The sequence below is a fragment of the Perissodus microlepis genome, chromosome 13, assembly GCF_051167445.1.
Source record: "Perissodus microlepis isolate ML-2025 ecotype Zambia chromosome 13, ASM5116744v1, whole genome shotgun sequence".
In the NCBI taxonomy this organism is placed as follows: Eukaryota; Metazoa; Chordata; class Actinopteri; order Cichliformes; family Cichlidae; genus Perissodus; species Perissodus microlepis.
Genome location: NC_140473.1, coordinates 14,727,487 through 14,866,130, shown reverse-complemented (window position 1 = coordinate 14,866,130; position 138,644 = coordinate 14,727,487). Strand labels below are relative to the sequence as shown.

Below are 138,644 nucleotides of genomic sequence, written 5' to 3'. Positions count from 1 at the left end.
TTTTTGTTCTTTTTGTAATGTTGTTTCTGCAAGCTAACACCTTCTATTGAAGTGAAGATTTATAATGAAAAAAGCAAAAGGAGGCAAAAAAATTGAATAAATGGAATAAATACAACAATAATTTTTTAAAAAGTTTATTTAAATGTACAATTGAACTTGAATTGTATGGAGAGGGAATTGTTTTTAAAAGGGTGGAATAAGTAGAATGGCGCTCCCTAATTATTGGGAGGAGGATGTATTACATTGTAATGTATTACAGACCTCAATAAAAGAGAAAAAAAAAGAAAAATACAAACAGTTTTCTTCTCTTTTTTTTTTCTCACTGTTTTTAATTAAATTTTAATTTATAATTTGTCTGTGATGTAATTGTTAATTTCATGGAATATGTGATGGTTCAGACTTGGTGCTTTGGTTTCAGGGTCCGAGTGAATTCATCACTTCAAGTTTTGTAATTCTGAAGAAGAAAAGAGTTGAGTACAATAGCAGTGGCTCATTTCTGCTAAGCGTCCCAGTGGGCTGGTATAAATAATAATGGATTGCATTAATATAGCGCTTTTTGGGGCCCTCAAAGCGCTGTACAATTCCACTATTCATTCACTCTCACATTCACACACTGGTGGAGGCAAGCTACAGTTGTAGCCACAGCTGCCCTGGGGCAGACTGACAGAAGCGAGGCTGCCATATCGCGCCATCGGCCCCTCTGGCCATCACCAGTAGGCGGTACGTGAAGTGTCTTGCCCAACGACACAACGACCGAGACGGTTCGAGCCGGGGCTCGAACCGGCAACTTTCCGGTTACAAGACGAACTGGCAACTCTTTGAGCCACGATCTAAATGAAAGAACCCCAGAACTGTTCAGCTAAATGTGCTTATTAATGTCATTGGTTAAACTTGAGATTTAACCAGCATTTCCTGCTGTGGTAATCATTGTGTTTTCTAAAAAGGTGAAATTCTCTCCCTGTCATAGCTTTCTGCACTACTCCAATGAAAAAGAGCCATGTTTAATATTAGGTGTCACACTGCCACAAGCCTGTTGCATGGATTTTGTCATATTTTTAATGTGTGTGTTGCAAAGTTTTCCATTCAGTTACATTTTTAGGTCACTTTATACCATAAGTTAAAGATCTTACTGTATTGGGGAGAGAACCCAAACAATTTAATGAGTCTGCACTGTCACGAAGTGCTGTGACAGTGCATCACAGCAAGGGCTACAGCATACTAAGCCTACGGCACCCTAACCTGATCCAGCCCAAACTGTAAGCTTTATCAAAAACAAAGGTTTTAAGCCACATTTAAAGGGTACAGAGGGTGTCTGCCTCCTAAATCTGAACTGGGAGCTGATTCCACTGGAGAGGGGCCTGATAGCTAAATATGAAAGCTTGTTTCCACCACTGAAACAAAACATAATACTTTGAACCCCATCCATAATTCCAAATTTCAACTAACTTACTTCAAATATCAAGTTATTTTCTCAGAGAACGGAGTAAGTCGAACTATTGCGATAACCTGAAATCTTGACTACGGATGGAAATTTTTCTTCAGTGGTGGAAATGAGCTTCCATAGCTGAAAGCTGTGCCTCCTGTTCTACTTTTAGAAACTCCAGGAACCACATATAGGCCTGCAGCCTGAGAGCAAAGTGCTTTATTAGGATAATATGGCACTAAGGTCTTCAAGATATGCATTTAACTACTGCAGAGACTCCACCCATCCTACATCCACCTGTTTGACCACTGCCCTCAGGGAGATGCTACAGGTCCAGCCAAACCAGGACTAACACACTCTGGAACAGTTTTTTCCACAAGCCATCAGCTGTACTGAACACACACATCAGCACCTCTCACACATAAACACCACCACCACACAAGACAAGTGCAATACCTCAAAGCAACCTTGCACATCTGTATAAAGCTTTAATATGTGTGTAGTTGGCATTTTTAGATTTGTTTATTGTTAGCTACTCTTTATGCAATTCTTTCATTAACTTTTCCTGGCTAGCATCACTGACTGTGTAAAAAAAACATGTACAAATCTATTAGTTGACCTAATCTTTGGACTCACCCCCTGGATATTGTAAAAACTCGCAACCCTGTTTTGTAGTCATTGTAGTAAAGCACGCTGTGTACTGTGCAAAAGTATAACTGGATTATCTTGACGATTTGGAACAAAGCATGCGCATTTTGCTGACACAGATCATAAACAGATGAGCTGCACCTCCCCTCTGTTTGAAAGTGGTGTTGGAGCTTAGCTGCATTCCTAATATGGGCTGGAATTTCAAGATATTACACAGCCGGCGAGATGTTCAACGCAGTCGACCAACAGAGCGAATAATTGCCACCCTCTTGTGTATTTGATAAATACGTGCACACTTTGCATCCCCGCTCATTGATAAATGAGAGAGATTGATGATGTTGTGGGTAATCACGCATAAATCAATCTGTTATTTAGCATCATTATTACTACATATCTGACTACTATTAAGTGTATTGCGTAAAAAAACGGATGTCGTTATAATTTTGATGTACATTTTGCCCACAACTGGTTACAAAGGAGGCTAATTCTATCATGCAGTGAGCTGAGGTGTAGGCTATCTCTTTAACTGTGTAAAATCTTTGCGGTGTTTTGTCACGTACATCTAGTTGTGACTGGTTTGTACTGGTCTCGTGAGCATGCGCACTTGGTGTAAACAGGAAGAAACGACGTAAAGTAGGTTAAATCCACCCATAAAGAAGAGAAAATGCACGGACAGCCACGAGCGAGTGTTTGGTTTTTGTTTACATATTAGCCAAACTAAATGATGATTTGTATCACCTGATAGTAATTTATATCACAGCTTGTAAAACCGGTCGGGGTTTTTGTTTCGAAAAACTTGATAGATTCCTTGCGTTAGCTAACATTAGGCTCAGAGTGACGCGGTTTATTTCCACCAGGTTTGCCTGGCAGCATTCGCCTGCTGACCTACATTTGAAAATATTCCCTGGGTACTTCGCAAATTTCGTGACTTTTGTATCGAGCGAAACCTCGAAAAATGGTTCAAAAAGAAAATACGTTAGAGACTCCTCAAGTGGATGGTGAGCCGAGCCCCAGCCCAGTCTCCGGAGAGCCTTGTGCAGAGGCCCCTGGCCCGGTGGAAGAGACTGTGATCGGAGTCGAAACGACAGGCCTCAGAAAATTTATAAGCGGAGTCGTGGAAGGTAATGTTGGAGAAAGATTATGTATGTAGTTTGGTATCGTCACATATATAAATAAATGATAAATTTGTATCTTAAAATGCAAATATGCTGGTTAATAATAAAAAAAAAGACCCTTTAAAATGTCATAGGCTTACGTGTATATACAACACGATCTAGTTAATCGCATACAATCACAAGCTAGGCGTCGAAATGCTGCAGTAATTCCGCTGTCTGTCTGTACATAATGAACACAGTGCTACACTTCATGAATTTAAAAGGGACGTCTTTATTTGGGCACATTCCTGAGTAATTCAGAAGATCAGTATTAAGCACATTCAAGCACGTCTGCACCAAGGGGCAAATTGTCGAAGCGACTAAGCAGCTCGCTGTGCATGCAGGAAACGCACATCAGGACTGCAGGGTGCGTGGAAACTGAATGTCGTGTTTTCTAACGCAGGCTTTTATGGGCGGCCATGGACAATGGAACAGAGGAAAGAGCTGTTCAGGAGGTACTGTGGATCATTTAAGACTGCATGTTGACAGCATTATAGCAGGGTAACTCGGATTGTTTTAATGAGTCTGAAAAAATGATTTTCACAGGCAGCAGAAATGGGGACTGAATACATACCTTTACGCACCCAAAGATGACTGCAAACACAGAATGTTCTGGAGGGAGCTGTATTCAGTGGAGGAAGCAGGTGATTACCAAGAATGTCTTTGGGGAGAAGGGGGAATGATTGTATGATACTTTTAAAGTGAGCCAATAGCATATTAATTATAAATACACAATAATTTACACTTTTGTCTTTCTCCTGTCTCCTAGAGCAACTCATGACTTTAATCGGTGCTGCTAATGAGCATGGGATAGAGTTCATCTATGCCATTTCCCCTGGATTAGATATTACCTTCTCCAACCAAAAAGAGGTTTCTGCACTCAAGAGGAAACTTGATCAGGTATTGCAGCATTTTTATGAAGAACACATTGAAATCCTTCTTGATGGATATCTACAGCAGTTTTCTGTATTTTACTATGTCATTTCTTCCCTTTCAGGTTTCACATTTTGGCTGCAAGTCCTTTGCCTTACTTTTTGATGATATTGACCACAACATGTGCCCTGCTGATAAAGAAGTGTTCAGTTCTTTTGCACACGCTCAGGTTTCTATCACCAATGAAATCTACCAATATCTTGGCGAGCCTGAAACCTTCCTCTTCTGTCCCACAGGTAACTTGTTTTCCTTGTTTTTTGTACCTGCCTTATTTGCTCATTTTGTGTGTGTTTGCGCTACTTGCTCACTTATTTTTCTCACCGTCAAATTCAGAGTACTGTGGAACATTTTGCTACCCAAGTGTCCCTCAGTCCCCCTACCTCCACACAGTAGGAGAGAAGCTCCTGCCTGGCATTGATGTGCTATGGACAGGCAAGTCTAACAGTTGTCCTTGAAATTGCAAACCTATTCATACATGTCTATGTTGAAGACTTAAAAAGAATAATTATTTGGATATGTTGACTTTTCTGTAGGCCCCAAAGTGGTTTCCAAAGACATCACAGTGGAGTCTATTGAAGAGGTGTCAAAAATCCTGAGAAGAGCCCCAGTAATCTGGGACAATATTCATGCCAATGATTATGACCAGAAGAGACTTTTCTTGGGTCCCTACAAGGGCCGCTCCACAGAGCTCATCCCCAGACTGAAGGGAGTCCTCACCAATCCAAACTGCGAGTTTGAATCCAACTTTGTAGCAATCCACACTTTGGCCACCTGGTACAAGTCTAATATGAACGGTGTGCGCAAGGATGTGGTCATGAGTAAGCAACAGAGACTTCTTTCTTTTGTTTGTTTGTTTAGTTATTCTGCAAATTTCAAAGCATACCACAGACAGAAAAGATCCAGCTTGAAATGAGTGGGTAAAACGCCTAATAACAGATACCACAAGACTCACCCTAGATGTGCTAGAGAGAATAAAATGTACTTCATTAAGCAATAAGGAAGGAGGGGGAAAATGAAGATCAGTATCAAATAATTTTATCAAAACCCTTTATGCCTTTGAGGCAAAGGGGTAATTTAACAAAAATAAAACACACAGGGTTTTGAAAATTTGGGTGGGGGTGTACTTATAGTTAGCTGGGGAAATGTAACACCTGATGTAAGGTTTATCGAAACTAGGAAAACATTTCTGCAGTCTGGTTTTAATATACTGTACATCTATTTAAGCTAAGTAATGCTTATACAAGCGCACATGGAGTGAAAAGAATCCTGAGCATTGGATTTCTTAAACGCCTTTCATTAAGTTTAGGCCTCAGCTCCTCATATCAAAGTCTGAAGTCATGGGTTGGTACACAATCTTTAGTTACAAGGATTTTAAAGTTTCCAAAAGTGTCATTATCAGTATAATGCTTATTTTATGTTGATGCGGTATAATCTCTCAGTATGAAGTTACTGTCATCTTGCACTGAAATCCAGATTATTAATGGATGTACTTGTGTTTTTTCTCTCCCCACCTTGCCCCTTTACCAGCTGATGGTGAGGACAGCACCGTTTCTATCCAGATTAAGTTGGAGAATGAAGGCAGTGATGAAGAACTTGAGACAGACATGCTCTATAGCCCACAACTTGCTCTAAAACTGGCTCTCACAGAATGGCTTGGGGAGTTTGGTGTGCCTCACCAATACAACAGTAAGTTTAATCTCCATTTATTTTTTTTGTTAATAGAGTTTTTAGCAGCATCACCTGAAATGCCTAAAAACCATACCGTATGCACTGACACTCTGTTCTCACAGGCCGGCAGGTGCCTCAGAGTGGTGCCAAAGGCACGGGCATAGATGTGTCATCCATGACTGCTCCCTCTCTTTGCTCCTCAACAACGGTCACAACTGTGTTCCAGCAGCCCATCATGTCTCCAGCAATGCCTCCTCTGTGCCTGGATCCAATCTCACTGCCTTTGGCAAAAAGACCTCAGGAGGAAGAGGAGGTGGAGTTTGCATTATGACACAGTTGTAGCACTTGTGTGACCTTAACAAGTACTTTTAGCAATCGAGTTTTCTGTTCATGCAGCTCATCACCCAGTAAAAGAACCATTGGGTCATTGATTAAAGGGCTAATAATTAAAGTAATTGTCCTCTCTTTATAGTCTGGTACAATCCAGACAGAGGATTGTACCAGACTATCTACAGGTACTTTAACTTTTTACTGGGCATGTGCAGGTGGAGGTGGAAAAGAAGGATTCAGATGAGGAGCCCATGGAGATGGTGGTTGAGAAGCAAGATGAGGCAGAGCCAGAAGCCGAAGTTGACCCAGAAGAGAAGCATGCAGGTCCTATTTTAGCTGACAAGATGGCCGAGGACCTCAAACCTATGGATACAGACAAAGAGAGTCTGGCAGAGTCCAAATCTCCTGAGGAGTCAATTCAAGAGGACTCTGGTAGTGATATCGCCCCTATGCAGACAGATGATCAGCTCAAACAGGTGCTGCAAACATTAGTGAGTCATTTCTCCTTTATATCTGCATTTGAAGGCAAAAACCAAATTAAAATGCTTGCAAAGTCTCATTGCTGATTTGGGTCTACAGGAAGTGTTTGTACCAGGGCCCAACGAAAAGGCGCTGTTCACAGCAGAGCCTCTTACCCTGGAGGACCTGTGCTTGCTGGCAGAGCTCTTTTATCTGCCTTACGAACATGGACCCAAGGCCATGCAAATGTTAAAGGAGTTCAACTGGCTAAGAGCCAACAGCAGCGTCGTTAGTGTCAACTGCAAAAGGAGAGAATCTGAAAAGGTGGGTGATTTTACTGAAACGCGCACATGGAGTGTGTTCAGAGAAGGAGGTCCATTAGATGGCTAGTCTGTTATCAACTAACCACGCTGTTCGTGGTGCAGAAAACAAAATGGTGGCTGTGTAGTACCCATACTGCCCATTGGGTGGTGTGGTTATGACAGCAAATGATGTGCTTGCACTACAGTTTAGTGCTGTGCTTTTTGTGTAAACTATGACTTCCCTTTCTATGCAGCTTGTTTTGCTTTTAGTTACATATTCACACATCACAGTGGAAAAGTACAGTTGTAAATAATTTCAACACTCATGGCCTATTGGGACACTTGTATATGATATGATGTCATAAGTGACATGAGTGCTTTTTTTTTCTTCCTGCTACCACAACTCTGAAGTGGTTTAATGTTTGCCTTTTCCACCAGTATTTATCTTTTTCAAACATTGTGTTGAACACAGGTGACCGAATGGCAGTCACGGGCAGAAAAGTTTGAGGAGATGTGCTGCTCAGTCATCCAGATGTTCACACGGCTATCTAATACAGCTAACCGCACCATCCTGTATGACCTCTACCCTTACCTCTGGGACATCAAGAGCATCATTTCTATGGTCAAGTCTTTTGTCCAGTGGCTCGGTGTGTATAAGGGGAACCACGGGGTCCTTATTCTTAGAGAGCAGTAGTTTAGCGTAGAGTCCATTCAAGTGTTGTAATCCTTTACCATTCTCAGGAACACAGTTACATACAAATTACTAAAGCACATCATTTAAAAAAAAATAAATAAATAAATAAAAAATGAAAGAACAAACAGTGTAATGATGGATCATTTAGCTGCATGGTTTCCATTCTAGACCTGGACTATGTTATTTTAAGAATGATATGAGACAACAATCTGAATAACAGTAATATTTCTAATCTTCTGCATCAGTTAATGTAGGGTTAGTTTTTGGCAAATATCCCCAGCTGACATTGGTAGCAGGTTATTTGATTAGTTTAGAAATGGGTTAGGTCAAATGCATCACAGTTAAATGGATATAAATCTGTTAATTGCTCTTTAATTTGTTGATTTTTTTCTTCTTTTTTCTAATCTGACTGAATGCTGCTTGCACTGCTGCTGTGCTCCCTTTTTATTCCACAACAATTTGCTCCATGTTTGTCTAAACTGAGTATCTGTGGAGAAAATGTCCCAGCAGGGTTACTGCTGCTTGCTGTGTATCCAGTAACATCACTGCTGCGTTCCCACACAGACACTTGCTTCCATTTCTCCGTCTGTGGGGATGGGCACAGGGGAAATCCCAACCCCCCTCCCTTCCTCCATGCCCTAGCGCGCACGCGAGCTTGGAGAGCAAGTTGACTGACTCACTGTGGAAGGCCATTCTGGTGCATAAACAAGGATCAGAAATGTCTAAATTGTCCTTAATATGAATCGCATGCATATATTACAAGAAGGTTGTTGGATTTTTAAGCTACTGAATCATGTGCTCACTCTGTATCAGAGGAGAATGCATCACATTGTAAAAGAGGATATTCTTTCTTTCCCTCCCACTTTCATCTCTCTCTATCTTAAATTAGTCTTTCAGGTGATGTCCTGTGATACAGCATGAGTGACATGGAGTCTTCTCATGACATCTCCATCTTTTCATGGAGTGTTTGTTTGTTAGTCTGAAGCACCAGCATGGCCTGTAGGTTACTCCCTGTAACCCAGTTTCATTCACAGGTTTCTGTCCTGTCCGGCTATATGGTAAAGCTGAGGTCTCTGGCCCACAGTACACAGCAGGCAGCATACCCACACTGGCAAATCCACATTAAAAGTCCACACTGCCGGCTTGATGCTTCAGTAAATGGTCTTAAACGCTCAAGCCTCACCAAAGAAGTTAAAGCCCCATAAATATAGTTACCTGCATGAAGTTCCCAAATATTGACTTCTGCTTTTGCTATTAGTATTCATTTCATCAGTCCCCATATTTTCCCCCCTAGTGGAAGCTGTGCAGCCGGCACTTAGTCACAACCTCCCTGGTTATTGCACTGAGAACACTTACTAATAACTATGTTCTACTGTTTTCTCCCTTCACTATGTACAGATGGAAGAATCCACAGTACAAGTTTCTACTGCTATTGGATCGACAGTGGCCGATGTATGCACATGCAGGCGTTGTCTCTTTCTTATGTTCATGTATCAAATTGATATTTGTAGTTTTATTTTAAAGCTAAAAATTTAAAAGTAAAGGAATGATTTGGAGGAAAGCAAGCTGCCCTCTGGATGAAGTCACATTTTGCGCAGCGATTTTAAAGTCTGAATACTAAGTGTTAACTCCCAAATTTCTCTTTGGCAGCATCTCTCTAACTTGTTTTTTTTGTTTCTGTCAGTAGGCCTGTAGAATTGGCTCAGACCAGCCAGATGCACTCACTCAAGGGACCTTACACTTGGTTTTATTTATATTTAATATGTAATATTTCTGAGTGGACTCACCCTAAAAAAGAGGGGGGGGGCAGAAAGCCAAAAGAACAAATGTTCCATGTTATTCTGCATAAATGTCACAGTGCTGGATCGGTGCAGTTGCACTACATAATCGGCTAGTCTTTTGTGGTACCCTTTGTGGTTTTTAATCTGGATATCCAGGTTCCCAGTTCCTTCCTGTGGGTGCATCTGTATGCTGTGTTGTCAGTTCATCAAAGGAAATGTTTTAGGTATCAGGGAGAGATTCACATGTAAAGCACTGTTAGGTGTCCTGCACGCGCGCTGCATTTGTCTGGTCACATGACAGGGCTTCTTGTCAACCAGGGGTTGGTTTTTATTAGTAACTTGAATCAGAAGCTTGCTCATTTGTCTTTATATTGATTGGGCTTTAATAATAAGCTGAGAGGTCCTTTAAGTCTGGAAATGCTGATCATGCTGCCTCTCGTCTTCCTGGTTTTTAATGACTTGTGCTGCCCCGTCATGTGACAAGGCAGATAAAATGAGAATGTGACTTCACACAAGGTGCTAATATCAGTGGGGTGACGGCAGCTAAAGCTTACTTTGGTAGCCCATAGACAGATTTTATTTTTTATCTCCCCCCCCCCTCTCTCTCTCTGTATTGGTCATGAAGTCTGTCAGCTTCTCAAATGAGAATTACCCTCCTGAAACACTGAAAATGAAAGACCTGCATCAAATAACTTGCCACGTGGACACCATGTCACATGGAGCTTTTGGGTAACGTTTTGCATTTACAAAGGTGCAGAGCAGTTTTTTGTAAAAGTAATGTGCATCTTGCACAAGATTCCTTCTAGCATATATAAGCTTTAGATGCTTGAGCCCCATTTGATTGTAAAATATATTCTCTACATATAATTCCAAATTGGGTCCTTTTTTTATGTTTTAATGATTTAAAAAAAATAAAAATAAAAATTCATCAATATTTTGCTATTAGATATATATGACCCCCTTCATTCTCATCTCCCCACTCCCTTCATCTGTATCAGAGAGCCCCATCCTGTGGTAACAATGTCCGCTTGGCTCTGCTCCTAACAGGGTGTCGTAGTCAGTCCTCAGCACAGTTCCTTAGAGGAGACCAAGAGCCATGGGCCTTTAGGGGAGGTCTAGCAGGAGAGTTCCAGGTATCTAATGCACCGAATTTACAGCAATCAAATGGAAAAAAAGAGAAAAAAAAGAGTGCTGTGAGCAAAGACGACGATGGTATTATGTGCGTAGGTATGAAGGGGTTTGGTCTGTCAAAGGTGAGCTGATTGCAGTGAGTTATGCTCACGACATCCAGGCTCCATCCCCTCCACTTGATCTCCAAATATGTTTGTGCCCTGGCATTACTTTGGGATATTGGCAGTATCTGTGAGGGGAGTGGGTGACCTGAATTCCATGCTGGGAGGGGAAAAAGACAAACAAACTTAAAGCCAGTGTTTGGCGTGGCATCTTCTGATGGTGTTGCTGCTCATGATCAATTTTGGTTTCTTTCAGCAACTGCCGAAGGAGATGCTGCTTTTCCCTGGCGCATGCAGCGCAAGCGAGTATGGTTAGGTTTTATTTTCATGACATATCATTTCTTTGCAGGAAAGCACAGCGCTCAAAGCCAGCCCTTTGCGAGCGCACGCGCAAGCATCGCAGCGCCAGCGAGAACGCAAGCAGGTACGCGATGAGAGAACTCCATGATTAAACACATCAGTCCAGTCTAAAATGGTGTTTCCAGCCCAGACTCCCAATGGCAACCAAAATGCTGTTGAGTGACTCAGTTGGCAATCATTTAATTCCCCGTTTTGGGTTTTTTGTTGCTTGGAGTTCTCTCGGTCTTTCTGCGCTAGCATCATTATTTTTCTCAACAGGAGGGTCCTGCGCAGCGAAGTATTGCGATGCCTTACAAAAGGGAAAGGAGCATCTCCTTCAGCCAGTAAAACCTTAGTCAGACCAAAACGCGAGCCTTTTTTTTTCTTTTTGTTATGTTTGCAAATGTCTGTTTGTAGTTGGTGCTGTGTTTCTTTAGTGAAAATGAGAAAGATGTGAGGTTTGCTCTTGTTGTCCACTGTCAGGTCAACAAGGAACAACACTTTATATACTTAAGTTGTCTTCAGACTCCAAAGCACTTTTCTGTCTTTAGTTCCTTTTGGGTTGATAGTGGTTCAACTTGGCAAACACACAGTGAGGCAGTCAGCCAGACTAGCACGACACCTTTTCCCTGTGAAACTGACCCTCCTTATTTTGATATCCACAGCGATTGTTGCCAATAGATGGGGCAAACGATCTTTTCTACCAACCTCCACCTTCATTGCCAACCTCAAAAATCTATACCATAAGGCCGTGCTTTCCCAAAGATGAGGTGAGATACTTGTTGGTTTTGTTTTTGTTTTGTTTTTTTAGTTAAGCCAAACTCCTGTAGTCCTTTTTATAACAGTTGTCAAGCACGGCAAAATTGTCTTAGTGTTACCATAAAAAGCTGGAATGTCTTGAAGGAATTTCGTTAGCTTTGGCACGTTTACTTGTTAATTGATTAGGTTTGCTTGTTAAATGTCACAAAACAGTTTGTCACCAGACCTCAGATATTCGTATAAGTATCCTGTCGTCTTCCCCTCATTTCTCATAAGTGTGATGTGACAAAATAATGAAGTTGCAACATGTCTGTGTCTTGGACATCCAAATGTTTTGTATGAAATTGATTTCCTTCTGGAAAATCCCTTCTAACTAATATGTGACCATATTTTGTATTTCGTCACTTATTTAGTTCCTCTGAGTCTTTATTACATTATCTAGCAAAAAAACCCCACCCTATAAGCAGTTTTTGCCAGGCCTTCAGCACTTTTTCAAATTTTGATGACCATGAAGCTGCGTATGGCCGACATGCGTTGAACACATTAAAACAAATGAAACAAAAAATGAGACGGTAACATTGCATTCACAGGGGATGTTTAAATTAAAAAAATTAAATTAAAAAAAATGTGGGATTTATTATAAATATTGGATTTTTGTCTTTATATTGATTGTAGTGAAAAGCTACAAAAGTCTGGACCAATATTAATGTAAACTGCAAGCTGAGTAATTCGCAGAATCCATATAACTTATGAGTCACTTATTCAAGTAGAGTTAAAGTTGCTAAACTTGGTGTCAACGCAACTGTTTCATTAACAGCTGTTATCGGTCTCATTATGCAGACTGCAGTCTATAAAATATGTAAAGAGATGTACTGTGAAGGCACGGAGGATGTACCATTCTCTGATGACGATCCTGACCTCATAGGAGACAGGTAAGAAAAGGCACATGCATTTGTTTGCAGTCAACACATTTCCCCATTCCCCTTATTAAGGCTTTAATCTGTGTTCACAGGTTAGTAGGAGGTCTCCTGACACTAAGTTCGGACTATGGGTTTGTGTTGGAGGATGATGAAGGGATCTGTGGTTATGCTCTCGGCACCGTAGATGTTAACCCCTTTATCAAGAAATGCAAGTTGAGTTGGATTCCCTTCATGCAAGAGAAATACCACAAACCTGACTGTGATAAGGACCTCACAGAGGCTGAGGTATGCTTATAATCCATTTCTTTCTGTCATAATATTGAGCGTCATGATTGTGCGTCCTTTTATTAAGATTACTAAAGCACTCTTTCATTATTGTAGAAGATGATACTGAGTTTCCATGAAGAGGAGGAGGGTCTGCCGGACTCTTTCCTCTCCAACTTTCCCTCTCTCATCAAGGTTGACGTTCACGCCAAAGTCACTGACCCCAGTGTGGCCAAAAGCATGATGGGCTGTCTGTTATCTTCTCTTAAGGCCAACGGTAGGTAACAGCCAATCGTGTCTTTAGCCTCCTGCCTCATAACCACTCCATAGAAGTATTGATTCATTAAGTTTATTTTTCAAGTTTTAGTAAAGTGGAAAACAAAGGTTCACTTATCTACATGTAATGTGTGCATGAGGCCAAAGTCCAAAACGACCAGATTAGAAGCCTAGATGACTGTTTTTTATCATAAAGGCTTCTTTACCCCTTTTAGATTTAATGTAAATAAACCAAGGATAGTGAAGTTTGGTTCTCTTTTCTGTGTCCTTTCTCTCTCAGGATCCCACGGCGCGTTCTGTAAGGTTCGACAGACTGATAAGCGAATGTTGGACTTCTATAGTAAGCTGGGATGCTTTGAAGTGGCCAAAATGGAGGGCTTTCCTAAAGACGTCATCATTATGGGCCGTAGCCTTTGAAGAAACATCCTGCGACAATGACGGACAGAGCGAGTTGACATAGTTTAAACGTGTTTGCTACCTTCATGAGAAAACTTTCATGGTGATTTTTATACCACGTTACCAATCTGGGCTCTTTTTAGGATTTGTGTGGAAGCACAGCGGATGCCTGTGCCCCCCCCTTAGATGTTTTGGCTCTACTGGATTCAGCACGTCAAAGGCCAAGGAGTGATCTGTAATCTCTTTCACTCAGTAACACACAAGTGGAACCCCTTCTCTGATCCCACTATTCCTTCCTAGGAGGAAGGAAGGAAAGAGGAAGGAAGAGATGACTCCTTGAGACCTTCTTAACCCACCTCCTTTTTTTTTTTTTTTTTTTTTTTTTTTTTTAAATCCAGTGGCCATTACATGAATTTTACCCGCATGCCTGAAATCAGCGTCTGTATCTGAAGGTGAAGGCTGAGCTGTGAAATGAGGGTAGCCCGTATCTAGTGTCGTAACTACCGCTACATCCTGCTTTCCCAGATGTGACATGGAGAAATGGTATAGTCATTGGCTTAGGTGGAACATCTTTATGCAGGATGTGAAGTGCTGTTTGAGAGTTTGCCTTTCGTTTTCACATCATGGTATTTTCGGTCGCTCCACCACATACTTGGAGATGGATGCCTTTTAGGTAGTGTGTTTCTGACAAAATTGATCTGAAGCACTGTGTGTGTACACATGAAGGGTGAACAGTTGTAGCTTTTTAAGGTTTTGCCAAGCCCTGAATTAAATTGTTGCCACAGGCCAACAAAGCAAACGTCAAAGAGGAGGTCCTTTTGAATTTCTGTTCTAGTAGTAGACATTTGAAAAGCAATAAAAGCTTTCATGTGTTCATTAACATGTTTTTCAGCCATTGCCTTTTTGTTCCTTGCCTTATCATTTTAGCTTATAATTTCAAACACAGCTAGAGATGGCACGTTGGCCTCGTTGTTTTTCAAATTCCAGAGATGTAGCCTCACACTCACAGTAACGCGTCTTGGTTTTTGCTCTACCAGATCCATAACGCAAGCACAGAAACCCTTCAGTAAACTAAGCTGACTAAAAAGCTGATATTGTACCATTTTTAGTTAAGTTAAATTCTACATTTACCTAATATTGTTGAAATGTTTGTCTTTCTAACTTTGCGTAGTTAAAATGTCAAATTTACCGCAGTTTGTTTCGTTCCTGTTTGAAAGCACGAATGTTTAAATCAACACTTTCTGAGAGTAGTACACCACGGGACCAAAATGTGTTAGGCTTTTTGCGTTGCTTTGTTTTTTTTCTTTTGGTTGAAATGATGAAGAATCCGAAATCTTCTGTTCCTCCACTAATATGAAACTGCTCATTTCACCAGACCTGACGGGCAAATTCACTCATGTCATCCCTTAATGCATTGTTTCAGCGTTGCATACCGGTAAATGTATTTTCAGCTGCGTTTCAGCGAGGCGCTCTTGGGATCACTGAGGTTGTTGAATCCTGTCACCAAATGTGAAAATGGCAATGGTTTCAACACTGTTTAGTTTAGTTGACGTGGTTTGGAGCAGAAATTCATACCCTTCCTCCCTCACAAGCTCTTCATTGAATGTGTTTTTAAGTCAAAGCTATAATTTGCTTTTATGAATTTTTTTTTTTTTTTTTTTTTTTTTTTCTTTTAAAAAGCACTTTCACTCATAGGAGTGTTTAACCGGTTAACTGAGGATCTGTGGTTGTTACTCAGTAGCTGCCTGCCAATGTGATGTTTTGAAACTGTGCATTCATAATGTGCATGAGTTGTAATGGATTTGTTGTGGCAGATGCTAGGAAAAAAAAATAACCTCATCTTCATGCTACATAGAGGAAGAAGCATGCCACTCAGCCCTATGAGTATAATACTGTTGTTCTCAGACAGTCTGTAAACTCTGTCGATCATAAAGTGTTATTTTGTTTTCTATATTGAAACTGCTGCCAGCAAACTGACGCTGGTTTAGTTAATCCCTTGTCCTGTACAGCCGTTTTACCTGTCAGCCAGGTGTGAAACTCGCCCACGGGATCTGCTATCTGTCTGCTGAAACAGCAGTATAATTTTCACACTTGTCTTAAATGGTTCATTTTGCAGTTTGCTGATGCTTGGGCTTTCTCCTCTGCCAACTAGATTTGATTAATACTTGGCTGTGAAAGAGAAAGGGCTCCAGTGGTAGATTTTCAGTTAAGGGGTGGGGGGGATCATTAAAGTGAGTTTTCCATTGTAAAGTTTGTATGTAAAGTATATAAAATGGAAAAACTAATAAACGATAAGTGACTGTTGCTTTGTTCTGTGCGCCACTATTTATCTAGAAAAAAGAAAATTTTATATTTATATATTTATATATATGTATTTTTTTTTTAATAAATACCTGTCTGCAGTGACAGATTTCATGTAAGGTTTTTAGAAGTAAAGGGAAAGTAATATCTTTACATAAAGGAATATTGACCCGTTCAGATGGGTCAGAAGTGACCTTTGGTTTAATGTCCTTGTTAAAAGAATCTTTATTGCAAACAATTATGTAATAATCAACAGCCAGCGGTTAGGTTCACCTGTTCAACTAGTCATTAAGGCAAATATCTAATCGGCCAATCACATGGCAGCAACTCAGTGCCTTTAGGCATGTAGACATGGTCAAGATACCTGCTCAAAATCAAACCAAGCATCAGAATGGAGCTAAAAGGTGATTTATTTATTTATTTTTTTTTTTTTAAGTGACTTGAAATGTGCAATCTGTGATGCCAGACAGGCTGGACTGAGTATTCAGAAGCTGGTTATCTACTGTGATTTTTCCCAAAGTAATTTCTAGGGTTTATAGAAAGTGGTTTTAAAAATCTAAATCAGTGAGTAGCAGGGTTTTTTTTGTTTTGTTTTTTACGTAGAAATGACTTGAGGTCAGAGGAGAATAGCCAGACTGCTTTTGAGCTGATATGAAAACAACCATAACCACTGATTTACAACCAGTGTGTGCACAAGAGCATCTCTGAACACTGAAGCAGATGGCTTACAGCAGCAGAAGACCATGCTGGGGTGCCACTCATGTCAAGTAAGGACAGGAACCCAAGGCTGCAAGTTACATGGGATTGCCAGAACTGGAAAAAACGTTCTGGATTTCTGCTGCAACATTTGTAATGGTATGATCAGAATTTGGCATTAAAAAGCTGAAAGCACGAGCTCATTCCTGCCTTGTATCAAAGATTCAGGCTCCTGGTGGTAATGGTGTGACGGGTGTTTTCTCTGCACACTTTGGGCCCCTTAGTACCAACTGAGCATCATTTAAACACCAGTCTGAGTATTGTTGCTGACCATGTCCATCCTTTTATGACCACAGTATGTCCATTTTTGATGTCTGCTTCCAACAGGATAACACTCAATGTCACAAAGCTCAAATCATCTCAAACTGGTATCTTGAACATGACACTGAGTTCACTGCACTTAAATGGCCTCCACAGTCACCAGATTTCAACAACAGAGCACCTCTGGGATGTGACGGAACATGAGATTCCCATCATGGATGTGCAGCAACTGTGTGGTGCTGTCATGTCAATATGGACAAAAATCTCTGAGGAAGGTTTCCCCCTGGGTGAATCTATGTCACGAAGACAGCTCTGAAGGGACTAAGTTTAAGCAGATATTATTAGCATTAGCAGATAGTATTGTTCACCTATAATATTCTATATTTCACTGTATTTTACATTAAGTTAAATAGTTTTTAAGTTTATTAGCCACCGCTGTGAATCAGCTCAGGTAAATGAGAAGTTCATCACGTGTTTTACTCAGTCAGCGGCAGCGCCTGATTTCTGTAAAAGGAGGCACGGGCGCGCACTGATGACGTATCAGGCACGCGTGTAGGCTGCGACGTGCTTGTTATTTATCGTGGAGAGTTCATTAGACAGGAAAGCGCCAGCAGAATACTTAACTTTTACCGCTTCTGCAAAATGTCTTTCCACGACGATGAATCCTCGGACGTCGGACCGAGCGGTCAATCCAGGCTGGAGAGCTTCCTCTTCAGTAAGGGCCTGTTAAACAGTCTGTCAGAGATGTTCTGTAGGCGCACACGTGGGTTTCTGCTGTGATGTTCCTACAGAAATTTCTCCCTCCTTGTTTTACTGGGGATTTTGTTTTGGGTTGTTTTGTTTTGGGGGGGGGCGGTGTTAATAAAAACCGTTGTCATTTAATTGCCGGTCTTACTGGTATTCCAGGTTGCGAGCTGTCCTCCAAAGTACCTTTCTACACTTTCCAAGGAGATGAGGAGGAGGACCTGGAGCACTTCCTTGAACTCAGAACAGTATGTACAGTTTTGTTACCATCATTGGGATTTACCAGCGGCACGAACACACCAGTCAGTCACACTTTAGTCTGTCCGCAACAGTGATGTTCGGTGTTGTGATTGCTGCAGGTTTGCTTGGGTAACGGTGCCAAGGAGGAGAGCAATGTGGTGGAGGTGACAGCCATGAACCACCAAGGAAAGACTATCTCGGTGCCCATTGCCAACCTTCACATCAAGTGTCTCCCCATGGTGTGTAAACTGAGGCTGATGTGCCACACAGCTGAAGTTTGATCTGTCTTAACTTTGATGCTTTCTGTCGTCAGGTGAGTCTGGGAGAGTTTGAGCTGAAAGCCCCAGTCACCATCCGACTCAAGGCCGGCACAGGGCCAGTTTCTGTCAGTGGGCTACACCTTATTGGTAATACTCTACTTTCTTTGTGCTTTAACACTTTAACACTGCCAGTACTGACATTCTAAGAAGCTCACTGACAATATCTCATCTGTTTTCAGCCCCTTCATTGTATTTATATCAAAATGATAGTAATCAGTGAATAATAGGAACTGATCCAATGCAGGTACTCTGCTTTTCAAACTGAGTTGGCTGACCCAAATAAACATGCAGCAGGAATTTTGTATTTTTATTTGTAGCTGATTATAAAAAAAATTGAATTCCTCTGCTTGACATTTAAGGAAGTTAATTAGAGTAATTCTTGGCTGCAGTTGATTGGTTGACCTATTGGTCTATATTAGGGATGGGCAACAGTTTTTCGCAGTGTGACGTGGATAAAATAAAGCAACGAGCCAGACATTCAAACGTCTAAGTTCCAATATGTCGCCCCTAACCCTGAATTATTCTAAACTGCATGAATTTTGGTAGGCATAACATGTAAGAATAATGTCCTTGTTTCAAAAATCAAGAGCTTTCTTCTAGAAAGTTTGGATAAAACAATCTGCTGAAATCCTGTGTCAGCTTTTAATTTTCTATATTTTAAGTGTTTAAGTGAAGGCGTTGTAATTAATAACTGGGGGAAAATGATTTGCACACAAGTGAAAGCAGTGCCGAACAACATCTATAAATATGGATCCTCATTTTTATTTATTTTATTTATTTGCTGGGAGGCAGGGCTTGTTTAGTTTGCCTAAAACTCTTCCCCCCACGAAAATGATGTTTAACCAATTCCTCCTGTTCTACAAGCTGATTGGGAATCCCAGGTATTTAACCTCCACTGGGGTTATCACCTTGGAGGCGGTCCTGACACTTCTACGTGAACCTGAAAATCAAGCTTAGTTGCCTTCGGCTTAAGTGCTTAACACCTATGATATTTTGAAAAAGATCTTTTGTACCTCACAGCTTTTGAAAAACGACAGTCTAAAGCGGCGGCTTTGGGATCCAAACGCATTTAATTTTCAATACAGATGAATGCCATGAACGTCCTGTATAGTGAAACACCTGGAGTAACCTTGGTGCTCCCTCACCCTGCTAGACAAAAGGTTAAATATGTCTCTGGGCAATAAAACTTTGTAAAAGAAATCTGCAACTTACATCTTACAATTTTATTTCTTCTGCTGTTTCAAGTTAGTGTGTGCGTGAGGGTCAACTGTGAGGGCACATTCAGTAAAGCGACCTTTCTGGCCCTTAAAGAGTTCACCATTTTCTATGTTTTTTTTATTCTTTTGTTCTTTCAATATGAAACAAAATAACAGAACATTTAAGGGCCGAGTCTCACACACGCAGTCGAGATGGTGGTACCAGGATTCGGTGTAACACGGTGAGCTGACATTTTCTCCTGATCTTCTCAGCCACACAGGTCGAAGACTCCGATTTGTCTGAGGAAGAAGATGAGGAGGAGGAGGAAGAAGAAGAGGAAGAGCTGCCTGCTATCAAACCAGCAAAGAAGAAGCAGAAGCAATAGGTGGAGGGTTCACCGATGGATTTGTTTTGTTTTGTTTTTCTGAAATAGCTCACTCTCTGATGCATTTTAAGAAATAACACTTTTTTTGTACCAGACGGACACATTTTACAAAGTTCCCACTTCTTCCACACCAGCCGCGTGAACGCTGTGTGTGGTGGCAGCTAATGGTGCAGTCGGAGGAATCACGACTGGCTTTGATGTTCTCGCCTCTCCTCGGTTTCTCACTGCGAGCGTTGCAGCAGTGTAACTCACTTGTAGAAGAACTGTTTGTTTTTTTTTTTTGCTACCCACAGTTTTATACTGTATATAATTCAGTCACCACTGAAGGTAGTGGAAGAGGTGTCTTTTTACCACCAGCGGATCCCGGTATTGTTTAAAAAGGCCGATCTGGTAAAAAATAAATAAATAAAAACGTTGTCGTCCACTGATCAGACGGGAAAGAAAATGCGTTCCAGCTCAAACCGAGTGGTGCAGACGGATGATGATGTGCATACGTCTTGATTCGTAGGAGTGTCACCCGATTCCTGCCAGTTGTAATATCAGAATACTGTTTTTCTACGTGATGTTTCAATCCTAAATGTGAAGATTTGTACTTACAGTCAGAACAAGAAAGCAATTTTGTCCAAATAAATGAGAAATCCCAGCACAGTAAATAAAATCCACAGTTTGTCTGTTTGTGGTTTGCTTTCTGTTAGCTCGGAAACTTTGTACAATTTAGGCCAGCGCTGCTTTTTTTTGTTGTTCTCCAAAGGTTGATTCTGTTCATCTGGACGTAGCGTTTTCAGTGGGAGAAACAGAAAAGAAGCAGTCGGCTGAGACTGAAGAAGTCACTTGGATGAGTGACAAAACATTTCTCCCACTGAAAACGCTGCGTCCAGATTAACAGAATCAACTTTTGGAGCTTTACTTACCTGGATGATTGAGCATGCATCAAGATGTTTTTTTTGGGGTTTTTTTCTCAAATGTCTTTGTTAAAGCTCCTGAAACTACAGCCATCTGAAATATTCTTATTTAGCTCAGAGCTGAACCTCTGCTCAAAGTCTTGTCTAGCACATCCTAAAGATTCTCAGTGTGGTCAGCATCTGTGGTCCAGTCTGTGTCTCATGGTTACCGATCCTACTACTACTACTACTGCCCGTCACCGCTCCCAGGGTATGGGCTGCCAAAGGTAGGTCTCCAGAGATTTCTGTCCTGGGCCATTCTTTCCAGCTGTAGCCCATCTTTTTTGCCGGCCCTCGAGGCCTGGAGTTCAACACCTGTGGCGTAAAGCATACCCTACCCAGCGTCATCTTCTCTTCCTGATTTCCTTCTCTACTGAGAGTTGACAGGTTCCTTTCCATAGTTTGATGTTCCTGATTGTGTCTTGCCAGCGAACGTGGAGAAACCTGAGACAGCTGTTGAGGAATGTCTAGATTTCTCTTTTTGAGGTTTTATTTGTCTTCCAGGTTTCAGCCCCGTAGAGCAGTACTGACTTTATAGTTCGAGTTGAACAGTTGGATCTTGGTAGTCGGGGTCAGCTCTCTCCAGGGGGCTTCCACTAAGGATGATTGTGATGTAAAAGGCTGGATCAGCTTCCTGATCCAGCCTTTTACAATTTAAGCCTGATAAATCTCAACATTGTCATCTTGGAATATGCCCAATGCTGTCAGGAAAGAAAGAAAAAAGGTCAATCCCAAATATTCAGGCAGCTGAAGCTAGACCTCTAGTCTAATGGGAGGCTCTTATCTGCACTCTCCAGTAAAAAGAAACATGTTGGCATTTATTTTGCCGGACAGTGCATATTCAGTTCCAAAGTATATCTCTTTAACTGTAATAAAAGGTTTTCAAAATGATCATATCCAAAACTCAATTTGGCAGAAAGGAAGTAAAAGCAACAAACAAGCAACAGAGAAATACAAAATAGAACCACAAGCAAAAAGACGGGTCCATAAAAATTCGTCCAACTGCAGTTAACTCTAGCCTGCGCAACAGTACTCGCCAGGTTGTCCATAAACCACCAACAATAGAGAGATCGGGGTGTTTGAAGGGTGAGAATGAAAATAGCGAGGACAGTAAAAGTTTTATGAAGGCAGATACAGTCAGCTTGCATCCTGAATTAGCTTCATATTATCTGCAGGAGTACTTTTGTGTAAAGGCAAGATCTTTGCAGGGTAGCTGGAGCGAACTGTTGAACCTGCAGGTCAGAGCCACCTCACTCAACCTCACTGATGTCCATTGTGCTTAGAATGTATCTGAATATACAGCCTTTGAGAGCTTCCTCATCACACATAATGCACTTTTGAATGTGTTTCTTAAAATGCTTCACTGTATAAGAGTTTATCTGAATGATAACGGTTGTTTGCCAGTAAACCATTCAAAGTCCATTCAAAAGTTGTCAGTCAGCATGCATAAAGATAAGACAAGAGGAAAAGGACATCATTGGTGAACCCGACTCAACTGTCAGCTGGACGTGCTTTGTTCACTTTATCAAGCCGAGCAGCACCTCTGAGGATGAAATATGAGGACAATGTGAAAGTGCAAAAACCTGCAGTCCCAATTTGGCCACTTGTATGTCTGTTTTGTTTTTTTTATGTATTCAATACTCACAGACTTACTGGTTAAATATCCAAATGAAACCACTTACAGCCCAGTATTTGCCACTGGATGTTTCTTCGTTCCTATGATTTGTAATACCATGTGCCACATCATCAACACACCCATCTAGTTTTTCTAACTAGATGGGTGTGGTTCTTAAGAGCTTTAAACAGAAAAGGTACCTGGACTTAAGTATGTGAAGACGTTTCACCTCTCATAAAAGAGGCGTCTTCAGTTCTAAAAACAAAAGGTGGAGAGTCCCAGGTAGCAGGTTTACCAGAGAAGCTCATGAGAATTTTCTCCAAGAACGACCCACCAGTGCCCTTCAAATCCAGCCATATCTTTAGAAATAAACACTATATCCCGAGAAAAAAACTCCCAAATACAAACTAAATAAGACAGTGTATGCTGTGCAGTGCAGTGAGGAGTACTTGGATTGCTACACAGGAGAGACCAGACAGCCACCCCACAAACACATGGCTCATCATAGAAGCTCAGCTGTACACCTGCACTTAAAGCATAAAGGTCATCTATGTCCTCCTTTACTGTGAACGACCATCATTGAACAGAGGTGGTGTTTCAAGACACCAACTGTCAGCCGCCTACAATGCAGTCTTTGAGAACCCTTCCCACGCACTTCAAACCCGATTCAGACTTAGCCTCAGGTGACCTCAAAGGTCACATTATATAGTAGGGCAAGGTTCACAGTGGTTTCACACTTAACCCCCAGTGATGGTAATCACCAACGCCTTTTTCCACACCTTGATTCATGTGATGACACACATGATCAACAGCAGGTCAACAACCACCTCCAAAGGGGACAACCCCCACTAAGGGTTAAATACCTGAGACTCTCCACCTTTTGTTTTTAGAATTGAAGAAGCCTCTTGGATGAGAGGTGAAATGTCTTCACACACTTAAAGAAGTCCGTTTGCCTTCTTTTTTCAAGCCTTTAAGACTACCATGAACTGGAGAACCTACACAGCCATGCATACCGATTGGTTACTTGCAAAATACATAAACTGCTGTCCAAAGTTTTGCCAACTTATTTTTTTTATAGTGAGTTGGAAATTGTAAAATCCTTTTAAACACAGACATCTATACTGATCATCTCTTCACAGTGACGGGCAGCAGTCCCACAGAAGAAAAGCTGAGGGAGCGATTGCTTACAAGCAGTACTGCCAGATGTCCGAAAAAGGCTAACGCCACCACAAGCTATGCTGCCACTACGGTGACTTGAGAAATGGGCACCTGTGCAGCTCCCTTGACGACAGCTTTCTGCTACCTGCAGACCAGTAAAGCCATCTTTTTCTCTAGTCTGTGAGGGGAAAAAACAACACATGCACTAACCCCACATGACGTTACATTACCTGCTCTGGATTTTGGATGAGTGTATGTGTCACACCTTTTGGGAAGATTCACCAGATTCCACACCACTACAGTTTAAAAACCTCGGTGATGCGTCACACAGCAAATCAGCGTGTAACAGTCTTCCAACTAGTTAATGTCACCTTCACTCAGAGCAGGTGGTGCTGCTTCTTATTTTCTGACTCATAAACCACATCCAACTGGTCGGTGCTGAGTGGGAGTTTTGTGAACCTTTGCAGCACTTTTATTGCTTATCAGGGTTTTATGGTCCAGCATCTGCGTGGTGCATTAAACGCTCACTTTCAAGTAGAGGTTACAGCTGTGTCCAGAGCAGCGCTTGGGTCTGTGACAATATACTGACTAACACAGGGAGGCCAAATCTACTGCTGAAACCCTCCTTACCGTCACAGACATTTGAGGGACAGTGGAAGTATATCATCATTTTTTTTCACTGAAACACTTTCACAAGGGATCACCACACCCGTGTTGCCACACCAAGTAGCTCTGCATGTTTAGTTTGACAGATTTCTTTTTTATGCCAGATGCTCTTCCTGATGTAAATCCAGAGGAATTTCTGTCTCCTCCCAGGTAAATGTGTAAGCCACATGGTTGATTTGTGATTTTATTCATTGTTAGTCACCAGTGAGTGGAAAGTACCATGAAATACAATGGAGAAAGCATCCAGCTTGATCTTTGCCAAAGCTTAGCTCACCATAGAAATGGCTGATACTGAGTCACTAATTTCTTTCATTAGCTCATTGAAAGCTAACGAAACAGAAAGCTGCTGGTGGATGATGCTGGGTCTCACGGGTGGGGAAAAGAGGCACTGATACGTGTTGGGACTGAGCAGGTTAAATATGTAATTTGACTAAGTTTAATGAACATGATTTTTATAGGGCAAATTTAAAAAAAAAAAAAAAAAAGGACAAAAATGTTATTGTGATGACATTTACTTCGCTAAAATTTAACATGAATTATTTTGGCATTATTAGCTTTTTTTTGCATATGAAGATGGGCATGCAAAACGCATCTGAGAACCACTGGCATATGAAGAGATCACACAACATAGCATCAGTCTTCACTGCTGGAACAGGACTCTTTAAAATATGACTATATCCTGCAAACGTGCAGTTTGGATCGTAGCTCTAGACCCTGCTGAACTTGGAGGTCCTAGATAAACCATGTCTGACATGCATCGACCGGAGAGGTCAAAGTTCAGCTGTGCTGGTAATGAAGGAAGTGTCATTTGTCAGCCCACAGCTGTTCACCATTTCTCTGACCCGATCCTGCATGAACTGGATGATTATTAACCCTACGAAGGCTCATTCATCTATGATGATAACCCAGGCCTAATCTGAACCATATGCTATCAGAAAATGTTAATTATTTTTTTGGGTTGTGAATCAGGACACAAAGCAACAGGCCAAGGAGGGCTAAACAGTTTGGCTTGTTTTCCAAAACCACTGTAGTGAGAACTATGTAAACATGGCATTAATGACTAACATCTGTAGCCTATTCCTATCTAAAATATATTCTCCTGTAAAACAAACACTAATAATGAATAAATATTTAAATCAGAAACTGTATCAAGTTCCTTATATTTATGACTTTTTCTGTTTTTTTATGTATTATATATAATATATTTATCATATGTTGTGTTATATATGCATAGATCATAGATAAAACATAGCTAAAGTATATTTCGCTGTCAAATAAAAATGGATATATAGTATAGTAGTATAGTATAGATAAACTAGCCCTTTACTGTCATTGCACATAAATATCTGTTTACAAATACTGAAGATACACAACAGAAATAAAAAGGGAAGACATGATTGAAAACAAAAATGATAAGAAATATCCAATTTAATACATCGCTTACTTGAAAAATAAAACATGTGTTCTGTTCATTTAGCTAATTAATTAAAAGTGCATGGATCTTTCCTGTTCACATTTTTCTAATGACGAACACAAAACATTTTGAACGTGGTGATGAAATGGAAGGAAAAAAAACATCACATTGAGCAGAAGTAAGTTATCTATTTCCAAAGCTGAAATTAGGAATACCTGCTCACAGGTATTAACACAAATGCCTATACCTATACTCAGGCTGTTCAGAGTATTTCTGATCTGAGTATTTCTGATCTACTGGGATTTTCCCACACAACCACCTCCAGAGTTTAACGAAAATGGTCCGAAAAAGAGAAAATATCCAGTGAGCGGCAGTTCTCTGGGGGGAAATGCCTTGTTGATGTCAGAGGTCAGAGGAGAATGGCCAGACTGGTTTGAGTTGATAGGAAGGCAACTGTAACTCAAATAACCACTTGTTACAATCACGCTGTGCAGATGAACATCAGTGAACGCACAATGCCTCGAAGCAAATGGGCTACAGCAGCAGAAGACCACACTGGGTGCTTCTCCTGTTAGCCAGGAACAAGATTTAAGGTGCATCTACCCTTTTATGACCACACTGTATCGATCTTCTGATGGCTGCTTCCAGTTAGGTAATACACCATGTCACAAAGCTTAAATCATCTCAAGTGGCTTCTTGAACATGACAGTGAGTTCACTAAAATTGCCTCCACTGTAACCAGATCTCCATCCAATAAGCACCTTTCATATGTGTTGTCTATTAAAAGGGGAGCAAGACGTCACTAGCGAGGTATAGCTAACAAAGTAGTAGGTAACTGCATGTCTTCCTGAGAAACCAGCATGTACGGTAAAGTGAAACTGATGCTTGTTTGGTAAATACTTGGCTGAAACTCAAATTGAAAGTGAAATCTACAAAGCTCACATTTAATGCCGCCATTTGCAACAATGATGTTCAAGTTTGACTTTAAAAAGGTTTTCATTCAAGTAAAATTTCAGTACAGTTCTTATTTTGATCATTTCCAAACCAACCTTTAACCCCCCCCCCCCCCCCCCGGCAATGGTTCACTCCAAGAGTACAAGAGTAAAGACACTTTAATAGTTTGCACCTCTGACACTTGAGTGTGTCACTAGTGTAGCACAAAGTTCCTATGGCAACGACTGACATCACTTTGTACTGTCTCTAATTAATCCAGCTTGTCTCCGTGAAAGATCTCTGACACGTTCAAAAGCACTGATCTCACATGTCTTCATATATACACAGCCAAAAACACAAATATACACACATATATGCACATCCACTGATTCTGCTTACCTGCATTTATACATCCTCCTTTGCTTATTTTCACTGTTTCACTCTAACATGCATTGCATGAATGTTGCCTGTTTCCCTGCAGCTCAAATTTGACAGAGGGCTGGTTTATGTTAGAATGATTTCCCCGAGCAAAAATAGACCTGCAGATCAATAAACATTGGCTACAGATTTTTGTCTTTGATGTTTGTGCACTTGTGTGTGTGTGTGTGTGTATGCACTGCTATCCTGGATTAGAGTTTTGGCACAGATTTCAAAGGTCTTATCAGATGAAGGTTAGAATTCTGCTTGGTTGATGAATGGCCGCTCCGTATGCATTCAACTGGGCATGTTCATGTTCCTGTCAGTGTTAATGGAAGGACTGTTAAAGCTTTGTGTGACAAATGCATTTCTGCCATACTGTAAGTTAGTACATAATGCATCCATGTCATCCACCTCTAATATCCACCGCTGAACTGGAACAGGCAGGGCGGTTACACAAGCTGGAAGCTGTGCAAATGCATTTCTGACTATGTCAATAATACTAATCAAAGGTCTGAGTAACAGAGGAAGTCAAACCGTACCCAGCTGAAAAAATTCACTAGATCTGTTCAGCTGTTGCACACTCCATTGTGTTCACTGTGAAACACAACGTAAAATCATTTTAGAACATTTTCTCCTTTACGGACGTCATTGCACCCTTTTTGTGGGAATCCAAATTGTGGTCAGGTGCATCCTGTTTACTTTAACTGTCCTTGAGCTCTGCTGGAGTCCACCTGTGGCAAACTGGCAAACTGATTAGCCATAGTTTAGAAAGGCACACACCTGTGTATATAAAACTTCTACAATTCACACTGCACAGCAAGACAATAGCAGCCATTATGACTGGAAACTGCATTGAGGTGCTGGTTCTAAATCCATTTATAAAGGTTTGAGTGGTTATTAGGAGAAACACCCAAGTAACGGAATGACCAGGGCTTTTCTTAGAGTCAGCCAGACTAAGTAGGATGTCTGAGTAAATATTTAATTGGTCTGGTATGTGACCAAGAATTCAGCACTTATTGCAAGAAGACTTCAGATGTTTTCTGTAGAGATCGGAGAACCTGCAGGAAGTTTGACCGCCACCAGACGCGAGCAGTTCTGAGTAAAAGACACATAACAGTCTGCTTCATGTGTCTCAAATCGCATGTAAAGGATGTCTGAAAATAAAAACTCAGCAAACATGTAGAATCGTGTTTGTGGGACACAGGCACTGCTGTTGGATGGTCTTCTTTGCAGCTGGGGTCAGAAAGCCCGACAGGAAGGATGAGGAAAAGGATTCTGGCTAAATGCATGTAGGTCTTGCAAGATACCATCGCCAGAGTGCATCGGCTTTGGGAGAGTGGGAGTCGCCTTTCATGACAACAGTCACCCAGTGTTCAAAAGGTCATCCATCCCCCCATCTATTCTCTGTACTGCTCCCAATCGATGATGAGGAATAGCCCCAAACATATAATAAAATGCTGGGAATACAAGGAAGTCTTAAGCCAAGGGGAGGAAGGTCAGCCATTCTGGGGATGACTGAACTGCTGTGTTATTTCCTTTTCTCGGGACAGTTATACTGGTATTTCTGGATTACAGTGGGAGTATCTGTGAAGCTCAGCAAAGACTCTCTCTGGTCCTGGGTGGGTCAGAAACCACACACACACACACACACCCACACAAACACTAAGTTGTGTATGCACATTCATGGAAGAGTACCACCTTCTAATAAATGAATGATCAACAGATATATGTTTACTGACATGGATTTATTGTCATCACAATCCTCTTGCTCTTACCAGACAAACTGGGGAGGTTGTAGATTTCTTTGACTCGTCATCACAGAGGTCACTTCGGCATCCCTTAAGCTGACATCTGTATTACACCCAAAAGAAAAGTGGTCTCAAAACAAGTCTCAGACTGTAACTAGTGGAGCAGAATTAAACCGTTTAAAACATCTTTGGCAAGATCTGAACTTGTCAGTTTGTACACGTTTGTTATCCACTTTGACAGAGCTGTCACAGAGAATAAAATAAACTATCTTAAGCCAGGTGTGCAAAGATTGTAGCCTAGAAGCTCCAATTATTGCCAAAGGACAAGTAAAAAGTATAAAGAACTGAACACTACTTATATGAATGATTTTTAGTCAGTAATACATTCACTAACCACTCTGAAACGTGTGGTTTAGTGTGGCTTGACACAGAAAAGGGTGCCTGAATACTTTCCAAGTCACTGTCTCACTTTCAGCTCGGGCTGTGATGCAAATATTGCAGTTATTACTGGCATTAGAGGTTGCAAACATTTGTCAGAGTATCAAGATCATATCATACGTAAATAGACCCTGAGGATCAGAATTAGTAATAAATGTCGGGGGAGAAAAGGAGAGAAAGAGTTCCTACCTTGACTCCAATATCTCTAGTCACTGGCAAAAGCATACAAACAACAGCTGCACAGTTTCCTGCACACTGAGCACACGTACTGCAGGCTCATGTCCTGCTGCAGGCAGGGGCGTGTTGTTCTCATACATATACAGCCCCGACACACCTGCCACAACAGAGCACAGCTGTCAGCGCATCAGCCTTTACCCTATACGTGACCTCGCGGAGCTCTCACACAAGCCTAATTATGCACATATACGATGCAACGCACTAACCGCCTGATTGTGTGGCGACACCTGAGCACACATTCACTTATAAAACAGGATTCAACTCGCCTGCACAGAGCCCGCACACAAGGCAACGCAAACCAAGAACAAGCATACCATAGAGGCTTTTCATCCAGCCCCGTGTTTGTGCCTGTAGTTAGGACAGGGCAAGAGAGAGAGAACGATTCAACAAAATTTCCAATTCTTTTATGAGACCTAACAAAAAAAGAAAAACAGCACATGCAAACCCCGCTCTATAGAATGGATCGTTGATTTAATAGGGCTCTATAAATAAAAATGATCATATGGATAAAATGCTCCTTTGGAACATCTGCTGTATGTTTTATTAATAACACACACACAGAGCGAGAAGGGACAGTGAACAAGGGGAATGCTAATTGGCTTACACACAAACACACACATACGCACATTGTCAGATTGCCACACTGTAACTAAACCTCAGCTCCTCTCACTCCTCTCCCTAGTGCATTCGCTGCTAAAGGGAGGCCGAGTTATCATGGAAGTGAAACAGATTTCAAAGAAGACAAAAAAACAACAACTAAAAAAACTAAAAGCAGACTGGACCATATAGGAGGGAGCAAGGTTTTATAACCTATAAATAAGTGATGTGCCTTACCATTGCTACTCCCCCCTCGACCCTGACTTTGCTGCCCCCACCACCCCAAGCTCGCTCCTGCTATCTCGCTAAATGGGGGAGGGGAACAATGAAAGGAGTATGAGTGACAGATAAGTAGATCCTCATTAAAACTCTGCGCTTATATCATCCTCCGCTCTAACCCTCCTCTCCTCCTCTGCATCGAGCTCTGGAAAATGATAGAGGAAGGGAGAGAGGAGAGGGAAGGTGCTGCTCATTGGTTATTCCTGTTCTCTGACCTAACTTGACAACCAGCTCCAATAACAAGACAAAGAGGGATGACAGAGATTTTTGCCAGAGACCAGGATGCTGACAAGGAAGTGAACTGTCCTAAATTGGCAGATAATGGGCCTGCTGTGGGCCGCTCTGTAACCTCCTCCGCTGTGCTCTGCTCTGAATACAGTAGATCTCAAACATACGGCCTTTCAGTGTCTTTTTTTTCCTCTCTCTGTTTTACAAGCTTTGCTGGTCAGCAGCAGGGTCGGATGTACCACTGTAACAGCTTCTCTTTATTTTTTGTTTTCATGTGTAACTCAGTGAGTCACCCTGGAAAAGCTCTTTACCCAAACAAATCGCACAATTTGCTTCTTAGGACAAACAGACCTCAAACTATAATCAGACACGACGTTTAAAATAACCAGCGCGTCACCTGGTTTAAAGTACACACTAGCATACCCAGCGGATTACTTTTGAAAACCAGTGCTCAAAATACAATGAAAGGTCATGTAATACGCTTTTTTATTTATTCAAAAGATTTTGGTTTATTCATAATCTTCTATAAAAAAAAAAACTAATGAAAAACCTGAATCTGGAAAAAAACAAAACATTTGCAGTCCAGTGGGGGTTTTTTTGTTGTTTTTTTCTAAAGCCACATGGACTTTGGAGTGCATGGAGAGGCTCCCTGCATGCTTTCAGCTGCAAACAGGAATTAATCAAGAGTTAGGAAATTGCAAGTACAATACAAGTGTGTTAACAGTCTCTTTAGGCACTGGAGTCTCTGGAGTCCCATGCCAGGACCCCTGAAGAATATGTCATTTCTTAAGTTTGAATGGATTTAAGACTACATTATTCACATTAGCACTTCCAGTCGAACTGAAACAGACAATAAATAATGCTTTCAAATTAGATCATTAGTACTGTCACTGTGATTCGGGGAGTAAACAGAGCTACACAAGTTAACAGGGCACGTTTTCCCCAAATGGTTTCAAATAGATGTCAAGAGTGATTGTCATGAAGGTGTGTGGAGATATAATCTGGGGTCGTGTCTCTGAATCAAAATGGAAAGGAGCAAAAAAAAGCAAACATGGAGCTTCTTGATGCCAAACGTGATCTAATAAAACAGAACGGATGCTGATTCGGGTTTATTATTTGGTCCCGTAATGCTTGGTTGAAGACTGGCCGTACAGCCCATAGAATTCGGCATGTCTGGCTGTCTGCGATGTTTCCATCAGTCCCCTCATGGGAAAATGCTGCAGTGGCTGACTTGCAGGTAGAGGGGCATGTGGGGCAAACTCCTGAGAGGTCACAGAGGGGAAGGTGTCCGACGCTGGGTACGGAGGCCGGGCGCAAGCAGCAGGGGCCCTGGAGCAGCAAGTACACATCAGTACTTTCCTCCCTTCGTACACGGCTTGTTGTGAGGCACCAACACTTGAGAAGTGGGAGGATGGGAATATGGTTCCTGAGTGGTGGCTAGAGCTGGACCCTAGACCCACCATGTGATGGGCTGAAGTATCTAGGAGCCGACTATGACCAGGGCCAGTGTGAGGATTCTGTGAGAGGACTTCAGAGGCATATACAGATGATGCCCGGTGACCTTGGTTGGCCAGGAAAGGTTTTTTGCTGCTGTAAAGCAAAGGTGGAGGATTCTGGGAGTTTTCTGGGTTAGCCTCCAGGAACGCCATGCTGTATTTCCTCTTCTGTATTCCTGAACTAGTCCCTAACTGGGAGCTAGCAGAGCTGCTGTGAGACTGCACAATCTCCAGAAGAGGTGACTCATTGAACGGTTCTGAGAATGACAAGTAGAGATTGGACAGAGAGATGAGTGCTAATTCTAATGATAATATATCTCTGAAAAACTCATCTATAGTTATTTTTCTGTAATTTAATCCTACCCTCCAGCATTTTTCGCAAGTTCTTCTCTTTTGTTGACAGGTCGGACAGCAAATGATGAGAGTTGAGCTGGCCCACTCTGACTGGAGGGATAATGCTATTCAGATGTGAGTTTGACCTGTAAAAAGAAACACGACAGTAAAATCATTAGTATTGAATTGTTAGAGACACTCTGCACCTTGAGATTTAAAAAATATAAATATTCTTTTTTAAAGCTGGCTGTGATTAAATTTGGACAAGATGATAGTGCTGCGAAGTTATCAACACTACCTTAGCTAGCTTGGTTATTTCCATTGGTAGCTCACTGCATGATTAAATAGGATGCAAAGTTTGACTGTAATCATTGCACCAGTTTAATCATTATTAAAACTGATACAGCTACAAAATTGGCTAAACAGACAAACCTGTTTTTACAACAGACTGTAAAAGTTCTGGTGCCAAAGGTTGGGCATTTTAAAACCCAGTTTGAAGTGGCCATTGTAAGAACTTTTTGGAAATATCCCCTTGTTGAGTCTGAAAACCAGTGACTTTCAAGTCTAAATGCTCCATCAGTTCCCAAGAGCAAACAAGCACTGACTCACCCCTAACGATAACATGTTGAAATGCTTAAGTTAAAAATAGTCTAAATTCTTTCAACAATAAAATGACTAGTGTGACTTTTCTCCCAGTAATAAGGTCTAGCGGAGTTAGAAGCTAATCTGCCTCAACACAAGATTTGCGAATCGACGTGTTGAGCACAGACCTTAGAAAGTTCGTCAACTTCAACTGACTAACCACTGGTGATGTGAAGTCAAGATAAAACAATTTTCTACTTTGAGGGGAGGTCACTACCAATTACTGCACAGAATGGTGGTTATTGACATGTGAGAGCTCAGTAAATACATCGGCCGGTTAGCTATGCAACCGGAACCTGGCATGTCTGCTAGCAATCAACCATCAGCTTTAAGTGCTAATCACTTCCTGTGTAGATGCAGCTTTAGATGTGAACTAGCTGACACCTACAAATGAGATAACATGTTTTTACTGAAGTACGAAAAAAAAAGTACAGCCATGCTATACCTCTTGACATAATACAAACTGCAAACTTAATAACGGATGTTTGAATGTTTAGTCGTAACCACTTGTAGCAGATGGCTGCCCCTCCCTTAGCCTGGTTCTGCCTAAAGTTTCTTCCTGTTAAAAGGAAGTTTTTCCTTCTTACTGCTGCAAAGTGCTTGCTAATAGGGGGTTCCTTCATTGTTGAATACTTTCTTGAGACAACTGTTGTTGTGATTTACATAAATAAACCTATACATGAATAAACCATCAATTGACCTGCTACCTGTAGCTAGCCATGAGGTAGCTAGCTACATCGCTATGGTTAGGCTAATATTAGCATATTAGGAAGATGTAAGATGAGGTCTAAATTGTTGTGAATAAGAGTATATGCTGAAAGTCCCCGACAGCCAAAGATAAATGTCACCATATGGCAGAAAGAAGACTATTGGGAAAAACTTTGCAGCCAAGTGAACGTCTGAGATTAACCCATCCACCTCAGACTGAACATCCACACCAAAATCATGCTGTCCAGGGGACTGTAGATCCATTGGCTGTAGTGTGCAGGGTCAAAGTTTAACTTGCTAAAAACACTATGCATAGTGCTAAAAAAAAAAGTTGTTGAGGCCAGGAATGACAAATGAATATGTAAAATCACTGCAGCATGTTAGAAAACTGTGAGGCTCACCCAGTCCCACCATTAAACAAGCAAATAACATGTGGCAAGGAGACAAGCCCTCCTGCTTGTGATCAGGTTTTTGAAGTAATTCATCACAGAGTATTTTCCATTTATACATCATAGGGGAAACACATGGGTTTATCTGTTCTACTGCTGTTTTCTCTGACCTTTGCTTATATTTCGCTTGCTTGACCTCTGTTGGAGGTTTTTTTTTGCCTGCTTTTATTACCAGTACACCTGCTAAAGCTACATTTAGCTAATTCCACTGAAAACAACGCAACAGTTGAATGTTGTACAAGGACATATTTGATAGTTTGGCTGTTTTTCTCACAATGAATAAAGATGATGATCAGTGCACTAAAAAGCTTGCATGAAAACATCACTGGGTTAGTCCAAAGAAATGAATATCTTAGAATAACTTCTTACCTGTCCATGAGGAGCTGATAAGGTTTTGTATTCTGAAATGAAAAAACAAAAGTTTCACGGGTCATTTCCACACACCATCTGACTTCAAATGTCTCACTAACAGTTATTATAAGATGCATCAGTGTTTACTGTGCATGCTTTCATATCACAACATCATTTTATGTCCCTCAAAAGTATCACAGCCTGATGCAGATGCAAGAATTGTGAAAAGGGGTCATAGAGATAAAGGTTCATGTTCGATAAATAGAAAAAACAATTTGCAGATTTGTTGTACCTTCATGAAATTCAAACTGCCTGCTTTTTGGAAGAATGTTTGCACTGAGCTCAGGAGTTTTTCTGCTTCGTGGCGCCTCTCGTTGAGCTGCAGCACCTGCTGGGAGTTCTTCCTCACGTACGAGTTGTAGGTGCTCTCCAGCATCTGCATGGTTTCAGCCTGGTTTGCTTCTAGCAGCGCATGCATCCGCTGATACTGGGCTCTTGCACGCTCCTTCAGTTCAGACACTGCATCCTGTGGTCACAGGATACACAAGTATGCACGTTTACACGCAGAAAAGCATTCTTAAATGACTAAAAGTACTGATGTTAACAAACAGATACTACAATTTTTATTAACAGACACACAATTTTATGGAATTTGTGCTTTTCTTGTTCAATATAAAAGTGGGAAAGTCATTTGTTAAATCTATTTTCACTTTGCTGCACCTGCCAGTCATAGTTAAAGTTACATTTACCTTTGATTTCCCAAGAGTGAGAAACGGTAGAGTAATTTCATTACAGCAGACAAAATTATAGCACAAGCCCCCATGCTGATAACATTCACATAACATTCGGAATTGAAAATGCACCTTCATCAGTGTCTTGTCTGACTCCAGCTTGTTGAGGTGCTCATCGATGTTCTGAACACGACCTTCCAGTCTGTCTTGCTGCCTCATTAGCATGGCCTGTGGAGGAATGACAGATAGGATGGATTAGATAGGCGAACCACAACAAGATGCCCTGAAAATTAAAAACAAAGATACCCACACATTTAGAAACTCTGAAAAACTTGGGCCTCGGCTGTGACCTCAGCATACCTAGCTGCTTTTCACGAGGTATCGAGACAACTTTCTCCACAGTCAGCTTCTAGCGACATGAACATGCATTTAGGCATTCGGAGAGCAAAGGGAAACATGGCTGCACAAATCATTCTCTGACTGCTCCAAAGTTTGACGCTGACCCTGCTGTGTCAAATGAGCTCCATTGTTGGGACAAGCTTACTTCCTCTGTGGGTACACAAGAGCCAAGAGCCAGTTAAAAAAATCCACTGAACATAATCCTTCCCCATTTACTGCAGAGGCTGGGAATCAATCTGCTGTCACAGACTGACAACTAACTAGAAACCGGGGAGGGCAGGTAGACTTTTTAATGAACTGTTTCTGCATTGGAAAGGCAGCGTGCCCAAATAAGAGAAAACCTGCTGTCATGGCAACAAAGTCTTGTGTATGTAGTCATATGTGAAATCTCATGTGTATGTAGGGAGAGGGGGTGCCTCAATACCCCCCCCCCCCCCCCCCCCCGCCCCCCCTGCACTTTCTCATTTTGCCACATGCATTGCTCCCATTGTTTGCATTGGCCTGTGTGTCAGTGACAGATTGTCATGTCTGTGTGCACAGCGCCGAGGTCTCCTCCCTCCCTCCCTCCCTCCCTCCCAATGAGCATGCACCCGAGAAAGGGAACGAGGGAAAGGCGATGCTTGCACATGCCAAGAACGGATAGAAAGAGAGTGAGAAAGACATACAAAAAGAGAGCGAAACCAAAAGAAAGAGGAGAAAAAAAAGTTTCACCCAAAAGAGAGAGAGATAGGGAGAATGAGGACATTCCTGTGGTCTCGAGTGAGTGAGTCTCAGGGTAGTCACATTGTGGTATCACAGCAACAGGCCTCTTCAGCTGCTTGCAACACTCACGTTGTGCTGTCTAATGGACATCCACAGGCTGGCCACTATAGTTTACCACAGTGAACACTTTCAACAGTGTATATAGTTTCAACAAAATAACAAAGAAAGACTCTAAATGGCATAAAATAGTAGCCAAATGTACCATAATAACTCACTTGTGCTTGTTATCAGAACAGTTCTTTTGAGTGAAGAACACTACTGATTTGTCCACCTAGGAAACAGCAGGAATACGTTTATCTCCCCTAACACTCAAAGGAAGCAGAGTGGATTATATGACATGTATTTTGGGCAGCTGAGAGTAAATGCACTGACATGGGAAAGACCCAAAAGTGGTATTTCTACTGCTTCAGCATATTTTAAGGCTGGCCACAAAAACTGACAAAATTTCTATCCAGGCACTCATTTTGGGACAGCGTAGTAGTCTGGTGGTTAGCACTATTGCCTCAAACCAAGAGGGTCCTGGATTTGAACCTGGGGCAGGGCCCTTGTGTGTGGAGTTTACATGCTCTTCCTGCGCTTGTGCAGCTTTTCTCTGGGAGCTTTAGCTCTGCACCCGAAGTTAACGCCGCCTATACTGGCCCAGGACACTCTTCCAAAACATGCTAACTCTCGAGACTTCATTCTTGGTTAAATAAAGGTTTAAAAATATTACTAGCCACCAATTTTGCTCTGTTTTTAGTGTACTCCAACCCCTATTTGTCTTCTAACTGCTCGTTACTGTTAGCTAGTCTCTACATTTGTAAACTTTAATGTGACTGAGATACTCTGCTATTTGATGCTGAGCAGGCAGTGGACAGCTGGTTTCTCAAAGCTGTCTACAGCTGTCTCCTACAGCTGGAAAAGTAGTGGATGGGAGTGACCCAAATAAGTAAAACCGCATCAATTAACTGAAAGATGCTCAAAAGCTCAGCTGAACTGAGGGAACTGCCACTGACACTTGAGCTTCGGAGTCATTTCTATCTGCGACATCTCTAACATTACACAGTTTCTGATCCACAGTAGCTATAAAACTATCGATGAGGGAAGCTTTAAGTGCTGAGAAGGAAAAACACTGCATTTCGTTCGTGAATTAACTGCTGCATCACCCTGCAGTGCTGACTATGTTTTTAAAAAATTGGTCCCACAAGTGAAATCAAGAATACATCTTTATGAGTACAGCTTAATGGGCTGTTATACTGACACCTATAGAGTGTGTATGCTTGTGTATGTGGAGAAATAAAGTGAACTGTTGAAGTGAGCCCTATATCATACAGCCATGCGGGTGAATGTAATTAACAGCTGCACTTGCAGAGGTTTTCATATCATTCATGGAAAGAACAACAATAAGCTCAGCAAGGGCTGCAGCAAGCCCTGTACCACACACCTCAAAGACTATTCTTCTTAATTCTCCCAATTAAAGTTGAGGCACATTTCTATTAAGGACTTTACAGTTTAAGCATTATTAATGCCTCGTGTTGGTTCGTGTTCCAAATGACTTGTCAGAGTCGTTATCTAAAGCTTTTGGTGGTTTCACCATAACATATCAAGTTCTGCTTTGTGCACCAACAATGAGATCACATATAGAAACCACGAGCACACTGTGATGTGTTCAGTTAGTGGATTTTACATGTTCACTAATGAAATGTTGTTTTGAGAGTTTTTCTCAGATGCAGCTAGCACTGAGCGCTAACACTTCTCGTGTAATTGGCAGCGCTTTACGTTGAAAATCAGCAGCGTAGTCTTTAATCCTGTTTCGCACAGTTGTAACACATCCTACACCTGTACTCCATCTCAACACCACATCTTGCTTACACAAGAGGCAGTTTAGCTAAACACTCCTCTTCAAACAACCTGATAGTAACCGTAACAGCTGACACTACCCTGCAAACTGGTGGACTTGTGTCAGTTGGCTGCCTGTGTTTCTTCTTTCCTTCACTTTTTCATGTCCTGCCTCCTCAGTGCCTTTGAACTTAAGACGGTGCACTGGTATTATTCATCACTTTGGTAACACGGCGCACACGAGCTCAGTGTGAATGCTGCATTGACAAAACAGGAAAGAGCACTTTGTTGGGTTATTAGTATCGTAAATGGTGCGTGAGCTGCTTTATGTGAGCTGGCTTCACATTATAGCAGCAGCTTTTCTGTGTCTTGATGCTTCTGCTCAGCAACTCTGTCTTCCTCTTTTTGTCGTGTTTCCTCCAATTCCTTTTTTTTGTCTTGTGTGTTTGAAATAGCACAGAGGGGCTGGGGCAGCGTAGCAGCATGAAAGCCTACCTTTATCAAGCTTAAGCCCGCCAATGATCACTTTCCCCACTGTCCTATTTAGGCATCCAGACACCCACAGGTTGCCAGGAAGCTCATGTTTAAATGAGGAGCCTCAGGCTCAATGAACAGAGAGCCTCTTTCACAATCAACTGACAACTATTCCCTACTTCTGATGTCAGTGGCCTGCCCTCAGCATTCTGGGTATCTGACTCACTCCAGCCCAGATACACGAAGCTTCAAACAGCAGAGCTTCCATGAGCGACGGTTTCCTGCTGAGGTGCCTGAGAAAGCCAAGGTGAGGTTGTGTGGGAGGGCTCCTCCTCCGCTTGTCCCAGGGAGAACATTACTATTATATTACGCTTCTTTTCTCATCTCGAAATTACCAGCATGTCTGCAAAAGGTTAATGTAAAAGTCTCCTTTGAGAGCCAAAGATAACTAAAAGATACAAACATTGCTACGTCGGTTTTGTGTCTTTGTTTATCCCAAAAGCAACAAGAGTGTTGCCCGGGGAATTTAAGACCAAAATAGACCACAGCTCTGCGACGGAGAACGACCTCTCAGCAAATAATGACGAGAAGACACTGTGGTCTCGTATTACTTTAACAAATGACCCAGCACACAAGGAGCCCAACATTTTTTGCTATTAACACTTTTTTTTTCTCAATAAATCACTGTGTATTATATGCCTGAAGGTCCAGGGATGGACAGTGTGACTCCACAGTGCAATTTGCTCTGTGAAAATACAGTTGTGAAAGAACAGAAAGATGGCTGGGTGTGTGCATATGAGTGTGTAGAGAGAGCAGCTGTGGAAAGGGCTGAACAGACATCTTTTGTCCCAATAATAGCTCTGAACCAGGGTCAACTGATTTAGAACTTACCCTGGAAGGAAATATGTGTAACTTTCCCCAAGTGGAATAATGCCTTCACTAAATAGTATCAAAAAGACGACGAGAGGGCAAACTGTAAAACAAATCTGCTTCTCATTGCTTCCATAGATAGGGAGGAGAAGGGAAGGAATGTGTATAAGGTGTAGGTGGCTGTTTTTACACCTTGCTACTTGCGTTAGTCTTGAGAAAAGCAAAGAAACAGAAATAAAGTGAAGAAAAACACACAAGCGGTAGCAGCCATGGCATGCTGGCCCTCGTTTCTTTACGCATCCTGAGGTCAAGGCTGCCAAGACACGCTCATTATTTAATTGTTGCCAATTTGTAGCCAGATTAGGATCTATTTTGCTCTTACTCTCAACTCATTTCCACCTCTTCCTCCCTGCTAAATGTCCCTAAAATAGCATTCCAACCCTGGAACCCTGAAACTGATCAGCTAACATAAACAAACTACACGCGTTTCCGCCCCTCACCGCACATAGGTCATCGTTTCCGGTGGATGCAGATTGCATCACAGCACTTATCCGAAGGGCACAGCGCTGCTAATGGGAAGGCGTGGCGGTAAAGAGTGGGTGGTATGATCAAGGTTAAAAGCAGCGTGTGTGTGTGTGAAGTATGCCTATATATGTGTGTTTGTGTGCTATCCATGTATCCAGAGGGGTGGCTTTCACCTGTCCAGTCCTTTTACATCAGATTAAAGAGGAGGGAAAGAGAGAAGGCCTTTATAGACTAGCGAACTGAAAGAATTACCCATGGATTGTGTGCACCAAATGAAATCTTTTCATTGCCCTGTAGGAGAGTGTGTGTGTATGTGTGTGTGCGCATTTGTACCTGCATTTGTATGCGTTGCGTATCAACATCGCAGACTGTGTGTCTTTGGTTAGTGCAGTGAGAGATGCAGCAGAACGGACACAGAGCCACCTGCTCTTCCTCACAGTGGAGCAGCCTGTACTCCTCGTGACTGGGACAGGTCCAAGCGCTCAGCTCCTCAGCATCGACTAACAGGTGTCCCGGCGCCGCACACGGCTGCTGTAGGTGCGTCTGGATATGAGTTTGGCAGCAGGGCTCCTTACAACGCAGACAGACTTTCCGCACGGGCAGCGGGGGGCCTCGTCTGCAGAGGACACAGTGCAGCACAGGGGGGGCTTTCTCAGTGTTCAAAGCATTGAAGCGCTTCACTATGTTGGCGAGCTTGAAGTTCTTCTCCAGTGTGGGCTTCTGGTCGTAGTCATGGTTGCACTCTGGACAGCGGACCGCGGCGGTGTCTTTGGCCCAAGCCTCAGAGATGCAACCCTTGCAGAAGTTGTGCTTGCACGGCAGCTGGATGGGCTCGTCGAAAACATTCAGGCAAATGGGACACAGAAGTTCCTCTTCGAAGCAGTTTTTCCAGCTTGCATCCATGACCTCGGCTGAATCCAAACTGATGAAAAAAACAAAACAAAGGAAAGGCTTAAGAACTGGTTTAAATGAACCACTGCTTTTTTTTTTTTTTTTTTTAAAAATGAGCCTATTACAGTTTAATTTTTACTGCACTTATATTCAACTAAAATGGCACAGATTGGAAACAGGCCAAACCAACACACAGGGCACTGAGTTACAGGCTTATTAGGAGTGCATTACAGTAGCACAGCAATTAACAAATGAAGCTTAAAGTAAGTAGTAACAACCTGCTCTTCAGAGCAAAAGAGTGCCATTACACTGAAACCCAACACCAAATATATATAAATATATATATATGAATTACATTTCTTCATATTTCAGTGTAATGTTTGGCTTCGCTGGGGAACAGGACGACACAAGCTGTGGCGTTTTGAGAGCGAGTGGGAACTTGACACTGAACAACAAATGTGACTCTTGTCAAATAAACTGTTACACTGACATTTTATTACGCGAAGGCACTCCTCGGCTTTTCTTACAGCAACCCACAGAAACATAACAGATGTATTCTTAAAAGAAAAAGCGTAACGTTACCAACTATTTCTCTTCCATGTCGTCGGCAGACTCCGGTGCACCTATAATACCGTGGAGCTTGTCATCCAGTCCGCGGTGAGATCCTCGCTCCTCTTGCTTCAGATTACAGCCTTCTGTCGGTCGCAGCGCTCAAAGCCGGGATTTTATAAGAGTCCCCCGCTGGTTTTCTCGTCTGGTTTCGCTTTCCCGTCAACTCTTCTGAGTAATATTTTATGGTAAGTACAGGCAGGATAGTCACTCGTCGGAAGAGAGTGCAGTGCTTCCACACCGACCGACTGCCGACCTCCAATAACGTGACCCGTCACGGAGTTGATACACAGGCGGGGAGGAGCCGGTAGGAGGAAGGCGAATGAACGGCCACAGCAAACTCTACCGGACAAACTGTAAAAGACCAGGAGGCGTTTGTGTGGCTCTTCATGCTTTGAAGCAGAAGAAGAGTCCCTGGCTGGGACAAAGCAGAGCCCGACACCCCCACCCCCAGGGGCCCGTGACAGAGTTGGTGCATGTGGGGAGGAAAAGAGTGGAAAATATGGGAAGGTAATGTGGAGTAGATTTCAAATTAGTCACTCTTTTTAGGTAAAAATTAAAAAAAATAAATAAATAAATCAATTTTAGTCTTTTTTTTTTCTTACATAGTGTTGTGAAATGTACAGTGATGAGTGTTAAAACTATGCAGTGACGCAGACATCCTGTAAAAGTGTAATATGAAGTGAGCGTGGGGGCCAGAGGCAGCCCTAGGTTTACTAATAAGATTAGACTTCTTAAGATGAGTTTGCACAAATATTAACAATCTATTTAAAAATATATTTTAATAACATCAGACTGTAACGCTTATTTGGAAGTAAGAATCCCAGCCCGACTACTTGTGATATAATCAGATCAGGGCCTCATGTTGCCTAATGAGAAAAAACAAGACTTTATAAGCATTAAGATTTTAATACTTTCTATGCATTTTAATGCGGGAACTTCCAAACCAGGAATGAGATTTTAATGACGCAATGACAATGAATGAAGTGAAGATATCAGTTTCAAACCCACCTAATTGGACAGACTGGACTCTTTGGAGTTCTGATTCTGGCCCACAATCCACGTCTGACACACCTGAAGTAGACCACCAGAGCTTTTTACTCTTCTGGGAGTCTGAAAGTTTGAAAATCGAAACCTAGACATAGCCATAAATAATAAATTTTAATACATTTACTTAATACCTTTCAGAAAAAGTGTAATACTGTTGTTTTGCACGTTACAGGAAATCACAATAAAATAGAAAAAAAATAAATAAAAATTCAAAAATAATGTTCCACAGTACTTCTGAATTAGTGTTCCAGCTTTATTTGTGTAAATACATACATACATACACACTTTAATGCACTTGGGATTACAATCAGCCAGTTCAGTCAATAAGATAGTGCTTAAAAAATTCAGTACAAAAAAAATCAAAATTTTATTTGTCATTCTGAATAAAAAAGAAAAAGAAAACGGTAACATCATGTTTTATGGAGTACATTTCTGTAGGAAAATGCTGTAGAAAAAGTAGTCTTCTTTTTTTGGCATGAATATGGAGTGAAATAACAGTATCAGAAAAAGGGAGTGAATGCAGCAGACTCGATTCAAAATGATGTGTCCAAACAATCCAGGAGCTTCAGGCTGCATTGACAATCAACGGAAAATATGTTGGGATTTTTTCCCCCCTTCGGCTGGAGGGAAAGGCACTGTGGAGGTTTACTCATTTTTAAACAGGTCCAGTGATCCAAATCATATGTTACATATATGTAGGCACTGGAAACTGCACTTGAGGAGGCCATGATCACAGATTACAGTCTATTAACATCTACAACAGTGACACTACACATGGGTGTTGTGTGAGAAAACTCACTACCGGAGTTATAATCTTGGCACAGAGGAGTGATCGAGGTGGTTATACCTGCAGCATTTGCCAGGTACTTAAAAAGTGACAGTTAATAACAGGCTATGAGATAATGATTAACTGTCAGACTAGTGTTCCCGAAACATGAAACATTTGAGACAGAAATGGTTAAAACTTTGGCGTGACCACAAACATATCAGAGAAAAATGTCCAGCATTTGTAAATACTATACATATCAGCTCAGTTTAAAAACAACACTGATAAAAAATGTTTAAACTGGTTATTCTTCTTCCCTTTCGAAGGCCACTGGAATAAATAGAAGTGTTTTTGAGAACTGCTGCTCAGTTATTGCTTTAGACAGCATGTCAGGAGATCACAGGATGTATGCTCAACTACATTAATGATGTATATTTTGAACTACCTGGAGGACTGACAGCATCCAGTTTGCCCAACAGGATTGTTCTAACAGGTCAACCATCTGGACTGGCTGGTTTAATAGTCTCAAAAGCCTCATACAGATATTGTAAACAATGGTGCTAGTCTGAGAATGCGGTAACAGTCAGAAATGTTTAGTTCATCCCTCAGATTATCTTTTGGAGTGAAACAGTTGAGGCCAGCCACAGTGGGAACAACGTATCTATAAGCTCTGACAGCCTCTCGGAGTCCAGGGAGGTCTGCTGTTTCTGATGGTCCACTCTGGAAATGTTTACACGTCTTTTTCTTGGCATTTTCAAAAGAGCAAGTGTCTCTGTGTCAGTCTCACTGGAGTGGATTATCAAACACAGAGTCTGGTAGAACAGAGATTTTTAGCTTCTTTTCTGGCCAGCTGTACTCCTTTGGCAACTTTGTCTGCAGAAAGAGAAAACACATGCAAGGTATACCAGGCATGTAGTCACAGTGCCTAAAACTGAAAGTAAAAGGTAACCTGCAAGGGGTTTTTGCTTGCCTCATCACGAGTGTTGAGTTCCTGTAAATCCCCGAGCATCTGCTCCACAAACTCTTCAGTCAACAAAATCTATGAAAGGAGAACAGAATTTAGAAAATGAACTCATTAAACAGGAACGCAACAGCCAGAGGTCAGAGTTTCCGTGTGGGTACCTGAAGCCAGGGGCCATGGGCTGCATAGGGATGCTCTTCAGTAGCAAAAGCACCTTCAACTCCTGTAGACACAAAAGTGATGGCCGTGTCTCCGTTGATACTTTTATATGTGAAGTGTCTCCCGTGGAGCAACCGCCCCCTGTAAAAGATCAAACACAATCCATTATGAACTAACCACATGATTACACTCATAAGTTGTGTTTGTTTTCATTTATGTTTGCCATAAAACAAGATTTCTTATGTCATAAAGAAATTGCTAGTAAGCGTTTAAAATTTATAAGCTTTAACCTTTTATCTTCTGAACAATTTTTTTGTGATGACTGAGGAAAGGCAGTTTGCCATTTTGCATCAGAGGAAGCCTTAAAGAACTGACCTGTTGAAGATAATAAATCAAGGTCAAAATGCTTGAAATAACCACGAGAATTAAACTAAATCTGTTAGTCGATGCTGAGGAGCTGAGCGCTTTCTAATTCAGAGAAATAACCGTAAACATTTAAAGTCAGTTAATTATTTAAATGAATTTAAATTAAGAGAAACACTATGTTCTTCAGTTTTCAATGGGAGGAATAGAAAAAAGATCCAAAAGATTTGTTTCATTAATATCAGAGAGGACAGTTTGTAGGAAATATGACATAATCGCCCTTCATTGCGGTATCACATAACTGGGACATAACACTGTGTTCTCAACACATTTCTCCTCCTTTTACACAGAGCTCTCTCTGTACAGTAACTCTAAGCTTGTTCTCTCCTAAAAATGAGTTTAAAAATAAAGAAGGTTGAAACTGGTGGGAAAGAGACTTCCTATTGGATACTCCGCTCAGTTGGCATTTTGTTTGGTTACACACATTCCTATAAATGTCACCTATGCCCCCCTTCCAAAAAATAGACCATGTGACTGTCATGAACATATGGAGGTAAATTTAACATCGAATTTATATCTGCCAATCCGTATTAATGTACTATCTTTGTCCTAAATCCTCTTCCTGCTGTTTGATACACTTCTCGCTGTGTAGGCGAGCAGGAAGGAGAGCCAGACATGCTCCACATGCTGTGTTGACAGCACTGATTCAGTTGCTCTGTCAATGTACACTAATAACCTTCGTTGACTTCTCTGTTTAAGAAAAGCTAGGAAATAGATGTAAAAACACCAAAACATGTTAGACAAATCTAGAGGATCAGAGTCTACGTCCAACAGTCCACTGTTAACAAATACTAAATTCCTGAATGTCACTTCTTTGATGTTACAGGTAACATTAATATCGACTTTAAGCCGTTTCACATTCTGCTCACTTATGATAACACTAGGCCCACTAAAAAGCAGCTAACTTGTTATTTTCTTCAGACTTTGAAGTGATATCAAAGTACATGTGGGAGGAAGTTCAACTGATATTTGAGGGTGCCTTTCAGAAAACCTCCTCATTCACCCCTGAGGAACTAGTGGTCCTACATGCCATTATATTCGGCCACACCTGTTCAAAATAAATATCTGGGGTATCCTTTCGGTCTCACATACATTCAGAAAGGGTTAATTTGCCCAGCGGTTGTAGGAGAAGAAGAATGGTGCTTTACCGCAAGCAGAGAGGCAACAGTGTGCCTGACTCTTGGTTGAATTTCAAATGGACACTCTCCAACTGCCGTGTTCGGACCAACTCATGAGGAACAATAGCTGCTGAGCTCTCACTCTCCAAACTGTCCTTTCGACTCCTGATAAACACAGAAAGAAGAAGAAAATAATCTTAGTGAGGAAGTAGAAAATGGTATGTTCACTGATGAGTCTGTTAGAAAACAACTTCGAAGGAAAAGGTAGCTTTCTGGCTCACGCACACACACGCGCGCGCACACAGATTTTGCAACTCCTTTCATGAAGCAGTTACCTGATACAGCAGAAGACCCAAACTTCCACAGAAAAGCAGCAACAGAATAGCAACACAGCAACATAATATGCTGGTAGCTAAGAAAGAACGATGATGATAGTTCAGATGTCACTGGGGATTTGAGTCACAGCACAAGAGGGAGGGAGTTATCCTGGCGCAACCCTTGTGCTGAGCTGAACCCATGTTAAGATTGTGAGTGCTGGAGTGTAGGAGGAACACTCACTGCGGTCTCTCGTGGCTCTGTTTCTGGCTGTTGATAGGTGGTAGGGCTGCTTTGCTGTTAAACTCCAGTCCTTTTCTCAGAGTCTCCCTGATCTGCTCTGTGTCTGTCAGCCCACAAACAAAGACAGAAACAAGTATTATTTCATTAGGTTAGGCATTTCTGCTCAGCTTGAGTATCTATCGTATGCGCTTCTTTGGAAGCTGGCATACCTTTGTCTGAGAGCCTGCGTGGCTGTGATCCAATGCAGATTGATCGACTGTCCTCCTCATCCTCTGGCGGCCGACTCAGATCGTCCCACACACACTTGGCGCTGACCCCACTCAGGTTCGAGCCTTCTGTCTCAATACCCTGGTCCACTCTCTCCTGCTTAGATAGGCAAGAAATATACACAAATTGTCAACACAAGCTCACATAAAACACAACGTCAACTTCTTCAGAAATGAAAACGATGCATAAATATCTACAGGCAAAAAAGAGGTGATAAAACTTGTGACAGCAAAACAAACCAAAAACAATAATATTAATGAAGAAAAGGTTCCCTTTAAAGTGCTTTGTAGAAGATTTTGCTTCCAATATCAACAAATCATTGACCAGGACCAATTAGCTCTTCAAATGGTTTCTTTTCAACCACTACTACTTCTTTTGGCTGCTCCCTTTAGGGGCCGCCACAACGACCATCTACCAACATTTCACCCTATCACTAGCATCTTCCTTTGTCACACCAACCCTCTGCATGTCGTCCTTCACTACATCCATTAACCTTCTCTGTGGTCTTCCCATTTTCCTACTGCCTGCCAGCTCTATATTTAAAATCCTTTGTCCAATACATCCACTATCCCTCCTCTGCACATGTCCAAACCATCTTGTTGCCTCACTAACTTTGTCTTGAAACTGCTCTGATATGCTCATTTCTAATCCAATGCTCATAGGATATGCTCATTTCTGGTCACGCTCAAAGAAAATCTTTGCATCTTCAGGTCTCCTACCTCCAGCTCAGCCTCCTGTCTTTTTGTTAGGGCCACTACCTCTCCACCAACAGAGTGGGTCTCTTGAACCCATCTATCACTCCTACTGCACACCGCACACCTCACCCCTGTCTCATTGTCTTCATAAATGTCCTGCACTACCCTCAAATACTTCTTCTCCTCTGCTGACGACCTGACACAGTACCACAGTTTCTCTGCTGACACCCTATTGTATGCTTTCTGTAGATAAGGCATGTCAAACATAAGGCCTGGGGGGCCAGAGTCTACCCAACAGTGAGTTTGACGTCCCTGCTCCAGGGCCACAAGACAGTGCTACTTGTTCTAATCTTCTATATAGTGGCAACAGGTTTCGTTTGAGTCACACTAAGCTTAACTCTTTACAGAAGAGTTAAAAAAATATAAAACAGTAGATTTTGATCATGCTTACGTTTTGATGACAAATGTTTCCAAAAACAGAACACAAAATAAATAAATAATTAAAGACCATAAAACTGCCTCTTTATGTCATACTGTATAAAAGCAACATGGTACAGAATTGAGTAAAGCTTACTTGTAGCTGTGGATCAATTTCAAAAATGGTCTCTCCTCTCCTCATGTCAGTGATTAGCCAGGGGCCACCGGCTCTGTGCACAGGAAAAGCATCACCATTAGTTCAGGTCAGCATTAACTTCAAGTTAAACACACCAAGTTAATAAATTAACTAGTAACTATGCTCCTCACTTGCTGCTCACAATGTACTCAAACTGAACAGCACACAATCTACAACAAAGTGGCATTCACATAATGGTGTTTCTATTCAACTCAGTTCCTACAAGTTCAATGATTGACCATTTACAGGCAACTGTAAAAAAAAAAAAGGAAAGACAGAAAAACAAGAGAAAAATACTGTGACTGAGCAGGTAAATCATTTAGATTTTATCTGCCAGATATGGAGTGCACTAAAAAGGGAAAAAAAATGTGTGTAATGCTTAAGTCAAGTTATGCTTTCCACTTCAAATGATGACTTTCATGAGAGTTCTACACAAAAATGACACGCAGGTTTGACTAATCAACACCTACGTGTAAATCCAAGCTAAGCAACAGAATAAAAAGTAAAACTAGCTTTGACCAGATCACCTGCTACACAGTTCTACTCACACTCTGACTCCACGCATCAGCTCCAGGATACCCTGTCCATTCCACTGTTGGGCCGCCTGCAGCTCCTCTGTACATACTCCCACAATCTACGAGACACAAATTTTATGGTTTTTACACCAACTGTTGTAAAACACCCCATACCTATTTTATTAATATTGGGTAACATTACATAATATTGAATAAATGCCAAAATATCATCTGACAATTCAAGATGGATTTTTGATACTGCGTTCCTCTCCTCATTTGCCTGCAGTCAACTGTTGCAGCCGTTTACCGTCACAAGGGGCAGTGTCGCAAACAACAGGTCTGCAAGCTACTCTTCGTTGTTGGTCCTTCAGCCATAAAACGCAGTTATATCAGCTAAAAAAACAAAAGAATAAAAAGCAACCATTGTAGCCACCTGTCTGTGGCTTTTTTTAAAAAATCTTTGATTTCTGCGCTTCTCCTGTTCACACTGAACTCTGCTGCCACTTTTAAGCCAACAACTATGTGAGCCATGAACAGCATCATCGACATTAAGCTATGTTAAATGTAAATGGACCGGTTCTTATATAGCCCATTTCTACTCTGCCTGAGCACTCAAAGCCCTTTATACAACTTTCCTCATTCACCCATTCACACAAGCACATGGAAGTGCTTTCTAGCTAACATTCACAGACATTCATTTTCCATCTGATGCATCTGAGAGCAACTTGAGGTTAGCATCTTGCCCAAGGATATTTGGCATGCAGACTGGAACAGCCAGTCGAACCACCAACCTTCCAATTAGTAAATGACCTGCTCTACCCCCTGAGCTACAGCCACCGCTATCCTCTGCTGTTGGACTTTTGAAGGACTTCACAACACAATTTTTACATAGGTTGCATAACCCAGCATAGGCAAAAACCTACTCAAAGAGACACAAACGCAATACCGCAACTCTTACATTAATTAGCTCAACACAGAATCGTTTTGAGCCTACTGTCAAGTGGATTACACTAGTGACAAGTGACATTAAAAACTCACCTGGAGAAAACTCACTGTGCCAAATGGCGTCTGAACCGGTTGCATCTGCGGGTCTTCTGTAAGCAACATATGCTGGATACGAGATTCACTGTTGTCTAGTGGACTGTGCCACGATACATGGTCACCACTACAAAATGTGTTTTCTGCATGAGTGAAGAGAAAAAAAATACATTATTTTTTAAAATAAAAACAAATCATGGGATTATAATTTGTCTAGCAGACACCCTGTCATGGCTGCTCAAACAATCTTACTTTCCTACATTTCATCATCTGACTGTACATAAACATTGACGGAATGGTCCAGCAACATGAGAAGAGGGGAGGCTGATCAGAAAAAGAGGTAGCGTGAGTAAGAGGAAAAACAGTCAAAATGAGACCCAAATATGGAAAGAAAACCATAAAAACTACTTTTCCGTCGAAGCTAATCTGACTGTTTGCGAGGTAACACGCGCCCACGCCAGACTTGCTTCAGGAGAAACGAGAGGGGGGTAGATGGCCAGGAATCAGCATTCGTTTAGCTTAGGGGCCTAGCCCACCCACACACAAATTGACCCCAGCTGGAAAGCAGAGAAGGACTGAGTAGAGGTGAGTTTGGAGTAAAAAGTCTTCTCTTTCTGCATGCTCCCTTCTTGTCTATCGAATTACATTATTTACACAAATTTTGGATTCAAAGGAGCTTAGCAACAGTGTATACACCCATGCAGAGTACATATATTCACACTACCACAACTGTCTTGTTTGTAACTTGTGAAAACAATCCTACTAAAAACAGCAAAAGATAACAAAAGGGAAATTAGATGTCCTTTCAATACCCAGAGCTACAACACACATAAATGATGCCCAGAGCAGACTCCTCTAGTTAAGCTTGTTTACATGCATCACTGGGATTTCAAGCTACCTTTACAAAGAACACATTCTTTGGCACACCACCATGTTTTTGCTTGGCCAATAGAGAGTTGTCACATTAAAACTTTGCAGTTAAATCATTTGCTAGACCGCAAACAAACTGTGACAAATAAGTACACTGTGTTACAATTTTTTAAGTGAATGACCAAGAATTTACAGATGGCTGCAAAATGGAAAAAAACAAAACAAAAACAAAACAGCAAAGTGTCTTGGTCAGATTTTAGGCCACCATGTGCCACCGACCAGTATCAGTGCACCATTGCGTAGATTCTTCAAATCTCTGGAACACTGCTAGAGGCATGATATGCATTTCCTTTAACAAGCTATCCCCTCTTTTGGGAATAACTTTACCTTTCTGTTTCAGTGGCTGTCTTGATACTGTTTATTCAGATCAGTAATAAGAGAACCATGATATCAGCCCCACAGTGCAGTGGCAAGTGAAAGGTTGGTGTTTCAGTTCCAGCCATCTTTGCTCTTTGCAACAAAAATTTATGTTTTGATCTTTGCTGAAAGTTCTAAAAGGTATTAACTGCGGCGACATGCAGTCATAACCTTGTGCGTGTTAATGCAACTCACAATTTAGACTGTGTCATGTTTACAACACATAAACTTAAATTGATCTGCAGTAAGCCTGCAGTTTGAATCTTCATGGCGAACTGACCAGGGTGCACATTCATATATGAAGCCAACATGACGCTATCAGATTAATGGAAGGGTATGCATGTCTGAAAGAGGCAAAACACATCAGTCTAAAAATCTCCCACAGACGCTACACTGGTTTGAGATATGGTAATAGTGAAAGGAATAGTATAACAGTAACATTATTCCCATTCTCTTTGAGTGACACCTGGTGCTCTATGAATGGAGAAGACATCCCAAAAGAGAGCACCCACGTCAAGATAAAATTATGACATCACAGTACAACGATCTATTTATTTTTTAACCACTTAACCAGTCTTTTGCTGAGTATTGAGTTATTTTCCATACAATGTTTAAATCAACAAAAATAAAACAAAATTTATTTATGAAAATAAATTTCTTTTTAGTCTGAAAGGCATTCAATTTGATGAATTATCACAACTTAATACAGTTCGTTTCTGTTGTTTAAGATGGCAGCATGGTGGTGCCCTAAGCATGAATGTTAGCATGAAATGAATGGTTGTCTCTTGTATCAGCCCTGTACTACTGCACTACTACAAATATTTTTGCTGCAAATCTACCCACAATAAAGTTTTTGACCTCTTCCAATTCTTTTGTTTGATTGTCTTTTAATATGACCTTTATCCATGCAAACATTTTTATAAATGGCAAAACTGCTTTGTGCCCTTACCTGACTGGAAGACATAGCGAGCCAAACCTTGCATTAGCTCAGCTGGCCATGTTGGAGGTGCGGTCTCCCCCACCTCTCTTTTGAGTCTAAAAGTGAGTTCAAAGCCAAACCCACTTGGTCCATCTGGCCCTGTAAATCTGACAAACAAACTTTATGAGAAAATGGACTGACAAAATGTCAGCACTTATACTTTTGTGTTATTTGTATATGCATGAGGGCTGTGAAAAGCCAAATACTTATTGAGATGAACGAACTATTCAGAGTTCACAGTTGGTCAGGAGGGGACATTTAGTAAAGGGCTGATAACTAAAATATTGTATGGGTCAAAATGACTTCCCACATTCAATAAACGGTCACACAGAGGGGCGTTTAAAAACCAAGATTTGTGTTACTGACACAGTACTTACTCATGAACACGGTTATCCCCATACAGGTCACTGAGTCCAAAGCTCACATAGTGCCAATGCTCCTGGACGTCCTGAGCTGGACAGCCTACGTTTCTATACATACTGATGTAGTCTAGCGGATCTGGTCCACCGAGCCTACGCGAAGCAAAGAATGAGAACCATGTACAGTTTTGTTATTGTTCTGAGTAGACACCCCAATGTAAAGACATCTGGGTTACAATGGAAGTCATTTATACGTGTAAACGTAGTGAGAGACATTTCAAAAGCTGGATTTAAGCCAGTATGGCTTAGAAGAGACATTCTCAAACTTTCCGAATAACAGTAACTACAGTATGGCTTCTGGATGTTGGGTTAGCTACAATGTTAGCTTGGAAGCTAAGCTAGTTCTAGGCTAATATTTAGCCATTATTAGATTAAATATATTGTACAAATATAATGCCCGCACGCATGTCAGACGAGCAACAGCAACATGGGTTACTTACCAATATTTTACAATAGCTGTTACTTGAAGCGGGTTTGCCTGCTCGGGATAAAGTCGCCGACATTCCCCATAGATAGCCTGCAGCCCAGGAGGAAACAGCGGCACCAGCCCGTGGGCTTGTGCACCACTGGTAGGCCGTACCTCATCCATGCCACGACCTCGAATAAACCGGGTTACTCTATAGAAACAACGTATATACAGTTACCGTTGGCAACTATCACTTGTTCAGAATTAGGCTAAACTAAACCATAAAAGCTTCAGACAAGTACTGCTGTATAATAACAAACGATAAACTCTTTTCTGTTGCCCCACTCGGTAGTCGCCTGTTGCTCATCCTTTACAAAGAAACTACCTTACCATTGGTTGGCGAAAGGCCATTGCGTCAGTGACTGGCAGCATATTGTAGCCAATGAAAATAAAGATAACGGTTGTGTGAATTTGTGGATAAATGTAATTGGCTGAAATGATGCTTATCAAATAGTTAAGGGGACATGCACTTTCAGGGTTGGGGTATTAACGTTTTTAAGTAGGCAAATTATGGCTAGGTAGTTAAAAAGACAAAAAACAAAAAACAGCCAACAAAAAAGTAGAAACTCTTTCAAATACATTGCTGAGAAAAAAATCTTTTAACTCCCGTGTGACGTGTATGTACAGAATATAACCAGTAAAAAATCTTTCAAACAGAGTATGTACTGTCTGTTACTTGTTAAATTATTTCCTTGTAAAAAGTCTTGCTTTAAATTTTAGATTTTTTTTTCACTTGCAGTTAAATGTGTTAAATGGAAATAATTCAAACGTTTTGTTTTGTTTTTTTACTGTTTAATCTGTATGTCTTTAAAATGATAGTCTCCAAAAGTAATTAGCTTGGTGTGAACTGTAGTAAGGTAAAATATATCATATAATAGAAATACTGACATGCCTTTAAAATCAACTTACTTGTTTAAAGTACTTACTCGCTTTACTCCCATGCAATAACCATCCACCCACTGTTTAGACAAAGTATTTACTTTATCAGTTAGAGTCAGAGAGTTCAATCAAAACCAGCCTGAAACGTTATTCCTTTGAAAAGGTCAACAAGTCAAGATGTGACCATGACTGAGCAGTCACTAAGACACTACACTGTGTGTTCCATGTTTTGAATAAAAATGCAAACAGTGAATAGTAATTAAAGATTATTCAAGATTTTTCTCATTGCAGAAGCTTTCCTGGATTCTAAATGAATGATAACAAGAAGGGAGGGAAGTATTATTTGTTTTAGAAAAAAGTATGAATCCAAAGAGCTATTACATTTCTAAAGAGACCCTAAGTTTACTACACAAGCATTTCTTTCAATAGAGTGAATGCATGAATAACAAAACACAGTGTTACAGCATAGTAATGCTGTATATAAGATTCCTCATCACTAAGAGGTGGCAACCTTGTTTTGCACATATGTTCTTTGTGCCTTATTACACACTTAGTGTACACATGCAGTGGCACACTTGTAACTACTGCTATATATTATATAACAACCTAAAGAACTGTATCCTGTTATGCTGTTTATCCAAGTGAAATTTGGTTCAAATGTAGTATAGTATGTTCTCTGTGATTTCAGTCCCACTCTAACCACTGTGGCACAAGTCCCAGAAAAGAGTATAGCCTGAAGGACCCCCCCACACACACACACACCAAAATGGGAGATTTCTTAGGTGAGGTTGGAAATGATGTATTGTCCTGTCATGACGCTTCCAGACATTATCAAAAGACTTTGTGTACAGTGTATGGCTTTTTCCAGACTGACTTTCAGAGACACATCTGGGAGCTGTTTTGAGAGAACGCCTCCACTGCAAATGGCACAAATGAAAACTAAAAAGGACGGTGCATTAACAAAAGGGGGCATGGTTTATGCGGGGCGTAGATAAGAAGAGGAAAAGATAGCTAATACACTTTCATTTTGAATGTAGCTTAGATGTAATGATGTGGCAGCCCTGTGAGCATTATGATTCACTTGATATTTACTGTTTCAGTGCTGGTTACAAAGACCCACATCATAATGTCATTTAGTGATAACAGTATTATAGAAATTGCATACGTCTTTCATTCCCACCAAGTGTAACACTACACTGCTTAATTTAACTTGAGTTGCCAACGTTGATACCAGAAATGAGTTGCTTTAAACCTGTTCTGGTGTGTCATAACTACAATATATGTAGGTGAGTATTCCCGTCCTGAATGACTATACAAAAACGTGGTGTTTTGTAAGTTATACATCAGATTTTTGCACTGAAGGCAAAACTTACATTACAGATTAATTAAGTCAAAAAGAAAGCACATATTTAATGCTGACATACTTTTACCAGCTCTTGCAGCATTTTGGAATTATTAAGCTATAGCCATGTTGGAGTTAAAAATGTTAAAAAATAAAAAAAAGATTATGAGAGGCAACATACGCACACACACACACACACATATATATATATGTGTGTGTGTGGGTGTGTGTTTAACATTTTTAACTTTAGCATGGCTATAGCTTAATAATGCCGAAATGCTGCAAGAGCTGGTAAAATTATGTCAGCATTAAATACGTAGCAGAGCAGCTCTTGAACTTTCTGACGTACTTTTTACCATAATTTTTCCTTTTAAAAAATTGCTATTAATTAATAAAATCTCCACAAATATGGTTGACTTTTGATTGGGTTTATTAACAATACATAATGACACTTTATAATAATACTGAGAAACACATTAGTCATTTCAAAATGTATGCTTTATTCACAGCAATAATATGTGCAATTAAAAATTAACTCCTCATTCACAGGAATCTCCATATAAACTTAACACCAAGCATTATTTTATTGATTTCACACGGTGGTAACTTCGGCATTCTGGTGCTGCGCAGTACGGCTGACAAACTAGTACCATGCCAGAAGAACTGAGCCCATAGATGACACCTGAAGATGTCACCATCTATGGAATTCAGTTCTCATAGTAGAGCACACATTAAAATCTGTTCTTCGGGCACTTCTGGATCCTTGAATGGCTTTATTGATTTACACAGCTCATACTTCAATACTAACTCTTTTCACATCTCATTAAATCTCCCATTAAATAATGAAAAAAAAAAAAGCCAACTATAAGAATAATAAAATTAGTAAACTCTAAAAACTTCACAATAAATGTGGGCTGCAGTTAAGTGACACATGTTGAGAAGCATGTTGGGGTTAGGTTACCGATCCCAATTTCTGAAGAAAGGCTGGGTAATGATGAAATGATAACGTCAGCTGTACTTCTTCCAGAGTAAGATTGAGCAAGAGGTCATTACTGTGGCAACTGAAGGGATTAGTCACATTTAACATTTGCTTAACAAAGTGGTGTATGAAGTCGTTGAAAAAAAAAATGCTGTTAATTTGCAGTGGTTAAGAGGTGTTTTTTTATAAGTTGAAAATGAAAGTAAAGTGGGAAACAAGCTCCGAAGAACGGAAACGATTCTGTGGTTAGAGAACATATTGAGAGTTTCAGGATCATTTGAGCAATCCAACTGTTTTTTTTTTTTTTCATCTGTGTTCCTGGAAATGCTTCAAAACTACTGAAATGCAAGTCTGTCCACTGGAAGCACTGAATCAGATGGTGGTGATAGTGCTCTGGTCAAGGCATGAAATGACTCATCAGTTACAGCAGTACACTCCCAGTAAAAGCGTTTTAGGACTGTGTGATTAGTGACATACAGTTAGTCGACGTATCTTTGAACCCTGCAAAGTAAGTATGATATTAACTGACCTGCACTGTGATAGATTCGCCTCTTTTATTTAACAAGAGAAAAAGAAGGAAACCCCCCCACCACCACCCCACACCTCATTCAAGGCCTGGAGTCAATGTTGACAGTGAAGATACAGTGAAGATAATTTGTCTGTGTTATCTCAATCCAAGTTTATCCATTATGATGGTGCATTCTTTTAAGGTACAGTACAGCACGATGAACTTTCGAAGGAAGGCCACACCTGAGTATGTTCAGGAAACTCATATCTTTCCGGCAGTTGGACTGGGAAACAACCGGTTCTACGGCCTATCACTAGACAAGGCCAATCCCTTATGAGATCATTAACTGTTTCTTCAAAGTCTACATCAAAAATTTTCACAGTGTGGCAGGTTTAAAAGCCTTCATTTGCTTTTTGCTCAAAGAATGAAGAAGTTAGCATTTCTTTGACCTAATTAAAAAAATGTTCAACCCCCCCACACACCCAAAAAAACATGTCATTTTGTATAAGCTTTTTGAAAACCACACACTCGACTTGACCATACTGAGAGTTTTCTTTTAATATACTTACCTTGGTTTCATTGATTTCCTTTCCTGATCCTGGTTATGTCATAAACAAACCTCCTCATAAAGGCCTCCCAGGATTATTTCATAGTCAAGCTTTAAAAACAACACACTTTCGCAGTCCCATCTCACCAGAAAGAAAGCAGCAGGCTTCTTCAAACTCGGCAAATATACATTCCTCCTCAAATCACCTGCACATTCTGCTCGCTCCCCAATGTCCTCCAGGTCCCAGGGATGGATGCAGCACACTGTCTGACATTCACAGAAAGAAGCACTTAAATATCTTGCCACCTTTCACATCACCCATCAGCCTCCCTCCTCTCTGTTTTTCATACACTCCCTCTGTACGGTAAGCCCGACAGTCACTTCCCAGTAAGAAGGAAGCAGTGGGAGTGTAAAACACGCCCCCTCACAGTGAATCAACACATAATAGTTTCTGAGGAAAACCATCTGACTTGCCCTGCCCCCTTGTTCCCATAAAGTAAGCAGGGGAAAGGCTGTGTCTACTGGAGGGGCCAGGAATTCCCCCACAGGCCCTGAACAGCTGTCAAGATGAGAGACGATGACGAAGCGGACACAGTGGAAGTTTGCCGGCCAGGCATATGCAAACAGAAACCATGTTTGGTGTATTTTATGTTTCTCTGAGTGAAATAGGGTTTAACACTACAGTATATTTACATAATAAGCTGCTGGAAATTCTGTCCACACACTGTGGGTGTTGAAATGCACAGTCATGTTAGAGCTGGTGACATTATGTTTCCTAAAAGTTTTTCTTTTTTCTTAATCTTTGCTAAATATTATTTTATCAGCGGGTCTCTACAGTGCTGACGTCATGGGTATGTTTAGGATGAGATAGATTCTTGAGAATGTTTGTGTAGCTGGAGTCATCTATTCAGGTGGGGTCTGATAGGCCTGTATTGTAAAAGAACCTTTGTTTGCTTTCCGATCATAGTCAAACACGACACACGTACAGGTTGTATTTAGTCACACGGATGAGACCGGGTCAGTGGGCTAAAACGACAATTTCAGAACAACACATCAGGCAGTGTTATTCAGTTTCATTGCCGAGTGACCCTGTGAAAACCCTCTGACTTCCTCATCCTCTTATGTAGTCACCTCAAATGCGAGAAACTGGTCTGGACTTGAGGCATACTTCCCCAGAAAAAAAGCCCTATTCGAAAAAAAGTAGACGGATTTCCTTGAGCTGGACAAAAAGGGGATTCCACACGGAGATGGAAAAATTACAGCAAAATTCCCTTTCTTGATTTTGGATGGATATTTGCCCATACTTCCTGCATAGGCATATGTGTAGACATTTTCAAAAATGTTTTTTTTTTTTTTAATTTTGCACTGTTGCCAGATTATGTAGTGAACTTCACTGAAAGGAAACCAGTAGAATAACAGAGACCCCATAGAGTCCCACCATTGATGTTCAGTGACTCCAGAATCCACTTTCAAACTACATCCTTGGGCTGGTGGGATAAGTTGCAATTGACATTTTGTGCTGGACTTCAGAAACAAGCCTGGCTTTCATGCTGGTGTTTGAACACTGGGGAAATCACTCGCAAAGGTCACTGAGCCCATTTCCTTTCTTTCCTCTCCATGCATCTAAAGACCTGTAACAGCCCCTTTCAACTGCACTTCAGTTACTGGCAGACATATTCAAATTTCGATATAGGAAGTGAAAGAAGGTGTAGGTAACAAAAGAGCAAATATGAGCCAAGAGTGTGTTTTCATTGCAGCTTTTCCTTGTTTAACCACGGCAGCTTTAACATACCAAAATAAAGACAGGAGTCATAACGACACAGCTGGCTGATTCAGGACTGCACACAATAATCAAGCAATAGCCTTGCTCTATTTTTTACTTTCATTCAGTTTTTCATCAATAAATCAATTACAGATAAAACCGATGAGTTCCTGACATTCCTTACTCAAGCGTCCTTTGACTTTTTAAAACGCAGTACTACTACATGTCTCTGAAGTCCTTCTTCTCCATCCCACAGACGATCCACAGAGAAAACATCCCTCTGCTCCACAAATGTTTCAAAGAGATGTAGTCCACCACCTACACCAAAGTAGTGGGATTTGGTGGCGAGGTAGACCAGACCATCTGGTGCCAGCAGTTTGTGCAGGGTCTCGTGTAGAGCAGGGTAGTACGCAGTGTTGTAGATAGTCTCTGATGTGAATATGAGATCATATTTGGGTGGTGGATCTGCCTTTAGAACCAAAGCGAGATATGTGCTCCAGTCACCAGAGTAAAAATGACACCTGGTTAGTAATGGGTGCTGGGCTAAGTCTATGGCTTGCTTCTTAGGAGGTGGGCTGTTTTCTGTGATCTCCTTCTGCCCTTTTGCCTTCTTTTTAGAACCATCTTCCTCCTTCATTTTTTCCTTACCACTCCCTTCTTTGTCATCTTCACTGTCTACTTCATCATCCTCTTGGCAGTTTAGCATTACATTTGGCACTGTGAGCTGTTCAATGACTGTACTGTTATAATCTTGGAAGTGGACCTGACTGGCTCCCCTCTTCAGAGCCAGTATTCCCAGCAGCCCTGCGCCACAGCCCAAATCCAAAACCGCCTTCCCCCCAAAGGTCTCTCCATCTTTCTCAATCAACTCCAGAAGGTCATACGTGCACTCCCACACCTTCAGCCCTCCCTCGTACACACCAGAGATGAGGTCAGACTTCTGCTCCGCTGTGCGTGAAAGAATTTTTTCTCTGTCCTCTCTCTCTGAGGCAGTCTTCTCAAAAACGGTCTCATTGAGGAAGTGCAGAGGAGGAAGAGTTCCAACTGTAACCGTTTCAAAGACGCCATCCATAAGGAGGAACTGTGGATCGGATGGCGGAAAGTGCTCGTTGGCCTCTTTTACTGGTTGTGCTGGTTTGGGGCCGTCCTCTACCTGCAAAAAGAAAGCAGTATGCACAGTTGATAATAAAACCACTCGCCTCAGCAATGTATGTGGGTGATGGTCACATGTTGTGACATAAGCAAGAGTTTTCCATTATCCTTTCACAAAAACACAGCTTTATTTATTAAAGTTAGTGTTAATGAGTAACAAATATTTTGGTATGTAGCGTTCTAACGTTTTTTCGTTTTCTGAAGTGGAGCACAGGCGGCACAGTGGTGTGGTGGTTAACTGTCTTCCTGTTGTCTCACAGGGTTTGAAACTCCACACACATGGCTTTGTGTGGAGTTTTATGTTAGGTTAATTGGCGATTATAAATTTTGCTGTAGGTGTAAAAACAAGCACGCGTGGTTATTTTTCTTTCTATGTTAGCCCTGTAAGAGAATGGTAGCCTCTCCACAACGCACCCTTCCTCCTGCCCTGTGAAAGCTGGGATAGGCTCCAGCTGCTCCACAACCCTGCTTCAAGCAAAATATGGATGGATGAAGTGGGGCATGCAGGAAAAAAGATGGAAATATGTCATAACTAGTGGTGATGTTAAAACCGCTTTGACAGTTACACTGAAAATGGGGGATGGCTTGATGTTACTGTAAGAATGGCTAACATCTGCACATAAATGTTGCGAAATCTTCTTTGGGACCTATAAAATGCAACAATGTCAGTTATTAAAACATAAAAGTCTGTTGTTTGGTTTAAAGTTAATTAGTCTATTCAAATGTTGTAACAAAGATTTACTCAATTCTGTGTGTACATACCAGGTATAGTATGCTTTTACCACTGTGATTTGTCTTCTTGTAATAATGATGTAAAAGGTCAGTTGACTGATAAATCACTCAAACATGAGAATGTTATGCATCAGCCATGTGAGTCACCGTGACTGAAATGACGTTTGCTTCTCTGGACTGGTAGGTGTAAATGCTCATGTAGTCAAACTCAGTGGAGCCGAACAGTTTAGATTTAAATGCCAGCAAAGTCTGTTGCATACCTCAGAAGTTTGGTGTCATACATAAAGTACTGTGTGCTTTGTTATTGTTAACAGTTTGGATTGTTTCCGCTTTAACATGCTTTATCCTTTAATGTTAACAAGCAGATGTTAACAGCCTACGCTCTCTAGTGGATGCACACAAAATTAAAGAATTTTTATTGCTTTTTTAAAGCTCATGCGGTCAGAATTTACAGCATCATTTAATTGAACAGCGTGTGCTTTAGTGAGGATGGATTTTTATCTTTGTCCCCTTTAACATAAGACAGGTTTATCTTTACAAATTAAAGCTAACTTTGGCTGCTCCCTCGTCACAAGGGGTCGCCGCAGAGTTTAGGGCTGCATGTTTGATTTGGCTTCTTTTTCTGTGGGATGTTTTTACTTGTAACCCCAAAGAGGATTTGTGCATTTCGCTGGAATCAAACCACCAACCTTTGGTTTGTTAAGGGAATCCGCTAACCATTACACTGAAGCCCCTCTATACGTTTATCTTCACAATTGTTTTTGGACTATTCTACACTTTGATTTAATGTTAAGTCTTATCTAAATATAATTTTGACAGAGCTGCCATGCAGGTGAAAAAAAAAGCTTCTATTTGCTTGTTTTTTTGTTTTGTTTTTTAAATCTAAATTATTTCGTCTACATTACATAAATGTTGCACAAAACACTTCTCATTTTTCTACTTAAAGACTTTAGGAATTATTTATCCTTTTTAGCAGTAAACTCGATGTATTTGAATCAATATTTTTTCATATCAGCTTTTAAATATTTATTCACGTGTTTAGATGTAATCCATTCTAATGTACAGATCACAGAATATATTGAAATGTAGGCAAACCTAGGCAGATTTTGTCTGCTGTACTTGTAGTCAATTGCTTTATTACAGATGATTCAAAAAATAAACCTGTGATCCTTTGATATTTTTATCAAAGGATCACAAATAATGGGAAAGAATAGGAAAAGAACAGGAAAGCAGTGCTGTTGTTACTACTTACATAAAGGCATTTATGACAGACAGATACATTTCTGAGGCTTTGTAAGTTTTCAGCCTGCAGCCATAAATGTTATTCCCACACTCTCGCAGAGGGTCCAGGTCTAAACTTGCTTTACAGCACCGCAATTGCTAGCTTGAACGTCACTTCTGCTATTACTAGTTACGCGGCGGTACTTAGAGTACTCTGAGAAACCTAAGCTATGGTACATCATAGGTAAGCTAATGTTACTCACAGATATGACAGCATGATCTTTATTTCCGTGCTGCAATTCATTTCCATCCACGTCTCCGGGGTCTGTTGTTTGTGCTGGAAGGTCGAAGTTAAAACAAAACGACATGCTGACTGACACCACCGTTCACTAAGTTTGAGGATAGAAGATTTGTATCACAGTTTCAAACAGGTTCTGCCCAAGGCTGGCTCAACATGGCATGCGTAGCTAGCAAGGCTGCTATGGATAAAAAACTACATGTCCCAAAAGTCTGAGACCCCCCACCACCACCACAAGTTATGCTATATGTTATATTTCAGTTATGCATGTAGCCGAATCGTTATACGTATGTGTACGTGTTATAACATAAAATACAGAAAATTCAGAAACATAAATGTCAAGTCCTGAAGAAAAATAACTGTTGAAATCACTTCCTGACTCAGACTACCACGATGCCGTTCGGTGGTGTTCCAGCGCATGCGCATTAATTGGAGGATTCCGCTCTTAACTGTCACAGGTCCGTGATCCTGCTCCTCCTCGCTAATATGTGGCTATAATCCCGTTTTTTTGTCTTCCTTTTGAAAATGTTGACGGGAGGGGTGGTCTCGGTGGGGGTCTCGTCTTCATAAAACAGTGAGTAAATAAGAAATGTTGTAAAATATCAGTAAAATATGATGCACGGCGCGAGACGAATATTTGAAAAAGAGAGCAGTATGTGACATCCAAAAATAAGGGATTTGGGAGCGCTATGACTCACGGAGAGTATTCACAACAACATGTCTTATGGACACATTGAGTGTTACTTTATTCAGGGAGGTGACAGCTATGGCTGATCGCCATGCAGTGTTTTTTGGCTTGCTTGTCATTAACTGCAGGTGACCAGCCTACTCCACAACAAAAATCATTGTTCCCCTCTCACCTTATCTATCTGCCAAAAGCGTCCACCCAGACTCCACCCTGTCTGGAATGCAGCACAGCAAGACTGGTACATGTTGGAAACACATGTTCTTCTGGTTACCTGTGCATTTCTGTTGTATGTACCTGCAAATGCTCTGGCTCTTTCACTCACGCCTTTAGTCGTACCTAATGAAGTAGTTTAGGTGTCAGCTCTCTGAAACTGATATGACTAGCGGTCAAAACAAATTCACTGGGAAAAAGAAGTCCAAGTTGACTGGCTCTGAAATTCACCTATTGGTAAGTTAGACATTGCTCAACCGAGCTGATTAGGGCAGACGTGTTCTCTCTTTTTCAGCTGCTGTTAACTATGTATTTATTTTTCTTATGGGTAAGAGTAAATGGAGTATCCTTGGGGCTTGGGTTGTTTGTTATCAACAAACTTATCATTTCCTTTTGTGTTGCCAAATTGTGTTGAGTTCCTTTTTTTATTATTCCTGTTGTACATATGAAATTTGTGTTAGGCATAGCAGCATACACATTCCTCACATTTTTTAAGTCTTGCACATCAGGTTGGCAGAGGTGTGGAAGTGAGAGTTTCCGATTGACTTTCATTAATCGTAATGTTTTCTTTCTTCTTGCAGGTGCTTGCATTTTACAAATGCAGAATGCGGTGGTGTTCGAGCTCTGCGTTTCACCTGCTGCGCTGTGTGCGGCTGCGGTTGTGTAGCAGGCGGGGACAGAACAGGCTTCCTTTGTGGATTAGGGAAATATGGGCTTATATGAGACTGCTGGCAAAATCACTCTACTTTAACTCGCTCACAGACTCAGATGTGGTTTTTGACTCAGTCTTTGAACCAGTTTTCCTGACTGTGGATTACGTCACCCGGTGGTTTGGTCTGGTGAGTGTGCTTTTAAATGGTTACGAGAAAGTTGTTGTTGTTGTTTTTTTGTTTTTTTTCTGGAGACCACTGCAGTGATGGAAAATAAGGACATTAACCTTTTTGGAATTGGTCAAAATATGATCTTCCATACACAGGTCACAGTTGTTGTTTGTGGGATAATAACAACAAACAATGACTTTTTTTTGTGAACGTCTGATTTTGTTAACTACCGAAGCTCCTATGATCACAGTCCTCCTAACTTCAGATAATCATTATTGGTAGTGTCATATCAAGTCTGCACAACAAACATTTCGCGGGGGCAATTCTCTTTCTTATTGGATAGCAACAGATCCTCATTCATTAAAATGTTTCAGATCTGGGGTGTAGACACACCTGACCTAAATACAAGAGGGGGTAGGCACATATAATCTCTTTGATAGTAGCCTGCACCAAGGGTTTTGACAGTAATGAAAAAAATGTGTGTTCTTGGATGTAGCTTTAAATGTAGATCTAATGTGATTTCCTGCATAACTGCTCACATTGTCTGATCATTCTTTTTTTCTTTAAGGTGTTTGTTTACCTGGTGGTGATACTGACCAGCTCCATCGTGGGGATAGCCTATGTGGTCTTGCTGCCTCTGATCCTCAACACTTACTCTCCTCCGTGGATCGCTTGGCATGTTTGTTATGGACATTGGAACCTCATCATGATTGCTTTCCATTACTACAAAGCCGCCAACACCTCTCCTGGGTATCCCCCTACAGTAAGATATCAGCTACAGTTTTTTTTTGTACTTTAAACTGGCAATTTTGTATTTAAAAAAACAAAACAAACTTTTATTTTGTCATAGGAAAAACATGACGGTCCAGTTGTATCAGTCTGCAAAAAGTGCATTATTCCTAAACCAGCAAGAACACACCACTGTGGGATCTGTAACAGGTGAGTTTTTATCTGTTTTATTATATGTTTATAAGTATCAGGTGTTTGAATGTCAAAGCTAAAGTATGTTGGTGGATACAAGACCTTTAATGTGGCTACATCAAATCGCAACATTCAAAATTAAGATGTTTTCATTGACAGTTGACTTCTTGTATCTCTAGGTTAGTTTTTCTAGTATTGCTATCTTCATTCCATAAAATCTTATCATGCTTTAAGTCTTCCCAGAATATTATTTTGCAGTTTGAGATATGATTAGAATACATTCCCTTAAAAAAAATCACACAACTAAAATACCAATTATCAAACTAATGTTTTTCTCTTGCTTTTGCAGATGCATTTTGAAAATGGACCATCATTGTCGTATCCTTTGTGCTGAATTTATTCCAGCTGATTATTTCAGAAGCACGTCAGAAAATGTATATGTTTATAGAGAGAGATGGACATAATTTTCCTTAATGTCAGCACCTCAGCCTGGTTGAATAACTGTGTGGGCCATTTTAATCACCGTTACTTCTTCTCCTTCTGTCTCTTCATGACCTTGGGCTGTGTCTACTGTAGCATCAGTGGGAGAAACCTGTTCCTAGATGCATACAATGCACTTGAGGTGAGATAGTCAGGCTGTTGCTACCTGTAGGCCTGCTGGTGTTTTGTTGTAGTTAGATTTCGCATTTCTTTATTGACTCTGCTTTTTTTCTGTCTTTAATGCTTGGGTTTGTGGGCTGTTCTATTAGCACTTCAAACATTTGGAATTGGAAAAGCCTGGAATACCGGTAACAGGGATGGGACTGCTTATAGGGCTTCTTCCTTCTGGCCAGGTAGCGCTTCAAAAGCCAACACACAGCATTATTAAGTTTATTTTATTTTTTTTTTCAGTTACTTATCTTTTTTTGTTTGTTTTTTGTTTTGGAAAGACCCACTATCAGACCCCTGCTCCTCCATACACATTTAAGGATAAGATGATTCATAAGAGCATCATCTACATGTGGGTCCTCACCAGGTAAAAAGTGCATTTTATGTTGCTTTTTCACACATACATGCAAGAAAAACTTTAATAACTGACTTACAAGGATTTCTGATTTCTCATTAAATGTAGTCATGTCATGTTGTTCACAGTCAGGATTGGAACTTTCCAGTTCATTAGAAGTAAAATTCTAGTGGAGTAGAAAAAAAATCTAAATACTTGGGTATTCATTTATTCACAATAAGAAAGTGTGTACAAATAAATGGTAACAGCCAATCACCTGCAAATTTTGCTAAATTGCAATGCACTTGGATGTTCCACAACACGTCTAAGACACCGATCTGCATTTTATGGGTAGACAAAAAAGCACTAAGCATGGTGGAGTTAGCATCATGATTTGGAGCTGCTTTGTTAGGACCCAGACTGAGAATCCAAAACTGTGGCAAGAAACCTTTTCTGGAGAATGTCAGGACAGAAGCCTGACGCTTAGAAGAGGTTGGATAGTGACAACAAGCAAGTACACATGTAAAAAAAATAAAAAATAAACAACAGAACAGTTGAGGAAAAAAAACCCTGAGTGACAGTTAAAGACCTTAACCAGTTGGGATGGTGGCCTGACTGTCCAGTTAAGACGTGCAGAAATATTTACTGGTCCAAAGTTGTTGTCAGTTTTTGCTAAAGTCTGATTGAACTGCTAACTTAAAAGGGTTATCCAGCCTGGACTATGGCTTCTTCCTCAACAAAGGCATTAAAATGAGAGTTTTTCAGTCAAGTAATAGATTATATTTGTAATTGTGACATATTTGAATACATAATTTTAATAATCCATTCAAAAATCCTGGTAATTTCAAGGGGGTCACAAACTCTTCCTTTTGAGCATTGAGCTAATGACTATTATTTAAAGATAAATACAAAGAAATATAAAAATAAATAAATAAATCTAACCATTGCTTTAGGAAGATAGCAGGAGAAAAAAAGAAAGTATTATCGGTAGAAGGATTCTGGGTATGTAATCTCACACTCGTTTTACTTCTTACTTCTTGTTCAAAGCAGTAGGGTATAAAGGTAGAGTTGAATCAGAACAGGATCGTTGTCTTTGTCATCCATGTAGACGATAAAGTGAATTGTGCTTTGTTGTAACAGCACAGTGGGAGTGGCACTGGGAGCTTTGACCTTCTGGCATGCAGTTCTCATCACCAGAGGAGAGACGAGTATTGAAAGACATATCAACAGCAAAGAAACAAAGCGGATGGCCAAATGGGGAAAGGTAGCCATGAACATAAATAAAATGTGAAGGTTATGTTGTGATAAGACATAGGAGACTTCAAATCCTCAAAATATATATTTTTTCCTTTGGTTAAAGTGACGTTGGTCATTTGTAACATGTTCCTGTTCTTTTGTTTTTCTGTCAGGTTTACAGAAACCCCTTTAACTACAGCAGGTTGAATAACTGGAAAATCTTCTTAGGTGTGGAGAAAAGAAGGTTTGTCTCTCTCCCTCTCAGATTTCTGTTTTCTAAGAAACAGAAATCTGTTTTGTTTTCTGCACCTTATGTGACTAATGTTACCTTGTGCTTCTTGTAATTTCTGCTTTTGTTTTTGTCTTTTGTTTTTAGTCACTGGGTGACGCGTGTTCTCCTTCCCTCTGCTCACCCCCCACGTGGTGATGGCTTGACATGGGCTGTCTTCCCAGTTAAAAAGGATTTGATACCTGTATGACAGACCTACTTGTCTAATTTGCCAGTCTTTTCTCTGTCAACCTACTTGATCGGGTTTGCTTAAAGGATTCCTGCTTAGTGGCTACACCTAAGTGAAAGGATTTACATCAATCTCCAATACCTCAAAAAACTTGCTGTTGCATTGCTCTTGCTTCTGCAGTCTATTTTGCTCAACAAGGCAATGTGTCACAGTTTGTTCTGTACTGGGTTTTACTTAGTCTTACGAACTGGTTTTACTTGACTCTGAGCATGAGTTTGATAGTTTTATAAGCCAAATATACTGACTGAACTGTTAAATAATTTTTTTTAAGCAAACCATCTCAGCTTCGACCTGAGCTGTTTTTTATTTAAAGAAAAAAAAAAAAAGAAGTAGCAGAAGAAAAACACTAAGGTCATGGACACATCGGGTTTATCTCGGCACCTCCGCCTGTCTTGTTTGCACACCCTGGTGTGATATTATCATTTGATTTGAACACTCACGGGGAATTGCAGTACCATTATGATGTTATTTATCTGAATTTTGTACGCATTAAGTTAATCTTTACAACATTAAATAAATTCTACATTGTTAATATTGTGTTTTTAAGGGGTACTGTCACTGTTTTATAACACTATACAGTAAATACTTAGCTGTGGATATATATCAACATACATGTCAGCAATATATTCAGAGGTTTTTTTGTGTTTTTTTTTTTTTGTTTTGTTTTTTGCCTTTTGTATGTTTTGCTTTAGGGTCACTTCCTAACTGCAGCTCTGGGGTTATGTCACAGTGTTACGCAGAGGGATGCAGCGTGAAGGGGTGGATTATTTGGAAATGCTGGCCAGATTTGAGCTGCAGATTCATATGAAACCTATTACATCACAAATAAGCACACACTGCAGTTAAGATCCGTCAAGATTTGAGCAAATCCAAAGGTCTAAATAAACAAGATAGTGATAATGAAACAGTCTGGTTATGGAAAACATAGTTAGAAATAAGTAAATATTAAACATTTTGTGATTCATGCATTTGCTTGGTAAAATGAAAACAGTACTGGTGTCGTCAGTTATGGGGCGGGGGGTGTAAAATAAAGGCTGGCAGATAAAGAGAGCAGAGATTAAGCAGATTTCATCCTGATTGTAACCCTCGTTCACCCTGCTACTGCAAATCACACCCGCCCACTCACTGAAACACACACAAACACACCTGTCAATACACAGTCTCCCAGCAGATGTCAGCGTTTAACACTTGAAATATGGGCTTTGGACTCTTCATTGTTTAAAAGATCTGAATAATTGAGAGTAAAGAGAAAGAAAAATCCGTTTGTTAAATTATTATTTATTTATTTCTGTAACAAGTGATAATGTGAACTGCTGAGAGAAATTACTGAGCTAGATTTATGATGGCTGTGGGCCGAGCTTAGCATTGCATGTATGGTACAAATTAGTTGTGGGCAGTTTTGACAGCTGCATATGCGACCAAATGTGTTTTTGTGAAGGTCAAAACAAGGTGAGGGAGATCGTGAGATGAGTGACTTACATAATCTTTTAGCCCTCAGAGAACTGGATGCTCAATTCTATGTACTCAGTATTCAGGAATTATATGTCATGCCACTGTGGGAGACTGAACCTTGTCCAAAACAAAACACTGATGCATCTCACCTCATCAGACACGTCAGGTTATTTATATTATGTGTTTCTTTTTTTACACTTTCGTGTGTGCACTCTAAATGAACTAACGGATAAGCTGTGCTTTTTGTGCCAGGACTAAACTTGGCATGGATTACCATGTGCCTAGACAAGGATACAGCATAATCGTGACTTTTTGGGCATAGGAACACTAGACAGCCACCTATGGTGTCACCAGCTGGTGAGGTGCAAAAATGGAGTAAAAGCTATTTTTTCATTGCTCCTGATTAACTTTTAAAAGCTATAGCTTGTTAACACTGCTCACCATGAAATAAACCACTGATATAGACAGGAGACTACAAACTATAGGAAACTCTGGAGCAGGCTGACATTTTTAAAGCTTTTGTGACCCCTGTGATTCACTTGGGCGCACTGCTAAGAAAAACAGGTTGGGGATGTTGTCTGCAAATGTTAGCTCACAACACAATAACTTGTAACAGAGATGCCTTTATATTTGTGCAGGTGTGTCCTACAGGTGTGGGTTGATGGGAGACAGTTGGTTGTAGAATGATGTTCACGCCCTGAAACTGTCACTGATGTCCTCGTATAGCAAATTTAGATATTTCAATGTGGACAGTCTGTGTGCTGTCACCTAAATATAGGCAAAAAAAAATAAGATGCTTGCGAGAGGTCTACACACAACTGTGAGTGGTTCATTTTAAAATTCAATTCAATTTTATTTACACAGCACCAAATCACAACAACAGTCCCCGATTGTAAAAGTTAGAAAACGCAAGAATGTTACACACATTTACACATTTTATGCATTCATCCATAGTTATTCATAACTACTAATTACTCACAACACAAATACAGGATTAGTCAGGATTTAACATATTCACAGTTTGTGGACACCTTAGTCAGATGAGCTGTCCCACATTGATTTAGTGTTTCACACTTTGTTAGGCAACATGTTACTCAGATTCAGTGTTGTGGAGGGGAGCACCCACCCACCAAAATAGACTGAACAGGCTGTAAATTTCAGAAGCTTGATTAGTTTTTCTTCAGAAAATTTTGTTGAAATAGCATATTTGTATGTGACAGATTGTGCACTTTCATGTCGCTGAAACTGTAGATAGATGAGTAACAGTTGTGCCAGTGGTGTTTTTCTTAAATTAACTAAAACTGCAGTTGTTTGTAGTAGAAATGTCACGTTTTATGGAGACCACAGTATAGCATCAATTAACCTAAGAATCATAAATAAAACTTCCGCCATTCATTTCAGAATAAAACCCCAGTTGAAAAATGTAACAATATATTGTGCAATAACCCAATAAATTCATTTTAAAGGTTTTGTCTTTGACAGGACTTATTTTAGAGACATTTTCCTGTCGTTTCAAACTCTAAATGGTGGTTAAAAGACGGCTAAATTACGTTTCAGCCACCGTATTATCCCGAAGGAGCGGTTTAGCAGTTTCCTGTCTTGTTCTGACGCGACCGCTCTAAGTTACGCATGCGTACAGACTGCAAGGCTTTAATTCTGGATCAGTGGCGACGGATTGTGTTGGTAGGCTGTGTACATTATGATTTGGAGGAAATGTGGATACTGATCGCATATTTTTGGAGAAGCGGCTGAGTTTTACTAAAGGTTCTGCAGAGGCCACCTGGACACATCGCCTCTGCACAGACACACTGGTTCTGTGCCTGTCCTCCTACTTGGCTGATTACCTCTTCTGCTGATCGTCGCGTGAGGCTCTAACTTCACCTGAAGTTCGGATGTGGCAGGCAAACTGCAGACGAATGCATAATCTAGCAGACTGGATTTCCGGTATGTAAAATAAATATATGCATTGATTTGGATTCATTAAAAAAAATGTAAGAGTGCAAAAACACAACTCTGGACGCGTGCGTGGGAAATAATCAGCTGGCATTAGCTTCAGGCGCGTGTCCCCGTCAGCTGGCGGTACACGTGACGTAAACACATCAGCTCGTCTGACCTCATAAGAACAAGGCGTGCTGAGCTGTCATTCCCTGATGGTGCTTTTCATATAAGGCACTTAATTTCACATCATTACCAACAGTTTATTTATGTGACATTATTGCACGTTCATTTCAAAGCGTTTATATTCGAAAATATGTAAAATATGACAGATTTCTCCTTGATCTGAAATGTAGGGACAGTGATGGGAGGCTGTGTGGGGAGGAGTAGGATGGATGGACAAGGGAGTGCCCGAAACTCGACAAGGAGCAAAAAACGCGGAGGTAAGAAGCTGGACATTGGCTTCGCAGATGTTGAAATAAGTGCAGCTTCATACTTAGGACATCATGTCCGCAAAGCACAAACCAGCAATGGCTTTCTCTACATCTTTGCTGACTTGCAGTTTGTGGTGATGTAACTCTTGAGCTTGAGAGACCCTTCTAATATTCCTCCTTGACCAGCACTTTTGTATTAAATTATTATTTTCCAATATTACCATCGCGGTAGGGAGATTACTGTATAGTGATGTATTTAAGCACATCAGTTAAACACTACATAATAATGGGACTTACTGTCATTGAATTCAACCAATACAACGAGACACTTTCTGCATTTTTATTTACACTTACATATACATTCATGTAGCACCTGCCAGATGGGCTGTAAGATAAAGCCTCAGGGTTTCAGGTGTTGCATCCTAGCTACGCCTTTGTTATTCTGAATACTTATAGTTTCAGGTGTTAAATGTGTCGTGGCTTAGTCATGTGTCTAATCTGGGTTTAAGGACCTGGCCTGATAGGACAGATTATATAAACACTGTTCAATCCATTCACAGAGCCTGTGTGCTGTGTGCTGCGCTAGACTGCCATTCATTATGCATTGAGCAGCAGCAGGAGCCTCCACAGAGAGTTTTTCAATCAGAGATTGACCTACTTGGTACATGATGTGCTTCATGTGCAAAACACATTCATATGCAGAAGGAAATACATTACCTGCAAGACAGGCATGACCTCTTAGATATTTCGATCACCATCATAAGCTCAGACCTCACAGTTTGGTGAAATTCAATGAACTGCCTCATTGTCAGTTGTGAGAAAGTAGCATCGTATTTCTATAATTATCAGAGCCTTAGTAAAGAAAAAGAATCGCCTGTTCAGGACATTTCCTCGAAGTAGACATTGGCTTTCCTTTGAATCAGACTGTAATTGTCTGACAACGGTTTATTGTGTGCTAATAGGTTTAGCACTTTGCCTCTGAGTATTTTTATCCCAGCTCTAAATAGAGCTGATAGGATTAGGGCTCTTGTGTAAAGACGCCACCTTCTGCCAAGGACACTCAACTTGCTCTCCTCCTATATTCTACCTGTTTCCATGAATTGATTCAAAGTTATTTTGGGGTTGTGGTGTGTTTGTTAGTAGAAGGGGATAAAAGTGGTGGGGGAGCAGTCATTTTTCAGCAACTGGGGAAATGTAACAATGATTAGCAGAGCTGTGATTCTTAGTCTGCGCAGCTTGGTGAACTAGATCAGGCATTTGTTTCTTCAAGCTGGTCCGACCGAGCGGAGACTGTCCTCTTCCTCGGGATCGTTCACTGTAGCTCATCGTTAAGGACTTTTGATGTACAGCAGTTTGGCGCATATCAAACCTCAGCGACAGAAGAGCAATGGGAGTACCAAACTCAAGGGAATACAATTACTATCAGGTTCCAAATTCCCCTTTGAAGATTTTGCTTAAAAGTAAGTATAGATTTTTGTCAGGGGTGGAAAAAGTTACTCTGGGTGCAATAAAATGCCCCAGAGGGGTATGTGTTGTAGTCTTTACTAATGTTTTTGCTGTTATAATGCCATTATGTAGTGGTAATTGGTAAATTAGCATTTGAAGCGCAGCTGAAAAACTGATTTACAATAACAAATGAAAATCAAATTGTATCTTCAGTGCTGCCTTTGACTTTAATACTTTCATTTTATTAGTTAAAACATTTAAGGTGTAAAAGCTGCAAAGCTTTTGCACCTTAAGTGTATCTTAAATGTATGAAGACTTTGTTGACCATTTTTTTACTTGCGCAGATGTTGACATATCTGACTTTGTGTATTTTTCTATTATCTATTATACAGTTATTATGAACTTACTATTACATGCACATTTTACAGTAGGTAGATACAACACTGCTCACAGATTCTGCTTATAGTGGTTGTTTAAAATGATATATAAAATCATACTGCATAAGCAGCAGGTCTACATTAGACCTTTTAATCTCATTCCTGTTATTGCAGAGATTTACTTGTACTTTTTTTTTTTTTTTTTTCCACCTGCACATTTTTAGCTCAGGAAAGTCAAACTTGCTCACTCGCTTCAGTTTAAAGTGCTAATCTTTCCAGGGAGCTAGTCTTACAGCTAAAGGACATGCTGTCAAATCTGATCTCCCGCTACGCAAACACTAACACTGACAAACTGAGTACAGCAGCGAGGTGGATGAAACATTTTTATATTTTGTAGGTCGTCATCACTAAGCACTGATTGCATCTGCTTCAATCTAGTAAACACAACCAAAGCAAAAATGCTTGTACATACTGTTATGTAACAAAATGTACAACCAGGAAATAAAATCTGGCATGTTTTGTTCTGCACTCTCATTCTGGAAGTCTTAGACTTGCACAATCCCAAAACTGTCACTGTGTATTTTCCCATGTCTGCTGGCAGGGTCACTTGTTAGGATTCCAGACAAACAATCTAATTTGCATTTGTTTGGCTGGCATGTTAATTTAGTTTTGCATGTGTGCCTGGCTGCATAATCAACATTACACGGGCTAAAAATAAATGTTTTTGTAAGAGAAGTAAAAGCAAAGAATATTATTATTATAATAAAGCTGCAAACACTGGAACAGGGTGGCATCATTTTATATAGCCGTCTCTAGATTTTAGGGGTATTCTGCTCATGGGTTTAGAAGTGTGGGACAGTTCCAGTTTGCACGTAATTTTTAATGCATAAAGTGTAAATTATAAATAATATAAATGTCATACTTCTGCGTGAAAGCTCAGCCTGAAAGTTTGATATAAATGAACTTGCAAAGCTTTAACATTCAGCTGATGTGCTCAGGCTGGACATGTCTGTTTAATTCAATCCAAAGTGTAATGTGTGAGGAATAGAAATCACATTAGACAGAATAAAGTAAACAACTTAAATGTAAACAATTTTTAATGAGTAAAAAAACAGTAATAAATGGTGGAATAACTTAATAAGCAGTTCAAAAGAATACATTTAATATAACCATATGTGCTCTTTTTGTTATCTGTCTTTAGGATTAAGGTGTCTATGTACAAATTTAATTCAACCAGACAAATTTTGGGGGAATTCACCAACTGAAATTAGCAAATTTGTCATATAACTCAAAAGCATAATTTTACATTGGAATTTAGTAACAATGTTTTGAGGCCTTTTGTACTGTGTCGTCAGTGTTATAATATTTCAGCTGGTTTCTAGATCAGTGCCACAGAAGATGTCTTGTTATTCAAGATTTTATAAAGGCTTCGTTTGATCTTGTTGGAAAATCAGATTTGAAAGGGACAAAACCACGCTTTGCAGCAGTTTGTAAACACTCCGTAATTCAATAAAGTGACAGTGTAATTGAGTTGTAGTGGCTTTGTGTTTGTATTTATGCGTGCGTGCAGTGGCAGATCTGTGTCTGTTGGCTGCCTTTCATTGGCTAAAGGGTTGTCATCTTTCTATCCAATGCCTTAAGGGATAGGCACAGATAAATCCTGTTATGTGGGACCTGCTTACTGCCTATAATCCACTGGTGTTTGCTTGTGAGTGAGCGCCTGTCCGTGCGCATGTGTGTATTACTGGCCACTGCAGTAATCCACAGCACTATAAATAATCACTTTGATTTTCCTCTCTCTGTGAAGCAAATTGACTTTTTGGTACACCAGTACAGCAGCTATACTCCAATAGCTAGCAAAGAAACACCTGCAGTAGGTGTACAAGATACTGCTGCTGGAGCTCTGATTTAAAGAAAACGAAAGAAAAAGACAAAAAAAAGCGCATTTTGGTTACTGGGTTTTTTTGTTTTTTTTTTTGTTTTTTTTTTACTTTTTATAAACTAGAAGTTGTTTTCAAAAGCGTAGCCCGGATTATTTCTGGGTCACAGTCTCTTGGTCATTTCTTAGAGCAGTCTGTAAAATTAGATTAAACACCTCTCTTTTTTTACCCCTCCCTCTCTTTTTGTTAAGGACGCAATGAGCCTCTAAAGAAAGAGCGTCCAAAATGGAAGAGTGAGTACCCGATGACTGAGGGCCAGCTCAGGAGCAAGAGGGATGAATTTTGGGATACAGCTCCGGCCTTTGATGGACGCAAGGAAATCTGGGACGCACTCAGAGCAGCAGCCCTGGCTGCAGAGTGCAATGACCTGGAGCTAGCGCAGGCTATCGTGGATGGTGCCTGCATTACATTACCACATGGTATGCAAACACACATACACAAAATCCCCTTTGAGATACGAAAGCATAATTTAGCTATAAATTATACGCTGTAAGAGGACTGGACCTCCCAGTGCAAATGCAGAGCTCACTGTAATCATTTTTCAAAGTCAAAGAACAGTTTGCTGAATCCCATCAACTGTGCAGAGATTACTGTTGTAGTAGTTACATAATAGTCGCAGTACTGCATGACCGCTGTGAGTGGTCTGATGCACTGAAAGCCCTGGTGGCGTTAGCTGGAAAAAAAAAGCAGTCCTCACATAGTCTTCTCACATGCTCATCTGCTTTTAACTGGATTTCTTAACAGCTGAAATGAGGGGACATGTGTAGCTCAAGGTTAAAGTTGTGTATGTTGTGGAGAGGGATAAGGTTAGTTTTTTTTTTTTGTTTTTTTTTTTTAAACTGGTTGTTTATCTGGGTTATTTCTCTTCTGCAGGCTCTCTCACAGAGTGTTACGATGAGCTGGGCAACCGCTATCAGCTCCCAGCGTACACTTTAGCCCCGCCTGTCAACCTCATCACTGAAACATCCAGCGACAGCAAGGTTTCCGAATCGACGCAAAAACAATCTCAGCCCTCTCCGAGCAGAGAAGAGTTCCAGCTGCGGGTGCGATTATCAACTGGTAAGACTTGGAATTATGCATCTGTATATCTCTAAAAATCACGTTATGCATGAATTGTTGGAAATGAGATTTTTTTTACCTGGATAAAAAGATCTGTGTCAACTCTACTTCTCCCTTAGGAAAGGATGTGCGTCTCACAGCCAGCATGGCAGACACCATCGCTGAGCTAAAGAAGTTACTAGAAGAACAGGAAGAAATTGATGTGTCCCGCCAGAGGTGGTTCTTTTCCGGGAAGCTTCTGACCGACAAGACTCGCCTGCAAGATACTAAAATCCAAAAGGAATTTGTCGTCCAAGTGATTGTCAATATAAATCCCTCAGTCATAACTAAGTGAGGCAAATGAAGCAAGGTGAAGAAAAGATCATGAATGTGCCAGAGGTGGGCTGCTGGAACAGGAGTTGGTGACATTACTGTCCAGTTAATTCTGCGGTGGAATTTTGTGTACATTTTTATATAAAAATATATTGCTTTTTGTATTGCTCCTTTTTCTATTTTTCCTTTTTCCAAATGGGGGAAAAAAGCACTGAAACACTTTAGGTGAAAAGTAGAGCCCTAAGATGCACATCCCAGTGTCCGTCTATTTGTGAAGCCATGAACTCACAGCTTTGTTGTTTACATGAGTTTCCCTTCTTGTCATGTTTGTTTGTTCTGGTGCTTATGAATAAATTAAATATGGTTCACCTCAGAATCTAGACAAAAATCTTTCTTTCTAACTCTCTTTTACTATCATGTGTTTAGGTAGTAGAAAGGTTCACTGTATGTTGTTTGCTCATGTGCACACTGTTTTCATTTCACTACTGTACATTCATGGTAAAGACAGGGAATGTAATGAAGGCACCTTTTTTAAAGGGAATAAGAGATGACCAGACTTGCTTTTTTAATTTTATCACTATGAACAAGAAGGTGTAGTTTGATGTACAAATATGATGCTCACTGTACTTGAATAACTTAATAAATATTATAAATTTAAGTTTAAAGTTGTTCTTTTCATTTATTTATTGGCACCAAGATCTGCAATTGGAACTGGATGTTCCCAATAAGGGTTGGACCTCCTTTTGCTGATGAAAATCTCTCAGTTAACTCACTGTCACTGTGGTCATAATATGGTTAACAACAATACTGAGGTAGGCGCTGACATTTAAATGATGCTCAGTTGGTACTAAGGGGCCCAAAGTGTGCCAAGAAAATATCCCCCACATCATTACACGACCAGCAGCAGCCTGAATCATTGATACAAGGCAGGATGGATCCATGCTTTTGTGTTGTTTACGCTAAAAGCTGGCCCTACCACTTGAATAACACAGTAGCAACCGAGACTCATCAAACCATGCAGCATTTCTATAATCTTTGATCGTGCAACTTTGGTAAGCCCGTGTGACTGTTCTTACATCGCAGGATTGTCACCAGCTGGTCTTCTGCTGTTGTAGCCCATCTCTATGTTGTGCCTTCAGAGATGCTTTTCTGCATACATTATCTGAGTTATGTTACCTTCATGTCCTCCATTCTCCCTTGATCTCTGGCATCAACAAGACATTTTTGCTCACTAGATTTTCTTATTTTCAGGCCATCATCTGTAAGAGAGATGTTTGTGTGAAGAAAATCCCAGCAGATCAGCAGTTTCTGAAATACTCATTACAGCCTATCTGACACCAAGAACCAAGTCACTTAAATCTCCTTTCATCCCCTTTCTGATGCTTGGTTTAAACTTCAGCAGGTCATCATGACCATGTCTACATGCCTAAATACACTGAGTTGCTGCCATGTGATTGGCTGATAAGATGTTTGTGTTAAAGCAGTTGAAAATGTGTACCTAAAATGGCAGATGGGTGTAATGACTGGCTGTATTTTTGTATCATCGTTCTTTTTATATGGTTTTATATGCCACACCTGACAAAGCTATACTTAAATTAAGGTCACGGGTTTCCTTTATCTGCAGAAGAGGTCATATCTCTCTTTAGACGATGGCAGTCAGGGTAGTTGCAGTCATGGACCGTATGCTCATGTTATTCACGCTGTCTGTGGTGGACAGCGCCACCTTCAGGAAACATAACTTGTGACACGTGAGCAAAGCTGTGACGTAGTTTGGTAGGCGACAGAATCGGGCACAGTTGGTGGTGTAACGTGATTATTTTCAGTCCCGAAAATGGTGAAATCGGGGAAACTTCGCTCTGGGACGGCGTCGAAGCTCAAACGGTGGAAAAAAGGACACAGCAGCGACTCTAACCCGCAGACGAGTCGCTTTCGTCAGGCTGCTAAAAGCCGCTTCTTCAGCCGACCCACCGGTAAGCGTTCCCTCTACACGTGGGTCTCCGGCTAGCGTTAGCCATTTAATCTTTCTAGGTTTTGACACAATCAGCAGCCACATTCAAGCTGCTGGCAGAAACTTTAACGTCATATCGCCACATCTATATCTTTTTGTCAGGTTAAATAACTTGTATGTCAGTTTAGTTTTAGAGCAACAGCTACTTGTGTGTTTGGAGCTCAAAGTCCAAGCTATCATCTTTAGTTGTGTAAAAGTACCTGCCCTGCAACTATTAAACCTAGAAAAGATGTGCTTTACAATAAATGTGCAAAGTTTGTCAGTTATTAGACGCAAAGGTGGTTGTTTTGGCTCTGTAGCCATCTGATTGTATGAGCAACAGCATGTTTAGGTTTGAACATCCAGCTGTGATTTGAGAGTATTTACATCAGCACACTGGGTGAAGCGTGCACAAGTGACTTCCCTTTACTTATCTGGTCTGCTTAATTATGAGAGTCCAAAGTAACTAAAGAATAGTGTAGCAATAGTTAGGATGGTTATTGGTAAGATATTGTTGTCGTCAGTGGTGATCTAAGCTCAGACTGTCAATTCACTTTATTGATTCCTGCTCAGTTTTTTTCCTAAGACTAAAAGGTTGGCCTGTACATATTTTCAGCATCAGCTGTTTTATTATTGAGTCTGAACATATTGTAGAAACAAAATAGGAAAACTGGTTGCATCGGACTAAGGTGTGCAAAGGCTCCAATGCTTTGGGATTGTCTTTACTGTTTTGAAAATGTCTGAAAAAGCATGCATGCATGGAAAATTAGATAATAGGTTTGGTGGCATGCAACTATGGTTGATTTGGTAGTGGTTCACAGTTGGCATGCCTAAATAAAAAGCAGCTTGGTCTCCTCCTTTTTGGGAAGGTTAATTGATTTTTTTTTTCCAAGTCAACCACATGCTTGTGCAGATAAGGTTAGGTAGTTCGTCATTCAAAGGGAAAAACTAAAGGTCGCGCTTTCTTGCACATCTGTCTCCGTGTCTAATTTGGGGTCAGAATTTGGTGTAGTAAGGTTTTAGAATTCAGTTTTTGTTTTTTTGTTTTAACCCCACAGGAAAGAGTGATCTCACAATCGATGCTCTCAAGCTTCACAATGAGCTGCAGGCCGGTCCGCTGGAGATCGGCACTCGTAAAGATGCCGCCATGGAAGAAGAGCCAGAAGAGGCTGTATCACAAAGAAGTTCGGGTACCTTCCTCAGTGGCCTATCAGACTGCTCCAACCTTACCTTTAGAAAGGTGCAGCGCTTCTGGGAGTCTAATTCAGCTGCACACAAAGAGGTGGGCATCACTTTTATGATGGACCATTTATTGATAACATTTTAGTTTGTGTGCTGTTTATATTGTGAGCAGAGCTGGACAGTGAGCTTCCCTGCAGCTCTAACTTTGTCTTCTACAGATCTGTGCAGTGTTGGCAGCCGTTACTGAAGTGATCCGCAGTCAAGGTGGGAAGGAGACTGAAACGGAGTACTTTGCTGCTTTGGTGAGTGCTTTTTTTTAAAAAAAAAAAATATACTTTTAGATTTTATGGTGTGGTTTGATCGAAAGGCAACGTAAATCAAGGTTTTGTTTTTCAAAATCCACTAAATCTTATTTTCCTCTAAGATGACCACCCTGGAGGTTGTGGATACAGCAGAATCCCAGGCTGCAGTGGCATACCTCCTCAACCTTGTCATGAAACGGTAGGACCTAAATACTCAAATATTACTCCACTAAGCAGCACTGTTTCATCACAATAAGAAGTTTCCTGGTTTGAACCCTGGCTTGGGACTTTTTTTCTCTCTCTGAGTTTGCACGGTCTCTCAACCGTGGGTTTACTTAGGCTTCTTCCCACAGTTCAGAGACATGCGTGTTAGGTTAACTGATGATATTCTCCACCCGCCATCGACAGAAAGTAGAGAAAGTCCTTAAAGTGTTAAGATATATAAGCGTGGCTTATAATGTCCACAATAAATTCAACTGGTGTGTTGCATTTTTCCATCTGCTTGACGTGTTGCATTCCTTAGGGTTCCTGCTCCGGTCCTCAAGTCGAAGTTTTCCGACACCACCAAGGCTCTGATGGATGTCATGTCCAAACAGGCCACATCTGACACTACCTCGGCACTCAGATGGGTAAGTGGGCTTGTTTCTGTGTCTGTTTGGCTCTTCTTTTGACAACTGCAGCAATACTTAGCTTTGTTATTTTTCTCCTCTGCAGATACTGTCATGTCTGGCCACTCTATTGAGGAAGCAGGACGCATCTGTGTGGACTTACCCATCTACTCTCCAGGCTTACCATGGCCTTCTCAGCTTCACGGTGCACAACAAGCCTAAGGTGAGTCCCACCAGTCTGCTCGTAACTGCTCAGCCACACTAAACAGATGCTTTTAGTCTGTCTTGGATTTACTGCTCATCAGCTGTATTAAACATTCAGTGAAATACTAAAAGTGAGGACATTTGTGCCATTGAATTTTTTTCCTTTCAGGTCCGTAAAGCAGCACAGCAAGGTGTTTGCTCCATTCTTAGAGGCAGTGACTTCCTGTTTACAGAAAACGCTCCAGCCCATCATCCTGCTGCAGTTACCACAGCCAAATTCTGCATAAAAGAAATGGAGCAAGCAGGAGGTGAGACAACAGGTTTATTAGGACCATGGGTTGTTCTCTATATGATGAAGGTTGGTGCGACTCTATGGCTGTCCAGCAGGTTGTGGGTAATGTCTGTGTTTTTCCCCATAGGCAGTAAAGAGGACACAACCACACTCCATGTGCTTGGCCTTTTGAAGGAGCTGATGGGGACGTTTCCTCTGGGAGCTGTCAAGTCCTGTTGTGAGACTCTGCTGCGAGTGATGACACTCAGTCATGTGGTGAGAACACAAAAATATTCATAGGTGCTGCCAAATCCCCCTTGTTCATCATCGTGGATACTCAAATATAGTTGTCGATGTCTGTGACTGTAGTTGGTGACCGCTAGTGCCATGCAGGCCTTTCATCAGCTGTTCAGCGGGAAGCCCAATGCTTCGACGCTCTCACCAGAACTCAACGCACAGATCATCACTGTGAGTGAACATAAACAAAACAAGATTTTTAAAGTTGGATTTTTAGTTATGATGCAAAGCTTGGTGTGAAAACTCAATTGTCATCTCTTATCTCCAGGCTCTGTACGATTACCTGCCCAGTGAGAACGATTTACAGCCTCTGCTCGCTTGGCTTGCTGTCATGGAGAAAGCGCACATTCACCTGGCGAGGTAATAAATGAAAACAGTACAACAGATTCCCATAACTGTGCATTTTCCAGTCCGACTGTTGGTCCACAACGTCCTTGTCGTCTAGTTTGCAGAGTTCTCTGAGTTTGGGTCACCTCCCTCGCCTCTTTTCTGCTGCGATGTCCTGCTTGTTGTCACCTCACACTCAGGTGGTTTCTGCAGCCACCAACACATTAAAGGTAAGGGACAATGAAGATGGGAATCTTAAGCAGATGATGATGTAAATGCTTGTGTGCACGCTCCCAGATGAAGATTTATTCCTGGTTATCTCTTCCAGACGTTGTTGACTGAATGCGTTGCCTCTCCTATGGAGGAAATGGGCACCGTCACTGGCACAGCATCTTCAGGGAACCCCTCCTATGTCTGCAAAATGTTTCGGTATGTTTCCTAAGTGTTAAGCATGCTAGTCTGTCTTTTTTCCTTTTTGTTCTTAGGAACTACGTATAAATGTTCATCATTACGATTGTGGCTGTGCATGTGTGTTTCAGTATTGTAGAAGAAGGATTGTCCTATCGCTTCCATGCCTCTTGGCCGTTTGTGCTGCAGATTCTGGGTTGCTTCTATCGAGTTGCAGGGAAACAAGCTCATCCCATCATGACTAAGGTATTGCCACAAAATTTTGCTGATCACTAGGCTGTCAAAGTAAGATACGTTTGCTTAACTCTGTTTTGTGTCCTGGACAGTCTCTGCAATCTCTGGCAGACCTGCGCTCCACTCCTCATTTTGCCTTCAGTGGAGAGTTGGACCTGGCTGTAGGAGGAGCTGTGGAGAGCATGGGGCCCGAAGTGGTGCTAGGTGCCGTGCCTCTCAACATCACTGGCTATGAGTAAGGACACAAACATAGTAGTATTCTTGATGTTTTTATTGCTTAACAAATTAACAAACCTTTTTCTTTGTCTTCAGCGATGACTTGGAGTTCCCACGCAGCTGGCTGGTCCCAGTCATAAGAGATCATGTGAAGAACACTCATCTTAGTTTCTTCACTTCCTATTTCCTCCCTCTGGCTTCTACACTTAAACAGAGAGGTAAACAAAAAGGGGTATGGTCCTTTGGAGGGTTAGGTAGAACAAAGGTGCATTTTCTGGCTTGTGTGTACTGATAGATCGCTCTGTGATTGTGTTGTAGCTGTAGAGTTGGAGCAAACAGGGCAAAAACTGGAGGCCAAAGTGTATGACACCTTACAGCTTCAGGTACTTTTACAAACTTCATGTAAATAAGTAAACAGAACCACTTAATGAATTATTACGATTTTTTAGCGTGTGTTGTTTTCTTCTTTTTCTTTCTTTAGATTTGGACCATGCTTCCTGGCTTCTGTACGTGCCCTGTGGACGTGCTGACAGCTTTTAAAGGCATTGCCCGCACTCTTGGTATGGCTGTTAATGAACGGCCAGACCTGAGGCTCACAGTATGTCAGGCCCTACGCACCATTATCAACAAGAGCTGCTCAACAGGTAGGAAAACACATGGTCACACAGTAAGAGAACAATATAATCCTATGTCTACTCAATTATGGAAACATTCATAACCCTGAGTATTTTGGTCAATATTAACATCGTGTTTATCCAACATGATTATTCATTAACTTTAGAACCAACATCCACTTATTGAACTTTAACTTAAATGTCTCAACAGTGGATCACCTTAAACTTTGAATATAAGTCAGTTACAACAAAAATGAAATTGAAGTGAGATGCAGAGTCATAGAGGTAAGATTCAGAAAAAGACCATGAAGCCTGTCACAAAGAGGCCAGTGCCACAGCGCTGGTGGTCAGAGCTTTCAAAATGGGAGGCCTGGAGGTTCACATGAAAAGAAAAGACAGAAGTTGATTTGTATAATTGGAAGAGAAACAGTCCCTTAATACAAGATCATCATTTCTTTATGCCCTTTATCTTGTTGTAATAATTGAAAGATAAAAAGGTATCTGGGGGTTAAATCAAGTCACCCAACACTTGAATCTTCTAAATTTGTTCATTTACAGTGTTTTGTGTCTTTTTTTTTTTCTTTTTTTTTTTTTCCCTTTTTTCCACTGCAGAAGAAGAAAAGGCCGAAGTGGGCCGCTTCTCTAAGAATTTCCTGCCCATCCTTTTCAATGTGTACAGCCAGCAGCCTGCTAATGGAGAGTCTGGAACCTACAGGATGGCTGTGCTGGACACCATCAAAGTGTATTTGGGTATCACTGAAATGCCGGTTAGTACGGCTTATTTTTCTTGCATTCTTTCGCACTAAATTGCATGCAGTTACTGCCATATTGAACACTTTGAAGTGCTCCAGTCATTGAGAGCTGATCATGCACTATATGGTCAGAAGTACTGGGCCACCTACACTTTACACCATGCCATGAAGCTCCTGGCACACAGTTTTTGTGCTGATGTTAATGCCAGAGTTGGTTTGGATTCTTTTACAGACTATGAGCCTCAGCACTCAGTGTGCCTGCTCTGTAACCTAAATGTTTCCATTTCCAACAATGCCACTTGTAGACATGTAATAACCTGACTTGTTGCAATGAGCTCTTTAATATGACAATTTTTTTTTTTTTTTTTTCAAAAACTATGCTCGTGTGCCAATGGGAATGAAAACCCCTCAATTAAAAGATTAAGATGTGTGGCCCAATACTTTTCATATGACATATTTCAGCGTATCTAATCTGAATTTGTACAGAAATTAATATATTTATAGGCAATCAAGGCCATCATAGGCCATATTTCTTATGCTGGTTTATCACTAATGATAATAATAAAAAAATATCAACCCTCAGATGATCTGCACATTCCTGCATAAAGCCACAGAGAGGTTGACCAGCGCAGAATCAAATGAGTTCATACGGTAAGTCATAAATGAGAATCTCTTGCCATCACCTTCTCTCCTTCTGAATCGGTGATTTATATACACTGAGCTACATGAGCCACAGCATTAAGAAGTGAGTGACATTGGTCATCTTTTTAAAATGTAATAGTCTGCTCAGGGAACCTTGGGTCTTGTCATTCATTTGGATATTATGCAATATCCACTGAGGTATGGGTGGAAAAAAAACCCAGTGCACCTCTGATTTCACTCTCTGATGCCAGCAGTCTCCTTCAGCAGAAAATTATATAAAAACTGATCAGGAACAGCTTGAGGAACGAAGCCTCTAAACATCCCCCATTGTCTAATTGATTCTTTTTGTTTTGGCTTTATTTGCATTTTAGGCTGTCAGTGATGGATCTTGTCGTTGCTATGGCTCCCTGTGTTGATGAAGTCACCATGACTAAAACCTTTGAGCTGATAAGGCCATATTTGGAGGTAAGAGCACTTGTAGTTTCTAATTTAAACCCATCAAACTTGAGTAGTATTCTTGTTAACTGTGTCTCTGTTGGTGCATTTTTTTTAAATTGATTTATTTCTTTTTCAGACAAAAGAGCCAAGCATGCAGAAGAAGGCGTACCGTGTGCTAGAGGAGATGTGTGGAGGAGAGAGAGATGCATGTTTGTCGTTTGTCATGTCCAATCTGGAAACACTCAAAGTCGTGCTGCTTGAGACTCTGAAAAACGCCTCTTCACCTGCAAAAAGGGTGAGTGTGCTGTTTTAAAGAGAAGTAAAATAAACGAGACACCCAAAGGGACTTTATATTTTGGTTTATGCTGCTGTCTGATTTTTATCTTCCTGTTTGTATTGCTTTTCCACAGCCGAGACTTAAGTGTCTGAGCCACATCGTAAGAAGGTTAAATGAAGATCACAAAGACTTTATCACCACGCTGCTGCCAGAGGTATTGTCACAAACAAGTGCTGGCAAACACAGAGAGATGGACTATTGGTTTTTATCAGTTTTTATAAGGATGTTGTGTCTTTCAGGTGATCATATGTACGAAGGAGGTGTCTGTTGGTGCTCGTAAGAGTGCCTATAATCTGCTGGTGGAAATAGGAAATGCTTTTGTCCGCTTCTGTGGAAATACTAAAGGTAACATACATACATATTGTTTCTGCTAAATTTGCATGGACCCAAATCTTTCCACAAAAAAACTTGATTGTAAAGGTTTAATTAGTTGCGCTTCCATCTCTGATCCAGATGCCATGGAGCAGTATTTAGTGATGGTGTATGCAGGACTCACGGGCTCCGTCACCATGATCACTTGCACAGTGTTGGCTCTCACACGCCTCGTGTTTGAGTACAAAGGTAGGCCTGCTGACTTTCAGCAATTCAGTGGTGTTGATTTCAGGGTTTAGAGTCTCGGACTGGATTCAGTGTGCTTCCTTTTCTTTCCCAGACTCTATAGAGCTGACCACCATGGAGCAGCTGCTGCAAAACATTTGTCTGCTGCTGTCGTCTCATACCAGAGAGGTAGTGAAGGCTGCCTTAGGCTTCATCAAGGTCATCCTCTTCATCATGGATCCCAAGACCCTGTCCTCGCATGTCACTGTCATGGTATGAACTGTACATTGTAGTTAATGGAGTTGCATTATTTTATTTTATTGAATATTTTGTTGTTTTTTTTTCAGATGGAAGGCATTGGAAACATTAGGGATGATATGAGAAGGCACTTCAGAACAAAGCTGAAGAACATCTTCACTAAATTCATCAGAAAATTTGGGTAAAGGCACCACATTCTTATAGATGCCATCAGGGCTCTGTCAGCTAGCTCGTGGCTCTAATTGTGTGTTTTGTTTTTGTTTTTTTCCTTGCTGTGTGCTCAGTTTTGAGCTGGTGAAGAGTATGCTCCCTGCAGAGCACCACAAGGTGATAGCAAACATCCGCAAGGCTGAGGCTCGGAACAAGAGGCGGAAACAGGCCACAGAGGAGCAGGACGACTCTGAAAGTGAGCAGGAATCACCTAAAGCAAAGGGTGAAAGGTAGGCCGCTGTTCCCAACATAAAACCCTGCCTTTCATCATGCATTTGCCCATCTCCTTTCTTTAAAAAACCAAAAACCTTCTGCCCTTTTTTAAGTATCGAGGAGATTCTCGCTGAGTCGGACAGTGATTTGTCAGAGGATGAAGGAAAGCCTCGCGGTGCTCAGAAGAAAGCAGGCAAACAGCAGAAAGGATGGGCTTGGCTCAAAGAGGGAGAGGAAGATGACCCACTTAACTTCCTTGATCCTAAGGTTTCGCAGAGAGTGTTAGGTAAGACCATCTGTTTTGTTTTTAATGGGTGCTTTTTGCCTGCAGTTTAATTTCTGAACAAAAGTATACTCAGTTTTGTTGTCGTTTCATAGCCACAAACCCAGAGCTGAAGAAGAGTGCCAAGGCTGACCACGGCTTTAAAGTGACCTCAGACGGACGGTTGATCATTAAAGAAGATGAAGATGAGGATGTAAAGGACAAAGGTAAGTGAGATCCAGTGCTGATCCGTACATTGCTTAATGTGTGATCAGAAAGTGATAATAATTAAAAAAAAAAAAAACCTCACAGATGGAGGCGAGATGGAGGACATCCTGGAAGAGGCTGGAGTCAAAAGTGTGAGTATTTAACCTTCAACCTACAGAGTTTGTCTTCTTTGGGACATTTCAGCACAATTTTATTTACTCTGTCCTTTCAAAACGCCCTCAGAAAAAGTCACAGAAGAGGAAGTTTAATGATGACAACTTTGATGATGAAATGGACATCGAACCCCAGTTGAAGTATAAAGGTAACTTAAATTGAATTAACTTTTTTTTAGCAACTTAAACAAGTTGCTAAAGTTTAAGTGATTTAAAACACGTCATACTGATTATACGTCGTCTTTTTTACGCAGCTGGAGGTTCAGGTATCCACAGACCCCTCAGACATGGCCAGGAATTTGGAGCCGATTACAAATCAAAGGTGAGTCTGAGAGCAGTAACTGGACTGTGATGCGGTCCTAGTTGTGAGCTGTAGTTCTGAATGGTTATTCTATGGTCTTTCCTCAGAAAGGAAAAGGAGATGTAAAGAAAAAAGGGAAGCTTGATCCTTACGCTTACATCCCTCTGAAGAAGGCCCAGCTCAATCGCAGGTATGAGCAGCTGCTGTTACTGTGTAGATCTGTAAAACTCTGAAACTCTGGAGTTTAAAAATTTGGTTGGTAACATATTTTTATTTATTCTCTCAAAGGAAACGTGCCAAACTGCAGGGCCAGTTCAAGGGCATGGTGAGAGGAGCCCAGAAGGGGGCGCTGTCTGGAAAGAAAATGCAGAAGAAAAAGAGGAAAGCCTGAAAACAAACAACAGAGTATTTTCCTCACTGGACTCTAAATGCACTGTGTGCAATGGCATGTTCATGTATATGCCAAAAGTTTGACTTACACATTGTGTGTGTGTGTGTGTGTGTGTGTGTGTGTGTGTGTGTGTGTGTGTGTGTGTGTGTGTGTGTGTGTGTGTGTGTGTGTGTGTGTGTGTGTGTGTGTGTGTGTGTGTGTGTTTCTGATGAGTGTCTACAAAGGTGAAAGCAGTGTGTTATTAGACTTATTAGACATCTTTAAATGGTCCCTGACAGCTTTCACAGCAGCAGATGTTTTACAGGCTTCCCCTGCCTTAATGGTTTTTGTTATCCTTTGGCTGTACATCAGAGAAATGTTTCTGCTATGATGAACACGAGTATATTTATGTGCTGAAATATACAAACAATATTGGAAGTGTGATGCGTGTCCTGTTATGTGTTCTTTGGTCCCTTGAGGGTGCTGTAGGCTTCTGAATAGTCGAAAAGCTGCATTCACAGAGCTTTTACAGCTCAATCTAAATGCACCATTAACTTTGTGGAATATTTGAACCTGTTAGTGTTACTTGAGACACTGAAGACACTGAATCAAACAATGTAGGTTGCTTGTGCTATGGGGGTTAACATAAATTACTGTTATGTGATTCATTTTCCTTGGGTTGCTGTGAAATAAATCATGTCAGCTACTTAAGACACTTAAGAAATTTATGCCAATTAATTGTATTTTAACTTTTTCTTTTACAATAACCCCTAATTCCCAGTGAAACACGGTTTTACATGTTTTCTAGCAGCATTTATGTGTAAATATATGACAAATGTATCACCTATTTTCAGAAATGTGAATTTGAATAGCACGTAAAGCAGTTAAAACGTCAGAATTTAGGAGTTATTTTGCAGATAGCTACACCTGATCAAATATGCCAATTGCATGGCAGTAAATCAGTACACTTAGTTATGTAGACTTAGTTAAGATGACCTGCTGAAGTTCAAACCAAACATCAGGATGAGGAATAAAATGGTTTTAAGTGACTCAGACTGTGTTGTGGTTGGTGGTGCCAGATGGGCTGGTCTGAGTATTTCAGAAACTGCTGATCAGCTGGGATTTTCCAGCACAACCCTCTCTAAGTGAAAATACTTTCAGAGCTGTTATCTGCTTCAAGCTCATAAGTAGGGAACAGTAACTCAAATAGCCACTTGTTACAGTCGAAGTTGCATCATGTTGCCTTGAAGCAGATGGGTAATAACAGCAGAAGACCAAAACCGGTGCCACTTATTTCAGCTAAGAATATAATTTGCACAGGCACACCAAAATTGAAAAATAATGAGTTTTGATTTCTGCTGTAATATTTGGATGGTAGGGTGAGAATACTGTTTAACTAACATGAAAGCATGGATCCCATTCTGCCTCTTTCAAATTCAGGCTGGTGGTGCAATGGTGTTAGGAGTTTTTTCTTAGTACACTTTAGGCCCCTTAGTACCAACAGAGCATGGTTTAATGTCACTGTGTACCTGAGTATGGTTGCTAACTATGTTCATTCCTTTGACCACACTGCTTTCAGTAGCATAAACAATTATGTCACAAAGCCCAAATGATCTTAAACTGGTTTATTAAGCATGGCGGTGAGTTCACTGTACCTGAATGGCCTCCAGTCACCAGATCTAAATCTAATTGATCACCTTTGGGATGTGGTGGATCAGGTGTGCAGCTGACAAATCAAATCTGCAGCTTCTGTGTGATGCCATCGTGTCAATATGTGTCAAAATCTCAGGATTGTTTCCAGCACCTTGTTGAATAAATGTCAAGAAGAATTAAGGCAGTTCTGAAGGCAAAATGGGATCCAAACCATTACTAGTAAAGCATATCTAAAAAAAAAAAAAGAGGCCAGTGGGTGTATGTCACCGACAGCTTATTAATGTCTGGAGAGCAGCACAAGTGCAATTAGTTTAAGAGCTGCTTAAAGAGAAATGCATTACATCACCAAATGTTGCACCGGGCAATAGCCAATTAACTAATAAGTGTGTCATAAGGTCCGTGTTGCACTGATCCCAGCGAGGCTGGAAGCTGATTTACAATACGAGTGCAGAAACATTCTTCAAATATAACATACTTTTAATTACTATGAAAGAATTGTCTGGCAGGAAGGAGATTAAAAAAAAACCACATTTTTATTAAAGACAAAGTTCAATTCAAAGTTGTTAATAATGAAATAATGCAAATGATATACAAGAGAACCCTGAAGATACAATTGTTCAGTGGTGTTGATAAGAAGACAAATACATCAGATGCCATGCCACAGTACTTCCTAAAAGCCACCCAGATGCCCCTTGCCCTTTAAAGAAAAAACCCAGGAAAGTATCTGATACTAAAGAGAGAGCAAATGCAGACAGGGCATGTATTCTAATAAATAAAATGCGGTGTAACTGCCCTGCAGTTTCAATAGGATCACTGAACTTTTAAACTTTAAGAAAGAGCTTTTGTTTGAAAAGTTAAACGATGAATCGGGGTGATTTTTGTAGACACCCAGAAAATAAAAAATGCTAAATTTCAGACCACTCCCTCGCTCAGCATTCTTTCCCTTTGTATTTACCAGCACAAACTGTCATGAGCCAACTTTCAGCCACACACAAGAAACCCCTTTTTTACTTACTCTAAACCATTTAGTTCACCATTGCATCTAAGACTGGACATACAGACTTAATCTTTAACTACATGCTTGTTTTGTTTTTTGTTTTTTTTCTAAAATGTTTACCACCTTTTTTGTATAAAAAAAAGAAACTTGAAAGTCAGTAGCTGATTTTAAAATCAGATAAATACATTTTGCTGTCCAGCAACAAAGCACAGAGCTTCAAGTTTGAGCTCCTGGCTTGTAAGATTTGAAGCCTTTCTGCTGGCTATGAGTCATCAGAGTGAAGAGAGGACATGTTTTTTTTTTTTAATGGAATCGGCTGACCTATCAGCTTTTTATCGTGGGCTCTCTATTTATCATTAGAGCCTGGGTGGGGGTCGAGAAGGCGGGGGTCCTGGTGGACCCGGGGGTGTGCGAGTTGGGGGTGGACACGGAGGTGGTCGTACCATGGATGGGGGTGCCCTTGCAGGTGGTGTGGTGGATGAGGGTGGTGTGGTACGGGGCCCCCTTGACGGAGGCTTCGTGCGGGGAACGGAGTAAGACACCAGAGGTTGCTGTTCAAAAACCGGAGGAGCGGGCGGAGCCGAGGGAGAGCAATGTGCACGAGGAGGGTCCCGGTTGTTTGGGGTGGACTCTCCATCTTTGACGCGCTGAAAGCGAATACAGCGGCCCTGCATGACAAACGGAGAGAGATGGTGGTTTTAAAAAAACAACAACAACTGCTACACATTATCATTTAAAAGCAGAACGCAGATTAAAATACAGTGCATCTCTGTGCACAGGCACTAAGTTTTTAAGAGCCACCAGCCAAGATGGGTTGCGTGAGACTTCTCCCAGCTTTACTAACACAAGGATGTGTGTTTTAGGGCCTGGAGGGCACACAGAGCTGCTTCTGTCTGCTGTCCACACCTGCACTACAATAGCTGTGATTTTAGCAAAGACGCCGAGTTATCACACAGGCAAGTACACACATACATACACAGAGGGCAGCTTTTTCTGTTTCCCCTCCTCTTCTCTTGCAACCTCAGCAGTGACTAGTCCTTTCTTGGCGTAGAACAGAAAGTGGTTTATGTCTCTTATGTGCTTGACTTGAAGGAATGTAAAGGAGGGATTTCAATATCACCACAATAGTTAACAGAAGCCATTTAGCATTTTAACATAATTTACAAGTCAGGGAGAATGGAACGCTTCTCTTATTGTCCTCTCTGTTCCCCTGCATAGCATCCCTCTGCAGACACACACATGCATGCTCACTTGTCCTGCTCAGTCAGTGCGTGAAGGATGGAGAGTAGGTCTCTGTGTCACAGACCCTTGGTGGTCTGATTATAACACCTTATTAAACAGAGAGGCCCTAAAGTCACACAGGGGCCATTAAGAGGGCCTCAGCAGCAGTAGCTTTGTAACTGCAGGGTCATTGTGTTGTATGTGTGTGTGTATGAAGGGTGTGTAATTGATTGGGGGCAGGCCGGGGCGGGAGGGGGTGCTGACTGCTTTGGTGTTGTTGCCGGGCTGCTGTGAAAAGGCCAGTTTGTGAGCAGCAGAGCAGCAGCAAAACACCAGAGAGAGCATATGGACACAATGAGAGCACAAGCTCATGAATATGAGTATGTTTATGTGTGTGTCTGTGTGCGAGAGAGAGAGAGAGAGAGAGAGAGAGACTGTAAACATGCATCCACCAGAACATATGGCCTCAAATGAAACCTCTGGCTCAACAGAAAGAGAGGTGGAGAAACCTTTATTAAGGTGATATGGACATATAAGAGCTATGTGAGAGGTCAAGAATGAGTCACTTGTGATGGTCACTCTCCCCGTTTGCCCCTGTGAATGTGAATATCTGTCCCTACTTTATCACCCCTCTTGGCATTTGTTTACTTCTGAGCCTCAACTCCTTTTCAGGAGAAAAACAAAGCCCTGAAACGCCTCCAGCATCCCTGCTTGCACCACTCTTCTGACAGACACACACACACAAAGCAGATTGTTTTGTACGCTCAAGGGGAACTCTCCTTCTCTCACACACTCATACATGCACGCACGCACACACACGCACGCACGCACACACACACCGCCATTATAGTAAAGAAAACAGGAAAAAGAAGAGCGGAGGCACATCTGACCTGACAGCTCTGCCTGTCACCTCGCATGACATTACAGCAATTCACTCACATAAAGAAAATGCTCTGTCCGAACTCACGAGAGTTAACACACTTCATTGGCAGTTACGGTCGATACAGCGCAGATCTGTAATGTCACATTTTGAGATCCCTCCCCCACATAAATGAACATAAAAGGGCGATAAGCAGTGTATTTAAATGATACCTACCAAACATTTTTGGTTACTGTGGATCGGTGTTTCCCGACAGCCCTATCATTTTATCTCAACTACCCTTCCCAGAAACAACTTAAACTCGGACTAAGAAGTAGTTCCCATGAAAACAGCTGACAACCTTTTCTGTTGATTATTCATAATACCACTGAAACAGATGCTGCTGATAAAAACTGTTTATTTGCATTTAAACTTCCAGTGAGCAAATGAACTCTGTGATACTGAAACACTGTTGTGGTGGAAGAAACTTAAGACATACACAGATGTGTGAGAAATTATTGAAGAACTCCAAACCCTAGAATTGACACTGAGGAGTTTGAGGGGCCCTATTATGATTTGAGAAGGATTTTTGCTGAGATTGCTTCTGTGCACTTTCCCTTTAGAGGAAAGAGTGACTGTAAAGTATATCCTGAGTGGGAATGATCTCCTACTGGATTGTTTGATTTGGATGAAAATGATGTGACCCATGCATCAGCCTAGTAGCCTGTGGGAGATTTGCTGTGATGTGAAGAGACTTTATATTGATTTTTCATGTAACATTTATAAATTTGTGTAAACTAATACTTTCTATAAAGTGGTGGGAAGAAAAAAAGAAAGGGGAGGGGGTTACAAGAGGAAGTGCTCATTTGTGCAGTCTGTTCATGAGAACAGAGAGTTGGTGACCGCCCTCTGGTCTGGCCTGTACTGTGTGACAAGAGCCATCAGCGCCATCAGCTCCGGGGACAAAAGAAGGGAATCTCATCTGTCACAATATGGCTCGTGGCCTTTCAACTGCCCATCTGTTTGCGTGATGCTTGCTTAGGAGAAGTGGCATGCACGTTACAGTAGCGCACACACACACAAATACACGGAAATGCACGCACACATGGCAGAAAAAGAGATAAAATGCAAAGTTGGAGCGTGGCAGAAACTGGCAGGCTGCTGATGGCTGTTTGCAGAGGCAGTGAAGTAGGAGTAATGCGGGGGGAAAGCAGGACAAGCACCTCCTGAGCTGCTGGTTAACAAGCTGGACTGGGAGGTGTGATAGTTAATGCTATCTACTGCTGTACTTTTTGCCACCACACTGGGGCTTCTTAATAACCAGCTGTGCTGAGGTTTCTCGGTTTTGAAGAGATGCTTGTTGTTTTTACTGTGTGGAAGATCCAAGCCTGGCTTTATCAGCGATGAGCAATCACTGTCGTCTTTCATGTCTGATATGGCTATCAGCACCTATTCTAAACATTCTCTCCTCCTCTGCAGCAAAAGTGAATCCCCTCATTTTTTTCCATGTGAGAAGTAGCGTTTTTTATTTTTCTCAGTTAATGGCGCGTGAAAGGAGGTGGGTGGGGGTTATTGTTGAGTGTCTGTGAACCGCAGCCCCACAGAAAGTGTCTGACAAAGACTCGAGAAACTTCTGCCATGACAGAGATGAACTGTTCTGCGCAGTGAAAAAAAAAAAAGATGTGTAGGATGGAAAGAAAAGATAAAAGCAGCGGTGGCGACCACTTTTACAGACGCGAGCAGACACACACTCCCACTGTTGCACAGTAAAGATGAATCATGTCATTGAAGAGCACAAATCGATAAATTTTACAGTGATGAGACCACAGCTATGAGAAGCAACAATGACACCATTTACAGCGGAGCAGATGTTTCACCATGACAACCAGTGTGATGATGAAAACATGTCTTTGGGGGTTACGAGATGCCAGACGCGGGGGTCAAGGTTAGATAAGAGGGACCGCTCTGCTCTCCGTCTCGATCTGTCACACTCAGTTGCAGGAAACGTAGTGATGTCATGATTCAGGACTTTTCAGCAGTGGCAGTAATGTCCAGTAATAGCACATTCAATAGTTTTTTTTTGGTTTTTCTCATAAAACATAGCACTTAAAACAAAGAATGACACAATTTGTATATATTTGTTTACTATAATCATGACTTAACAGTAAACAGTGATGGTGAAACATCCTATTTGAAACCTCAACAGAAACCATGTCATTTTCTGGGAGTCAGAGGGAAAAGTACATAACAACACAGTATGCCTTGTGTGTGAACAATTGCAGCTTTGACAAAGAGAGTCCTGTCTGTACCTCACTATTTCCCCTGTGAATGTTTTTCCACATGTGTTTGTGTGGGTGTGCATGCTGAGAACTGGGGTGCTGTGTTAAAGATTTTCCTATGTCTTTATGGTGTCGTTATGCAGCGTGGCAGACAAAAGAAGGATGCAGATGCTCTACGGAAAGACAGAAAACCCGCTGTTTAAAAGGAAAGCCACCTAAATTACTCGTAATCAGCAAATTATAGTTTGTGTCAGCCGTTGTGCATCTTTGTGGTTTCTTAAATTGCAGAAACGGATGAAAATGTAGCTTGACTGTAGGTAGAAGCAGGCTCACCTCGTCTCCAGGCTGCGGTCTCATCAGAGATACCTGGTCATAGCCTCTCCTGAACAGAGCCCAGATAGCGTCTAGTTTCCCCTGGGGAGTCAGGAAAGTGTATTAAAAATGGAGGATTTATAATGAAACAAATGTCATATATAAATGAGAGTGATTTAAAACAAAAAAGTTAATCTAAATAAAAATTTTTTAGTGTGTTCTGCCAAGGTCCACAGACAGAGAATGAGACTGATTATAATGCCAAATAATATATGAGTTTTTGAAAAGGACCTTAATACCTTAATGTCCAGTGTGCCATATTTAATACATGAGTTTTTGTGAGTTTTTGAGAACATCATCAGTGTGATTTTTTTCCCTCCTGAAAACTTACATAAATTGCAATAAATTGCAAAAGAAATAGATAATGTAGCAAATGTGATAAATAAATTAAAACTGCAAATTAATATTTAATTAAGCTTTAAAATGTGTCAGATGGTTCAATAAATACTCTATTTAAAAAAACAATTTTAATTTTCTGGCAATTATTTGCTTGTCCAGCTCTTGAAAGGGTTAATGTACCTGTTTATCTGTATATCATTTGCTTTACTAGATCCTGAAATATATGATCAATTATTATTATTATGTTTTGATTGTTTGTCATATGATTTTTATTTAGGTTAGGTGCTGTAAATTTTGTAGCTTTATATAAAGATAAATATAGTTGACTTCCTCTCCTGCGGTTGGATAAAGTAAGCTACAAACATAAATGGAACATTTAAAGAGCATTCATATGATAAACTTACCTGAATGGGGGTGTACCACCTCCTCTGTTGTGGGGGTCGACGGGGAGGCTTTCGGGGCTTGGGCTCATAGGGTTCAAATTCCTGCTCCGGCATCTTCACAACAGCATTTTTAGGTTTGTCCAGCTTCGCACCTTCCTCTGTGGATCCTTTCTCCCCCCATCGCACCTTAAGTAAGTAAGAAAAAAAACCTTTTTTTTTTTTTTGTCCGTTTGCCTTTTGCAAATTCTGAAAGTTGAGAGTGAGTGAGTGTACCTCCATGCGCTTGATGCCACCTACTCCTCTTCCTCCATAATATGAAGCATCCACTGTGGGCCACTTTTTCTTGGGAAAACCATCATCATCATCTGACTCCTGTTAGCGAGGCCTCAGTGATGATACAGCTCATATGCTTAAACACTGTTATTACTATTACTTTACTATATTAACTGCAAAAATAAGAAATATTGCAGTAGTCCTGAATTCTTATGCAAATCTCTGAATAGAATGAAAGAAAGGGAAAAAATTGCGACAGGTTCATGTGACAGGTGACTTACAGGCTCTGGAGGAGGAGGTGGTGGAGGCTCTTTGATCACCTGAAGAAGAGAAAAATAAATTAATAATATAGTGTAAACAAAAAAAACAGTGTAGTTGCTTTCCTGAAAAAAGAGGTCATTTGGTCTGTCAAACTTACCACAGTGCAGCAGAGAGGCCAGAACCACCACATCAGCAGCAGAGCCAACAGCAGGAATACCACGAGCAAGGATATCAACACGATGGTGCCGTCAAACTGCGCAAATGCAGATGGACGGGATAACGGTTAAACAGGAATAAAACACAAGTGAAGTGAAAACAAAGGGAAAGTGAAAAGCAAAAGTACTCACAGCCTCCTCTGATGACAGACGCAACAGAGGAGAATTCAGAGGGAAAGGAGAGATGAAGATAAAAGAGCCAAAAGAGAAATAAGACAGCTGAAAGAAAGTTTTTTCAAAAGAAAAAAAAGGCAGCATGCCAGAGAGAAATATTACCATCTAATGTTGTGAAGCTGTAGTGTAAGCTACACTGGATCTACTTACACATTCAGTAGTAGTGATGTGAACAGAGCTGGTGATATAGGAGAGGCCTTCGTTCATGCTCACCTGCAGGTAGATCACTCTAAAGAAATACAAAAAACAACACAAGCCGGCTGCTGGTCATCTAACACAGAAGTGCTGACATATCACATCTGCTTGTATGAACACATTCACAGTGTAGCTTCAAGCTACTGTAAAAGTTTAACCAGGTGCCAAATACTTTCTTGCTTTGTCCATACTTGCTCCATTATAAACACACGAAAATATGCTGACAAAAACACAGAGCTAAAAGCGTTCGAAGAGGTCAGCAAGGTCTCCACCCACGGGAGGAATCTCTTCTGCTTGGACTGGACGCAGACCTCTGATGTGGAAACCACAGACAGCTAAAATGACTTCTAATTGTACAGCATTCAGCACCGATATGCGTAGCTGTAACTACTCAAGTACAGGAAGGGCGGACACAAGGGTGGGAAAAAGCAAATCATTTTAGATGGGAAGATAACAGGATAGAAATGCTGATGGAAATGAAACTGTAAATAAAATAAAACAAAGGCCAAGACATTTGAGCCACATACGCTGGCAGGGGGTTAAAGAGCAGACTGCTGGAGTGTAGAAGAAGAATGGAGAAAGACTTCTTGTGCTTGTTCTAATGGTTTAGGGCGACACAGACAAGGGGGGTATTGAGCTTTGGGTTAAGTTTGAGGAGGGGGCGGGAAGGCGGAGGTCATTGCAGGGTGGTGGGATGGCTGGGAAGATGAAACAGAGGCGGGGGATGGGAGAAGGAAAGCCTTTCCTCATCCACATCCCCTCAGCGCTCCACGCCACTGTAGCTCGTCTCATAACTCATGCTGACACTGACTTGGGAATAGAAAATTGGCGGTGCAGGTGCCACTAATCTTTTCTTCTGCGTCTTCCCTCCTTTTTCTGTCTCTCCTTCCCCATCCTGTGGTCAGCCCTCCTTTCAGGCAAGGGACAGGGTGCTATCAGCTCCACGCTGACAGAGAGATCTCAGCCCCTATCAATCATCAATCTGCCCACTATATATGTCTTTGCCCCACATATGTGTGTGTCTTTGTGTGTGCGCTCAGGAGGGGGAGCTGCATCCGGAAGGTTCCCAGTCAACACAGATTTGTGTGACAGGACCACCAGTGCCTTCATTCTAACCGACAGTGCGACTTGGGTGAGACAGGACGAGAGTGAGGGGCTTTTGGTGGAGACCCTCGCTGATGCTGGAAGCCGGAGTCCCTAAAATCTCAAGTAAAGCTGAAGACCTAAAAATTCCTCAACAGGAAGCAGTTCACATATCTAAAGTGTAATAACTTTAGACATGTGAACGAAAAATTTATTTCATCACTGGTTTATAAAATTGCATAAAATGGTTTTTATAGTTTTAGTATAATCCATTAACATGAAAAATTGTGCACCAATTAAGCTTTTTTTAAGCTTGTTGTGTGTTATTATTTGATAATAACATGCATATAACATAATAATCACATATATCAACTGATGTTTAAGAAGCTGATTCTTTTTTCCTTAATAAGTGATTTAAAAGAAATCCATCTATTCCCTTCCATTTATCCTGATCAGGGTTGTGGGATAGCCTGGATGGTAGCCTGGATGGTAGCCTGGATGGTAGCCTATCCCAGCTACCATAGGGCAAGAGGCAGGGTACACCCTGGACAGGTTGCCAATCTGACACAGGGCTAACACAGAGAGACAGACAGCCAGTCACACTCATTCACATCTATGGGCCATTTAGAATCACCCATTAACCTAACGTAACCTTTGCACGGTGGGAGGAAGCTGGAGTACCCGGAGAGAACTCGGGGAGAACATGCAAACTCCTCACAGAAAGGCCCCGCCCAGGACTCTCAACTCAGGACCTTCTTGCTGAGGCAAAAGTGCCTACAGTGCATCACCATGCTGCCTGATTTCAGTTCAATGTTTTTTTCCCTTTTATTTTTTTTTAAATGAGATGTTTGAAAAAATGTTCTGTGAAACTGAAAACCTTTGTGATGAGCATTATGATCATGCTAAGAATGCTAAAACAGTCCAATGGGAGAGAAGAAAAAAGTATATAAAAGTGTGTAACACCTGTCCAACCTGAACAGTGTCACGCTCGCCTCACTCTACATTTCCACTTCTGTCGCAATGAACTCATCAGCCAGCTGTTGGCCTTCTCTCTGGACCCTTCAGCCACCACAGCTGACTTGCTCTTTAGTAGCACTCAGGGTTTTAGGCAGTATCGACTCTTCTCTCCTCTGTTACATGGAAGGACGCCTCCTTCAGGCATCACTGCAGAGTGTAATGATGCTGCCTGTTTCGATCTGCTCTCAGGAGGAGCAGCTCCACCTGCTACAACAGCACACCAGCAACAAAGATCAGACAATAAAGCAGAGACACGTACAGGGTGTTTGCTGGACTTTACAGTTTGCTCCATATGTCTTTTACATTCTGTCATTATGTCAAACCCTAAACAGTTATATGCCAGTAATATATTACTTTTAATGTTCAGTATAAAAAAATTGTTTGGTCTGTCAGTTTCGTGAGTTCTTAGGAGAAAAAATATTTCCTCCTTATCTCTGAGCAGTGGTTCCCCATCAAAGCAGTACTTTTCACTGGCGGATAAGAAAAGCTCAAATCATGCTAAAAATCTGAGTGACAGAAACAAGACAGATGATGACTGGGAGGTGTCTGAGGCCACAGGCCTGAGTGTATAATTATGCACAAGACTGCAGGCAGAGGGGATGGAAGGGCTGCTGGGCCTTTATCCTCTCCAAACTCAACCCACAGCATCTCTCTGTCTGCCCCGCGAGGAAATTGTGCTCTGAATTACCAAGGGCAAAGCTGGAATCCCTCAGAGGAAACTTTACACTGCCCTGCTGACTCCACTCACACTTTGTCTCTGCCAAAGTGCCAGACAGAGATTAGGAGCATCACACACAAACACACCGGAGTTGTGAGGTTCTCTCGAGCAGGCTCTCATTAAGTCATGTTCCTGGGCTCTACTCCTGTTGTCCCCTTGTGATTGGTGTCTGGCTTCGTTAGCTGTGACAAACATTGATTGATCACAGACACACAATGACTTTGGCCCTAATTTGTTCAAGGACAGCAGTCTTCTGTGTCCACAACAAACTTGAGAGCAGCTGGCAAATGTCCGCATTACAGCTGTACGGGGATAGTTCAGAGACTGGAGCCACAGCTGAGAAACAATCTGAGGTAAATAAGGGTGGAAAAACAAGATCTGAGATGTGCTACTTACTTCCCCACTTCCTTTACCACAGGAGCAGGGCACAGCAGAAAGGTGTCCTCTATTCCAGCTGGTCTCTCATCTACATGGAGAAAAGCAAAAATCACACTTCTTAAACAACTTTTTTTTTTGCTTCTGATACTTATAAGTTTTTCTTTCAATCATGCCAAAATCATGCCCAATACACAATACTTGGCATTTAAGCATGTTTTGCCCCATCCTTAAAATAGAACCACAGGAATGTTATAAAATGGCAATTTCAGAGCTCACTGGATGGATTACAGCTGAAACTATTAGGGTGGAAAATTAGTTCTCAGTAGAACTTGATTTTTATCTTAGAAAATGAAAAGCATCTGGCATTAATCCTCAGAGAGGATTCTGGGTGGAACCATTATATTATGGATGGGTTCATCCTACTGCAGGGGTTCATGCCCTTTGTGTTTGGTTTGAGATAAAGTCCTCTTAAAGGGTTTCTGGTTATCAGATAATTATCTGCCATGTAAAAATTTAAATAAATAAGCAAATAAACCACAACATATTTACCATAAATCAGATTTTTTTTCTTGCTTCAGTGTTGTTTCCTTGTGTAATTATTGAGTGTTTCTAGTGAAATTGCTATTAGTTTTAATCTTTTAACTTTATGCATCAAGCAAAAGTTAAATTATATGCAACATTCTTTGACTGGAAGAAATTTGTTTAACATTTAAACCTATTTTCTGCACATTCCAGCACATAAAATAAAATATTTTTTGTGTTTACACTCACTCTTTCAAATAGATGCAAGTGAAACACAGCAGAAAATAAATAAAATCAAAGACTCAGAGGTCCTGTTGCTCTATTTTCACCTGTAAAGCAGGAGTGGGGTAGGCGGAGGTGTGCCCTGGTGCAGGTGAGCCGCAGCGGTCAGTTGAAGAATCCGCGAGTTTCTGTGAATTTCCCATTACGTCGTTGCGCACTTTTTTTTTTTTTTGCTGTAAAAAGAAGTTTTCTTCCCACGCACAACGGACACTAATGTTTTTGTCACTTTTTATGGAATCAAACTCAAAGTAAGGTCAGTACTTCCACGCTTTAAACGCTGCATGCTCATACTCTCCCGCACTCGATATATTATCCATTGTTGATCTGCACACAGCTGTTGCCACAAACGTCACACTCGCTTACGTCATTGTCACGAGACACTCTCGCAAGAAAATCACGGTTTTAGTAACGCAGTAACGCAGCGTGCTTACGGGAAAGTAACAGTAATCTAATTACCGTTTTTGCAATAGTAATCCCTTACTTTACTCGTTACTTGAAAAAAAGTAATCGGATTACAGTAACTGCCCATCTCTGGTTATGACCCTCATTTTCAGTGGAAAAAGCCCAAATGGGGCGCACCAGGTTAGTGTACTCATGCAACATCTATAGGGTTTTGAATTTGACCCCACAGAGTCCAACTTTCTGTTACAATGTCCTGAGGACTATTCAGTGGAAACAAACCTGACCTGCCATTGTGTGGCAGTGTGTGACAAACTGAAAATGCAGGAATTTTTTGACAAGTGCAACCTTGAAATGCAAAATACCTACCCTTCTTTCCAGATATGTCTTCTTATGACTTTTCCCCAGAAATAAAATTATGAAGAAATAACCATTGTGCAAGCATCACCAGCGCACAATTGCAAGAGGTGTAAATAGGGCTTTTTAGTGATAAAAAAATAGCAACAGCACTGGGAGCAGCTCAGAGTGATCCAAGAAGGAAGACAGAAGATGGGACATCTGCCACATCTGAACTATTCTAATAAAAGATTCAATCTGGGAACAGGGTCCTGCTTAATGGCAAGCAGGAGAAAAGGATGCATACTATTTATTATAGTGTTCTTGTGTACACCTGCAGAACTTACCCACAGTATGTGTATCATTTAATTTGAAGCTGCAGAGGACCTGGTTGATGTTTCTTGCATGGAGAAAGCCATTACCTCTCACAACCACCTGGAAACTCTCTGAGAGAAAAAATGGGTCCAGACATCAGGAATGATTAGTTATACAACCACTTATGAGAAACAATGGTAATGCATATATTTTTTTAGCTGCACAAGAGTTACAAAAGATCAAATTATTGTTGATGGACTGCAGAAAAAGTATGCAGTCATTGTGGGCCAGACAGCCAGTCCCTTGCTCTGTCGGGCTCAACTTGAGCAGTGAGAACTTGTGCATGCCTCATTACTGCTTATTTATATCTGTGTGCTTGTGCGTGTATGTGTGGAAAGGCCATAATATGCTCCAGTGGTGCTAATGCTAAAAGTGTTGCTATTCAGAAATATCTCAGACTGTGCAATAGCCAGGAGGTGTGTGTGAATGTGTGTGTGTGTCTTTTGACCTTTAATTTCCCCTAGGCACTGTTAAAGTGCACTGACAGAGGCTTGCCAGCATATGCTGGAGTGTCTATGTGGCTGCTTCCCAGCATATGTTAAAGAGCGGGAAAAAAAACACTTGCTTAAAAACATGCCTGCTGGGCTGACAGCAGCACAGTACTGTCAAAGTAGGTCTGACCTTACCTATGGCACTACCAAACGGCGTTAGCTCTTGTGTGTGCCTGTGTGCAGATCTGTGCGTGTGCTGTAATTCTGCTTCTCCGTGGAATGTGCAGGCATTTGCATGTGTTCAGTGTATGCATGAATGAAAGTGTGCACACAAGTGAACTGAGGTTTCCCCTAGCAGTATCCTGGCTAATCGAAGGGAACATTTGCCAGCCACATCTTTAGCATTTAAAGCACCAGCGTGAAGATCACTGGATAAAAACATCACAGGTTGCGGGGTGTATATGTGACAGTATTTCTTTAAAGGTCAGACAAGCTGCCATGAAATCCATGAATACAGATACAAAGAAAGAGAAAGAACTGAGAAGACAATTGAAAAGCAAAGAAACACCAGATGTTTATGTGTTTACAGATGCTGCAAAAATGCTGAGTGCAGATTGAAGTCTGCAGACAATCCACGATTTACATCAACAATGGAAATTAGAATTATACTCGCACAAGCATATTATAATGCATTTGTTTAAAGACACTACAAAAACTGCACCAAACTCCTTACTGTTCATTTTAATTCAGATAAAACTTTCAATGAATTTGATTTCTGCCAGTTTTACAAACAGCTGACATCATACAGCTGTGTATGTGCTTATTGACAGATTCAGTTTATCTTCACTTTGGTTTTATTTAAGAAACTTTATACAGTAAATCAAAGACCCTGTGACATTACAGTCGGCAAAACCCAGTCCACTGACCAATATAATATAATATAATATAATATAATATAATATAATATAATATAATATAATATAATATAATATAATATAATATAATATAATATAATATAATATAATATAAGTTGTGGTCTATGTGGTTTGCAGTCAGACCAAGCAAGCTACACCATGGCATAGCTCACACACAAAAACCCACAATCTGATGCTAAATATACTCCAATGAAAGGGATAGATTTTTCTTTGTTCTTGGGCATGTAGAAGTATAGAAAAGTAAAGAAAACCCCCCCAAAACAACATAGGAACAAATCAGGACCTCATTTATCCAAAAAATGTGAGGAGTCTATAATATTTCCTAACCTTATTTAAAAATAGATATTTTCAATTGTCATTGTCTGACTGACTGAAAACAGCAGTGTTTTCTTAGCTAGAAATGTCTCAGTCACAAAATCTATTATTCACACACACCAGGCTTGATGTGTTAAAAGGTCACTCCTGTCAGACACATGGTGGATGAGGACTAGTGGTGCCCCACCATCATGTCCGACACATATGCTGCTGCCCTCTCCTGTCTGCTCTCTGCTTTTCCTGCATGGCAACGTGTCCATTTACATCCACACCTGAATGGCTGACAGGGATTTTGTTTTGTACGAATATGTGATTATACATACGAATACGCATGGGCACTGGGTGTGCGGAGAAAAGGGGGTACAGCTTGTCCCAACAGTGCCTCTTCAATCACGTTAGTGCAAAAGGACAGTGAAGGACAGGGAGGGGCAAAGGAGGAAGGCACGGCGGGTAGAAAAGGGTCAGACGTTAATGAAAGCAGCTATCTCTCCTGTCATGTTAGATCGAAGGCCGTACTCTCACTGTCCTCAACGTGTGCTTGTGTGTGCGCGCTGGGAATCAGTGCTGTCATGTCTTATAGTGTGGCCCAACGTTCACTGTCTAGTCTGATGGCCTGTTTGCAGGCAGCTCGATCTGGTCACTTCACATCAATGTGAGGGACGTGTCTACACGCGTGCCGGGAGATGCGTGTGCGCTAGCAGACTAAAGACCATTTAAACGTGTGTGTTGGGGTAAAGCGTCTACGATATGCTATGTGACTACACGCGGGCCAAGAAAAATAACAGTGAAAGAGACTGTCACAATATAAATGTGGGGTGTCAGTATGTATTCACGCTTCAATGCATGGCCTTGCTGTTCAAATTAAATCACATAGCTAAATGATAAAAACTGCTTTACTTTATAAGAGTTTGGGGCAGAAGGGCTGGTGATTTCTCCACAATCTAAAGCCTTTTCTGGTATAATGTGAAAGCGCCGGATGTCTGATTTCCATTGTATATGTGCACAAATCACAACAAAGGCAGACAAAGTGCACTATAAGCATTTGAGCATATTACAACTTAATTAATTAGGCCAGAGTAAGGCCTTGGTTAAAGTGGGTCCCTGCTTTCTTAGTTCACTGACCATTAGGCTGCTCATCAATCGAATAATAAATGAGGCTGCTGAAGGATATTTGGGCACATGTCGAGTGACACAAAGTCTCTTGCGCACTAACAGAAACTGTAATTATCATGTGAGAACAGCTTCTCCTTTTGTCCTTTTACGGCAACATTATGAATCTTCTCTCATCTCCTCTCTCCACATCCTCTCCCGTCCTTCATATCTCATAATGGATGTTAATCTCCATTGGTTGTCCTAGTAGCAGGGCTGCAAATGCACTCCCTTAAGTGAGTCCTAATAAGGTCATGTCAAAGCTCATCCATCCTGCTGGCTACCCATAAAGGCTCTCTCTTAATGCTTCATCTCTTGCCTCCTACTTCCTTAAACTGCTGTCTAGGAGCAGAAGTGCTGGGCAGAGGAAGTGAGGGAGAGGACAGGGTTTAAACCAACCCAAATGGCTATTTAGCATATACGATGTGGCAAACTAGGCCAGAGATGCAGCCATGCTTGAAGATTCATGGCTAATTCCTCTGACCAACACCCGCAGACCCCTCCTCCTCTTTTTTTTTTTTTTTTGCACCCATGCTGTGCTGAAGCGGCCATGCTAATTTCCCCCGGCCGTGAATGACAATACGCTCTCTGTCACTCTGCGGTCATAAGCATCCATGCGATTACTCAACCTCATGTTTCACTCCAGAGGCTTTGGATGACTGTCATCTGAAACAATCGCACACCGTGACTGCCCACTCTGTGAACTAGAAAGGGAAAACCCCGGCTCCTCACACCTCTTACCTCCTGCACACACACTGGACGGCTCTGCTGCCAGAATCTCAATGCAGGACTTCTTAATGATCTGAGAGAGAGGGAATGGAAACAAAAAAAAAAAAATAGTTATGTGATACCTCAGTAATTTAATATGATGTAACATGATTTTTATGGCTCTCTTTTGTATGTGTGTGACTGTTTATATGGTATACATGTGGTATGTGTGTGCCATACTGAGTCAATGATTCCCCTGAGGGCTTGGAAGCCTCCCCATACAGGAAACACATGTTCCACTGTGTCTGCAATAGTTGCAAGCTAGAAAAGCATAAAGACACACAGACAAAATAAGATATTTGCATTTTTATGTATTTGGAATATTTCTGATATCTGTCAGTAGATCGTACCTGGGTCTGGTTGAATTCTTTGACTCCTACACAATAAACAATAGCTCCCATAGATCTGGCCCTCTGTGCCTGCAAACAAAAAGAAAGAACAATTGCAAAGAGATTCTTGTGGTCTCGTGGAGCCACTAAAATCTCCCCAAAACCACCATTTTCTCAGTTCACACAGCAAAAATGAAAAAACTGGTGTTGCACAACATGATGCATTCTCCAAAAAAGGGGCATTAACTTTTACGCATGCTGATTATTAATCATTTCTAAATAACTTTAGCAGTATTTATCATCTGTATTTGTAATAAAAGTAACAATGACCATGGAGCAGCCAAGAGGGCAGGTCTTTTGCATCCAAATGGCAGATGCACCAATCAAAGCTGGCAAAATATTAAAGTGGTTTAAAATATGAAAACCATAATAAGGGCCACCAAAGAAGAACAGCACTAATAACATAAAGTTAACAAACAGCTAACAGGCACGCAGCCTTCAGTAACGGTCCTCAGCCCGGCCGCAATATTTTCTCAACTGGCTCCAAAACGTTTCTACTTTACAGCACGTCTCACCTCTCTCTGTGCTGTGTCAAACTGCCACTCATTCAGCTCTCCGTCAGTTAAGGCGATGATGACGCTGGCAGTCCCTGCAGAACGCACAACTTTCACGTTCTCTGAAACTTTGCACTGCAATGTATGAAGCTTTTGGGTTGAAGCTTACCTTGTTTCTCTTTATAGATCTGTGCATTAGCCTACATTTAAAAAGAAAGGAATTCAACCGTAAGTTCAACAACAACCGAAACTCTCAGTTACAGATCATAGAAGAGTTACAGCAGGTGATCATACAGTCTAACACCTTGATACTGAGGTAGAGTCAAGCCACAGATCGCACTTTGCACACTGTGCTCTGGCAAAGATGGGTGAATGTCTTTAAATGTTTTGCTTAAAAAAAACCCACATTCCTGTTTTCACAAAAGAAAAAAAATTAATAAAAGAGTAATTTCTTTAAGAATGCCTCTCTTAAATACTTAGCTCAGCACTTTCAGGAAGGAGCAAGTAATTCATGGTTTGAGACACACCTCATACTTATCTAATTGCTCTTGGTTCCAGCTGCCAGGCACAATTAATGCTCAGTGGGTATTTTCTGGAAGGTTTATGAAGACTCAGATAGTGTGATTTAAACCCAGCCTTACCATCTCCAGGCCTAAGTTCATATACGTGTCTCCACCAGGGATAACCTTCCTCAGAGCCATTAAGCCTCCAGTGATGTCCTCCCTGAAGAATAAACAAACAGCCTTATAAAACATCCTGAAAGGAAGTCGCTTTTAAGAAAAGACATGGAGTAAATGGAATAGGAAAGATTCAACTGAGTTGGAAAGTAACGTTTTGGCTCAAGTTTTACCCAAAGATAGTCTCACTTTTTGTATTCGTAAGGTTGCATGAAGCTGCATAAAATCTGTTAGCAATTATGCAATATCTGTTCTGTTGATCTTGAAGGGTTACAAAACCAGTTTAACAGACAAAGATGAGTAAAGATAGCATTTTTGTACAGTACTTGTACGCAGATACAGACATAACATAAGGGATTAGTCAGTTACTGATGTGTAGAGTTTACCTGTTCTCGGTCAGTTTCATGATGATTTTTCCTTGTGTTGAGAAGACTATGAAGGACATTCTCAACATAGGGCTGGGAACACAAAGTGCTTTTGCGTTAACATGGACGAAAGGAGAAAACAAAATACTAAAAACACATCAGTGACTAAATCCTGCTGGTACCTAATAAACTTTTCTGCCAGCTGCTCCACAAAGGAGTAGATCTCTATCCAATGATGCTTCACGCTCCCAGACCTGAAAAATACCACAAACACAGACTTGTGTGATATGATGCTGTAGCAGATTATTCCACCTAGATCAAAAAGAAGGAAAAGAGAAAAGCTGAATTTGAGGTTAATAAACTGAGGTTTATTTTCATGCAGTGATTTAGAGGTAGTGTGCCTACAAATACTAAGGGTTTAATGATTTTTTAAGGAACAGCAGTTTATCTCTTACACAGAGAAGACCGTCTTCTGGTCACTTAATCACATTCCCTTGCTTTGGACTGTAACCTGTCGGCTGTGTGCTGCTGATTAGCCCGCTACATGCTGCTGCGTACATGACAGTGTCCTTAATGAAATCGAGTCCCATGGGGCTGCTAATGGGGGCTAATTGCTGCTGGGCCAGAGGGTTGAGGTTAGACAGGGACAGATGTAGCAGTCTGCCTCTAGCAGGGACCACGAAGCAGGCAGCTGGCCTGTGTGTGTATAGTGGACATGCATGTGTATGTGGAAGAGTGCAAGTGTGTGTGTTTGACTGTGAGGGGGAACAGATGGTCCCACTGAGTGCAGCCAGCCAAACAACAGGTTGGGGATGCACGGAGTAAAAAGGCTGCGACATGAACAACAGAGGGACCCAGAAGTGACACTCAGCAGGGGGTAAAAGTGTGAGTGTGTGTGTGTGAAGGATGCAACATCAAACAGCTTGTAAACCAAAACTCTGCAAAGGTCAGGCATCCGTGTGTACACATAACAGGGTCATGAGCAAAGTGAAAGTCTGAGCTGGTCAAATTTACGACAGCTCTTTTGAATCTTTTATTTTACCCAGAACTGCCTCCTCCACTTTTCCCTTTCCCAAGAAGTAAAGGCATAAAAAAGTCCCTGATACAAAAGTTTACTAGTAAAAAAAACCCCATCTTAATCCTTTCTTGGTGCAGAGCTCCTATTTGGGAGCTGTCTGGGTTTACTTGACCTTACCTGATTAAGTATGAAACCTAAACTTAATCTTTGAACAGGAAGTCATTATTTCATTATATTAAGAAAAAGTGTGTCCTCATATGGGGCCAGTGGGTTTATTTTACAGGCTAAAGATATGAAGATATGCTTCATGAGGAAGCAGGGTGCTCTTTGTTACAAATACACAAAAGAGGTTTTAGTCCAGTGTGCAGGATAGGAGGTTATGTAACACACTGCCAAAAGTAAAAACTGTGTTTCATGTGTACTGCTCATTAAACTGAGACTAAATCAAAGGGTTCTCTTGTTAGGTAACATTAACATTGCAAACTACAACCAATGAGAGGATGATTGGGCCTCATTTTTGTTACCAGTCCTTTTCCATATACAGAACTTCTGGTTTGTCAGTTGTCATTTTTTCTTCGTGATAATGAAAATATCTGCCAGGTTTCCCCAAATCCTTTTAGGACATTTAAATATAGTAGATTTTTTAAAAAGCAGTTTCTGACATTTTATTTGAAAACATATTGTTGATCCAACAATGTGTTTTTAAGCATTGGCTCCATCAAAATAAAGAGAAGAAGCATCAACTAATGGCTTCCTGTCACGACTAAGAGTGGGGTTTTGCACTGAAAACAAACACAACAAAAACATTGTTTCTAATACACCTTTTACACTTGATGTTGGCTCAGCTGATCGGTATATTACTGCGTGATAAACGGTTTCTTAATGCATTTTAGTTAAATGCACAGCTTTGGTGTAAGTTATGAAACATCTTGCATAAGGCACATCCTCCAGCTGATCTTCTTTGTCATTACCTGGCTCTTATCATCCACCAGGACGATAATTCAGTCATTTTTTTCTCTGTTTTGTTAGAATTCCACTTTGAAAGTTTGCTGCAAAAACTTTGCTGTTTAAAGTAAAGTGGTACTCCTGCGTCTTTAGAGAGGTCTTAGAGAAATCCTAAAATGTCCCTGTTTCTCTTTCCAAGTATTTCCTCCTCCTTCTTTTTTCAACTCATAGTTGTCTGGTGGGTGGACAGGAAATGAAGTTTGAGACAGTGGGAATGTCAAACAAAGGTCCCCAGTCTGAATTTAATCCATTACCCTATTACTGACATCAGTACTGTTAGAATAACACCAGGACGCTCTTTAAATATCTTTATCATTATGAAATTCTACAGACTCTTAGTGACTCAAAGCATTTTTTCAGGCCGCATGGTCACTGTGGATGCTTCTGCCACTGTTCTGGCATGTGTAAGCCTGATGATTTTACCCTGCGCTCCAGCTCATGTCGTTTCAGACATTGTAATTGGCATATTTCTGTTATTTTGGCATGAGCGGCAAGGTGAGATTTATGCACATGGTCACAGACAAGCAAGTCTAAACATGCAACGTAGACGGATACAAGGAGAGAGAATGACAACAAAGCCATAAGGTATGGTTGGATTTGTGACCTCCCTGTGTAAAAGAATAGCAGGTTATAATTTCAGTGGAATAATTATGTTCTCGACAGACGGAGTGATGTGATTTTGCGGTGAAGCAGCTAAACAATGTGGTATATAACATTTGAAAATATGCTGAGGTAATGGTTAAAAAAAAAATTCTTTATGTCCTCGGCTGACCCGTGTGCACCACCGCCACCTATGAGCTGCGAGGTGGACGAGCTGAGTGACATTTTACTTTGGTCTCGACATATTTGATGATCTTTTTAATGTTCACGGCAACATCTGTCAGCCCCTCTCTTCTCTCTTTACCCTTTGCTTCAAAAAGTTTAGGAGGAGCCTGGGGAGCACGGCATGTCACGCATGGCTAAACCTCTGATACGCCCCTTTTCTTTTTTTGACTGTCTAGCAAGCTCCAGCAGGCCTTCAGGAAGCTGTTGATCTTTCTCCTGAGATAGCACTGATTTCTTGGCTGATATCAAATGCGACACAATGACTAATATTTAAGAAAGAATAGGGCAAAATCATCTCTAAATTGGACTTCACCTTATCAATACTCATCATGTTTGCAGGTTTTGCTTTTGCTACACTCTCCAGTAGGTTATGAGACATGCTAAAGGGAGACTGTGTGCACGCTCCACTGTAGCATCTCAGTATACACAGAATAAACATTAGAAAAACGACCATCAGCTTCCTACATTCCTGCTCTCCGTGTCTGAGCCGCACCGAATACCATGCTGCATTTTTTTCGGACTATCTGGTTGCCCACAAATGGAATAATAGGTGTTGTGTTTTATGGCTGGGCTCTGAACAGAGTTTTGTGCTGACCGATCCGAGTGCTTTGGATTGGTTTTGGAAAAGGGGACTGTGCATCTCACAGTTTAGGAATGCAGGTAGAAGACTCAAGGGTAGTTACTAAAATTGTAGAAAGATTGCTTTAATTTTCAGCAGAGGAGACGACTTTGAATGCGTTGTGCTTTTTCTGTGGATGGAGAATTGTCTTGTTTAAAGTGATAACCGGCCCATATAGCACCGCTATGGGGCAGCTGCAGCAGCTGTGTCCGCAGGCGTCATCAGCCTGAAACTCTATCCATCCTGCTCGCCCTGCCCACATCCACTCGGTAAAGCTTGGTCTTTTTGTCTCACCACTTTAAACCGAACTAAAAAGAAAAGCATGCCCCGATGTCAAGAATATACTTCCAACTTAAATTTCAATCTGATTACTTGCATGTCCCGAAGACACAAAACAGCAAGTTAAAATGATTTTAGGTATGTTTCTTTAAGTGAAGTCATTGCGTTGCACAGATTTAAGATTCAATCTTGTGATTTGGTGCAAAAGCCAGTTTGATTAAAATGAAGACTCTGGGTATTTTTTCGACTTTACACGCCCACTCGCTTTTCTCGGACTCCGTTACATCAGGACTTCCGACTGATGCGCTCCGCGTTTCCAAACAACTACACGGTTGCATGGCAATGCGCAGCGACCAGAAATTAACAAAGCAATAAATAATATCCGAGACTCACTTGTCCAGAACAAAATAGAGGTCGAAGGCGCCCTGGCAGGACCTCTCCTCCTCCTCCTGTTGCTCTCCCTGCAGCTCTCCTCTGACCGAGACATCGAGACAGAAAATTCCAACTACAGCCAAGACGAGGAACATGCGAGCCCGTGTCCTCGCCATCTTTCCCGGTTACTGTTGACTACTCCGGCACTGCAACAACTAAAGAGCTTCACATCTCCCTATCATCCGTTTCCAGATGGACTCTGTGCACACACACAGCCCCGTTCCTGGTTACGTTTTCTTTCACGTTATTTTGAGTGCATTCAGTCTGGAAGAACCTTGTTAAGACCGAGCCGGCCTCTCCAAGTCTTCTCCTTCGATTGAGAGAGGAAGGGGAAAAAAAAAGAGAAGCACTAAAGCTGGGCAGGATGAAGGAGAGGAGCGACACCCGAGGACACACACAAAACTCCACTTTATTTTCCTCAAAAACTGTTACGGGGGGAGAGTGGCTGTGTACATCCTCGTTTTTGGGATTTTCTCTTTGGCCTTATCAGTTTGTCAAAAATAAAGTTTCTGAGATGGGGAAAAAGTGTCATGTCCTACTAGTGTGGTTTGATTTTTTGTTTTTCATAGTTGGAAACATCAGACGACCACAAATCAGATGTATTATACATAAACAATTAAATTTATGTCCATGTCTTTTCTAATATACCAGTTACCAAAGGCCTAAAATCGAATATGGTCTCCTATTCATCAGTGCACTCAGTGAATTGTATAGTGTTAATCAAAGAGTTCATAGCTTGTTTTAATTTGTGCATTAAAGAAAACGAATCCAAAGAGCTGGTCAATACCGTCATATCCACAGGACATGGTGCTGCTGAAAGGATGTCCAAGTGTTCCTGTGATTGTGATACGTTGCCACAAACGGAAGAAATTTGAATTCTAATCCAAAGTAAAACACTATTTTTAGTCTATAGTGTAAAAGTACTTTAACCAGACAGTTGGAGCGCGACCAAAGAGTCCCCCCTTCGAGGCTTCTGCGTCCCCACTTTCTCGTTACACAAAGTTGGCTCACGAACTACCAGGACATTTACTCAAAAACCAAAGCTTTGATGCAGAATAATCATTAAATGCTCATTAGACAGAAACATTTAGTTTATGAATAATACATCTGCCTGGTGGCAAACCCAGACCACCCTGCATCATGTCATGTAACAGCGGCCAATTTTACAATTTCCCACTGCCCACATTAGACATTTTCCACCAGTTTCTCGTAGCTAGACACAATGTCTCCAGAAACGTGACCAAGACCTCTCCGCTCAATCCCACATAGCGTGCATGTGCTGAAGTGCAGTCTCGAAGTATTACTCGCGTCTTTCGTTTAAAACCATGACATGACAGATTACCACAACATTATGATTTATATATGATTAATTGCATGCTGGCAAAAGAGCGGGCTGTTCCAGCGTGCTGCTCCCTCCAGTTTGTGGTTTTAGTAACACTATAAAATTAACAAATAATCTGTTGAGACCTGATATGAAACATAAGAAAATATGACTTTTGACCATCAGCGGTGTTCAGGTCAGCTGTACAAGAAGGCATAAATGTGCGTTATTAAGCAGCAATCACTGTTCTGTCCAAACAAACACCCACGTCTTCCTTTTTCCACTGAAGGGAACTGTAAACCAGACAAAGGAAAATTTACTAATAAAAGACTAATTTGAAGGCGCGTGAGTGAGCGTGTGCGCGAGCGCGCACGCGTTTGCATCAATGCGCCACGCTTCAGTGCGCTCTCTGAAGGGGATAAGTGGGAATGAGAGAGGGGAGAGACGACAGTGCGGAGGAAGATTCAGCCGGATAAGTAACTCGTCAGCAAGAAACGGGAAGGCTTCGTCACCGAGGTCCGCTGCACCTGCTGCAACTTCCTTGGCTCCCAAACGGCTTAAACATCCTCTTCCATGTCCGGCGGGTGAGTTCGCATGCCAACACAGGCATGTGCGTTTTTACTCTTAAATGTCAACATTAAAGAAGAAGAAGAAAAAAACCCAAAAAACAAATCGGGGATTTTTAGATCGGTACCACATTCTGTCATGATGCTGTGCGGTTCAGCTGTCAATATTTTAAACCATAGCCTACAAACATAAAAGATTGCGTACTTTTAATTGATCGGAGAGAGGGAAAACAGTAGTCACGCAATCTAAGAGCGTTTATGCTGTTTATACATTATGGAAAACATACTGAACTTATCCTGCGCGTTGAGCAGGCAGCTGGACTCCACGGCAGATGTGGAGACAAAAGGACTAACCGAGTGAAAAACTGAGACAAAGGACGTTGGTAATCATTTTGCCTCGACACCGGCTGCTCTCACTACGCGGTGGTACCCTCGGTTTTACTAGCAAATAAAAAATAAAATACACTTGGGCAAATTTATTTTCATTACGATTTTGGAATTCTGTGTGTGCTTGGATCAGATCCAAACCGGCTAACTGCACATCGCACAAATCCAACCTTTTTTGTGTTTCATATAAAACACTTGCACTTTTTTGAGACAAGATATAAATTATAATTACTATTCCAGGCTGATTTTAACAGGAAATATAATGAGATTGCTCTACTCCCCAGGTTATCTTGCCATTCTGTTAAACAACATGAATTTTAAACTATTTAGGAGTAATTCTTCACCTTTACTAACAATAACTATTCCATTACAGTTTAACGATGGATCATACTTTCCTGCCTCGGTCCATCTGGACCGGCGACAGTAAATTCCTCCAGCATTCTTCAGATCTCTACACCAGTGTGGTAGTTGCGCGCAGCATCCCTGCAGGCACGTGCTTCGGTCCGTGCGTGCTCCAGAACACTTTCTACGACTCTATCGCTTTCATAGCGCAGAAATCCTGTGACAAGAGAGCGAAATCCTGTGTGTTCAGGGTGCGTATGACAAATTTGTGATAAACTGTCTTGCAGCTATACTTTGTAACATCTTTACTGAGTTACTATATAACTCAACGGTGACATGATTCCAAAAGTAAAGGGTTTTTCAGATGTATATAGTTTTAATTGTCATACGTTACATCCAAGTTTTTGTGTTATTATGGGATTGTTTTTGACCAGCTGTATTTTGAGTGTTATTGTACTGACCAGTAAAAGAAAAAAAAAAAGTGTATAAAATCACCTCAGCATTAAAAGATGCAATCTGCCACCAATTAACTATTTAAATTATTTACAAGAAGGCTCTTAGAAAGACAGAATAAAAATCCTCTAAGTCGGGACACTGTGTAAAACATCAGGGGTTGCTATCAACAGGTCGATCCTGAGGCCATGCGTAATTCTGCCCTGATGCTGTCTTGGTTGCGGCTCGTGCAAGCTGCGCGCAACGGCGAGGAGCAGAACACAGAGGCCTTTTTGAAAGGGGGTCAGCTGTACGTGCGGACTACCCGGGACATCCGGCAGGAAGAAGAGCTGCTGATCTGGTACGACCACGAGCTGTCTCATCTGCTGGGCTTCACCGAAATAGCAAAAGAGTCAAAAGAAGGTAAGACTGATCTTTAATGCATGTGCACGATTAAATCAAATTTTATGTCACTCCAAAATCATTGAAATTATTAAAAACAGTCACGTCATATTGTCTTTCGTTTTTCTTTCAGAATTAAAATGTGGGCGATGTAACCAGGTCTTCAAAAACGAGCATCCCTTCCTGGCTCACTGCCGATTCTTTTGTGCTCACGTAAAGACTGGCACCTGGAGCCGCGAGCTTTATGAGCACAAGCACGTGGAAATTAAGAGGCAACGCCGAGTGACAGATTTCCACAACATTGCCAGAGATTTGGAACACAAAAGAACTGGAAACAACGACGACGCGGAGACTTCCCCAAAGAAGAGAAAGTATGAGGAAACTCTTTATCCAAAATGGAGAAAAACGGTTCTGTTAGAGAAGACTAATATTTCAAATGATGATAATATTACACCACCGACTAAGAGTTACGACCAGCCAGCAGGAGACAGCCCTTCAGCTGAGGGGAAACGGAAAGCTGACACGTTGAAACTGGATCTTTTGGAACGTAAAAGTGAGGAGCTTGTTCAAGGTGATGAATCCAAGGGGACTTTTACGCACGACAGAGACCTGGACGCGCGGATGGAGACAGGAGGGGAGGGCTCTAGCATGCATTTAAGCAGCAACAGTGCATTTTCTCTGGTGATATCGAACAGCCAGGGCGAACAGAAAAGCGCATTTTGTAAACCGAGTAAAAGAAGTTCTCCTGTTGACCCCCAGGCTCACCCCAGCAGAGGTTCAACAGCCCCCTCTAGCCGCCTGGAGGAGATGACGAATGCATTTACCTCTAGGACGTCTGTGGGATACAATAATCTGATACCATCCAACATCCTGAGCAGTGACTTACAGACTGTACCCTCCCCGGTAGCATTAAACACTGCTTTCCATTACGCGCCGGAGCACTGGTCTAGAAACATAGGCGCTCAGCTGCAAACCACATCGTCCCTCACGATCCTTCCTCCGACTTTTACCACATTCGGCGTGTCGGTGCAGAACTGGTGCGCCAAGTGCAACCTGTCCTTCCGCATGACCTCTGACCTCGTTTTTCACATGCGCTCTCACCACAAAAAGGAGTTCGCCGCAGAGTCTCAGGTGAGGAGAAGAAGGGAAGAGAAACTTACCTGTCCAATCTGCCACGAATACTTCCGAGAGCGGCACCACCTGTCAAGACACATGACATCCCATAACTGAGACAAGAGAAGGGAAAGAAACTCTTTATTTATGACCTAAATGCTTCTCATATTTAACAAGCTTCGACTCCAACCCAAGGCAAGACTTTAGTGTATATCTTTGAATGTAGGTAGCTGTATAATAACAAAACGGATACACATGCCCATCACAGCTTGTCCACTAGATGACGATAGAGGTGCGTGTAAACTGATCTCAGTGCAGTTTGTCCACTAGTTCAGTATGTTAAGTTATTTTGTGCCTTATGGAACTCAGGAGGGACAGAGAGGTTTCAAGGACAGCTCATGATTGTCACAAATATCTCAAAGCAATCCTCTTATTTAGACCATTTGCTTTTTCCTCGATCTAAATTGTACAGGAGGTATGGGTTGAGTGTGTATGCACATTCGTTTTAAAATCTAAAATTATATAAAGTGGAAATAAAAGCTTGTGGTGTATTTTGTTCCATCATCATATGGGTTAAAATCAGAGGGTCAGTTTTTCCAGTTCCAACAGGAGGCGACTGCGACCACCATTTGCCCTGTATTGATCATTCAGTGTGTTTAAATATATATTAGACACGTTTGTCGTTTAGTGTATGCACCTGTATAACATTCCTGTGGCATTTGAGATCTGTATCCAGCATTTTAGTCTGCTATTTGAACAAATGAGCTGAAAAATACCATATTAAGCAGCTCATTTAAATAGGATGCCCGCTCCAAAAAAAAACCAAATAAAAAAAATCAATTATTAGTTTTATAAACTTCTGAGTTATCATTCATCTGCAGACTTGGATGTAATCCAGGTAGACTGCACCACTTTGAACTTGTGATTTTATGTTTATCCACCAATCCTGTGCCGCTTACTTTCCACTAGGGACAGGCTGTGGACAGATGGACATAAATAGTTCTCTGTTGCAGGTAAATGAGCCGAGAAGAAGGCATGAAGTTCATGGAAAAGTCAAGTGTAGACCTTGTCCTGTCAGTCTATAACAAAAGCAGGGATGTAGTTCCCCATACATTGTTTTCTACCTTATTTGATTAAGTCAGTTTAACTTCCCGGGAAAAAGATTTCCTTCATTTTTTTTTTTTACAATCAGAAGAACATCATCCACCTTTTATAACAGGGACTTAAACATGTAGATGACACGAAAACTGCTCAATATCCTCTGACAATTTTATTCCTTTGAATATGTATTGAGTTTTAAACCAGTACTTACATTTAAGGAGCCCAAATACTTGTTTCCCTACTAAAATAATGCTTGATAAAAGGTCCCAAAACGTATTTCAATCTGGTAAAAAATGGAGGTTTTAGAGTTTCTAAAGGAAAATAAGATTTCACAATAAAAAGAAACCTAGTCTATATGATTAAATGGGCAATTAAGAGACACAGTATCACTCTATTGAAGCCATGTTCTAATAAACAGCACTATTGCTTCTCTGAACTCAGTAACCACGTGAGGAAAGAGCTATTTCAGCCCAGACACAGAAAATCCTCTGTTGTCTAATAATGGCTGTATTGGTCTCCTTTAATTGAACAGTCATCATATGGAAAAACAAATATTGTTCTTGGTCCCCTGCTTGCCTCGTTTCATTTAGGCTTTTAGGCATTTTGCGCTCTGAACGTGAGCCTAGACTACTGTGGTTTTCTTGGTTGGAATTGACCATTGTAAGTACTCTCCTGTGACCATGATTGCGGTTGACATGGGGTTCACTTTCTAATAGCAGACTGTAGGTCCAGACCGTAAATGGGATCAGTTAAGAAATTTGGTGGGGAGGAACAAAAAAAAAAAAAAATTTAATTTGTTCATTACATTAAAGCCAGCCTACTTTAAAGCTACAACTTCTATTAATGCTCTAATTACAGTCATCATCCTAATTTAAAAGGTGGTTAGGCGCTGTAAATCGTACCATGGTTTTGCAGTTACTGAACATTTCCACTTGTGTGGAGAAAACTGAATCACGCTTTTGTACGTCAGGCATCTCTCCCTCCCCTCCTGTGTCACACGCCGTCGTCTTCAAACGTGGATTTAAAGATTGTCTTTTTGTGTTTCTTGTCATCTCGTCTTTTCAAATTTCAGTAAAACAGAGCTACACTTTGTATTTTCAAGTTTCATTGTACCACTGACCTCCACCTTTTTTATTGGCTAAAAGGAAATGTTCAGCTGCTTCTACAGGGTGCTCTGAAAAGAGCAGACACAAACATAAAATGCATGTGAGTAAAAATATTCACAATCTTTTATAAAAGACGCATCGCTGTCTATTGTATCTGTTTACTTTAACATTAAAGGATCTTCTCCTGCTGATCATTGTCAAAAAAAGCCACATGAACTTGTTCTGATTCATTGCTTTAAGACAATAAAACCTTCCCAAAATGGGTGAATACTCTTGGATGGAAAAGGGAAAAGCTTACAATGGAAAAAGCCATGCTGGAAGGAGGGATGGCACACTTATTATAGCTCCAGTTACATGCAGCACAAGGGTTCGGACTCGCGTCCCCTTTCCCCAAAATTTCTCTGCCTCTGAGACAAAATTGCTGTCCAGTCGCAGAAAACTTCAAAGCCACTTGTGGTTGAGAGCAGATGTGGAAGCCGCCAACTTTTGAGACTCAAGGCAATGTAGCCACAGAGTAATGAGTTAATAATTAAATGGTTCCCTCTGTCATTTCAGTGTCAGTTTGACACACTGTTTTGGCACCACATGGGTCAGCTTCCTCCTCCGGCGAATAAAAGCGACAAGCAGTTGAACTGAAGTGGTTGAGATCATCTATCTGTGGCCATCTGTTTAAAAAGAACAAAAATAAATCTGAAGAAAAGAAAACCATTTACTTGGAAGCACTCTGCTTCTGAACATGGATAGAAGAGAGGAAGTGCAGCGGGTTTTGAATTTCAAGTGTCTGACGTCCTAATATGCGCTCGCCTGCTTCCTCCATCAACCATTAACCCGCGGCGGCCGCATCAGTCACATTATTTGAAGAACAACAGACGCATGAGCCTTTGGTGAGGTGTAATAATGGGTTCAAGGGGGCTCTCGGGGAATGTCGGCTATCTTTGAGTGGAACCTTCCTGCTTTTGTGCTCGGCTATTTTGAAACAGCGGTGCCCTTTTAGGATTGTTTTGACAGAAAAGTTCACTCTGACGAATCAAGCATTACGCACGATAATGTCCAAGAATAACAAACTGTGTGAAACAATAATGTTCCAGCAAGAGCATTTGGATTAAATTATGTCTTTATTCTAACTTATAGAATGCTACCTTTTCATAACTTAAACAATACACATGTACAGTCTCATCTAATCATACATATAATCTAACCATGAGAAATTATCATTTTTTAACCAAGCTTCACATTTAAAATAGAAAAATATTTCTGGTTTCATTATAACATTCTTGAAGTGTTATGAGGGGGCGGGTGGGTGTAAATGAATTCCAGATGCTCTCCACAGTTCATTGGATACTTCCTTTTTAAGATATAAAGAGCAATAAAGTACAATATCTTGCAACGTCACATATATGTACAATGTGGCGTGATTAGTTTAAAAGTAGGAACAGCTACACAGAGTATGTAAAAATGCATACATTTTTCATCATCTCCACTGTTTGTATGTTTTCGCATAAGCTGCCTGATGACACAGTAACAGTCTCTTACTTAAAGTCTTTGCATCCAAAGAAAACGTGAACACAAACTCACTGTGAGCTGTTTGAAAAATAAGTACATTCTGCCATTAAAAACAACAAAAAAAATCCCTTAAATATTTCTGTCCATGAAACATCAATATTATTTCAAACAGAATGAAAACTACTGGGCTTTTTATGTATTTCTTTTCTGTTACACATGTGGAGCATCGACTTTACATGTGTGACTCTGTTCCTCTTGCGAGCGCAGATGCCAGACAATGTGTCTCTTCAACTCTGCTGCCCCGGGACAGAAGAGATGGAAGTAATTTCACTATAGCCTATGTTCCTCGAGGAATAATGACAGCCAAAGTGACTCTGTTTTTCAATATCAGGAAACCGCTTAACAGAGGTATGGTTGTGTCCATGTTAGTCCAGTTTTTCTGTTTCTCTTCAATCTGTTTCCAGCTCTTTTTTATCTGCAGGAGCAGGACTGGACAGTCATGTTAGGATAAACCTTGAGCACTGGGTTCCTGGATTCATCCTGGTAGAGCACAGCCAGGGGACTCATATTTTCTGGTACACAGCAGGGCTCAGGAATCCCAGGGATAATTCCAACAGCCCGGACTATGCTCTGAATGGTGGCATGGTTAGTTGGCTTCACCACCTGGAAAAGTTTGAGTGAAGGGGAAACATGCAAATGAGAAAATAAATACAAGAGATTAGAAAGTGCACATTAAGGTTATCAGTGTAGCTCACGTGAACCAAAAGAACCTACATAACACGGCTTGGATGATTGTGCTCCTACCTTGGGCATGGGAAAGCCACATGTGCCAGCACAATAGTAAGCATCAAAGGCTTTGGGTGCTATGACCCACTCATTCCAGCCAATATCTGTGAAATCCACTCTGAGGTTCCTCCTCGAACAGCCTTTGTGCTGGGTGTTACTCCACTGCCGCCTCCTGGCTTTGCGCATTGTTTGTTCATCAAACCTCAGAACAGGTGACTGTGTATTTGTGCTTCCCTTGTGCTTCTTTCCATCTTTTCCCTCATTTCTCCTCTCATGCATTTGCCCATCACTGACAGTCAGTTTGTGGCTATCTTTGAGATTTTCCACAGTTGAATCATTGGTTTTGATGCCCTGTGATGTTCTTTCTCCATCTTTCAAAACCTGAGATTCATGCGCTTTTCTAACTTGCTCCACATCTTTTTCCTCCTCGCTCTTCCTCTTCTTTTCCTTCCTTCCTGGTTTAGTCTTGTGTTTGAGTGTCAGGTACCATGTGCTCTTCCAAAGGTCATCTTTCCTGTATGAATCAGGTCTGTAGTCAACCTCGGGCAGCTCATTGTTCTGGATGGGGTCAGAGAGCAGATTTGCTTCCCTTCTCACGCGTCCTTTCACCTCTGGTGAGGAGTTAGGTCTGTGCAGGAGCTGAGAGGAATATGAGGGCTCTCCTCCCTCGTTAAACGGGTCATATCTCTGTAGGCTTGCAGCCACACTATTGGGCTCGTCTAAGGCTTGGTCATTTGCATACAGTAACAGGTAGGGCATACTGCCAGCAGAGAGGATCTCCTCTGGTTTCGTCCTGAACTGTTGCCTTAACTCCAGTTCAATTGACACCAACAGATGACCCCTGTCCTGCGCCTCCTTAATGACCTGGGTCACATCTTTCATCTGCCACACCCCTCTCCTGTGGGGGTGGAAGGTCACATTGCCTAGAAATGACCCCATTGACCCAGATCTGACCTCTGACTCAGAGGAGAAGGAATAAAGGAGCAAGCTGATAGACAGAGAAGGGTGCACGGCTGAGGAGCGGCAGGTTGGGCTCTTGAAGCGTTTACAGAACCAGGGTTTTTGATGCGAGTGTCTGTTCAGCAGGAAGTGGAATGTGGCAGAGAGGATGACCTCTGAGTCCTGGAGGGTTGTAAGGTTTAGTCGGTACATCATCCTGTGGTCAGCAGAACCTGCAAAAATAATCAATCAGCCAGTCAGTGTGAGGCAGGCAGGTGAACAGCACTCTGCAAACTTTTGTTTTATTCCATTTAACTGTCTTAAAATCCAGAAATGCTTTTTGCAGATTTACTCAGAAACAGTTTTGCAGTTTTTAATCACTCTTAAGCTTTTGAGTGCTGTTTTTTGGAGTGGATAATTTAGCCTAAATTAGTCTGACGTTCTGGATGTTTGACTTTTGGGACAATACATATACTGTGATTAGAAAATAGAAACATCTGCCAGCACAGGCAATGGCAACAGGAACTGAACCTTATTTGAACTCAGGCATTTGAGCTTTAAGTGATAATCTAGATAAAGTTTGATTGACTCAGATGGAAACGAACATTAATGAATTCCCACATGAAAAGGAAAGGCATTTGGAAAATGGTTAACATATTACAGCGAAAGCACGTATCTGTGGTAAAATCTAAAAGAAATGTGGGACAATTAAACACCTCTCTTTAAACTGTTGTGTTACATGACTGAGCTCAGTGTCTGGTGCACTTCATTGCTTGGTAGGATTTCAGAAGGTGCCCTTAAGAGGAACCAGACTCCGCGGATCTGGCTGGCAGAGGTGGAGGGGTGGAGGGGGCGGCAGCGAACAGAGAGCTACATATTCATGATGAACATTTACTTCAACAGCAGAGTTATTGTTCATTGTGTAAGAGTTCAGCGGAAGTATAGACTGACTCAAAAGATATACATTACCCTGGAATCGCCTGCATATGGAAATGCTTACCTCAGTTTCTCTTAAAGCTTCCCCTTAAGCTTAATACAGCCTGCAGTGTCTACCCAGACACCAAGACATAATCAACTGTTTTAACAGATATTACATTGTTGCAAAAAAAAAAAAAAAAAATCTCCTACATCTCTGCTTGGGTTACACCAAGCTTTTGCAGTAAAAATACACTAGTGTTATGATATGTTATCTGAGAACTATGTAGGATGTACGTGCCTGTGAATTGTGTTTATAAAAACAGCAGACAGAGAGGGACGACTGTGCTTTAATTCTCTCGACTCCAGGACGTCACTCTTGTCCTGTATTAACCGCAGAGGCCGACTGTCCCTTAGGTTTCACTGTGATATATTTTACCGGACACTGCTCGCAGGGAATCACGTGCATTCTTGCGCGTCTGTCTGGGGTAATTGATCAGACTGTGCGCACAAGGGGCACAGCTGCTACCACAAACACAGCTTGCCCGCAGTGTCCCAAAATCATTTAAATGCATTCTCAGACTGTTCCAAAACAATCGCACCTATTTAAAGCATCTGGACGAGACACGCAACCCCAGAGTGTTTGCACTTCTAATGGTGAGGATCAGACACTTCTCTCAACACATTTATATGTTTGTGTTGGATTACAGTTCCAAGAATAACCCACACCTTTATTTTATTTTTTTTAATTTTTGATTCCGTTATTAAATATAAATTAAAGCTTTTGGAGCTCTTCTGATTCAGGCTATAGATTGAACGCTGTTATTTTCACACACCTTGGCTAGCTCTGAAACTCCTAACGGTGTTTCCCTCTTTCAGGCGGTTTTCCTTGTTGTATTTCTCGTACAGCCTGTACATGTGCTGAGAGACCACTTCCTCCCCCAGGTCATCCGAGAACTGATTCGACGAGGGCTGGAGGAAATTGCCATCTTCGGTTACTGTCCTAAACGATGCTGCGCCCAGGAAACAGTTAAACATCACCAGGAACAGGTGCGAGGAACTTGTGCCGAGAGCTGCCATTTCAGTGTTGAAATGAAGACAAAATTAAAAAAAAAAAAAAAAAAAAAGTCCAAGAGGCAAACTGCGCAGTCCAAAACTATCCAAAGTCGCGCCAAAGCAATCCAGACTAGAAAAGCAGTGCGCAAATGCTGCACCTCTCCTCTCACTTTCACCAGCGCGTCTCTCTCTTCTCTGTCAGCTGTGCAGGACCTGGATGCTGAATGTTTTAGTCCGTGGCAACAGTTAGAGCTGCTACTTTTACACTTGAGTCTCTGTGAGCGCCAGAGGCTTGAGGGGGTTATACCGGAGCGGCGAGAGGCGCTGACGTATACTCATGTGAGCCAACGAGTACTCGGCAGAGCGCGGAGCCAGAAGTGGAGGTCATGATGTTCAGCCCCCCCCCCCTCCTCCCCCACACGCGCGCACGCACACACTCTCTCAGACGCTGATGGTGTTGTTGTTGATGATGTCTTCCTTATGCTCTTTTGCATTAGTGGAACACAAACACAGATCAAGTTTCAGGAGAAAACTTGAACTCAGTTGTTTAGCAAACTCAACAAACTGTGTTTTTTCTATTTGTGGGCAAAGTAATTCCACCTCACAATTTCCAGCTCACCACATTATTTCCAGTAACTGCTTTTGACACGCTCTCAGTCACACATAATTAGCATAGAAATACCTACAATAATAGTCTGACCAACCACCCAAGGGCTATTGTTAGGACAGTGATCCACATTTTATGCTGTGTGCTGTTTTTCTCCGTGTGCGAGAGAGAGAGAGAGAGAGTTGGTAGTGAAAGGCTGTGAGATGAGACTCTTTTGAAGGACTTACTGTGATTTTATTCATGGCAAACAGAACATGGCCTCTGCTGGGGTTGGTGGATCTAAACTCAGCAAAGTCCTCTCTCTGCTGTGTATGTATTTTTTTATTTTGTGTGTGTGCATGTGTGCATACAAGCTATTTCCAGTGTGTGTCTCCACTGTCTGGAGTTCTGTACCAACAATGCTTGTTTTGTGGAAGTGGTGGTCTCCAGCAGAGAGGCTGTAACTAGCTGGGCCTCTCGGGTTATTCTCCACACACACAAAAACACACACAAACACACACACGCACACAAGCGTGCACGATAACACGTAGAGAGAGCTACTTAGTACCTTTCTGGCCCCCAAGGGCCCCACAGGATACTGGTCAATATGTTACATAGAAGCAATAGGTCCTAAAGTTGGACCCTTCTCATGATTTTCTTGAAGTGTGTGTGTGTTTTCATACATATTAGTGTGATAGCAGAGGAGCATTCTGTTGGATGTGGCGTGCTTTAGACTTTTGTCATAGCACACAGATACATGAATGCTTTGTCTCTCTTCATACCATGTTGAGTTAAAAAACAAAACATGATAAATGGCTGTGGTCATTTATCTGATTGCAAGAAAACTCATTTTAAAGTGTCATCTTTAAAAAAAAAAGAACTGAGAGAAATCCAGTGAGGATTTAAAAGAGACGTTTTATGAATGACCACTCTATAAATCAAAACTCATGGCTACGCAAACAAACTGAACAATATGCTATTGCTTCTTTGGAAGTTATATCATTAGAAAAAAGTTGCCTAACTGCAAACTGTCTTTCCCTGTTATTAACAAGCCATTAAACACTTCTTTCATTATGACAAAATGGGAGTGTCTTGTTGCTATAATTTAAACCACCACTTGGTTATAAACATAGAGATCTTTTGCATTTAAGACAAAATGAGTGGCTTGAGACAAAATACAGTTATTCCTACTGAAACACCTTAACATCTTGAAAATAACACAGAGAGAGACGGAAAGTGATATGTGGAAAAAGGGCGTTAGGTTCAAAATAAATGATCCTGTGGAGAAAAAAAAACAGCCCAATCCAAGTTTAAGCGTGAGGAAGACAACATGAAATGGCTGTGAACTCTAACGCTGAATATGTAGGGCAGTGTGAGATTAATGTTGGGCATTACATTAATGCTGCTCTCTCCATCATGACTATGAGGACAACAGCCTCACTATGTGAGAAAACCCCCACAGAGAAACCGCCATAATCTAAAACTAACTGTTCAACCCCACATATGCGAGTAGTCAGACTCACACTGAGATCAGAATTCACACATTTTGATTTTAATAAATATAACCAACTTACATGCATAACAGTCTTTATCAGGATAAGTGTGCTGCAGTGATATGCAGTGAAGTGACCTTAAAACCAGAAGTAGCATTAAAAACACAAGTAAAACTGCAGAAACCATAACACACAGCATGCATCACTGCACTGTCATGGCAGAGTGAAGACATCCCTGCATCTCCTATTATTGATCATTTAATTGTATTTTATCAGAGGGATTCCAAACTCCAAAACATGCAAACATTATTAGAAATTGCCAAATACTTTATGTATAATATGGATTTTTGTAAAAACGTAATTCGTAGATGCACTGATTCAAAGCTACTAGACTAGACTAGTTTTATAATCCAGGTCTGGAGCGAAAGTTGTTACTGTTTACTGGTCTCTGCAGCAGCACTGAACTGTGAAGCCCCACTCAGGCTGTGTTACAGGGCCACGGTGTGTTATAGTTTGTTCAACATGGAGGTCCACTCGTAGGGCCGTCCAAACCAAACAGAACTTGTGCTCTACTCTCTGTGGGGGAATGGAAGAGTGTGAGGAATTAACATGCTTGTGTGTGTCTGAGTCTGTGTGTGGTGCAAGGACTGATGGTGTATCTGGAAGTGCTCCTAGTTTAGCACCTTTGCATGTTGGGTGAGAGTTTCTGGTTCCAGAGAATAACACTGGGGGTCTAATGGATGTTTGTGCATCAGCATGGGGAATTTGTTAGGGATCAACTATATGCTAGTCATCCTCTAGTACTGATGTTTTGGTTTCTCAAAAAAACCCACAAAGTGATGTTTATATATTTTTGATGGGCGGGTTAAATGTCATGTCTTACACTAAAATTAATAAAGAATGGTTAGTTTATGGCTAATATTTGTGTGTTGCATGTTTTTAGGCTTGACATGGTATTGATATCCCCCATCCGAATGTTTTAAAGAAAACATTTCAGAAATATATTCAACAATTTCTTTTCCTTTTAAATTTCGTGCCTGTGTTATTTTCAGGTTGTATGTTAGTCCATATCTCCTATTCTAATGAACACAATATCCCATGAACCTCTGGTGAATTTCTTCACACTTGGACCAAATGTTCTCTTTGACTTGAGGATGAACTGATCATAATTCATTCTTTTGTTATATCTTGACATTAATTCATTAATGATTCAGTCTAAAGGGATGAAATGACAAGTTACTACAGCCACAAACTTCAATAAAGGAAACAAACTAGTCTTATTTTTTTTTCTTTAATTCAATCTGTTTTGACAATATAGTGTATGTCCTTCACTGACATTCTCAGTCACCTGAGGAGTTGCTCTGCTGTTGTGCCTTATACATTGCACTACTACAGAAGCCATTGACATTAAATCATCAAATGTGAAATGTCCACCATGCTAACCTTGTTATCCATCCATCCATCTGGGACCAAAAAAGACCAATTGGAGCACAAAGTGATCACAACAAGTGTGGCTAAACACCACTCACTTACTGCCATGGACTGCCACCAAACACACTAAACTGTAACAAATAACAGCAAAGCAAAAATAATAAAGTGCTTCGATGGAAGGGCAGCGCAACAACCCAGCTAAAACGCACTAAAGAGAGTTTGCTCAGTCACAGTGAATACCTTAACAAAAAAACAAAAGAAGAAAAACCAAAAAAGAACCAAAAAAAAAAATCCTCTGATGTTTAGGCTTGATAAAAGAGTCCAAAATATCCCGGACGAGCCCCCATTTATGTTTCAAGCCAGCTCAAAAGCCACAATGTAAAGTGGAGACAAACACCAGACTTTGTAAAAACATTGGTTCTATTTTAAATTACTTAATAATCTCATCTAAAAATGACAGCCAAGAGAGCGTGGCGAGATCTGGCGAGAAGAGGCGCCTCCCCTCCAAGCTGATCTTTGGCCTTTATCCACCTCTCATCAGCTGTAGACAATCAGCAATTAAGCCCAAACTCTCAAACTGCTCCTGCAAGGAAAGCAAGGGTTGTAATGGGGCATATAACTATATTTAACGTCTAGTTGTGTACTGAATTTAGACTAATCAGTGCCAACTTTTATACATTTGTAATTGCATAGCTTTTCTGTGCTACTGGAATTAATATATGTATGAATTATTAGTATCAGCTTTATTGGCCAGCCATATAGCTGCATTAATACATACAGAAACATTTACAGATTATCCAGGGTTGTGATTATTTCCGGAAATATACTGTATTTTGGTCACTGCAAACAAAACCTTCTTCCAATGAGGTGAAGAAGTCTAGTGGCAGAAGAAGGCACATCTTGGGGAGCTACGAAAGGCGAGGAATGTCATCTACTTTGCTTAGTACATGTAAATGAGAGTGAGAGTCAGCATGAGTGTGTAATGTATGTGTGTGACTATGGAGACTGTAGTTATGCTACAGGGTATACCTCTGTGACCCATTCACATGGTTAATAAAACATTCATAGAAGCAGAGGAATGTTATGGTTTGTGCATGTGTGTCTGTGTGTGTCTGTGTGAATGTATGTGTAGGCAATCGTTTGTATGTCCTTGTGTCTGTGATGTTGGGCCTCCTGCAGTGACCCCACGGAGTGCACCATTCTGTCCACAAACAAAGAGCCGGCTGTTTCCCCCCGACTTCAACTGCGGACTGCCCCAGCACTGCTGACCATTTACCGCCGAGCTAACCAAATATTTCCCTTTCTGCTCTGAATTTGTCTCAATAAATAGATTTGCGCTTTGGGGTTTTCTTTCTCCTCTGGCTCTTTGCTTTTGATACAAGACTCTTGAACTCACAGGTGGCCACATACATACAGAGACCAAAGTGGGACATCTTGTTTAAAAAGTGGAGGACAGGACTTCACTTCTCATAATTTCACCTCTTTTGAGATATTGACAGTGTGTGGGGAAAAGGAACCTAGAGTACACCAGACCTCTGTGGGAATATTTCTTCATGTTTAATTGACATGTTTCAGATTCACTTAGGTTCACTTCTGTCTTCACAGCCTGTGGCTTAGAAAGACGTATTGTGCTTAAGATCTCACTGACTGACTATTTTCTCAGAACCTGACTCTGACCACTTGACAGGAGGGCTGATCGGTGATTAAGGAAAATAAATGGAAATGTGTGTGGTGTGTTTTAAACACTTGCAGGATTAATGTTCTTTCCCAGGTCTGACATGCGGCCGTTGTTCTGTCTTTTTCCACCTCTGAATGGCCACATTATTCACTGTTAGGAACATCTATGCCTACAGTGTATCTCAACTAATATCTAATAGCTTAGACATAATAATGATAATAATGTTGTTAGTGTGTGTTTGTATGCAAATATCAATTACCCAGTCACCAGTAATTGTCTCCATTCTTTTTTTTCTCCGAGGCTGTCATTGTGTATTCATTCACACAGTCTAAACTCCAGTTATTTTCCACATAGTGCAAAGCAAACAGCTCTGCATTCAGACACCAAGAGTGCAAAATATTCTAGAAAGAGTGTGATTTAAGCTGCGACTGGTGGTGTTGTGTTTACTCTGACGCCCATGATATTCATTACAGGCTGCGCTGTGTGCTGCTACTTCCTGAACACGTCCCATAGGTCCATGACCTTGACCTATACAGGCTGCCTTGAAACCCCATTGGGCTGTAGCCAGGATGGAGGAAATTGCACTGTGAGATTGATTAGCTAAATCCTTTAACTATTCGGATTTCACAATGGGGCCTGAGTGACTGCACCTTTGGTAGGTGACTGCATCAAACAAAGAAGGGAATGTCCGGCAGACCCCACTGTGTTTTTGTTGCTTTATTCCAAAGTTCAAGTGATATTTAGGGTTAATTCGGTGTGTGTAAGTTGTAGCATACTTCTTAATGTTACAGCGATCTTAAACTTATGTGTAAAGCAAATCAAAAAGCACTTAGTTTTTTATGTAGTTCTTAGATTGTATTTTAAGTTTGTTCAGTCATAATCTATAAGTGTAAAAAAGAAAAAGTTAAGTACCTCTGGTTTATCCTGATTTTTATCAAGATAAAAAAAAGGACCTTCCATCATAAAGACTGTTCAAAGGTTTAGTGTTTCAAATGTAACAGAAATGGGATCTGCACAGGGTAGAGGGTGGGCAGCAGCAAGAAGGTTTACAGGAGATTACTGAGACCTGCTATTATGTATGATTTGGAGACGGTGGCACTAACAGGAAGACAGGAGGCCAAGCTGGAGGTGGAAGCTCATGGGAGTGACCTGGTAGGACAGGAATAGAAATGAGCTTATCTATCTTAATTGCCCCTTGGGGATAAATAACGTTTTTTTGACTTTTGACTTTGACTTTGATCAGAGGGACACCTCAGGGTGAGATGGTTTGGACATACAGAGCAGAGAGATAATGAACAAGGGATGCTGAAGCTGCCAGGCAGGAAGAAAAGAGGAAGACCACTGAGTATTATGGAGGTAGTGAAGGAGGACATGCAGAGGGTTAGTGTGACAGAAGAGGATGCGAGAGACAGGATGACATGGAGGCACCATTGTGGTGAGCCCTATCGTAAGGATCCTGTGGCTCTTTCATGCTTTGATGATCTCCAACTGAACAGTCATGAGAAAGTTTGGATCATTTCTGTCAAAACACTAAATGAAGGAATATCTCTTGGGAGAGTCTTCCATCTCCCCACGGACTTCAACAATCAATCTCAAGTTGCATGGATGCTATTCTGGTAGCACATAGTGTTCAAAAACCCTACTAAGATACTTTATTTTGGAAAGTACATTTAATTTTTCTCCAATATACAATGCTTTCTTTAACCTCTGAGACAAGAAGAATGTATTTCTTCAGTACGATGAGATGGAGCTGTACATGGAATGTGATATTTCTTGTAAATCTCAGCAGGACATTATAATGAATGCATGTATCGTTTTTGTACAATTGCTCTTGGGATGCCTTCTGCACGGAGTTCCTAAAAAGCATGTTTTCCTAAAGCTCCATCCCACTAAAGGAAGCAGATACACAATATATGCTGGAAATACGATGGCATGGCCTTTCTGTAGCTTGATGGATCTGTCAGATTGATCCATGCTCTAATTTGCTTCTGTCTCCATCATTTAGCTAGACAACGTGTGACACGTCCCAATAAAAGTCTTGTCGAGCAATTACTGCGGTATCTATTTTCCATTAGAGGGGTTTAGGCCTCCTGTTGTGCTTCAGGCTCTTACTGCACATGACCGTTGCTCTGGTGATGTCAGGTCGGTGGGTTTAAAAAGTGAAAAAGCTCCTAGTGGCAAGTGACTGACTGGAGAAAGCGAATAGAGTTGAGATTTTAAAGAAATATGTTTTTCTATTTCTAAGTCGTGTTGAATCAGTTTGAGATTTCATGATTCTGGCATTCGCTGACATGAGACCAAACATTTCATCCACTGGGATCTTTTGTCTCCAGTGGTGCTACAGGTTGAGAGGCCAACAGACTAAACATACGGTATGAGAGAGCAAGTCTCATGCACGCTGACACTCTCTGAAAGCCTGCTGTAAAGTCAAGGCCAGAGCAGTGGTGGCCAATCTCAAAGGAGAGAGAAGGCCTTTTGTTGTACTTTGAGATTTTAAACAACCTTCAAGTTTCACCACATTATTGCTTACATTCAAGCATCAGATTACAGGGAAACATTTTAATTGAAACATATACCAGCACAGTGTGTAAGATGTTTTAGGAAGAGTGCTGCACAGATGCTGTTAAATAAACCAAATATCCCTTTTGCAAAGCGCTGTGTGACATGACGCTTTTACTGTCCTGTTTAAAGCCTAAAAGTCACTTTCCCGATTTCTTTCTTCAGAATATTATTATTGTGAAATCCTCCAGCATGAGTTATTCAAACATCATATCATAAAATCATCCAAAGGAAACAGGATATCTATGTATTATTCAGCTATTAGCAAATTATTAATAATACTTCCCTTTCACTTCTTTTCCTTCTATACTCTCTTTATATTTTTATGTTTTTTTGCTCCAATTTTCTGTGTTTTTCTCTGTTTATACACAGCTTTTTAAAGAAAAAAAATATTACGTCCCACTTACAAAAACGAACCCCATAGTAATTGCCCCCATTTAGACTTTACTGTGTGTCTCTGTGTGAGTTTTGTTTTGATGTGTGTGTGTGTTCATATACAACATAAATCTTAGTGATAGATTGTTTCTGGATGAAGCTCAAATGTGGCTTCTGAACAGGAAATGCTAAAATGGTGGTGGTAACTGATATGTCTGCTAGTTATGTGATTGCTTCTGAGTGGTAGAGAGCCAAAGATGAAATGCTTCACGTTGTTTTGAATGAAACACTGGCGGCTTCAGTTCCAGATGTTTAAAAACTGCATGCTTAAAATTTTACATTTCATGTCACCTCATGTTTATGGTTTGGTGCAGCCTACATCTCTTCATGATTGATGGTACACATCCATCTTATCTTAGACTTAAATATTATTATATAAATATTATTTATGAATGGTTTCGGATGTGGTGGACATAAGCCGTTAACAGCGAGTCTGCCTGTAAACTGAAACCTCAGTCTTGGTTCAGTCTTACTGATTCACACGGCATTTTTCTGAAATGAATAGACTTCCCCTACTGACACGGTGGGAGCAGCAGGGAAGCGGTGTCAGATGTTACACTGCATGTGTGTATTCTGATTGTGTGCGTGTACTCGTGTGAGTGTGTGTGTGTGTTTATGTGTATTTATATTGCACTCGTTACTGCTTTCAATCCCTTGGCAATAGACCATGAGGTCTTCACATTATGTCTCTTGTTTAACCTCTCATATCATCACAGACTGGCTCCACAACCCTGCCATTCAGACTGAAAGGATCCAAACCATGGGATTTTAAAGGAAAAGCTCCTATCAGGCCTCATGAGCCTCAGACTCTATTATGAAGCCTTAATAAAACTCATATACAGTCATGTGAAAAATAAAGATTTCACAGGACTCTCTGAAGTCATGGGGAAAATACTAAGTGCACCCTTCCTGCTTCCATAGGAATAAGGAGGGTAGGTAGCATCCAAGTGCTGATAATAATATGAATTTGATCAGCAGGTCATTAGTAGAAAGCAGATGTTTTTGTCAGTTTGCAGATCTGAAGCATTCAGGTGTGTGTTAACACAATGTCAAGGTAGATGGACACCAGCAAATATCTCACAGAAGCAGTTGTTGCTGCCCATCAGTCTCAGACATTTCCAAACAATATGATATAAGTGTAGCATTTCACACTGAGAAAGATTATTCACAAGCAGAAAATATTCACAGCAGTTGCCATTGTGTCCTGGAAAATTCACCCCAAGACCGTCAGCCTGTGCAATGCTCAGAGAAACTGCAGAAAACGAAGAGCTACATCTCAGACTCTACAGGTCTCGGATGGCATGCTAAATATTAATATTCATGACAGCACAATTAGAAAAGACTGAATATGGGTGGCTTATTTGGAAGGGTTTCTAGGTGGATGCTTCTTCTCTATATAAAAAAAATGTGCAAAATTGCACCTGAAAAAAACGACAAGACTTCTGGAACAATGTCGTTTGAAGACAACATGTCTTGCCATAATGCACATGACCATGTGCACATGGCCATGTGCATTATCAGCAAAAACACCCCATACCAACCATCAGCATAGGGCTGCAGCAGTGATGGGCTTGTTTTCCAGCCACAGGACCATTAATTTGACCATGAACTCCTCAGTATGTCAAAGTATTCTAGATTTAATTGTGAGTCCACTTGTCCCACAGCTAAAGATCGCTCTAAACTAGGCCGTGCAACAGGACAATGATCTCAAGCACAGCAGCAAATCTGCAACAGAATGACTAAAAAGAGTAAAGTTTGCCCCAATCAAAACCCAGACCTTAATCTGATTGAAATGCTGGGGTGGGCTCTTAATGCAACACTTAATTTACATAGTGTTGCATAGAGCTTTCCTTTGTTAACACGACTGTAGATGCCCACTCCTCCTCCTATACTCCCCTCTACCTTCTTGTACCTCAGACATGAGGCAAAGACAGATGAGAGATTTTAACCGGAGATGTCTGATGTCATGGTTGGCAGCAAATAAACTTCAAGCAGGAACAACATTCTGTCAGTACAGTGATCCTAATGGAATGGGAAATAAGCTAATTTTTCTGGAAGTGGAAACACTGTGGATCTGTATGTTTTACCTTCTGAATGCATTGCGTATAAATGCATGGCCTCACTATTTGCAAGAGTTTTGTCCTGGAAAACTCATAAAATATCAATTAAATCATAGTTAAGTGGCCATGTGTAAGTGTCAGCAGTAGCTATGATCTCACCAGCACATCCATTTTACAAGCATAATAGAGGTGTGGGGCCAGATTTGGGAGATAAAGCTGTAAGGAGAGTGCAGATTGGTTCATGACAGTGTCAGCGGTGAGACATGTGGCACACACCAGAGTACGTCTCCTAACACCCAGACGTCTGCTGTACCACATAGAGCCGATTGTTCTCCAGCCATGGGCTCTTCCATTCAGCGCTTCTCCAGTCCATCCCAGGCCCAGAGAGGACTCCCCTATCCTGGGGTGACTAATGCTGAATGACAGGCAGACAGTGATCAAAGCTTCTCCTGGAAGCCCTCCTGTCACAGTTCAGAGGGGGCAGAGAGGAGACGATAAGTGAAGAGACAGGAGCAGTATGCCTGATCTGGAGCTGGGCCAAGAATCAAGGATCAGACAGCATGGTTGGACTTTATTAGCTTCATCAGAGACAATACATTCTCCACAGTGGACCTCCACCATGGCCAGATTATCTCATCTCTTTTTATAGCTCAGTGGCTTGGAGCCACACCACACTGGAGTCCTGTAGCCATGAGGTGAAGAGATGCCTGGCTAATAGATGTAGAGTCTGGTCTGTGCACTTTTGTCTGCTATCATCTTCTTACATTGTTAGTAATACAGAAAATCACACCAGGGGGAGAGTCAAAATAAGATTTCAGTTTCATTCATTGTTCTTTATACATTGTAAAGTGTATAAAACAGCAAGGTCTTCAGGGGAGAAGCAAATAACTACGTTCTCCTACATTTGTGCCAATATATGTCTATGCACTGCAGTCCCCAAAACACCCCCTTGCATGTATTTTAATGTTAAAACGAACCACTGAGCAATGGATGAAGTAGACTCTGTCTTCCATCTCCCTTAAAAATGTTTATATTTTTATTATAAAGTACATGTCATGGTATATCCTGGGTCCTTTCATCCATGGTACCCGTTCTGACTGGAGCCAACAAAAACACTTTGCTTGGCTCTGACCTGCTCTTTACTGTTTCCCTGTTAGTACACTTGGTGAAAAGCTGGGGTTTAAAGTCTTGTTTTCCAGACAGGAAGCACAATGCCAGCCTTTAGTTAATCTGTTTTGCAAAATGTTTGCTCAAAAACCTTTGTGTGTATGTCTGCTTAAAAGTATAAAGACGAGATTTGTCAAAAACCCAGAACATTCCTTTTGGGTGAACTTCTTCCCACCTCTGCTGACGACAATAGAAATGTCTCTGTTGTATGAAGGAAATTAAAGCTATTGTGCAATCATGGCCTGAATGATATATCCCATCAGGAGAAAACTGCTCAAGGAGTTTCTCAAGTTTCATATTGCTTTGACACCAGCTGATGGCTGTTGTTTCCACTACAAGGGTACGGTTAAGATTTAGGAAGTTCTTCATGACCTCTGTGGTCTGTGCCTTAAGGCAGCTTTTACACTGAGCAGCACCCAGTGCTATAGCTCAGTGGCATTAATTGCTTGTAGGAGCTCTGCGTTCAGAAAGCCCTTGATGTGATGGATGAATGAAGGGAGCAGAGAAGCACTCTGGGGCCGATTGTGTTTCTCTTCAGTCACCACATTGCCAATACAAACCTGGACAAGCAAAGACAAACAGGAAAAAAGCCAATAACACTCTCCAACTGTCAAAAGAAGGAACTGTGGGTACTAGAAATTGCATGTAGCTTGTAAGACCATGGCGGGAGACAAATTACATTCAATAAACTACTAATAAAATTATGTAAAATTGTCACTGGCAAAGCAGATCCACTTGGGGCACCCTTTGTGTGCATGTGTGAAGTTGTGATTGACATTCTTGCTTGCCGTTTCGTGCGCCCAAGGTAAAAGAATATCATTCTGCTTTGCGTCTCTCATCATATCTCAGTATGTCATTAGGATTGTTTATGTTTATGTAGTTATTTCCTTTTTGTGGAGCCGGAGGGATAGTTCAGTGTTTTAATATTGCATTTGATCTGGGGATCTTCAAACATGTTCCCATAAATCCTGAAATGCAAATCATAGACCCGGAGGATTGCTGTGGTGCCTTGAGGTCTGAGTGCAGTTTTGATGGGGTGAAATTCAAAAGAATAATCATGGTTTTGGGGAATGAAAACTGAAACTGTAGCCAAGCAGGATCCTCTCTGAAGTGCTTCCGTATGCCTCCTGAGTCAAAAGGCCTATTTCATTGTTGAGCCAGTCGGGTTCTGAGTTCATATCATTCCTATTATTATCCATCCAAATCCACTTCATTAACTCAGCCTCTCCTTGTTTCGCTGAAATTGTTTCAGTGAAGCTCAAAAGTGGCTTGTTTAATTTAAAACTCCATCCACAACAATAAAACACTGTTGCTGTGGCCTCCAGGGCTGCTTCTAAAATAGTACTCTAAGTGTCTGCTTTAATAGCAGAGATCAGCGGAAGAGTCTTTGAAAATAGATCTAGCTCTGCTGTTTGGCCGACCACAACAACCAGCTTGAACAGAATGTGGTGGCTGATCCAAATGGAACCAAAATGTGTTTTAGAGCATTTACCCTGCGTATGCCTGGTTATGATGTACAAAGATAGGGGACATTATCTCTGTTTTTGCTCATTTTCTTCCAATTTTAGATAATTTGGCCACCTAAATCACAATACAGAAGAAAACATACACAAAGTCTCCACTTAATCTGTTTGTAATCTAGGTGTGCTGATAGTTTGCCCATTTTTAAAAAAAGATCTGTTCTTTGAATTGTCCGGAGTAAGGAACTGGTTCTCGTGGATTTTATACCCTTAAATCTAATTTCTTTATTGCCTTGTGCACTGCAAATCAGCTTAAATTTACCTCCAACATACTTGTTATGAAAGTGGCCACAAACTACAGACTATGCAAAACCCCCAAAATCTGTTTGGAAAATGTGGTTAGACTCTTTATTTAGTCAAAACAATGAAGAAGCAATATTATCCTCACCCAAGAATGGTGATGATATATTTCTGTGGCTCTTACTTCCCAGAATGACAAAAAAAAGAAAAGATCATTTAAACTCGCCCAATGTCACCCTTGAGATCACCTTTCTGTGCCCCCCTGAACATTGATATTTCTACAGTGTTAATTAAATGACCTGTTTTGACTACTTGTATTGCATGTCTATTTTATCCCAGGATCCAAAACTCATGGGAAGAGAATTCAGCACCTTCTGTGTTTCACTTTCTTGCTGATGAGTCTCTCACTACTACCTAAAGACCAAAACAGCCATTTTTCAGTGGAATATCCCAAAGTGTCCAAGCCTGAAGGCAATAAATCTCACGAGGAGCATGACCAGGACTAATATCCAAATCTGAAGGAAAACATTCAACACAAACCACCTAAATTGTGCCAGCGTATAGTGCATATAAAGTAGAGCAGTGAGTCTGTGGCCACACCAACACAATTTTAGCTTATCACCTGGCTTTCTTATCAGATATGGCTCTGTGTGACTCCACCAAACTTCTTGTTGAAGGGTGGCTGTTTTGACACAGTGGCTCAAGTCCAGTACAAATGGTAAATGTAAAAATGACAGCTGGAAGCAAAGACAGGAAAACAACTTTAAATGGTAGTTATGCCCCATTTAAATTGTATATTGTGTAATCAGTGGCATGTGGGTGGTTTTTTGACTCCACACAGATTATCAGAGGAGTTTTAAAGGTGTGTGGTGAGATGCCAGTTTTGTCATACAGGAAGTTTGCAGCTTGGTTAAGGAATATTGGTCCTAAAGCACAACACACGAGTCTAGAATAAATAAAAGACCAGACACTTGGAATATACAATCTTAAATTAGTTGTAAAATTGTTTCATGGGATTTCTGAAATCTGTGGATGACACCATCGTAGCTATGTCCATTTTTATACTGTCTATTGTCATTGTTTGGTCAGCTTTTACCTTTTGTGTAAGCAAGCAAAGACATAGAAATGAACGAAAACAGCTTTTTATATTTTAGACTTCTAAAAATAAAAAGCAGTTCGATTCTTCTGAGAGACTGCAAAAGCTGTAGTTTAGTAGTGCTGGTCAGTAGTGTTAATGCAATATGTGGAGAAGCAGGAATAACATGTGTAACATGTGTACCTTATATACTGTAGGGTTTGATTGCTGGATGGCCATTGGGTATGCGTGTAGATTTCAGTTCAGGAGACAACTGGAAGGCCAAGGCCATACTTGCAATAAACACGAAGAACAAAGGACCTTTCTATAACAGAGTGGTGTACCAAATGGCACTAAAGGATCAAGTTATGTAGCAATACTCTTATCTGACTAGCAACAGGGTATAACACTAGTTTCAGGGTATTATTTGTGCAAACTTGATAAAAAGAAAATAAATATTTGACAGAAAG

At 41.1% G+C, this 138,644-nt stretch overlaps 12 protein-coding genes across 22 annotated transcripts in view; 7 read left to right on the top strand and 5 right to left on the bottom strand.

Annotated features, from left to right (window-relative positions):
- Positions 1–305, top strand: part of pprc1 (PPARG related coactivator 1) — a 9,586-nt gene extending 9,281 nt beyond the window's left edge. The window contains exon 14 of the mRNA XM_084947946.1: positions 1–305. This exon is cut by the window's left edge and continues 194 nt beyond it. The gene's annotated coding sequence lies outside the window, so the exon portion shown is untranslated.
- A 2,362-nt stretch (positions 306–2,667) lies between these two features.
- Positions 2,668–15,882, top strand: oga (O-GlcNAcase). 4 transcript variants are annotated; one of them, XM_084947948.1, is made up of 19 exons: positions 2,668–3,192; positions 3,629–3,680; positions 3,772–3,869; positions 3,995–4,125; positions 4,223–4,394; positions 4,492–4,590; positions 4,692–4,976; positions 5,686–5,844; positions 5,949–6,139; positions 6,372–6,632; positions 6,736–6,939; positions 7,390–7,564; positions 9,010–9,063; positions 10,440–10,525; positions 11,629–11,733; positions 12,563–12,654; positions 12,735–12,927; positions 13,024–13,183; positions 13,463–15,882. In XM_084947948.1, the coding sequence occupies exons 1-19, from the start codon at positions 3,027–3,029 to the stop codon at positions 13,597–13,599; spliced, it is 2,820 nt and encodes a 939-aa protein (XP_084804074.1). In that variant the 5' UTR covers positions 2,668–3,026; the 3' UTR covers positions 13,600–15,882. The 4 variants fall into 4 exon arrangements, with proteins under 4 accessions (XP_084804074.1, XP_084804073.1, XP_084804076.1 ...); XM_084947947.1 differs by having other exon boundaries at positions 6,372–6,647; XM_084947950.1 differs by lacking the exon at positions 9,010–9,063.
- Positions 15,883–17,424: 1,542 nt separating this feature from the next.
- Positions 17,425–20,457, top strand: npm3 (nucleophosmin/nucleoplasmin, 3). The gene is made up of 5 exons (XM_084947951.1): positions 17,425–17,611; positions 17,803–17,888; positions 18,000–18,119; positions 18,194–18,287; positions 19,670–20,457. The coding sequence occupies exons 1-5, from the start codon at positions 17,539–17,541 to the stop codon at positions 19,780–19,782; spliced, it is 486 nt and encodes a 161-aa protein (XP_084804077.1). The 5' UTR covers positions 17,425–17,538; the 3' UTR covers positions 19,783–20,457.
- Positions 20,458–30,650: 10,193 nt separating this feature from the next.
- trim8a (tripartite motif containing 8a) lies at positions 30,651–41,851 on the bottom strand. Its single transcript, XM_084948832.1, has 7 exons — positions 41,488–41,851; positions 40,348–40,936; positions 35,299–35,394; positions 34,728–34,961; positions 34,454–34,485; positions 32,316–32,431; positions 30,651–32,209 (listed from the first exon to the last, which is right to left on the bottom strand). Exons 2-7 carry the CDS (start codon positions 40,915–40,917, stop codon positions 31,569–31,571), a joined length of 1,689 nt encoding a protein of 562 aa, XP_084804958.1. The 5' UTR covers positions 40,918–40,936; positions 41,488–41,851; the 3' UTR covers positions 30,651–31,568.
- Positions 41,852–42,796: 945 nt separating this feature from the next.
- sufu (suppressor of fused homolog (Drosophila)) lies at positions 42,797–53,384 on the bottom strand. 3 transcript variants are annotated; one of them, XM_084948113.1, is made up of 12 exons: positions 52,803–53,381; positions 52,321–52,455; positions 51,914–52,050; positions 49,678–49,820; positions 48,673–48,758; positions 48,086–48,158; positions 46,759–46,912; positions 46,550–46,652; positions 46,022–46,156; positions 44,453–44,591; positions 44,301–44,369; positions 42,797–44,203 (listed from the first exon to the last, which is right to left on the bottom strand). In XM_084948113.1, exons 1-12 carry the CDS (start codon positions 52,949–52,951, stop codon positions 44,114–44,116), a joined length of 1,413 nt encoding a protein of 470 aa, XP_084804239.1. In that variant the 5' UTR covers positions 52,952–53,381; the 3' UTR covers positions 42,797–44,113. The 3 variants fall into 3 exon arrangements, 2 of the variants coding, with proteins under 2 accessions (XP_084804239.1, XP_084804238.1); XM_084948112.1 differs by having other exon boundaries at positions 46,759–46,915; positions 52,803–53,378; XR_014801919.1 differs by lacking the exons at positions 42,797–44,203; positions 44,301–44,369 and adding an exon at positions 44,741–44,825 and having other exon boundaries at positions 44,478–44,591; positions 46,759–46,915; positions 52,803–53,384.
- A 5,442-nt stretch (positions 53,385–58,826) lies between these two features.
- Positions 58,827–62,572, bottom strand: mettl18 (methyltransferase 18, RPL3 N3-histidine). The gene is made up of 2 exons (XM_084948118.1): positions 62,214–62,572; positions 58,827–59,998 (listed from the first exon to the last, which is right to left on the bottom strand). The coding sequence occupies exons 1-2, from the start codon at positions 62,316–62,318 to the stop codon at positions 59,030–59,032; spliced, it is 1,074 nt and encodes a 357-aa protein (XP_084804244.1). The 5' UTR covers positions 62,319–62,572; the 3' UTR covers positions 58,827–59,029.
- Positions 62,573–62,690: 118 nt separating this feature from the next.
- Positions 62,691–68,166, top strand: zdhhc16a (zDHHC palmitoyltransferase 16a). 3 transcript variants are annotated; one of them, XM_084948117.1, is made up of 11 exons: positions 62,691–62,822; positions 63,728–63,985; positions 64,536–64,730; positions 64,818–64,906; positions 65,238–65,266; positions 65,377–65,510; positions 65,638–65,721; positions 65,818–65,903; positions 67,011–67,134; positions 67,280–67,350; positions 67,483–68,166. In XM_084948117.1, exons 2-11 carry the CDS (start codon positions 63,752–63,754, stop codon positions 67,583–67,585), a joined length of 1,149 nt encoding a protein of 382 aa, XP_084804243.1. In that variant the 5' UTR covers positions 62,691–62,822; positions 63,728–63,751; the 3' UTR covers positions 67,586–68,166. The 3 variants fall into 3 exon arrangements, with proteins under 3 accessions (XP_084804243.1, XP_084804242.1, XP_084804241.1); XM_084948115.1 differs by lacking the exon at positions 62,691–62,822 and adding an exon at positions 62,873–63,383; XM_084948116.1 differs by lacking the exons at positions 62,691–62,822; positions 65,638–65,721 and adding an exon at positions 62,871–63,383.
- Positions 68,167–70,690: 2,524 nt separating this feature from the next.
- On the top strand, positions 70,691–77,237 carry ubtd1a (ubiquitin domain containing 1a). Of its 3 annotated transcripts, none has more exons than XM_084948119.1 (5): positions 70,691–71,020; positions 71,368–71,454; positions 75,400–75,627; positions 76,082–76,267; positions 76,387–77,237. In XM_084948119.1, the coding sequence occupies exons 1-5, from the start codon at positions 70,969–70,971 to the stop codon at positions 76,599–76,601; spliced, it is 768 nt and encodes a 255-aa protein (XP_084804245.1). In that variant the 5' UTR covers positions 70,691–70,968; the 3' UTR covers positions 76,602–77,237. The 3 variants fall into 3 exon arrangements, with proteins under 3 accessions (XP_084804245.1, XP_084804246.1, XP_084804247.1); XM_084948120.1 differs by lacking the exon at positions 70,691–71,020 and adding an exon at positions 71,144–71,245; XM_084948121.1 differs by lacking the exons at positions 70,691–71,020; positions 71,368–71,454 and adding an exon at positions 71,479–72,905.
- Positions 77,238–78,317: 1,080 nt separating this feature from the next.
- Positions 78,318–88,373, top strand: rrp12 (ribosomal RNA processing 12 homolog). The gene is made up of 34 exons (XM_084949270.1): positions 78,318–78,549; positions 79,625–79,848; positions 79,967–80,050; positions 80,173–80,249; positions 80,574–80,679; positions 80,765–80,881; positions 81,032–81,170; positions 81,282–81,409; positions 81,503–81,601; positions 81,699–81,790; positions 81,876–81,987; positions 82,086–82,186; positions 82,297–82,411; positions 82,492–82,634; positions 82,712–82,833; positions 82,934–82,998; positions 83,097–83,259; positions 83,842–83,996; positions 84,565–84,632; positions 84,995–85,088; positions 85,198–85,356; positions 85,472–85,552; positions 85,638–85,743; positions 85,852–85,959; positions 86,051–86,208; positions 86,283–86,374; positions 86,478–86,633; positions 86,730–86,902; positions 86,995–87,105; positions 87,191–87,237; positions 87,329–87,407; positions 87,513–87,580; positions 87,667–87,749; positions 87,848–88,373. The coding sequence occupies exons 1-34, from the start codon at positions 78,411–78,413 to the stop codon at positions 87,948–87,950; spliced, it is 3,867 nt and encodes a 1,288-aa protein (XP_084805396.1). The 5' UTR covers positions 78,318–78,410; the 3' UTR covers positions 87,951–88,373.
- A 1,723-nt stretch (positions 88,374–90,096) lies between these two features.
- On the bottom strand, positions 90,097–112,306 carry antxr1d (ANTXR cell adhesion molecule 1d). Of its 2 annotated transcripts, XM_084948572.1 has the most exons (19): positions 111,923–112,306; positions 107,966–108,037; positions 107,805–107,876; positions 107,383–107,464; positions 106,911–106,941; positions 106,763–106,836; positions 106,209–106,277; positions 106,039–106,119; positions 105,832–105,892; positions 102,233–102,331; positions 100,365–100,434; positions 97,106–97,184; positions 96,914–97,000; positions 96,724–96,819; positions 96,587–96,625; positions 96,306–96,404; positions 96,054–96,218; positions 95,272–95,352; positions 90,097–91,247 (listed from the first exon to the last, which is right to left on the bottom strand). In XM_084948572.1, exons 1-19 carry the CDS (start codon positions 112,075–112,077, stop codon positions 90,936–90,938), a joined length of 1,824 nt encoding a protein of 607 aa, XP_084804698.1. In that variant the 5' UTR covers positions 112,078–112,306; the 3' UTR covers positions 90,097–90,935. The 2 variants fall into 2 exon arrangements, with proteins under 2 accessions (XP_084804698.1, XP_084804699.1); XM_084948573.1 differs by lacking the exon at positions 96,914–97,000 and having other exon boundaries at positions 111,923–112,305.
- Positions 112,307–113,703: 1,397 nt separating this feature from the next.
- Positions 113,704–118,982, top strand: znf488 (zinc finger protein 488). Its single transcript, XM_084949467.1, has 4 exons — positions 113,704–113,866; positions 114,609–114,828; positions 115,204–115,432; positions 115,545–118,982. The coding sequence occupies exons 1-4, from the start codon at positions 113,856–113,858 to the stop codon at positions 116,639–116,641; spliced, it is 1,557 nt and encodes a 518-aa protein (XP_084805593.1). The 5' UTR covers positions 113,704–113,855; the 3' UTR covers positions 116,642–118,982.
- Positions 118,983–119,827: 845 nt separating this feature from the next.
- Positions 119,828–124,267, bottom strand: gdf10a (growth differentiation factor 10a). The gene is made up of 3 exons (XM_084949481.1): positions 123,711–124,267; positions 121,039–122,192; positions 119,828–120,897 (listed from the first exon to the last, which is right to left on the bottom strand). The coding sequence occupies exons 1-3, from the start codon at positions 123,952–123,954 to the stop codon at positions 120,706–120,708; spliced, it is 1,590 nt and encodes a 529-aa protein (XP_084805607.1). The 5' UTR covers positions 123,955–124,267; the 3' UTR covers positions 119,828–120,705.
- Between the last annotated feature and the right edge of the window lie 14,377 nt (positions 124,268–138,644).

What these genes read in the sequence shown, in the direction of transcription:
- rrp12 (XM_084949270.1), top strand. Translation starts at nt 78,411, where the DNA reads ATGGTGAAATCGGGGAAACTTCGCTCTGGGACGGCGTCGAAGCTCAAA. An exon ending in TGATAAGGCCATATTTGGAG is followed by an intron (nt 85,089 to 85,197) that starts GTAAGAGCACTT and finishes TTTCTTTTTCAG; the next exon opens with ACAAAAGAGCCAAGCATGCA. An exon ending in TGAGGATGTAAAGGACAAAG is followed by an intron (nt 87,106 to 87,190) that starts GTAAGTGAGATC and finishes AAAACCTCACAG; the next exon opens with ATGGAGGCGAGATGGAGGAC.
- antxr1d (XM_084948572.1), bottom strand. Translation starts at nt 112,077, where the DNA reads ATGGCGAGGACACGGGCTCGCATGTTCCTCGTCTTGGCTGTAGTTGGA. An exon ending in AAGAATTCAACCAGACCCAG is followed by an intron (nt 106,120 to 106,208) that starts GTACGATCTACT and finishes ATGCTTTTCTAG; the next exon opens with CTTGCAACTATTGCAGACAC. An exon ending in GACCGCAGCCTGGAGACGAG is followed by an intron (nt 91,248 to 95,271) that starts GTGAGCCTGCTT and finishes TTTGTCATGCAG; the next exon opens with GGCCGCTGTATTCGCTTTCA.
- sufu (XM_084948112.1), bottom strand. Translation starts at nt 52,951, where the DNA reads ATGGATGAGGTACGGCCTACCAGTGGTGCACAAGCCCACGGGCTGGTG. An exon ending in ACAGCTATTGTAAAATATTG is followed by an intron (nt 52,456 to 52,802) that starts GTAAGTAACCCA and finishes TGCTTCGCGTAG; the next exon opens with GCTCGGTGGACCAGATCCGC. An exon ending in CAGAGCCACGAGAGACCGCA is followed by an intron (nt 46,157 to 46,549) that starts GTGAGTGTTCCT and finishes TGTGTTTATCAG; the next exon opens with GAGTCGAAAGGACAGTTTGG.
- npm3 (XM_084947951.1), top strand. Translation starts at nt 17,539, where the DNA reads ATGTCTTTCCACGACGATGAATCCTCGGACGTCGGACCGAGCGGTCAA. An exon ending in ACTTCCTTGAACTCAGAACA is followed by an intron (nt 17,889 to 17,999) that starts GTATGTACAGTT and finishes TGATTGCTGCAG; the next exon opens with GTTTGCTTGGGTAACGGTGC. An exon ending in ACATCAAGTGTCTCCCCATG is followed by an intron (nt 18,120 to 18,193) that starts GTGTGTAAACTG and finishes TTCTGTCGTCAG; the next exon opens with GTGAGTCTGGGAGAGTTTGA.
- znf488 (XM_084949467.1), top strand. An exon ending in CGAAATCCTGTGTGTTCAGG is followed by an intron (nt 114,829 to 115,203) that starts GTGCGTATGACA and finishes TGCTATCAACAG; the next exon opens with GTCGATCCTGAGGCCATGCG. An exon ending in AGCAAAAGAGTCAAAAGAAG is followed by an intron (nt 115,433 to 115,544) that starts GTAAGACTGATC and finishes TTTTTCTTTCAG; the next exon opens with AATTAAAATGTGGGCGATGT.
- trim8a (XM_084948832.1), bottom strand. Translation starts at nt 40,917, where the DNA reads ATGGATGCAAGCTGGAAAAACTGCTTCGAAGAGGAACTTCTGTGTCCC. An exon ending in CGCAACGCATACAAATGCAG is followed by an intron (nt 35,395 to 40,347) that starts GTACAAATGCGC and finishes ATTCCTCCACAG; the next exon opens with GCCATGCTAATGAGGCAGCA. An exon ending in GCAGTTTGAATTTCATGAAG is followed by an intron (nt 34,486 to 34,727) that starts GTACAACAAATC and finishes TTTTCATTTCAG; the next exon opens with AATACAAAACCTTATCAGCT.
- zdhhc16a (XM_084948115.1), top strand. Translation starts at nt 63,312, where the DNA reads ATGACTAGCGGTCAAAACAAATTCACTGGGAAAAAGAAGTCCAAGTTG. An exon ending in TCACCCGGTGGTTTGGTCTG is followed by an intron (nt 63,986 to 64,535) that starts GTGAGTGTGCTT and finishes TTTTTCTTTAAG; the next exon opens with GTGTTTGTTTACCTGGTGGT. An exon ending in TTAGGTGTGGAGAAAAGAAG is followed by an intron (nt 67,351 to 67,482) that starts GTTTGTCTCTCT and finishes TTTTGTTTTTAG; the next exon opens with TCACTGGGTGACGCGTGTTC.
- gdf10a (XM_084949481.1), bottom strand. Translation starts at nt 123,954, where the DNA reads ATGGCAGCTCTCGGCACAAGTTCCTCGCACCTGTTCCTGGTGATGTTT. An exon ending in GAGTTTCAGAGCTAGCCAAG is followed by an intron (nt 122,193 to 123,710) that starts GTGTGTGAAAAT and finishes TTATTTTTGCAG; the next exon opens with GTTCTGCTGACCACAGGATG. An exon ending in GTGGCTTTCCCATGCCCAAG is followed by an intron (nt 120,898 to 121,038) that starts GTAGGAGCACAA and finishes AAACTTTTCCAG; the next exon opens with GTGGTGAAGCCAACTAACCA.
- mettl18 (XM_084948118.1), bottom strand. Translation starts at nt 62,318, where the DNA reads ATGTCGTTTTGTTTTAACTTCGACCTTCCAGCACAAACAACAGACCCC. An exon ending in AAGATCATGCTGTCATATCT is followed by an intron (nt 59,999 to 62,213) that starts GTGAGTAACATT and finishes TTCTTTTTGCAG; the next exon opens with GTAGAGGACGGCCCCAAACC.
- ubtd1a (XM_084948119.1), top strand. Translation starts at nt 70,969, where the DNA reads ATGTGGCAGGCAAACTGCAGACGAATGCATAATCTAGCAGACTGGATT. An exon ending in CTGCATTACATTACCACATG is followed by an intron (nt 75,628 to 76,081) that starts GTATGCAAACAC and finishes TCTCTTCTGCAG; the next exon opens with GCTCTCTCACAGAGTGTTAC. An exon ending in GCGGGTGCGATTATCAACTG is followed by an intron (nt 76,268 to 76,386) that starts GTAAGACTTGGA and finishes CTTCTCCCTTAG; the next exon opens with GAAAGGATGTGCGTCTCACA.
- oga (XM_084947947.1), top strand. Translation starts at nt 3,027, where the DNA reads ATGGTTCAAAAAGAAAATACGTTAGAGACTCCTCAAGTGGATGGTGAG. An exon ending in GTATTCAGTGGAGGAAGCAG is followed by an intron (nt 3,870 to 3,994) that starts GTGATTACCAAG and finishes CCTGTCTCCTAG; the next exon opens with AGCAACTCATGACTTTAATC. An exon ending in GACCTCAGGAGGAAGAGGAG is followed by an intron (nt 6,140 to 6,371) that starts GTGGAGTTTGCA and finishes GGGCATGTGCAG; the next exon opens with GTGGAGGTGGAAAAGAAGGA.